The 138,845-nt window shown below is 45.2% G+C and overlaps 2 protein-coding genes and 1 pseudogene across 3 annotated transcripts; all 3 read left to right on the top strand.

The window, feature by feature from the left end:
- The first annotated feature begins 10,959 nt into the window (after nucleotides 1-10,959).
- LOC139583126 (zinc finger protein ZFP2-like) lies at nucleotides 10,960-11,883 on the top strand (annotated as a pseudogene).
- Nucleotides 11,884-19,892: 8,009 nt separating this feature from the next.
- LOC139583125 (zinc finger protein 180-like) lies at nucleotides 19,893-25,573 on the top strand. Of its 2 annotated transcripts, none has more exons than XM_071413896.1 (2): nucleotides 19,893-20,480; nucleotides 22,522-25,573. In XM_071413896.1, the coding sequence occupies exons 1-2, from the start codon at nucleotides 20,120-20,122 to the stop codon at nucleotides 23,427-23,429; spliced, it is 1,269 nt and encodes a 422-aa protein (XP_071269997.1). In that variant the 5' UTR covers nucleotides 19,893-20,119; the 3' UTR covers nucleotides 23,430-25,573. The 2 variants fall into 2 exon arrangements, with proteins under 2 accessions (XP_071269997.1, XP_071269996.1); XM_071413895.1 differs by having other exon boundaries at nucleotides 19,893-20,489.
- Nucleotides 25,574-27,848: 2,275 nt separating this feature from the next.
- LOC139583122 (zinc finger protein 180-like) lies at nucleotides 27,849-127,771 on the top strand. The gene is made up of 2 exons (XM_071413893.1): nucleotides 27,849-28,395; nucleotides 125,863-127,771. Exons 1-2 carry the CDS (start codon nucleotides 28,188-28,190, stop codon nucleotides 126,696-126,698), a joined length of 1,044 nt encoding a protein of 347 aa, XP_071269994.1. The 5' UTR covers nucleotides 27,849-28,187; the 3' UTR covers nucleotides 126,699-127,771.
- The last annotated feature ends 11,074 nt before the right edge of the window (nucleotides 127,772-138,845 follow it).

Here is a 138,845-nt window from a genome sequence, read left to right as displayed (position 1 = left end):
TATTGACTATGTTCAATGGAAACTGTGAGTAGTCCAGAGTACAGTGTTTAGGCTTGTAATCTTCCTGTGCTAGGTCAGACTGTTGCTGCGTCTGGGTCAGGTTTTATTGTGGTGAGTTGTTTCTTATGTTAAGTGGTCTGGTATTGTGTTGTGTTAAAATCACTGCAATGCAAAGAGGTGTTCATTAAATGCATGAAAAAAAAAGAGTCAAGTTGATCAACAAGGTTAGCTTCTTTCCGTTGTGTTGGCATCTCAATCTGTGTCATGTGTTTGTTTACTTCTGAACCCAGTACACTTTACATTCCTTTTTTGTTTGTGGGCAAATTCACAGATACCCACAGGCTGGAATCGAGAATACCAGCCACTAGAGTTACAGTCATGTCGTCAGTGAATTTTTGAATACCCTGTTGAGTGTAGAGCTTAGGGGTTTGTTTTGTACTCAGCTAATCGTTTGTTGTCGTGCAGAACAAGCAATAAAAAGTCTGTTGCAGAAAGCCTGGCGTCAGCAGAAAACACATTTTTTAGTTTTACCTACTGAATCAAAGTGTGAACATTTGTGTGCCTATTATTATACTTTTTTTTGTAGATAACATCAAAATAGAAAACAACTTACTGGTCCAAGTAGATCTTGGATTGAAAGTTAGCTTAACCGCTAGGCTTAACTGCTAGGCTCAACCGCTAGGCTCAACCGCTAGGCTCAACCGCTAGGCTCAACCTCTAGGGGTGGGATTTTAAGCGATAGTTATCGGTTTGAACCCTTAGCTGCTGCTTGTGGGAAAATCTGCAGGGAGTAATCTGGCAGCCAAAAGGTTACCAGCTACAATATCTCTGCCTACTACCTGCTGATGTTGTGCCCTTGAGCAAGACACTTTACCCATAAGTGCCCATGAGCTGCTCCCAGCCTGAGTTGTGTGTCAGGTTGGTCACTGTGACCATGGTCGCAAGGCTAACGTTAGCTACCTAGTAAACGTTATCACAGCCAGCAATACTAGCACAGAAAATACACTATATATATAGTACAGTGCATTCAGAACCCTTCCCTTTTTCCACATTTTGTTACGTTACAGCCTTATACTAAAATGGATTAAATAAACATTTTCATCATCAATATATATACACAATACCCCACAATGACAAAACAGAAATACAGAAATACCTATTCAGACCTACTCAGACCTTTGCTATTAGACTCGAAATTGATCATCCTTGAGATGTTTCTACAACTTGATTGGAGTCCACCTATGATAAATTCAATTGATTGGACATGATTTGGAAAGGCACACACCTGTCTATATAAGGTTCGACAGTTGACAGTGCATGTCAGAGCAAACACCAAGCCATGAGGCCAAAGGAATTGTCCGTAGAGCTCTGAGACAGGATTGTGTCAAGGTACAGATCTGGGGAAGGGTACCAAAACATTTGTGCAGCGTTGAAGGTCCCTAAGAACAAAGTGGCCTCCGTCATTCTTAAATGGAAGAAGTTTGGAACCACCAAGACTCTTCCTAAAGCTGGCCGCCTGGCCAAACTGAGCAACTAGGGGAGAAGGGCCTTGGTCAGGTAGGTGACCAAGAACATGGTGGTCTCTCTTACAGATCTCCAGAGTTCCTCTGTGGAGATGGGAGAACCTTCAAGAAGGACAACCATCTCTGCAGCACTCCACCAATCAGGCCCTTATGGTCGAGTGGCCAGACAGAAGCCAGTCCTCAGTAAAATGCACATGACAGCCCTCTTGGAGTTTGCCAAAAGACACAAAAAGACACACCTTCTCCCCCGGTTGGACTCTCAGACCATGAGAAACAAGATTTTCTGGTCTGTTGAAACCAAGATTGAACTCTTTGGCCTGAATGACAAGCTTCATGTCCGGAGGAAACCTGGCACCCTTCCTACGGTGAAGCATGGTGGTGGCGGCATTTTGCTGTGGAGAAATTTTTCAGCGGCAGGGACTGGGAGACTAGTCAGGATTGAGGGAAAGATTAACGGAGCAAAGTACAGAGAGATCCTTTCATGAAAACCTGCCCCAGAGCGCTCAGGACCTCAGACTGGGGTGAAGGTTCACCTTCCAACAGGACAACAACCCTAAGCATGCAGCCAAGACAACACAGGAGTGGCTTCGGTATAAGTATCTGAATATCCTTGAGTGGCCCAGCCAGAGCCTTGACTTGAACCCGCTCAAACATCTCTGGAGAGACCTGAAAATAGCTATGCAGTGATGCTCCCCATCCAACCTGACAGAGCTTGAGAGGATCTGCAGAGAAGAATTGGAGAAACTCCCCAAATACAGGCGTGCCAAGCTTGTACTGTCATACTCAAGAAGACTCAAGGCTGTAATCGCTGCCGAATGTGATTCAACAAAGTACAGAGTTAAGGGTCTGAATACTTATGTAAATGTGATATTTCAGTTTTTTTATTTGTATAAAGTTGCAAAAATTTTGAAAAAACAGTTTTTACTTGCTTTTTTGGGGTATTGTGTGTAGGTTGATGAGGAACTTAAAAAAAAAAATCTATTTTAGAATAAGGCTGTAACCTAACAAAATGTGAAAAAAGTCAATGGGTCTGAATACTTTTCTGAAGGCACTCCATACAAAAGTACAGTATGTGGACACCACTTCAAATTACTGGATTTGGCAATTTCAGCCACACCCGTTGCTGACAGGTGGATAAAATCTAGCACATGGCCATGCAATCTCCATAGACAAACATTGGAAGTAGAATGGCCTTGCTGAAGAGCTCACTGACTTTCAACATAGCACCATCGTAGGATGCTACCTTTCCAGCAAGTATGTTCGTCAAATTTCTGCCCTGCTAGAACTGCACCGGTCAACTGTGAGTGCAGTTATTTTGAAGTGGAATCATCTAGTAACAACGGCTCAGCTGCAAAGTGGTAGGCCACACAAGCTCACAGAACAGGACCGTCGAGTGCTGAAGCACGTAGCAACACTCACTACCGAGTTCCAAACTGCCTCTGGAAGCAGCAGCAGCACACAAGCCTAAGATCACCATGCACAATGCCAAATGTCAACTGGAGTGATGTAAAGCTCGCCACCATAGGACTCTGGAGCAGTGGAAATGTGTTATCTGGAGTGATGAATCACGCTTCACCATCTGGCAGTCCCCTGGATGAATCTGGGTATGGCAGGTTCAAGCAGAATGCTACCTGCCCTATGCATAGTGCCAACTGTAAAGTTTGGTGGAGGAGAAAAGATGGTCTGGGGCAGTTTTTCCTCACTTGGGCTAGGCCCCTTAGTTCCAGTGAGGGGAAATCTTAACGCTACAGCATACAATGACATTCTGGAAGATTCCGTGCTTCCAACTTTGTGGCAACAGTTTTGGGAAGGCCCTTTGGTCTTTCAGCATGACAATGCACCCGTGCACAAAACGAGATCCATACAGAAATGGTTTGTCGAGATCAGTGAGGAAGAACTTGACTGGCCTGCACAGAGCCTTAACCTCAACCCCATCAAACACCTTTGGGATGAAGTGGAATAGCTAGCTAGCTAACGGCTGTTAACTGACGCTCAAGCTAACATTAGCTAGCTACCTAATTATGATAGGACAACCAATTTAACCTGAATGACCATCAAGTTCATAATTCGTAACGTTTGTTACTTACCATTTTCACGGTTTTCAGTCTACCAAAACACTGTTAGTGTGTGGAATAGCGTTAGCCGTTTTCCCCTAAGTCACACTAGAAGACTTGGAAGTTGCCATGTCTTGACACTTGCTCACGTTCTAGTGTACTTCACACACTTGTGGCTGGAGAAATAACCCACTGGCTGGGTCAAAAATCCATAATGTGTTGTGTCGTGGCTTTGCTGGCATGCATCTAAAAAGAATTGGTTAATAAGTTTGCCCCACCAAGATTGACATGCTAAAATCAACACTGCCATAACCTAACCTTAATAACCCAGCACCAACAACCCAACCCTGTTGTTTTTACAGAAAACAACCCAAATATAGTTTGATTGAGGGCCTCAATCTGTATTTTTGCACTGTGACTGATTGCTTCTAGAACGGGAGAAGTAAAAACTTGATCAAGATGAGCTAGCTACTACTCGTATAAAGCAATGAAAGATCTTATTGTTAAAAATAATGATTGTATGAGCTACATTTGGGAATACATGCATTTGCTTATGTTGGGTACTAACTTCTAACTTATATAAATATCAGTATTCATGTTGCCATATTAGAACTGGGTGTATGCAAATCTACTGAGTGAGAAAGGGGAGTGCAGAAAGTTTACATTCTGTCAGAACATGTCATGGTTAAATCTCATGTATCCTATGGAGAGGAGAAGGGTAACGGTCTGGTTTCAGTCACTGATATGGTAGGACAGCCGTGAGTTAAGGAGGAGTGAGGAATGTGGGCCGAGGTCTGGTCAGATATTGTGAGGAGGAATAGTCTTAAGACAGTCTCCTGAGGGGGAAAAGGTGTTGTTGTACCCTCTTCACAACTGCCTTGGTGTGTTTTAACCATGATAGTTTGCTGGTGATGTGGACACCAATGAACTTGAAACTCTCGACACACTCCACTACAGCTCCGTCTAATGTTAATGGGGACCTGTTCGGCCCACCTTTTTCTGTAGTCCACGATCAGCTCCTTTGTCTTGCTCACATTGAGGGAGAGGTTGTTGTCCTGGCACCACACTGCCAGGTCTCTGACATCCTCCCTGTAGACTGTCTCATTGTTGTCGGTGATCCGGCCTACCACTGTTGTGTTGTCAGCAAACTTAATGATAGTGTTGGAGTTGTGTTTGGTCACACAGTCGTGGGTGAACTGGGAGTACAGGAGGGGACTAAGCACGCACCCCTGAGGAGCCCCAGTGTTGAGAATCAGAGTGGCAGACGTGTTGTTGCCTACCCTTACCACCTGGGGGCGGCCCGTCAGGAAGTCCAAGATTCAGATGAAGAGGGAGTTGTTTAGTCCCAGGGTCCTTAGCCTAGTGATGAGCATTGTGGGCGCTATGTTTTTGAACACTGAGCTGTAATCAATGAACAGCATTCTCACATCCTTTTGTCCAGGTGGGAAAGTGTGGAGTGCGATTGAGATTGCGTCATCTGTGGATCTGTTGGAGCGGTATGCGAATTGGAGTGGGTCTAGGGTTCCTTCACTCGGTCGACGATGGTGTTTCTTGATAAACTGACATTTTTAAAAGTCTGTAACTGGTCGGGACACACCTGCTCACAGACATTCAGCATGCACTGCTTCAAAAACGCTCCCTCTGAAAAAGACTTGGAAGCGTGGGCGATTTCTTCAGCCACAATGAAGCTAGCTTTCACCGCGGCCTCGTTTTTGGCTGTGGATTTCATGAACAAACTCTGCTGCGACCGAAGTTTGCCTTTTAATTCTTGGGCAATTTGTTGCTTTTCTTGAAGGCTAGCTTTAGCGTACTTAGCTCCGTGTTTGGTGTCAAAATGTCGACGCAGATTGTACTCTTTGACAACCGACACCGCCTCGTAACACAAAAGACATACCGGTCTTTCTCCTTGAAGCGCAAACAAGTATTCGCCTTCCCATCTTTCTTGAAACAGTCTTCCGTCTGCATCAACTTTTCTCTTTCTGGACATTTTGGGATCATTATTTATATCTCAATTCCACTCGTTGGCATGGACACTGCCGTGGCTAGCGTAGTCGAAAGGCATTGTGGGAATGTAGTTTTTGGTCAAAGCACGCTCTTAATTTATTTTTTGGTATTTATTTTTAGACACTCAAAACTTTTAAGCTCTCGCGGGCCACATAAAATGACCTGGCGGGCCACATCTGGCCCGCGGGCCTTGAGTTTGACACATGTGGTCTAGGGTATCCGGGATGATGCTGTTGTGGGCCATGACCAGCCTTTCAAAGCACGTCATGGCTACCGACATGAGTGCTACGGAGCGATAATCATTTAGGCAGGTTACCTTAGTGTTCTTGGGCACAGGGACTATGGTGGTCTGCTTAAAACATGTTGGTATTACAGACTCGGACAGGGAGAGGTTGAAAATATCAGTGAAGACACTTGCCGGTTGGTCAGCGCATGCTCGCAGTACACATCCTGGTAATCCGTCTGGCCCTGCGGCCTTGTGAATGTTGACCTGTTTAAAAGTCTTACTCACATCGGCTGCGTAGGGCGTGATCACCCAGTCGTCCGGAAACAGCTGGTGCTCTCATGCACGTTTCAGTGTAATTTGCCATAGTTTAGTTCTTCTGGTAGGCTCGTGTCACTGGGCATCTATCGGCTGTGCTTCCCTTTGAAGTCTGTAATGGTTTGTAAGCCCTGCCACATCCAACGAGCGTCAGAGCCTTTATAGTACGACTTGATCTTAGTCCTGTATTGACACTTTGCCTGTTTGATGGTTCGTCGGAGGGCATAGTGGGATTTCTTATAAGCTTCTGGGTTAGAGTCCCGCTCCTTGAAAGCAGCAGCTCTAGCCTTTAGCTCAGTGCGGATGTTGCCTGTAATCCATGGCTTCTGGTTAGGGTATGTACGTATGGTCACTGTGGGGACGACGTCTTCGATGCACTTATTGATGAAGCCAATGACTGTTGTGGTGTACTCCTGAATGCCATCGGAGGAATCCCGGAACATATTCCAATCTGTGCTGCAAAACAGTCCTGTAGCTTAGCATCTGCTTCGTCTGACCACTTTCTTATTGATCGAGTCACTGGTGCGTCCTGCTTTAATTTTAGCTTGTAAGCAGGAATCAGGAGGATAGAATTATGGTCAGATTTGCCAAATGGAGGGCGGGGGGGAGCTTTGTATGCGTCTCTGTGTGTGGAGTAAAGGTGGTCCAGAGTTCTTTTCACTCTGGTTGCACATTTAACATGCTGATAGAAATTTGGTAAGACGGATTTAAGTTTTCCTGCATTAAAGACCTCGGCTAATAGGAACACTGCCTCTGGGTGAGCGTTTTCCTGTTTGTTTATGGCGGAATACAGCCCATTCAATGCGGTCTTTGTGCCAGCCTCAGTCTATGGTGGTATGTAAACAGCTATGAAAAATACAGATAAACTCTCTTGGTAGGTAGTGTGGTTTACAGCTTAACATGAGATACTCTACCTCAGGCGAGCAATACCTCGAGACTTCCTTAGATATCGTGCACCATCTGTTATTTACAAAATACATAGTCTGCTGTCCCTTGTCTTACCAGACACCGCTGTTCTATCCTGCCGGTGCAGCGTATAACCATCCAGCTGTATGTTGACAATGTCGTCGTTTAACCACGACTCCGTGAAGTATAAGATATTACAGTTTTTAATGTTCCGTTGGTAGTTTAGTCTTTGAGGTCATCAATTTTATTTTCCTAAGATTGCACGTTTGCTAGAAGAATGGAAGGAAGTGGGGGTTTATTTGATCGCCTACGAATTCTCAGAAGGCATTCTGCCCTTTGGCCCCTATTTCTCCGCCTTCTCTTCACGCAATTGACGGGGATCTGGGCCTGTTCCCGGGGAAGGAGTATATCATTCACGTCGGGCTCGTTAAAGGGAAAAAAAGGATTCTGCCAGTCCGTGGTGAGTAATCGCAGTTCTGATGTCCTGTTGTTCTTTTCGGTCATAAGAGACGGTAGCGACAACATTATGTACAAATGAAACGATTAAAAGAACACAATTGGTTGGGAATACGTAAATCGTCAGCCTTGCTCTCCGTCCTAAAGACAGTTATGCCATGCTCCACGTTTGATCCAACATCCCTAAACAAATTGATGTTTATAATGTGTTATTGTCTACTTGATATACAGTAGGGTCTCGTTAGTCTGTTTAGACACAGAGATACTTACCTCATAATGTGTAGAGAACTGTTCCTTGATGGATAGGCTGTTGTACAACACACAGAGCTATTTTCCTTTATTCAGGACATTTAGAATGACAACACATTACAGAGTAGCCTAGTGGGATTATTCACCAAATTATCTGGTGATCAGGTTATGAAATGTCATGACAAAGACATTTTAGTTTCCATTTTTCATCTGAAATATTAAATGATTTATCGTCCTAGGTCTATGTTGTTGTTAGGTGAAGTTATGGGTCCTACAGTAGGTCTATGTTGTTGTTAGGTGAATTTATGGGTCCTAGAGTCGGTCAATCAATCAAATGTATTTATAAAGCCCTTTTTACATCAGCTGATGTCGCAAAGTGCTATACAGAAACCCAGCCTAAAACCCCAAACAGCAAGCAATGCAGATGTAGAAGCACGATGGCTAGGAAAAACTCCCTAGAAAGGCAGGAACCTAGGAATAAACCTAGAGAGGAACTAGGCTCTGATGGGTGGCCAGTCCTCTTCTGTTTGTGCCAGGTTGAGATTATAACAGTACATGGCCAAGATGTTCAAACGTTCATAGATGACCAGCAGGGTCAAATAATTATAACAATATCACAGTGGTTGTAGAGGGTGCAACAGGTCAGCACCTCAGGAGTAAATGTCAGTTGGCTTTTCATAGCCTAGCATTCAGAGTTTGAGACAGCAGGTGCGGTAGAGTGAGAGAGCCGCACCTGTCCAGTGAACAGGTCAGGGTTCCATAGCCGCAGGCAGAACAGTTGAGACTGGAGCAGTAGCACGACCGGGTGGACTGGGGACAGCAAGGAGTCATCAGGACAGGTAGGTCTATGTTATTGTTAGGGGAAGTTATGGGTCTTACAGTAGGTATGTGTCTTACAGAAGGTCTAGGTTATTGTTAGGTGAAGTTATGGATCCTACAGTAGGTCTATGCTGTTAGGTGAAGTTATGGGTCTTACAGAAGGTCTAGGTTATTGTTAGGTGAAGTTATGTGCCAATTGTCAGGTTGATGGACAAGCTAGCCAAAGAGCATTTTACTTGTTGAGGTATAATGCAGTTGATTTGCGGCAATAACACAAACACTATATTAAGCAAAAGATTCAAACAAGCCTTACAGATATAATCCAAAAGTAGTGTGAAATGCACTTATAAGCAACCTGGAAATGGAGGGTATATTTGCTGTCAGCCCATGAGAACTCCCCTGAGTTTTCCCCCACGGTGGTGAGCTAGTGAATAGACACAGAGCTGAATGTGAGTTTCCTTGAGTAGCACTCCTGATCTTACGTTGTAATATTCAGAATACATTGTGGGAAAAAAAATCTTCGCTCACCATTTTTGCTCCATGCAGATATACTACATCCATAACTAGTGGTTTCCTCATTAGCAGATATACTACATCCATAACTAGTGGTTTCCTCATTAGTAGATATACTACATCCATAACTAGCGGTTTCAGCATTAGCATGGAGGAGTTTCTACAACCAAATTGTGTGTGCATCGCCCTCCTGCCGCAATTTTAGCAAACACAGAAAGGGGCCTATATTGGAGACCAAAAGTCATCTGGCACACTGACTAGAGTTTCAACAACACAAATAACTTATTTCTAGCCTACAATCATCAATGTTACTACTGTGAAAACAAGACAATTGTCATATAATTTAACAGACGTCAATTGTTGTACTTCATGACTATGCTCTGTGCATAACCTTTTACCTCAAATAAACAGTGGATTTCTGCTGTTGTGGGCCTTTAATCTTATGGCTGCGATCCTGTTACAACAGCCAGTGAAAGTACAGGGCACCAAATTCAAATAACAGAAATCTCATAATTAAAATTCCTCAAACATACCAGTATCTTATACCATTTTAAAGGTAATCTTGTTGTTAATCCCACCACAGTGTCCGATTTCAAAAAGGCTTTACAGCGAAAGCACCACAAACGATTATGTTAGGTCACTGCCAAATCACAGAAAAACACAGCCATTTTTCCAGCCAAAGACAGGAGTCACAAAAAGCAAAAATAGAGATAAAATTAATCACTAACCTTTGATTATCTTCAACAGATGACACTCATAGGACTTCATGTTACACAATACATGTATGTTTTGTTCGGTAAAGTTCATATTTATATCAAAAAATCTCAGTATACATTGGCGCGTTATGTTCAGTAGTTCCAAAAACATCTGGTGATTTTGCAGAGAGCCACATCAATTTACAGAAATAGTCATTATAAATGTTGATGAAAATACAAGTGTTATACATGGAAATATAGATAAACTTCTCCTTAATGCAACCGCTGTGTCAGATTTCAAAAAAGCTTCACGGAAAAAGCAAACGATGCAATAATCTGAGTAGGGCGCTCAGAGACCCATCAAGCCAAAAAGATATCCGCCATATTGTGGAGTCAACAAAGTTAGAAATTGCATTATAAATATTCACTTACCTTTGATGATCTTCATCAGAATGCACTCCCAGGAATCCCAGTTCCACAATAAATGTTTGATTTGTTCGATAATGTCCATCATTTATGTCCAAATAGCTACTTTTGTTAGCGCGTTTGGTAAACAAATCAAAACTCACGAAGCGCGTTCACTAGTTGCAGCCGAAATGTCAAAAAGTGATATTACCGTTGTAAGAAACATGTCAAAGGATGTATAGAATCAATCTTTAGGATATTTTTAACATGAATCTTCAATAATGTTCCAACCGGAGAATTCCTTTGTCTTCAGAAAAAGCCAATGGAACGGGAGCTACCTCTCATGTGAAAGCGCGTGACCTGCTCCTGGCACTCTGCCAGACCTCTGACTCAATCCCCTCTCATTCAGGCCCCCTTTACAGTAGAAGCCTCAAACAAGTTTCTAAAGACGGTTGACATCTAGTGGAAGCCTTAGGAAGTGCAACATGACCAATATCCCACTGTTTCTTCAATAGGGGCTGAGTTGAAAATCGACCAACCTCAGATTTCTCAGGTTTTTGCCTGCCATATGAGTTATGTTATACTCAAAGACATCCTTCAAACAGTTTTAGAAACTTCAGAGTGTTTTTCATCCAAATATACGAATAATATGCATATATTAGCAACTGGGACTGAGGAGCAGGCAGTTTACTCTGGGCACCTCTGGGCACCTTATTCATCCAAGCTACTCAATACTGCCCACAGCCATAAGAAGTTTTAACCATCTGTCTGACATTTTCGTTCACACAGGAGAGAGATGTGAATATCGTGGATCCTCTGGGGAGCCTCAACAACATCATGATGCTGATGAGGCAGAGAAGAGTCTCTCCACATGGACACCTCAAGAAACACCATCAGAGACCCACAGGGAAGAAACCTCACTGCTGCTCTGATTGTGGGAAACGTTGCAAATCTTCATCAGAACTTAAAAATCACCAGCGAGTACACACAGGAGAGAAATCCTATAGCTGTGATTAATGTGGGAAGATTTTTACTACATTTAACAATCTGACTATACACCAGAGAACACACACAGGAGAGAAATCTTATAGCTGTGATCAATGTGGGAAGATTTTTACTACATTTAACAATCTGACTATACACCAGAGAACACACACAGGAGAGAAATCGTATAGCTGTGATCAATGTGGGAAGACTTTTACTCAGTCAGACTCCCTGAAATCACACCGGAAACTACACACAGGAGAGAAATCTTATAGCTGTGGTCAATGTGGGAAGAGTTTTACTACATCTAGCTATCTGACAGTACACCAGAGAACACACACAGGCGAGAAATCTCGTAGCTGTGATCAATGTGGGAAGAGTTCTACTACATCTAGCCATCTGACTAGACACCAGCGAGTACACACAGGAGAGAAATCTTATAGCTGTAGTCAATGTGGGAGGAGTTTTACTCAGCTAAACAGCCTGAAAGAACACCAGAGAACAAACACAGGAGAGAAATCTCCTAGCTGTGATCAATGTGGGAAGAGATACTCTGGTAAAAGATCTCCGATCAAGCATCAGAAAAAACATACATGAAGGAGTTGAATTTGAAAATTCATGATATCAATGAAATAATGTCTCAATATAGAATGTTTTAACATTGTAGTAGGAGTATTTTAATGATGTCACATTGTAGAACCCTAAACGTTTGCCCCCTGTTCTATTGATTTCAGCATGATACGTATATTAGACTCTAGGAAAATCCAGGCTCTGAATTGAAAGAGTATTATATAACAAACAGTGACTAACAAAAAAAGAGCTGTGTTACACTTACCATGTTGGTGACCCACTTGAATCAAAATGCAACACTTCAAAATGTAGCAAGCTGTTTTCTACAAATTGAAAAGGTGCTTGTTTAAAAAAATACAAGTAATATGATAATTATTGCAGATGTTTGTGTATGTAGTACATTGCAAATTGTCTTTATTTCACTACTGAAGAAGCATGACTCAAATCACCTCATATTTCAAACATTCAGCCTGACAAAAGATACATGTTTTATGATTCCATACCTCACTATTAAATGTATTATTGCCAATACATATTAACAAAGGGGTGGAAAGTTACTACGGATAATAGGGGTTGGTTGCTGATTGTCTCAAGGGTGTGCAGTCAACAAGTTTTGTGTTTTGCATTTAGCCAGTACGTTGCCATTGATCACAATTTATTTTGACGTTTTTCGGTATTGGAGATGAGTATTGTTTGGGCTCATTCCAAGGGGACGAGAGTTCTAGAAGCTAGTGGGGGAAAAATATAGGATATATTTGTTGTCTTAAGGGGGAAGGTGTTACAGGCTTACTGTTTTTCCATTTATGTTTTGAGGTTTGGACTTGAGCACGTAGGGCGCACTGATTGGTGTCACCTCGTTAGTCAGTATGTGTTACACCTGTGCTGGCTTGTACATCTCGTTAGTGGGAAGGTGTTTCACCTGAGCTGGTCCAGGTTCTATTTAAGAGTGTCAGGCCCAGTGCTCCAGTTGTCTTGATATATGTGGAGAGTCAACACCTTTAGTTGTTCCACTTTTCCACAAGTTTGTTGTGGATTTTTCTTTTGTTTGCCTCTTCTTGGGCAGATTTAGTGGGTCTCATGGTGGGTGTCTTTTAGGTCCCAGTTGTTACTAGTCAACTGTCAGTGGACACCCTCATAGTGTCTTTCAGAACCCCTCCTAAAACCCCACCTGTTCAGTTGTGGTTGTTGTCAGTGACTCTTTGTTAGTTCCCTCTTCTATTTAAGGGACTTTTCTGGTTTTCTTGCTGGGGAACGTAACAACAAACAATGTAGTAAAACAAGCTTATATTTTGGGTTGGATGTTGCATCCAATTCTTAGTATTTTAATCAATGGCATTTCCTTAGAATGCTCATTAGTCTTTCAGTTAATCTTTTTTATCCTCTTATGTTTGTTATAAATATTTGTTTTATATGAATTTATAAGTTTCCTGTGAGGCCATTGTGTTGCATCATGTCTGAAATGTGCTGTATAAATATAGCTTGATTTGAACATATTGCCAAACAAATGAACCCAATGACCAACCAATCAACAGACTCTTGCTAAACCAATGAATAAATATGTGCAAAAGCAACACATCTGTGTCCATCTTAGTATGAAAAACAGTATAAAGTCAGTATATCTCCCACTATGTCAAAATAGTGCACGCTATGTACATTAAGTATCACTTTCCAACCAACCCAGTGCATTTGTTGAAAATGAATATCTTTGAATTCAACAATATGTTGAAGAATTCAACTACTGAGAACTGAAACAAACATATCAATCACACCTTTCCAGCCTGCTGAAGGTGTGGTGGAGTGGTAAACATCACCCCTGGCTCTACCAGGGGCATGAGGTGGTCTCCCACAGCTCTGCTTATGTCATGTTTTGTGGCCTTGCCGTTCCATTTCTTGACTGCCCCTGCAACACAGAAAGAAACACATTTAGTCATATTATATAAAACACTCAAAGTAATGGATATGGTGCATCTATGGCCTCAGTTACTCCTGGCACCTAAATGTGACTTCTGTCATACGATCACTCCAAGCTGCATTAGGTTCAGATCTACCAGGATGGGCCTTTGACATAGTCTGGATGCAGTCATGCCACCAAATATGCATAAGCAATGTAAAGAGATGGGGTGAATGAGTGGGGAAAAGTACATTTTACACAAATGACCTAAATAATATCAAGGAACAAATGTGTGTGTCTGAGGGGAAAATTACTGTCATACAGGTGAAAGGGGTGAGAAATTACTCCAATATCAGTGGACAATTTGCACTAATGTAAGTAACCATAGATGATGGAACGTATTCCACTAAGGGGACATAAATATTTACCAAATATTTACCATCTAAACGACGTGTGACCTCACCTTTCTGGCTGTAGAAGTGTTCTTCCAAACCAGTCCCTCAACAGCTCTCTGACTGAGCTCTACCCTCACTGGGTCTTCAGAGGAGAGGAAGGCTGAGAAAGGATGGAAGGATGAATGGATCAGTCAGTCAATAAAGTGTATAGCTGCTGTCTATGCTGTCCGACAAAATCACTATTTTAGTTATTATTATGCCAATCTGTATGTGGGGTTGTTTGAGAAGAATGTGATTGTCAGCCCTAACAATCCATTCTAGCACCTCATCAAGCTCTGAAAAAGGTTTCATTGATGACGTGTTCCTTCTATTCCAGGGCACAGCAGAGGAACTTCATCGATTTCACTCTATCAATACAAGCAGTGAACATCTGAAATTCACCCTCACCTTTGATGTGCATTAAACAAGTTATCTGGAAATTTTTATTAAGAGGGAGGGGGGTGGCTTTAGCACAGACCTATACAGGAAGCCGACGGACAGGAATTTCCTGTTACGCGGAGACAGCTTCCACCCTAGCTCTCTGAGATACATTGGTATCGAACATGTTAAGACTCCCGGGGGAGAGGGTCACGTAATGCAGCGAAGCTAGGAAGAAGCGTGACCGAGAGTTCCCAATAAATCTTTAACAACTTATCCTAAAACGTTCACCAATTCTGATTACTACACTTTAGCCAAGTGTGTGGTGATATTCCTAGGGAAGCCAAGGGAAGCACTGAAACAGGCCAAGAAACGACAAAGAATGAACCTCTGACCATGGCCTCCTCAGAAACACAAGATGGCACCATGACATCTTAGGAAGAAGCTAGGCTAGCTCACGTCCTCAAAGTGATCAAAGAAGGCAATGACTCTCTCACAACACAATTTAGCTTGAAAACGGCTGAGTTCAGCTGCTCCATCTCAGCACAGTTGGCTGAGTTCAGCTGCTCCATCTCAGCACAGTTGGCTGAGTTCAGCTGCTCCATCTCAGCACAGTTGGCTGAGTTCAGCTGCTCCATTTCAGCACAGTTGGCTGAGTTCAGCTGCTCCATCTCAGCACAGTTGGCTGAAATCAAAAACTCCATCTCAGGTTGACAACAACTATCAACACGCTAGGATCACGAATGGAAGAAGCTGAAGAGCATCAGCACTGCTGAGGACAAGCTAGAGGGAATGGGAACAGAAGGATAAACTAGAGGGAATGGGGACAGGACATACTAGAGGGAATGGGGACAGAAGGACAAGCTAGAGAGTATGGGGACAGAAGGACAAGCTAGAGGGAATGTGTACAGAAGAACAAGCTAGAGGGAATGGGGAGAGAAGGACAGGCTAGAGGGAATTGGGACAGAAGGACAGGCTAGAGGGAATTGGGACAGAAGGACAGGCTAGAGGGAATTGGGACAGAAGGACAGGCTAGAGGGAATGGGGACAGAAGAACAAGCTAGAGGGAATGGGGACAGAAGGACAAGCTAGATGGAATGGGGACAGAAGGACAAGCTAGAGGGAATGGGGACAGAAGGACAAGCTAGAGGGAATGGGGACAGAAGGACAAGCTAGAGGGGATGGGGACAGAAGGACAAGCTAAAGGGAATGGGGACAGAAGGACAGGCTAGAGGGAATGGGGACAGAAGGACAAGCTAGATGGAATGGGGACAGAAGGACAAGCTAGAGGGAATGGGGACAGAAGGACAGGCTAGAGGGTATGGGGACAGAAGGACACAATAGAGGGAATGGGGACAGAAGGACAGGCTAGAGGGAATGGGGACAGAAGGACAAGCTAGAGGGAATGGGGACAGAAGAACAGGCTAGAGGGAATGGGGACAGAAGGACAAGCTAGAGGGAATGGGGACAGAAGGACAAGCTAGAGGGAATGAGGACAGAAGGAAATGTTAGAGGGAATGGGGACAGAAGAACAAGCTAGAGGGAATGAGGACAGAAGGACAAGCTAGAGGGAATGGGAACAGAAGGACAAGCTAGAGGGAATGGGGACAGAAGGACAAGCTAGAGGGAGTGGGGACAGAAGCACAAGCTAGAGGGAATGGGGACAGAAGGACAGGCTAGAGGGAATGGGGACAGAAGGACAGGCTAGAGGGAATGGGGACAGAAGGACAAGCTAGAGGGAATGGGGACAGAAGGACAAGCTAGAGGGAATGGGGACAGAAGGACAAGCTAGAGGGAATGGGGACAGAAGGACAAGCTTGAGGGAATGGGGACAGAAGGACAAGCTAGAAGGCATGTGGACAGAAGGACAAGCTAGAGGGAATGGGGGCAGAAGGACAGGCTAGAGGGTATGGGGACAGAAGGACAGGCTAGAGGGAATGGGGACAGAAGGACAAGCTAGAGGGAATGGGGACAGAAGGACAGGCTAGAGGGAATGGGGACAGAAGGACAGGCTAGAGGGTATGGGGACAGAGGGACAAGCTAGAGGGAATGGGGACAGAAGGACAAGCTAGAGGGAATGGGGACAGAGGGACAAGCTAGAGGGAATGGGGAGAGAAGGACAGGCTAGAAGGAATTGGGACAGAAGGACAGGCTAGAGGGAATGGGGACAGAAGGACAAGCTAGAGGGAATGGGGACAGAAGGACAAGCTAGAGGGAATGGGGACAGAAGGACAAGCTAGAGGGAATGGGGACAGAAGGACAGGCTAGAGGGTATGGTGACAGAAGGACAAGCTAGAGGGAATGGGGACAGAATGACATGCTAGAGGGAATGGTGACAGAAGGACAAGCTAGAGGGAATGGGGACAGAAGGACAAGCTAGAAGGAATGGGGACAGAAGGACAAGCTAGAGGGAATGGGGACAGAAGGACAAGCTAGAGGGAATGGGGACAGAACTACAGAAACTCTGCAAAAACAACGAATACCTGATGAATAAGGTCGACCATTTGGAAAATTACAGTAGGCGAAGCAACATTAGAATGATCGTCCTCTGTGAGGGGACGGACCCCATTGATTTCTCTGCTGCCATTATCCCCTCCCTACTGGGCAAGGAACATTTAGCTGAACCCCTGGTTATCCAACGGGCACACAGGTCACTTGGCCCTCGCCCATCCCCTGATCAGAACACACAACCCTTCCTCGTTCGGTTCCTGAGGTACCAGGACAGAGAGAAAGTTCTCAGAACTGCGGCCAAACATTTCAAGGAGAAAGGAGTGATTCTACTCAACGGGGAGGCGATTAAATTTTTTCCAGACATGAATCCCGGGATTGTCAAACGTAGGAAGGATTTCGACCAGGTGAAAAAATAACCTCCAAGAACCTTCCCTTTGAGCTGCTTCAACCTCCGACGATGAGAATCATCAATGGAGGACAGAGAAGATTCTTCAAAACGCCCAAAGAAGTCACAACTTTTCTCTGCAGACTGCAGTGCAGGCGACTGGCTCAGGACATGGTTGATTGGCTAGCGGACCGGGTTCATTTCACTGCTAGCTGGGCTGTGTCCCACTTCCCTGCCTTATTACTGCTAGCTGAGCTGTGTACCACTACCCTGCCTTATTACTGCAGAACTAGTAGGACTGCTTTGCTGGATTATACTATAGCTTACTGGCAGATCAATGAGGTCAGATCCCAATATCCATGTAAACATAGCTTACTGGCAGATCAATGAGGTTAGATCCCAATACCCATGTAAACATAGCTTACTGACAGATCAATGAGGTCAGATCCCATGTAAACATAGCTTACTGACAGATCAATGAGGTTAGATCCCAATACCCATGTAAACATAGCTTACTGACAGATCAATGAGGTCAGATCCCAATACCCATGTAAACATAGCTTACTGACAGATCAATGAGGTCAGATCCCAATACCCATGTAAACATAGCTTACTGACAGATCAATGAGGTTAGATCCCAGTACCCATGTAAACATAGCTTACTGACAAATCAATGAGGTTAGATCCCAATACCCATGTAAACATAGCTTACTGGCAGATCAATGAGGTTAGATCCCAATACCCATGTAAACATAGCTTACTGACAGATCAATGAGGTTAGATCCCAATACCCATGTAAACATAGCTTACTGGCAGATCAATGAGGTTAGATCTCAATACCCATGTAAACATAGCTTACTGACAGATCAATGAGGTTAGATCCCAATACCCATGTAAACATAGCTTACTGGCAAATCAATGAGGTTAGATCTCAATACCCATGTAAACATAGCTTACTGACAGATCAATGAGGTCAGATCTCAATACCCATGTAAACATAGCTTACTGACAGATCAATGAGGTTAGATCTCAATACCCATGTAAACATAGCTTACTGACAGATCAATGAGGTTAGATCTCAATACCCATGTAAACATAGCTTACTGACAGATCAATGAGGTTAGATCCCAGTACCCATGTAAACATTGTGTCTTTGTACATTCATCATTAATGTGATGACTTTTGTTTTATCAAATTAAAAGAACAAGAAGGCCCACACACTGTTTACAAAAGCTTTGTTAAAGAACAAGTTGTTGTTTGTGTCACACTGCTTTGCTTTATCTTGGCCAGGTCGCAGTTGTAAATGAGAACTTGTTCTCACACTGGCCTACCTGGTTAATAAATACAGGTGATTTTTTTTTTTTAATATTTTTTAAAATATTTTTAAAACATTGATAATGTCTACACTGTATTTCTGATCACTTTGATGTTATTTTAATGGACAAAAATTTAGCTTTCTGTAAAAAACAAGGACATTTCTAAGTGACCCCAAACTTTTGAACGGTAGTATACATCTACATGATGTATTCTTACACCATGTAGGAGCAGTATAGACCTAGTCTGTTCATTATATACATCTACATGATGTATTGTTACACCATGTAGGAGCAGTATAGACCTAGTCTGTTCATTATATACATCTACATGATGTATTGTTACACCATGTAGGAGCAGTATAGACCTAGTCTGTTCATTATATACATCTACATGATGTATTGTTACACCATGTAGGAGCAGTATAGACCTAGTCTGTTCATTATGTACATCTACATGATGTATTGTTACACCAACAAAAAAAAGGGAAATTATATTATTTTATACTAATACAATTGCTCAGAGAAAGAGATATAGTTTAACATGTAATTCTCAAAAGGTAGGGGTCTGAATTATTGCCACCCATGTTTTCAATACTCCAGCACCCTCCCCTTGGGAGGATAATGACACTGAAATGTTTTATGAGGTTAGAGAACACATTGGGAGGGATCTTGACCATTCCTCCATACAGAATCTCTCCAGGTCCTTGATTTATTTTGTCTGCGCTTGTGGACTGCCCTGTTCAATTCAAACCACAGGTTTTCAATGGAGTTCAAATCCGAAGACTGAGATGGCCATAGAAAAATGTTGATGTTGTGCCCAATTAACCATTTCTTTGTGGATGTTGATGTGTCTTGCTGGAAGATCCACTTATGGCCAAGTTTCAGCCTCCTAGCAGAGAGGTAACCAGGTTTTGGGGTAAAATATCCTGGTAGTGGGAAAAGTTTATTTATTTATTTTATTCATACATTTTTGCTCATTTTTATCAAGGGTATCAATAACTAGGGGCTTATTTTGATATCTAGTTATTTTACTGAGTCAGATATACAGATGTGGAGTAGATATAGAGTTTGTTTTAAACTCTCATAAAAAATCTGAACTAATCAAACAACACTTGTTGCTCTTTGTACGTGTTGATATAATATTCTTATTTAATGGAGAGGAAAAAAACGTTTCCTTAAACTGCTTTATAATATTATAATTCAATGAAGGGAAAAAAAAGTTTTCCCTCCTCAACTGCGTTTACTCACTCCAGACAGCAGAAGGCGATATGTGTCTTTCAGGCGATGTTTCTAGTGTGACGTATAATCTAGTGGACGGAACGCTTCTTTAACAACTGCAGCCACCTCGGCAGCTCGCTAGCCAACAAAGTCATTCAAGTTCTTTAGACAATTTCGTGGTTTATTTGCCACTATGATTTAAACATACTTATGTGGAAACAACTAGCTACCCCATTTAATTTAATATTTACGTTGTAAGTCAACTAGCTGGCTGGTTAAGTTAGCACTAGTCTATTCGCTAATGCTAACTAGCTATTATCCACGACCATGAGCTCACTAAGGTACTCTCCTCCTGCTAAAGAAGAGGTCTGCTGGACTGAGAAAGAAGCTCTCGTGAAAGAGGAGGAGGAGGAGAATGATGTTACAATACAGAAACGAGTGGAGGGTGAGGGTGTTACCGTGAAAGAAGAAGAGAAAGACGTTACAGAGAAAGAAGAGGAAGACGCATTCAGAGTGAAAGAGGAGGAGGATGTTACTGTGAAAGAAAATGAGGAAGATGCAGTTTTTGGAGTGGAGGATGAAGTGAAAGAAGATGAAGACGTTTTTGGAATGAAGGATGAAGAGGGAGAGATCACTGTCACTTTAGAGGAGGACGAAGAAGAGAAGACTGGAGAACTGATTAACACAAGTAAATACAGTGAGTACTATCTTATAAAACAGGGACATTGATCTAATTAACACCAGTAAATACAGTGAGTACTATCTTATAAAACAGGGACATTGATCTGATTAACACCAGTAAATACAGTGAGTACTATCTTATAAAACAGGGACATTGATCTTGATTAACACCAGTAAATACAGTGAGTACTATCTTATAAAACAGGGACATTGATCTTGATTAACACCAGTAAATACAGTGAGTACCATCTTATAAAACAGGCAAACTCTGCAGTTGTTGAACTATAGTGTGATTTTTAAAAGGGCATTCTACACTTGAATATGTTTTTGTACTGTCGGAATTGTTCCTGACGTTCTCCAGTGATTTTTAAACTTTTCCTGTTGAAAAGTGATATATAAATACAGTAAAGTATAAACACACTAAAGGGAAACAAATAAATGTTTTGAACAAAATAGTGTTTTTTTAAACAACTGCAAACTAGAAGGAGTGAGTGATGTCATAGTAAAGCATTCAAGGAGTTGGCTTGATGGGAGTTGTGATGTCATCCAATAGGCGACAGATCTTCATGTGAATATTCATTATTCTTTTTGAAATCCTTCATGTTCTGTCAAGTTGGTTGTTGATCATTGCTAGAAAGCCATTTTCTAGTCTTGCCATAGACTTTCAAGACGATTTAAGTCCAAACTGTAACTAGGTCATTCGGGAACATTCAATGTCATCTTGGTAAGCTCCTCCAGTGTAGATTTGGCCTTGTGGTTTAGGTTATTGTCCTGTTCATACAGTTTTTTGTATTCAGTCTCTGAAATGCACTCTACCTACGTAACATTTAGTGTCTTCTTATATTACACTGGGAAAACAGTTTTCATGGGCACAGAAATCCTAAATAATTTCAGAGTTTGCTAAATCCAATGGTTGTAACTGAGAGTCACCTTAACTTTATTGACAACACCCAAATGGATACTGTCATTAATGCAGTTCTTCAATAATTACACATAATACTTAATTTTGTAGCTGGTTAGTTACAGTCACATGTTCAACTATCATCAGCTGATCCAGGAAATCATTTTCTGAATTCCAGTCAAATGACAAACATCACGACATGGGTATATTTGTTGTTAGGTGAAGTTATGGGTCCTACAGTACGTCTATGTTTTTGTTAGCTGAGGTTATGGGCCAATTTCTAAACACTTAGTGTACAAACCCTTATTGTCAGGCTGATGGCAAAGCTAGCCAAATAGCATTTTACTGGTTGAAGTGTTTTTTTAGTATAAAGCAGTTGATTTGAGACAAAAACACAAACATTACATTAAGCAGGAGATTCAAACGAGCCTTACAATTATAATCCAAAAGTAATGCGTATTGCACTCATAAGTAACCTGTAAATGGAGGATATTTTTGCTGTCAGCCATGAGACCTCCCCTGGGTTTTCCCCCACGGTGGTGAACTAGTGAATAGACACAGAGCTTAATGTAAGTTTCCTTGAGTAGCACTCCCGATCTTGCGCTGATAGTGCGCTGTAATATTGAGAATACATTGTGAAAAACTAAAATCTTCGTTCACCATTTTTGCTCCAACCAGATATACTACATCCATAACTAGTGGTTTCCTCATTACCAGATATACTACATCCATAACTAGTGGTTTCCTCATTAGCAGATATACTACATCCATAACAAGTAGTTTCCTCATTAGCATGGAGGAGTTTTTGCAACCAAATTGTGTGTGCATCGCCCTCGTGCGGCCATCTTAGCAAACACAGAAAGGGGCCAAAATTGGAGACCAAAAGTCATCTGGCACACTGCTTAGGATTTCAACAACTTTAATAACTTATTTCTAACCTACAATCATCAATGTTACTACTAATGTGAAAACAAGACAACATTTGACTATTCTTGCTCATTTTAAGACAATTGTAAAATAATTGTAACATTCATTACAGACTTAAATTGTTTACAACATCATGGCTACGCTGTTGGCATCACCTTTTACAGTGGATTTCCTCTGTTGTGGGCCTTTAACCGTGTGTCTGACTTTGTTGTTCACACAGGAGAGAGACGTGGCTATCGTGAATCCTATGGGGAGCCTCAACAACCTCATGATGGTGATGAGGCAGAGAAGAGTCTCTCCAGATCAGAACACCTCAAGAAACACCCGCAGAGATCCACAGGGAAGAGAATTCACTGTTGCTCTGACTGTGGGAAGAGATTCACCTCCTCATCAGGCATTAAAATTCATCAGAGAATCCACACAGGAGAGAAATATTTTAGCTGTACTCAATGTGGGATGAGTTTTACTACATCTGGCTCTCTGACTTTACACCAGAGAACACACACAGGAGAGAAATCTTCTAGCTGTGATCAATGTGGGAAGAGTTTTACTGAATCTAGCAATCTGACTCTACTCCAGAGAACACACACAGGAGAGAAATCTTATAGCTGTGGTCAATGTGGGAAGAGTTTTGGTCAATCTAGTGATCTGACAGTGCACCAGAGAATACACACAGGAGAGAAACCCTATAGCTGTGATCAATGTGGGAAGAGTTTTATTACATCTAACATTCTGACTCGACACCAGAGAACACACACAGGAGAGAAACCTTATAGCTGTGACCAATGTGGGAAAAGTTTTACTGAATCTAGCAATCTGACTCGACACCAGAGAACACACACAGGAGAGAAATCGTATAGCTGTGACCAATGTGGGAAGAGTTTTGGTCAGTCTAGCGATCTGACAGTGCACCAGAGAACACACACAGGAGAGAAACCGTATAGCTGTGGTCAATGTGGGGAACGTTTTGGTCAATCTGGCCATCTGACAGTACACCAGAGAAGACACACAGGAGAGAAGTATTTTAGCTGTAATCAATGTGGGAAGAGTTTTATTACATCTAGCATTCTGACTCAACACCAGAGAACACACACAGGAGAGAAATCTTATAGCTGTGACCAGAGATAATCTGATAAAAGATCTCTGATCAAATATCAGAAAATACATAGATGAAGGAGTTGTTTCATGATATCAATGAAATAATGTCACAATGTAGAATGTTTTAACATTGTAGTATGAGTATTTTAATGTCACAATGTGGAAGCCTAAACGTTTGCAGTTTATCAATTGATTTCAGCATGATATGGATATTAGCCTCGGGGAAAATCCAGGCTCTGATTTGAAAGAGTACTATTTATGTGATTTAACAAAACGTGACTAACAAAAAAATTGTTATGTTACACGTTGGTGACCCACTTGAATCAAAATGCAACACTTCAAAATGTATCTAGCTGTTTACTACATTGGTGTCCCACTTGAATCAAAATGTAGCTAGCTGTTTTCTACAAATTGTCCTCTAACCAGTGATGTACACATTATTCCCAGATTCCGTGTGGTTTTTGAGCTGTTAGTTTTAACAGGACATGCAACCTCATCTCCCTCCTCTCGCACAGTTGATTTCAACATGATATCGATGAGTTATGACAAATAAGTGTTGTGTTCCTTTGTTCAGCGACCCCTACATTTAAATGCATCACTCCAAAATGTAGCTGACTGTCTTTTGCAGGTTGTCCTCTAAGCAGTGAGGTGAAAGATATCTCCAATTTCCATGTGTTTTTTTAGTTGTGTTAATTTCAACAGCACTTACAACCTAATCGATATCAGTGATTTATTGCTACTTGTCAAAACAACAGCGTTTCTGGTGCTTGTGCAGTTTATAAGGTGCTTGTTTTTAAAAATACAAGTAACATGATTATTGTGGCAGATGTTTGTGTATATAGCACATTTTATGTATATAGCACATTTTATGTTTAGGTTTTCAATTTATCCCAAACTGTTTCTGCATATTGGTTATTGATTTGGACACGTTAAAACTGTGTTTTGACATTGGGCTATTCCACCTAGCAAAATGTAATTGAAAAGACGTTGAAAAGAAGATTATGCCCGATGTCCAATATACGTTCGGTTGTAGGGGAAAGTTGAAAATATGTATTTTCGGGTAGTTTTTTCAGTGACTTGAAAATAACTTAATTTCAACTTACTTGCAGGTAGCCTAGTGGTTAGAGCATTGGGCCGTCATTGTAAGCCAGAATTTGTTCTTAACTGACTTATTTACAATGACTGCCCAACGCTCTAACCACTAGGTTAGTGGTTAGAGCTCGGAATTCAATCCAGCAACCTTTCGGTTACTGTTAAATGAAGGTTAAAAGAAAGAAAGAAATACACATGGATGCAGTATAATACATTTCTCTATTAACAATCTTACATCACTCCAGTATTTCTTGATAACATTCAAGTGCTAATTGTCTTTATTCCACTACTGAAGAAGCATGTCTCAAATCACCTACTCATATTTCAAACATTCAAAATATATACATTTATATTATTCCATGCCTCACCATTAAGTTAATTATTGCCAATACATATTACCAAAGGGGGGTACATTTGATCAGAATTTATTTTGACTGCACGTTTTTCCGTAATGGAGATGAGTTTTGTTTGGACTCGTTCCAAGTGGAATAGAGGCTAGTGAGTTTTAGGAAGATGAGAGTTCTAGAAGCTAGTGAGTTTTAGGATTCTATAGAAAGAAAAAGGAGAAAAGATACGATTGTATATTATTATTTAGAAATACGTGTTTTTAATTGTTGACAGCCAGTAGACACCATGTTTATATTGTAGAAGGTGAAGCATTGTAGTTGATTATAATGTGAAATGGAAGTTGTTTCTGTTGGTGGTAAGCAAACTTGTCAAACAAAAATATAGGATATATTTGTTGTCTTAAGGGGGAAGGTGTTACAGGCTTTGGTTTTTCCATTTATGTTTTGAGGTTGGATTGGTTAGTCAGTATGTGTTACACCTGTGCTGGCTTCTCCATCTCGTTAGCAGGAAGGTGTTTCACCTGACCTGGCCCAGGTTCTATTTAAGAGTGTCTGGCCCAGTGCTCCAGTTGTCTTGATAGATGTGGAGAGTCAACACCTTTTAGTTGTGCTACTATTTTGGTTTGCTTCCTGTGTTTAAGTTTGGTGTGGATTTTTCTTTTGTTTTTCCTGTTTCCATTGGGTTGCATCCATGTCTGAAATGCGCTGTATAAATAAAGCTTGATTTGAACATATTGTAAGTCAAATGAACCCAATGACCGACCAATCAACAGACTCTTGGTCCATCTTAGTATGAAAAACAGTATAAATCCCACCTTTCAAGCCTGCTGAAGGCATGGTGGAGTGGTAAACACCACCCCCGGCTCTACCAGGGGCTTGAGGTTTACTCCCACAGCTCTGCTTATGTCATGTTCTGTGGCCTTGCCGTTCCATTTCTTGACTGCCGCTGCAACACAGAAACACATTGTCATATTATATAAAACACTCAAAGTAATGGATATGGAGCATCTATGGCCTCAGTTACACCTGGCACCTAAATGTGACTTCTGTCACCCGATCACTCCAAGCTGCATTAGGTTCAGATCTACCAGGATTGACATAGTCTGGATGCAGTCTTGCCACTGAATATGCATAAGCAACGTAAAGAGATGGGGTGAATGAGTGGGGAAAAGTACATTTTACACATGACTTCATAATAAATCAAATGTTATTTGTCACATACATATGTTATTGCAGTTGTAGCGAAATTCTTGTGTTCCTAGCTCTAACAGTGCAGTAATATCTAACTAAATGATGGTGTTCCTAGCTCCAACAGTACAGTAGTATCTAACTAAATGCTTGTGTTCCTAGCTCCAACAGTGCAGTAATATCTAACAACTTCACAACAAATACCTAATACACACAAATCTGAGTAATGGAATAAGAATATATAAATATATGGATGAGCAATGTCAGAGCAGCATAGACTGAGATACAGTAGAATAGGATAAAATACAGTATACTGTATACATATGAGATGAGTAATGCCAGATATGTAAACATTATTAAAGTGACTAGTGTTCCATTCCTTAAAGTGGACACTGATTTCAAGTCTGTGTATGTAGGCAGCAGCCTCTCTGTGTTAGTGATGGCTATTTAACAGTCTGATGGCCTTGAGATTGAAAAACAGCTTCTGTCTCTCGGTCCCAGCTTTGATGAACCTGTACTGACCTCGCCTTCTGGATGATATTGGGCTGAACAGGCAGTGGCTCGGGTAATAACAAATAACAAATGTGTGTGCCTGAGGGGAAATTCACTTTCATACAGCCAAAAGGGGAAAGAAATTCCACCAATATCAGTAGACAATTTGCACTAATGTAAATAAACATAGATAATGGAAAGTATTCCCTTTTGCTTACGTGATGAACCGCTAAGGGGACATAAGTATTTACCATCTAAACCATGTGTGATCTCTCACCTCTCTGGCTGTAGAAGTGTTCTTCCTAACCAGTTCCTCAACAGCTCTCTGACTGAGCTCCACCCTCACTGGGTCTTGAGAAGAGAGGAAGACTGAGGAGGGATGGAAGGATGAATTGATCAGTCACTCAATAAAGTGTAGAGCTGCTGTCTATGCTGTCTGACAAAATCACTATTTTAGTAGTTCATTAAAGCAAATTAGGGATCGTTATAAAATACAGTGGTGGGAAAAGTACTCAATAGTTATACTTGAATAAAAGTATAGATACCTTAATAGAATGTTAATCAAGTAAAAGTGAAAGTCACCCAGTAAAATACTACTTCAGTAAAAGTATTTGGTTTTAAATATACTTAAGTATCAAAAGTAAATGTAATCGCTAAAATATACTTCAAATCATTTCACATTCCTTATATTAAGCAAACCAGACGGCACCATTTTCTTGTTTTTACTATTTATGGATAGCCAGGAGCACACTCCAACACTCAGACATAATTTACAAACGAAGCATCTATGTTTAGTGAGTCAGCCAGATCAGAGGCAGTAGGAATGACCAGGAATGTTCTCTTGATAATGTGTGAATTGGACCATTTTACTGGACCATTTTACACCTAAGTATTAGATTTACTGCCATGGTCTAGTATGTCACCGCCTCAGACACCATTCACAATGCTGGCTGAGGTACGAGTAAAACATGACATATTATTTCCTAACCACTCACAATGCTGGCTGAGGTACGAGTAAAACATGACATATTATTTCCTAACCATTCACAATGCTGGCTGGGGTACGAGTAAAACATGGCATATTATTTCCTGATTGTCAAAAAATCCTACCTCCCCTTAATCAACTAGTCTCTCACTGTTTAACCAGAATAACATGAGTTGTGTCCTTCACACTGTTAGACTGTTAGTCCATAATCAACTAGTCTCTCACTGTTTAACCAGAATAACATTGTTTGCTGGGCTCCCCGATTGAGCCATCAATCCCCTGCAATTTATCCAGAACGCCACAGCCCGCCTGGTGTTCAATCTTCCCAAGTTCTCCCATGCCACCCTGCTCCTCCGCACACTCGAAGCTCGCTCTCTCTACTCGGGGTACGACAGTTGACAGTCTTTTAGGCGATGCAGCCAGCGTGTGACGTATAATCTAGTGGACGGCACACTTCAACAATAACAGCTAGTCCGCCACCTCAGTAGCTGGCGAGCCAAAATAGCCGACCGATTCAAACTGTTTATGCTGTTTCGGTTGATATTAGTCACTGTGTTTTACAACCCACTTCGTTCGTATCTACTAGTTGCCCCATTTACTTTAATATTAACGTTGTTGGTAGTCAGCTGTCTCGTTAATTTAGCACTAGCCGCTAAATATAGCTAGCTAGCTAACATCCCGACCATGGACTCGCTAAACTACTCACTCGCTGTTAAAGAAGAGGAGGTCTGCTGGACGGAGAAAGAGGCTCTGGGGCTGAACATTGTCGTGAAAGAGGAGAAGGAAGAGGAGGATGTCACAGTAAAAATAGAAGTAGAGAGGGAGGAGGAGGGAGAGATAACTGTCATATTGAAAGAGGAGGAAGAAGAGGAGGAAGAAGAGGAGGAGACAGGTAAGATAAACACCATTACGTACTAATCTCAATAACGGGCACAAACTGCAGTTGTTGAACTGATGTGTGGTTTTAAAACGGCATTATGCACTTCCTACATCCATTTATATCAATGCCATGTATTGTTGAACAAAGTAACTTATACATGCTAAATTCAACTGTCGCACCCCCATGAAATCCACAATTGGTTGTTTTACTCCAATGTTTGTAAACAATATGGAAACAAACACTGTAGCCTATATCGTAATGGTAAAACTATAATGTTGATATCATGGATGGTCGGTCAGTCCTTGCATCCATAGTTCTGTCTATGAATTTGAGTGGTTACGTTTCTCCAGCCACATCCCTCAGCTTATTACCGAAACAGTTGTGGGTTGACCACTTTGGTAAACATTGTTTCTGATTTAAATGTAAAAAGCATGGCTGTCCTGTCGTGGAATCGCCCCATGACTAAGAAAAATCATGAATGATGAGTGAGAAGCTGGGGGTGTTTGATCTTTGTGCCTCTGTAACTTTGTCACTCATCATTAATCATGAATTCATGATTATCCATAAGCATCATGGTAGTGTTCAGAAACATCTTCTATTCAGACTTCAAATAAAAGTGACTTAAATCACAGTTCATTCAGTTTCTATGGGCAAAACACAAACTGCAAGTGCATGCAACAAGTTTGTAGTCACAAGCTTAACTTTTGACTATTTTTCCAAAGACTTATGACTTGTCCAAATGTGGGGACTAGATACATAAAGTTCTATCATCGTTGTTTTTCAATGTTGGAGTTTGCTCTCACTGTCTGCTGCTGGTGAAGAGACGTCAGATTCTCGTCTATCAATCACAGACGCGTTATTTGATTTCCTGCTCGTATTCTGGGCAAGACACGCCCCTGCTGAAGCTGAAGTGCTGTGATCGGCTGCTGGCTGTATTCTGGGCAAGACACGCCCCCGCAGAAGCTGAAGTGCTGTGATTGGCTGCTGGTCGTATTCTGGGCAAGACACGCCCCCGCGGTAGCTGAAGTGCTGTGATTGGCTGCTTGTCGTATTCTGGGCAAGACACGCCCCCGCTGACGCTGAAGTGCTGTAATTAGCTGCTTGTCGTATTCTGGGCAAGACACGCCCCCGCTGAAGCTGAAGTGCTGTGATTGGCTGCTGGTCGTTAGTCTCGAGCGAGAGAACTTCGTTGCCTTCCCGCCAAACTGCACTAGAGTGACCTCGAGCACTTTGCCCGCTGCGCCCTGAAATCAGAGAGTTAAACTGACCAGAGTTACTTCAGATGGTTTCCCCATCAGCTGGTGAAGTTGGAGGACTCCGATAGGACACAGACGAGGTAATAATGTTGATATATCTTCTGAGTCCTATTTTCTGCTTTGGTAAACTAGTCACTAGCTGTTTTTCAACGCTAGGTTACAGGGTGAATGAGTCACTGGCTAGCTAGCTAGGTACTTGTTATTCAACGCTAGGTTACAGAGTGAATGAGTCACTAGCTAGCTAGCTAGGTATTTGTTATTCAATGCGAGGTTACAGAGTGAATGTCTGCCCGTTGTCTAGTTTAACGGCCATGTGCCAAACCGATGTCAAAACTGACGTGCATACCTATATAACGTAGGTAGATGACGTAATGACGCCACAAAATATGTTGCGCTACACTTGCAACACAGCATTCCTAACCTAGCCCACAATGTCTGCTGTGTGGATCGAGCAGTCAACAAGTCCAGCAGTCATTTGAAAGAGTAAGAACATTTCAGCGAAACAACTCAAAGGTGAAATACATTAACGCCAAGATAATGGAATTCACTGCCCATGACAATCAACTGTTCTCTGTCGTGGATGATGTGGGCTTTCGCCGACTGGTCGAGCCCCGGTACACACTACCAAGTAGGAGCTATTTTACAGATGTGAGCATTAGCTGGAAAAGATGGAAACGGACACAGTGACAGTGCGCACCGAGGAAGAGAGGCCACGGACAGACCGAGCAGAAACTTCACTTCTTGACATGTATGATGAAATCCTGGTTGAGAATGAAACGACTGAACAAATGAACAACGGAACAGCACAGCAGCAGAAGAAGGTCTGGACTAAAGCCCTTGACAACCTGACACACTGTGGTAGTGAGTAAGGCCCTTGACAACCTGGCACACTGGTAGTGAGTAAAGCCTTTGACAACCTGACACACTGTGGTAGTGAGTAAAGCCCATGACAACCTGGCACACTGGTAGTGAGTAAAGCCTTTGACAACCTGGCACACTGTAGTAGTGAGTAAGGCCCTTGACAACCTGGCACACTGGTAGTGAGTAAAGCCCTTGTCAACCTGGCACACTGTGGTAGTGAGTAAAGCCTCCCAAAATCCTAAATAAATGCACTAGAGCATCATGGTAGTTGTAGGCTAAATGTGTTTGACATGAATATATTAGGCTATTTATTCAGATCCGTGTCATGTTGACATCACCATTTTCTTTTTCTTCCATTTAATAGTTGTTCAACAGTTGTCTGTATTGTCTTAACTTGTTTTCCCAAGATGAAAGACGAAACCCCCGACCCCACAGAAAAGACCCACTCCAACGGACCAATGCTGCACTTCTACCAGAAGCTCCCAGAGCAGTTTATTTAGGGTCAGAGTTGAGATAGCCAGGGATTCCAGAACCCTGTGGGAGCAGAGTCTGTGTAAATACCTCTAAGTATTTATTTCATCACTAATGGAACATTTTACAGTTGATTGATCCACATAATGAATGTACAGTATGTATTTCATGATTCATGTGACATTGCAAACTAAATTTATCCAATGACGTTTTTAAATGTCAGTCTGTCAATGCTTTGTTAGTTTGATGGAACAAACAAATATAATTTACATGTTTTTGAATGTCAATCTGTCAATGCTTTGTTAGTTTGATGGGAAAAACAAAATATAATTTACATGTTAAATGAAAAATGTGTTTGTTGTATGAGTGGCATATCTGTCTCAGATCAGTCAATGAATGGCTGTGGTATTGGTGGACAGAATGAAACAGGGTATACTGTATGTGTTACTATGGCTGTGGTATTGGTGGACAGAATGAAACAGGGGATACTGCATGTGTTACTGTGGCTGTGATATTGGTGAACAGAATGAAACAGGGCCTACTGCATGTGTTACTATGGCTGTGGTATTGGTGGACAGAATGAAACAGGCCCTCATGTGTTGCTATGGCTGTGGTATTGGTGGACAGAATGAAATAGGCCTACTGCATGTGTTACTATGGCTGTGGTATTGGTGGAGAGAATGAAACAGGGCCTACTGCATGTGTTGCTGTGGTATTGGTGGACAGGATGAAACAGGGCCTACTGCATGTGTTACTATGGCTGTGGTCTTGGTGGACGGAATGAAACAGGGCCCCATGTGTTACTATGGCTGTGGTTTTGGTGAACAGAATGAAACAGGGCCCACTGCATGTGTTACTATGGCTGTGGTATTGGTGGACAGAATGAAACAGGACCTACTGTATGTGTTACTATGGCTGTGGTATTGGTGGACAGTATGAAACAGGGCCTACTGCATGTGTTATTATGGCTGTGGTATTGGTGGACAGAATGAAACAGGGCCTACTGCATGTGTTACTATGACTGTGGTATTGGTGGACAGATGGAAACAGGGCCGACTGCATGTGTTACTATGGCTGTGGTATTGGTGGACAGAATGAAACAGGGCATACTGCATGTGTTACTATGGCTGTGGTATTGGTGGACAGAATGAAACAGGGCCTCATGTGTTACTATGACTGTGGTATTGGTGGACAGATGGAAACAGGGCCGACTGCATGTGTTACTATGGCTGTGGTATTGGTGGACAGAATGAAACAGGGCATACTGCATGTGTTACTATGGCTGTGGTATTGGTGGACAGAATGAAACAGGGCCTCATGTGTTACTATGGCTGTTGTTTTGGTGGACAGAATGAAACAGGGCCTACTGCATGTGTTACTATGGCTGTGGTATTGGTGGACGGAATGAAACAGGGCCTACTGCATGTGTTACTATGGCTGTGGTATTGGTGGACAGAATGAAACAGGGCCCAATGTGTTACTATGGCTGTGGTATTGGTGGACAGAATGAAACAGGGCCTACTGCATGTGTTACTATGGCTGTGGTATTGGTGGACAGAATGAAACAGGGCCCCATGTGTTACTATGGCTGTGGTATTGGTGGACAGAATGAAACAGGGCCTACTGCATGTGTTACTATGGCTGTGGTATTGGTGGACAGAATGAAACAGGGCCCCATCTGTTACTATGGCTGTGGTATTGGTGGACAGAATGAAATAGGGCCTACTGCATGTGTTACTATGGCTGTGGTATTGGTGGACAGAATGAAACAGGGCCCCATGTGTTACTATGGCTGTGGTATTGGTGGACAGAATGAAACAGGGCCTACTGCATGTGTTACTATGGCTGTGGTATTGGTGGACAGAATGAAACAGGGCCTACTGCATGTGTTACTATGGCTGTGGTATTGGTGGACAGAATGAAACAGGGCCTACTGCATGTGTTACTATGGCTGTGGTATTGGTGGACAGAATGAAACAGGGCCTACTGCATGTGTTACTATGGCTGTGGTATTGGTGGAGAGAATGAAACAGGGCCTACTGCATGTGTTACTATGGCTGTGGTATTGGTGGACAGAATGAAACAGGGCCTACTGCATGTGTTACCATGGCTGTGGTATTGGTGGACAGAATGAAACAGGGCCTACTGCATGTGTTACTATGGCTGTGGTATTGGTGGACGGAATGAAACAGGGCCTACTGCATGTGTTACTATGGCTGTGGTATTGGTGGACAGAATGAAACAGGGCCCAATGTGTTACTATGGCTGTGGTATTGGTGGACAGAATGAAACAGGGCATACTGCATGTGTTACTATGGCTGTGGTATTGGTGGACAGAATGAAACAGGGCCCCATGTGTTACTATGGCTGTGGTTTTGGTAAACAGAATGAAATAGGGCCTACTGCATGTGTTACCATGGCTGTGGTATTGGTGGACAGAATGAAACAGGGTCTACTGCATGTGTTACTATGGCTGTGGTATTGGTGGACGGAATGAAACAGGGTCTGCTGCATGTTTTACTATGGCTGTGGTATTGGTGGACAGAATGAAACAGGGCCCCATGTGTTACTATGGCTGTGGTATTGGTGGACAGAATGAAACAGGGCCTACTGCATGTGTTACTATGGCTGTGGTATTGGTGGACAGAATGAAACAGGGCCTACTGCATGTGTTACTATGGCTGTGGTATTGGTGGACAGAATGAAACAGGGCCTACTGCATGTGTTACTATGGCTGTGGTATTGGTGGACAGGATGAAACAGGGCCCCATCTGTTACTATGGCTGTGGTATTGGTGGACAGAATGAAACAGGGCCCCATCTGTTACTATGGCTGTGGTATTGGTGGACAGAATGAAACAGGGCCTACTGCATGTGTTACTATGGCTGTGGTATTGGTGGACAGAATGAAACAGGGCCCCATGTGTTACTGTGGTTTTGGTGGACAGAATGAAACAGGGCCTACTGCATGTGTTACTATGGCTGTGGTATTGGTGGACAGAATGAAACAGGGCCTACTGCATGTGTTACTATGGCTGTGGTATTGGTGGACAGAATGAAACAGGGTCTACTGCATGTGTTGCTGTGGTATCTGTGGAGAGAATGAAACAGGGCCTACTGCATGTGTTACTATGGCTGTGGTATTGGTGGACAGTATGAAACAGGGCCTACTGCATGTGTTATTATGGCTGTGGTATTGGTGGACAGAATGAAACAGGGCCTACTGCATGTGTTACTATGGCTGTGGTATTGGTGGACAGAATGAAACAGGGCCTACTGCATGTGTTACTATGGCTGTGGTATTGGTGGACAGAATGAAACAGGACCTACTGTATGTGTTACTATGGCTGTGGTATTGGTGGACAGTATGAAACAGGGCCTACTGCATGTGTTATTATGGCTGTGGTATTGGTGGACAGAATGAAACAGGGCCTACTGCATGTGTTACTATGACTGTGGTATTGGTGGACAGATGGAAACAGGGCCGACTGCATGTGTTACTATGGCTGTGGTATTGGTGGACAGAATGAAACAGGGCCCCATGTGTTACTATGGCTGTGGTTTTGGTAAACAGAATGAAACAGGGCATACTGCATGTGTTACTATGGCTGTGGTTTTGGTAAACAGAATGAAACAGGGCATACTGCATGTGTTACTATGGCTGTGGTATTGGTGGACAGAATGAAACAGGGCCTCATGTGTTACTATGGCTGTTGTTTTGGTGGACAGAATGAAACAGGGCCTACTGCATGTGTTACTATGGCTGTGGTATTGGTGGACGGAATGAAACAAGGCCTACTGCATGTGTTACTATGGCTGTGGTATTGGTGGACAGAATGAAACAGGGCCCAATGTGTTACTATGGCTGTGGTATTGGTGGACATAATTAAATAGGGCCTACTGCATGTGTTACTATGGCTGTGGTATTGGTGGACAGAATGAAACAGGGCCTACTGCATGTGTTACTATGGCTGTGGTATTGGTGGACAGAATGAAACAGGGCCTACTGCATGTGTTACTATGGCTGTGGTATTGGTGGACAGAATGAAACAGGGCCTACTGCATGTGTTACTATGGCTGTGGTATTGGTGGACAGAATGAAACAGGGCCTACTGCATGTGTTACCATGGCTGTGGTTTTGGTGGACAGAATGAAACAGGGCCTACTGCATGTGTTACTATGGCTGTGGTATTGGTGGACAGAATGAAACAGGGCCTACTGCATGTGTTACTATGGCTGTGGTATTGGTGGACAGAATTAAATAGGGCCTACTGCATGTGTTACTATGGCTGTGGTATTGGTGGACAGAATGAAACAGGGCCTACTGCATGTGTTACTATGGCTGTGGTATTGGTGGACAGAATGAAACAGGGCCTACTGCATGTGTTACTATGGCTGTGGTATTGGTGGACAGAATGAAACAGGGCCTACTGCATGTGTTACCATGGCTGTGGTTTTGGTGGACAGAATGAAACAGGGCCTACTGCATGTGTTACTATGGCTGTGGTATTGGTGGACAGAATGAAACAGGGCCTACTGCATATGTTACTATGGCTGTGGTATTGGTGGACAGAATGAAACAGGGCCTACTGCATGTGTTACTATGGCTGTGGTATTGGTGGACAGAATGAAACAGGGCCTACTGCATGTGTTACTATGGCTGTGGTATTGGTGGACAGAATGAAACAGGGCCTACTGCATGTGTTACTATGGCTGTGGTATTGGTGGACAGAATGAAACAGGGCCTACTGCATGTGTTACTATGGCTGTGGTATTGGTGGACAGAATGAAACAGGGCCTACTGCATGTGTTACCATGGCTGTGGTTTTGGTGGACAGAATGAAACAGGGCCTACTGCATGTGTTACTATGGCTGTGGTATTGGTGGACGGAATGAAACAGGGCCTACTGCATGTGTTACTATGGCTGTGGTATTGGTGGACAGAATGAAACAGGGCCTACTGCATGTGTTACTATGGCTGTGGTATTGGTGGACAGAATGAAACAGGGCCCCATGTGTTACTGTGGTTTTGGTGGACAGAATGAAACAGGGCCTACTGCATGTGTTACTATGACTGTGGTATTGGTGGACAGATGGAAACAGGGCCGACTGCATGTGTTACTATGGCTGTGGTATTGGTGGACAGAATGAAACAGGGCCCCATGTGTTACTATGGCTGTGGTTTTGGTAAACAGAATGAAACAGGGCATACTGCATGTGTTACTATGGCTGTGGTATTGGTGGACAGAATGAAACAGGGCCTCATGTGTTACTATGGCTGTTGTTTTGGTGGACAGAATGAAACAGGGCCTACTGCATGTGTTACTATGGCTGTGGTATTGGTGGACGGAATGAAACAAGGCCTACTGCATGTGTTACTATGGCTGTGGTATTGGTGGACAGAATGAAACAGGGCCCAATGTGTTACTATGGCTGTGGTATTGGTGGACATAATTAAATAGGGCCTACTGCATGTGTTACTATGGCTGTGGTATTGGTGGACAGAATGAAACAGGGCCTACTGCATGTGTTACTATGGCTGTGGTATTGGTGGACAGAATGAAACAGGGCCTACTGCATGTGTTACTATGGCTGTGGTATTGGTGGACAGAATGAAACAGGACCTACTGTATGTGTTACTATGGCTGTGGTATTGGTGGACAGTATGAAACAGGGCCTACTGCATGTGTTATTATGGCTGTGGTATTGGTGGACAGAATGAAACAGGGCCTACTGCATGTGTTACTATGACTGTGGTATTGGTGGACAGATGGAAACAGGGCCGACTGCATGTGTTACTATGGCTGTGGTATTGGTGGACAGAATGAAACAGGGCCCCATGTGTTACTATGGCTGTGGTTTTGGTAAACAGAATGAAACAGGGCATACTGCATGTGTTACTATGGCTGTGGTATTGGTGGACAGAATGAAACAGGGCCACATGTGTTACTATGGCTGTTGTTTTGGTGGACAGAATGAAACAGGGCCTACTGCATGTGTTACTATGGCTGTGGTATTGGTGGACGGAATGAAACAGGGCCTACTGCATGTGTTACTATGGCTGTGGTATTGGTGGACAGAATGAAACAGGGCCCAATGTGTTACTATGGCTGTGGTATTGGTGGACAGAATGAAACAGGGCCTACTGCATGTGTTACTATGGCTGTGGTATTGGTGGACAGAATGAAACAGGGCCCCATGTGTTACTATGGCTGTGGTATTGGTGGACAGAATGAAACAGGGCCTACTGCATGTGTTACTATGGCTGTGGTATTGGTGGACAGAATGAAACAGGGCCCCATCTGTTACTATGGCTGTGGTATTGGTGGACAGAATGAAATAGGGCCTACTGCATGTGTTACTATGGCTGTGGTATTGGTGGACAGAATGAAACAGGGCCCCATGTGTTACTATGGCTGTGGTTTTGTTGGACAGAATGAAACAGGGCCTACTGCATGTGTTACTATGGCTGTGGTATTGGTGGACAGAATGAAACAGGGCCTACTGCATGTGTTGCTGTGGTATTGGTGGACATAATTAAATAGGGCCTACTGCATGTGTTACTATGGCTGTGGTATTGGTGGACAGAATGAAACAGGGCCTACTGCATGTGTTACTATGGCTGTGGTATTGGTGGACAGAATGAAACAGGGCCTACTGCATGTGTTACTATGGCTGTGGTATTGGTGGACAGAATGAAACAGGGCCTACTGCATGTGTTACTATGGCTGTGGTATTGGTGGACAGAATGAAACAGGGCCTACTGCATGTGTTACTATGACTGTGGTATTGGTGGACAGATGGAAACAGGGCCGACTGCATGTGTTACTATGGCTGTGGTATTGGTGGACAGAATGAAACAGGGCCCCATGTGTTACTATGGCTGTGGTTTTGGTAAACAGAATGAAACAGGGCATACTGCATGTGTTACTATGGCTGTGGTATTGGTGGACAGAATGAAACAGGGCCTACTGCATGTGTTACTATGGCTGTGGTATTGGTGGACAGAATGAAACAGGACCTACTGTATGTGTTACTATGGCTGTGGTATTGGTGGACAGAATGAAACAGGGCCTACTGCATGTGTTATTATGGCTGTGGTATTGGTGGACAGAATGAAACAGGGCCTACTGCATGTGTTACTATGACTGTGGTATTGGTGGACAGATGGAAACAGGGCCGACTGCATGTGTTACTATGGCTGTGGTATTGGTGGACAGAATGAAACAGGGCCCCATGTGTTACTATGGCTGTGGTTTTGGTAAACAGAATGAAACAGGGCATACTGCATGTGTTACTATGGCTGTGGTATTGGTAAACAGAATGAAACAGGGCATACTGCATGTGTTACTATGGCTGTGGTATTGGTGGACAGAATGAAACAGGGCCTCATGTGTTACTATGGCTGTTGTTTTGGTGGACAGAATGAAACAGGGCCTACTGCATGTGTTACTATGGCTGTGGTATTGGTGGACGGAATGAAACAAGGCCTACTGCATGTGTTACTATGGCTGTGGTATTGGTGGACAGAATGAAACAGGGCCCAATGTGTTACTATGGCTGTGGTATTGGTGGACATAATTAAATAGGGCCTACTGCATGTGTTACTATGGCTGTGGTATTGGTGGACAGAATGAAACAGGGCCTACTGCATGTGTTACTATGGCTGTGGTATTGGTGGACAGAATGAAACAGGGCCTACTGCATGTGTTACTATGGCTGTGGTATTGGTGGACAGAATGAAACAGGGCCTACTGCATGTGTTACTATGGCTGTGGTATTGGTGGACAGAATGAAACAGGGCCTACTGCATGTGTTACCATGGCTGTGGTTTTGGTGGACAGAATGAAACAGGGCCTACTGCATGTGTTACTATGGCTGTGGTATTGGTGGACAGAATGAAACAGGGCCTACTGCATGTGTTACTATGGCTGTGGTATTGGTGGACAGAATTAAATAGGGCCTACTGCATGTGTTACTATGGCTGTGGTATTGGTGGACAGAATGAAACAGGGCCTACTGCATGTGTTACTATGGCTGTGGTATTGGTGGACAGAATGAAACAGGGCCTACTGCATGTGTTACTATGGCTGTGGTATTGGTGGACAGAATGAAACAGGGCCTACTGCATGTGTTACCATGGCTGTGGTTTTGGTGGACAGAATGAAACAGGGCCTACTGCATGTGTTACTATGGCTGTGGTATTGGTGGACAGAATGAAACAGGGCCTACTGCATATGTTACTATGGCTGTGGTATTGGTGGACAGAATGAAACAGGGCCTACTGCATGTGTTACTATGGCTGTGGTATTGGTGGACAGAATGAAACAGGGCCTACTGCATGTGTTACTATGGCTGTGGTATTGGTGGACAGAATGAAACAGGGCCTACTGCATGTGTTACTATGGCTGTGGTATTGGTGGACAGAATGAAACAGGGCCTACTGCATGTGTTACTATGGCTGTGGTATTGGTGGACAGAATGAAACAGGGCCTACTGCATGTGTTACCATGGCTGTGGTTTTGGTGGACAGAATGAAACAGGGCCTACTGCATGTGTTACTATGGCTGTGGTATTGGTGGACGGAATGAAACAGGGCCTACTGCATGTGTTACTATGGCTGTGGTATTGGTGGACAGAATGAAACAGGGCCTACTGCATGTGTTACTATGGCTGTGGTATTGGTGGACAGAATGAAACAGGGCCCCATGTGTTACTGTGGTTTTGGTGGACAGAATGAAACAGGGCCTACTGCATGTGTTACTATGACTGTGGTATTGGTGGACAGATGGAAACAGGGCCGACTGCATGTGTTACTATGGCTGTGGTATTGGTGGACAGAATGAAACAGGGCCCCATGTGTTACTATGGCTGTGGTTTTGGTAAACAGAATGAAACAGGGCATACTGCATGTGTTACTATGGCTGTGGTATTGGTGGACAGAATGAAACAGGGCCTCATGTGTTACTATGGCTGTTGTTTTGGTGGACAGAATGAAACAGGGCCTACTGCATGTGTTACTATGGCTGTGGTATTGGTGGACGGAATGAAACAAGGCCTACTGCATGTGTTACTATGGCTGTGGTATTGGTGGACAGAATGAAACAGGGCCCAATGTGTTACTATGGCTGTGGTATTGGTGGACATAATTAAATAGGGCCTACTGCATGTGTTACTATGGCTGTGGTATTGGTGGACAGAATGAAACAGGGCCTACTGCATGTGTTACTATGGCTGTGGTATTGGTGGACAGAATGAAACAGGGCCTACTGCATGTGTTACTATGGCTGTGGTATTGGTGGACAGAATGAAACAGGACCTACTGTATGTGTTACTATGGCTGTGGTATTGGTGGACAGTATGAAACAGGGCCTACTGCATGTGTTATTATGGCTGTGGTATTGGTGGACAGAATGAAACAGGGCCTACTGCATGTGTTACTATGACTGTGGTATTGGTGGACAGATGGAAACAGGGCCGACTGCATGTGTTACTATGGCTGTGGTATTGGTGGACAGAATGAAACAGGGCCCCATGTGTTACTATGGCTGTGGTTTTGGTAAACAGAATGAAACAGGGCATACTGCATGTGTTACTATGGCTGTGGTATTGGTGGACAGAATGAAACAGGGCCACATGTGTTACTATGGCTGTTGTTTTGGTGGACAGAATGAAACAGGGCCTACTGCATGTGTTACTATGGCTGTGGTATTGGTGGACGGAATGAAACAGGGCCTACTGCATGTGTTACTATGGCTGTGGTATTGGTGGACAGAATGAAACAGGGCCCAATGTGTTACTATGGCTGTGGTATTGGTGGACAGAATGAAACAGGGCCTACTGCATGTGTTACTATGGCTGTGGTATTGGTGGACAGAATGAAACAGGGCCCCATGTGTTACTATGGCTGTGGTATTGGTGGACAGAATGAAACAGGGCCTACTGCATGTGTTACTATGGCTGTGGTATTGGTGGACAGAATGAAACAGGGCCCCATCTGTTACTATGGCTGTGGTATTGGTGGACAGAATGAAATAGGGCCTACTGCATGTGTTACTATGGCTGTGGTATTGGTGGACAGAATGAAACAGGGCCCCATGTGTTACTATGGCTGTGGTTTTGTTGGACAGAATGAAACAGGGCCTACTGCATGTGTTACTATGGCTGTGGTATTGGTGGACAGAATGAAACAGGGCCTACTGCATGTGTTGCTGTGGTATTGGTGGACATAATTAAATAGGGCCTACTGCATGTGTTACTATGGCTGTGGTATTGGTGGACAGAATGAAACAGGGCCTACTGCATGTGTTACTATGGCTGTGGTATTGGTGGACAGAATGAAACAGGGCCTACTGCATGTGTTACTATGGCTGTGGTATTGGTGGACAGAATGAAACAGGGCCTACTGCATGTGTTACTATGGCTGTGGTATTGGTGGACAGAATGAAACAGGGCCTACTGCATGTGTTACTATGACTGTGGTATTGGTGGACAGATGGAAACAGGGCCGACTGCATGTGTTACTATGGCTGTGGTATTGGTGGACAGAATGAAACAGGGCCCCATGTGTTACTATGGCTGTGGTTTTGGTAAACAGAATGAAACAGGGCATACTGCATGTGTTACTATGGCTGTGGTATTGGTGGACAGAATGAAACAGGGCCTCATGTGTTACTATGGCTGTTGTTTTGGTGGACAGAATGAAACAGGGCCTACTGCATGTGTTACTATGGCTGTGGTATTGGTGGACGGAATGAAACAGGGCCTACTGCATGTGTTACTATGGCTGTGGTATTGGTGGACAGAATGAAACAGGGCCCAATGTGTTACTATGGCTGTGGTATTGGTGGACAGAATGAAACAGGGCCTACTGCATGTGTTACTATGGCTGTGGTATTGGTGGACAGAATGAAACAGGGCCCCATGTGTTACTATGGCTGTGGTATTGGTGGACAGAATGAAACAGGGCCTACTGCATGTGTTACTATGGCTGTGGTATTGGTGGACAGAATGAAACAGGGCCCCATCTGTTACTATGGCTGTGGTATTGGTGGACAGAATGAAATAGGGCCTACTGCATGTGTTACTATGGCTGTGGTATTGGTGGACAGAATGAAACAGGGCCCCATGTGTTACTATGGCTGTGGTTTTGGTGGACAGAATGAAACAGGGCCTACTGCATGTGTTACTATGACTGTGGTATTGGTGGACGGAATGAAACAGGGTCTGCTGCATGTTTTACTATGGCTGTGGTATTGGTGGACAGAATGAAACAGGGCCCCATGTGTTACTATGGCTGTGGTATTGGTGGACAGAATGAAACAGGGCCTACTGCATGTGTTACTATGGCTGTGGTATTGGTGGACAGAATGAAACAGGGCCTACTGCATGTGTTACTATGGCTGTGGTATTGGTGGACAGAATGAAACAGGGCCTACTGCATGTGTTACTATGGCTGTGGTATTGGTGGACAGAATGAAACAGGGCCTACTGCATGTGTTACTATGACTGTGGTATTGGTGGACAGATGGAAACAGGGCCGACTGCATGTGTTACTATGGCTGTGGTATTGGTGGACAGAATGAAACAGGGCCCCATGTGTTACTATGGCTGTGGTTTTGGTAAACAGAATGAAACAGGGCATACTGCATGTGTTACTATGGCTGTGGTATTGGTGGACAGAATGAAACAGGGCCTCATGTGTTACTATGGCTGTTGTTTTGGTGGACAGAATGAAACAGGGCCTACTGCATGTGTTACTATGGCTGTGGTATTGGTGGACGGAATGAAACAGGGCCTACTGCATGTGTTACTATGGCTGTGGTATTGGTGGACAGAATGAAACAGGGCCCAATGTGTTACTATGGCTGTGGTATTGGTGGACAGAATGAAACAGGGCCTACTGCATGTGTTACTATGGCTGTGGTATTGGTGGACAGAATGAAACAGGGCCCCATGTGTTACTATGGCTGTGGTATTGGTGGACAGAATGAAACAGGGCCTACTGCATGTGTTACTATGGCTGTGGTATTGGTGGACAGAATGAAACAGGGCCCCATCTGTTACTATGGCTGTGGTATTGGTGGACAGAATGAAATAGGGCCTACTGCATGTGTTACTATGGCTGTGGTATTGGTGGACAGAATGAAACAGGGCCCCATGTGTTACTATGGCTGTGGTTTTGGTGGACAGAATGAAACAGGGCCTACTGCATGTGTTACTATGACTGTGGTATTGGTGGACGGAATGAAACAGGGTCTGCTGCATGTTTTACTATGGCTGTGGTATTGGTGGACAGAATGAAACAGGGCCCCATGTGTTACTATGGCTGTGGTATTGGTGGACAGAATGAAACAGGGCCTACTGCATGTGTTACTATGGCTGTGGTATTGGTGGACAGAATGAAACAGGGCCCCATGTGTTACTGTGGTTTTGGTGGACAGAATGAAACAGGGCCTACTGCATGTGTTACTATGGCTGTGGTATTGGTGGACAGAATGAAACAGGGCCTACTGCATGTGTTACTATGGCTGTGGTATTGGTGGACAGGATGAAACAGGGCCCCATCTGTTACTATGGCTGTGGTATTGGTGGACAGAATGAAACAGGGCCCCATCTGTTACTATGGCTGTGGTATTGGTGGACAGAATGAAACAGGGCCTACTGCATGTGTTACTATGGCTGTGGTATTGGTGGACAGAATGAAACAGGGCCCCATGTGTTACTGTGGTTTTGGTGGACAGAATGAAACAGGGCCTACTGCATGTGTTACTATGGCTGTGGTATTGGTGGACAGAATGAAACAGGGCCTACTGCATGTGTTACTATGGCTGTGGTATTGGTGGACAGAATGAAACAGGGTCTACTGCATGTGTTGCTGTGGTATCTGTGGAGAGAATGAAACAGGGCCTACTGCATGTGTTACTATGGCTGTGGTATTGGTGGACAGTATGAAACAGGGCCTACTGCATGTGTTATTATGGCTGTGGTATTGGTGGACAGAATGAAACAGGGCCTACTGCATGTGTTACTATGGCTGTGGTATTGGTGGACAGAATGAAACAGGGCCTACTGCATGTTTACTATGGCTGTGGTATTGGTGGACAGAATGAAACAGGACCTACTGTATGTGTTACTATGGCTGTGGTATTGGTGGACAGTATGAAACAGGGCCTACTGCATGTGTTATTATGGCTGTGGTATTGGTGGACAGAATGAAACAGGGCCTACTGCATGTGTTACTATGACTGTGGTATTGGTGGACAGATGGAAACAGGGCCGACTGCATGTGTTACTATGGCTCTGGTTTTGGTAAACAGAATGAAACAGGGCATACTGCATGTGTTACTATGGCTGTGACAGAATGAAACAGGGCCTCATGTGTTACTATGGCTGTTGTTTTGGTGGACAGAATGAAACAGGGCCTACTGCATGTGTTACTATGGCTGTGGTATTGGTGGACGGAATGAAACAGGGTCTGCTGCATGTTTTACTATGGCTGTGGTATTGGTGGACAGAATGAAACAGGGCCCCATGTGTTACTATGGCTGTGGTTTTGGTGGACAGAATGAAACAGGGCCTACTGCATGTGTTACTATGGCTGTGGTATTGGTGGACAGAATGAAACAGGGCCTACTGCATGTGTTACTATGGCTGTGGTATTGGTGGACATAATTAAATAGGGCCTACTGCATGTGTTACTATGGCTGTGGTATTGGTGGACAGAATGAAACAGGGCCTACTGCATGTGTTACTATGGCTGTGGTATTGGTGGACAGAATGAAACAGGGCCTACTGCATGTGTTACTATGGCTGTGGTATTGGTGGACAGAATGAAACAGGGCCTACTGCATGTGTTACTATGGCTGTGGTATTGGTGGACAGAATGAAACAGGGCCTACTGCATGTGTTACTATGGCTGTGGTATTGGTGGACAGAATGAAACAGGGCCTACTGCATGTGTTACTATGGCTGTGGTATTGGTGGACAGAATGAAACAGGGCCTACTGCATGTGTTACTATGACTGTGGTATTGGTGGACAGATGGAAACAGGGCCGACTGCATGTGTTACTATGGCTGTGGTATTGGTGGACAGAATGAAACAGGGCCCCATGTGTTACTATGGCTGTGGTTTTGGTAAACAGAATGAAACAGGGCATACTGCATGTGTTACTATGGCTGTGGTATTGGTGGACAGAATGAAACAGGGCCTCATGTGTTACTATGGCTGTTGTTTTGGTGGACAGAATGAAACAGGGCCTACTGCATGTGTTACTATGGCTGTGGTATTGGTGGACGGAATGAAACAGGGCCTACTGCATGTGTTACTATGGCTGTGGTATTGGTGGACAGAATGAAACAGGGCCCAATGTGTTACTATGGCTGTGGTATTGGTGGACAGAATGAAACAGGGCCTACTGCATGTGTTACTATGGCTGTGGTATTGGTGGACAGAATGAAACAGGGCCCCATGTGTTACTATGGCTGTGGTATTGGTGGACAGAATGAAACAGGGCCTACTGCATGTGTTACTATGGCTGTGGTATTGGTGGACAGAATGAAACAGGGCCCCATCTGTTACTATGGCTGTGGTATTGGTGGACAGAATGAAATAGGGCCTACTGCATGTGTTACTATGGCTGTGGTATTGGTGGACAGAATGAAACAGGGCCCCATGTGTTACTATGGCTGTGGTTTTGGTGGACAGAATGAAACAGGGCCTACTGCATGTGTTACTATGACTGTGGTATTGGTGGACGGAATGAAACAGGGTCTGCTGCATGTTTTACTATGGCTGTGGTATTGGTGGACAGAATGAAACAGGGCCCCATGTGTTACTATGGCTGTGGTATTGGTGGACAGAATGAAACAGGGCCTACTGCATGTGTTACTATGGCTGTGGTATTGGTGGACAGAATGAAACAGGGCCTACTGCATGTGTTACTATGGCTGTGGTATTGGTGGACAGAATGAAACAGGGCCTACTGCATGTGTTACTATGGCTGTGGTATTGGTGGACAGAATGAAACAGGGCCTACTGCATGTGTTACTATGACTGTGGTATTGGTGGACAGATGGAAACAGGGCCGACTGCATGTGTTACTATGGCTGTGGTATTGGTGGACAGAATGAAACAGGGCCCCATGTGTTACTATGGCTGTGGTTTTGGTAAACAGAATGAAACAGGGCATACTGCATGTGTTACTATGGCTGTGGTATTGGTGGACAGAATGAAACAGGGCCTCATGTGTTACTATGGCTGTTGTTTTGGTGGACAGAATGAAACAGGGCCTACTGCATGTGTTACTATGGCTGTGGTATTGGTGGACGGAATGAAACAGGGCCTACTGCATGTGTTACTATGGCTGTGGTATTGGTGGACAGAATGAAACAGGGCCCAATGTGTTACTATGGCTGTGGTATTGGTGGACAGAATGAAACAGGGCCTACTGCATGTGTTACTATGGCTGTGGTATTGGTGGACAGAATGAAACAGGGCCCCATGTGTTACTATGGCTGTGGTATTGGTGGACAGAATGAAACAGGGCCTACTGCATGTGTTACTATGGCTGTGGTATTGGTGGACAGAATGAAACAGGGCCCCATCTGTTACTATGGCTGTGGTATTGGTGGACAGAATGAAATAGGGCCTACTGCATGTGTTACTATGGCTGTGGTATTGGTGGACAGAATGAAACAGGGCCCCATGTGTTACTATGGCTGTGGTTTTGGTGGACAGAATGAAACAGGGCCTACTGCATGTGTTACTATGACTGTGGTATTGGTGGACGGAATGAAACAGGGTCTGCTGCATGTTTTACTATGGCTGTGGTATTGGTGGACAGAATGAAACAGGGCCCCATGTGTTACTATGGCTGTGGTATTGGTGGACAGAATGAAACAGGGCCTACTGCATGTGTTACTATGGCTGTGGTATTGGTGGACAGAATGAAACAGGGCCCCATGTGTTACTGTGGTTTTGGTGGACAGAATGAAACAGGGCCTACTGCATGTGTTACTATGGCTGTGGTATTGGTGGACAGAATGAAACAGGGCCTACTGCATGTGTTACTATGGCTGTGGTATTGGTGGACAGGATGAAACAGGGCCCCATCTGTTACTATGGCTGTGGTATTGGTGGACAGAATGAAACAGGGCCCCATCTGTTACTATGGCTGTGGTATTGGTGGACAGAATGAAACAGGGCCTACTGCATGTGTTACTATGGCTGTGGTATTGGTGGACAGAATGAAACAGGGCCCCATGTGTTACTGTGGTTTTGGTGGACAGAATGAAACAGGGCCTACTGCATGTGTTACTATGGCTGTGGTATTGGTGGACAGAATGAAACAGGGCCTACTGCATGTGTTACTATGGCTGTGGTATTGGTGGACAGAATGAAACAGGGTCTACTGCATGTGTTGCTGTGGTATCTGTGGAGAGAATGAAACAGGGCCTACTGCATGTGTTACTATGGCTGTGGTATTGGTGGACAGTATGAAACAGGGCCTACTGCATGTGTTATTATGGCTGTGGTATTGGTGGACAGAATGAAACAGGGCCTACTGCATGTGTTACTATGGCTGTGGTATTGGTGGACAGAATGAAACAGGGCCTACTGCATGTGTTACTATGGCTGTGGTATTGGTGGACAGAATGAAACAGGACCTACTGTATGTGTTACTATGGCTGTGGTATTGGTGGACAGTATGAAACAGGGCCTACTGCATGTGTTATTATGGCTGTGGTATTGGTGGACAGAATGAAACAGGGCCTACTGCATGTGTTACTATGACTGTGGTATTGGTGGACAGATGGAAACAGGGCCGACTGCATGTGTTACTATGGCTGTGGTTTTGGTAAACAGAATGAAACAGGGCATACTGCATGTGTTACTATGGCTGTGGTATTGGTGGACAGAATGAAACAGGGCCTCATGTGTTACTATGGCTGTTGTTTTGGTGGACAGAATGAAACAGGGCCTACTGCATGTGTTACTATGGCTGTGGTATTGGTGGACGGAATGAAACAGGGTCTGCTGCATGTTTTACTATGGCTGTGGTATTGGTGGACAGAATGAAACAGGGCCCCATGTGTTACTATGGCTGTGGTATTGGTGGACAGAATGAAACAGGGCCTACTGCATGTGTTACTATGGCTGTGGTATTGGTGGACAGAATGAAACAGGGCCTACTGCATGTGTTACTATGGCTGTGGTATTGGTGGACAGAATGAAACAGGGCCTACTGCATGTGTTACTATGGCTGTGGTATTGGTGGACAGAATGAAACAGGGCCTACTGCATGTGTTACTATGACTGTGGTATTGGTGGACAGATGGAAACAGGGCCGACTGCATGTGTTACTATGGCTGTGGTATTGGTGGACAGAATGAAACAGGGCCCCATGTGTTACTATGGCTGTGGTTTTGGTAAACAGAATGAAACAGGGCATACTGCATGTGTTACTATGGCTGTGGTATTGGTGGACAGAATGAAACAGGGCCTCATGTGTTACTATGGCTGTTGTTTTGGTGGACAGAATGAAACAGGGCCTACTGCATGTGTTACTATGGCTGTGGTATTGGTGGACGGAATGAAACAGGGCCTACTGCATGTGTTACTATGGCTGTGGTATTGGTGGACAGAATGAAACAGGGCCCAATGTGTTACTATGGCTGTGGTATTGGTGGACAGAATGAAACAGGGCCTACTGCATGTGTTACTATGGCTGTGGTATTGGTGGACAGAATGAAACAGGGCCCCATGTGTTACTATGGCTGTGGTATTGGTGGACAGAATGAAACAGGGCCTACTGCATGTGTTACTATGGCTGTGGTATTGGTGGACAGAATGAAACAGGGCCCCATCTGTTACTATGGCTGTGGTATTGGTGGACAGAATGAAATAGGGCCTACTGCATGTGTTACTATGGCTGTGGTATTGGTGGACAGAATGAAACAGGGCCCCATGTGTTACTATGGCTGTGGTTTTGGTGGACAGAATGAAACAGGGCCTACTGCATGTGTTACTATGACTGTGGTATTGGTGGACGGAATGAAACAGGGTCTGCTGCATGTTTTACTATGGCTGTGGTATTGGTGGACAGAATGAAACAGGGCCCCATGTGTTACTATGGCTGTGGTATTGGTGGACAGAATGAAACAGGGCCTACTGCATGTGTTACTATGGCTGTGGTATTGGTGGACAGAATGAAACAGGGCCCCATGTGTTACTGTGGTTTTGGTGGACAGAATGAAACAGGGCCTACTGCATGTGTTACTATGGCTGTGGTATTGGTGGACAGAATGAAACAGGGCCTACTGCATGTGTTACTATGGCTGTGGTATTGGTGGACAGAATGAAACAGGGCCCCATGTGTTACTATGGCTGTGGTATTGGTGGACAGAATGAAACAGGGCCCCATCTGTTACTATGGCTGTGGTATTGGTGGACAGAATGAAACAGGGCCCCATCTGTTACTATGGCTGTGGTATTGGTGGACAGAATGAAACAGGGCCTACTGCATGTGTTACTATGGCTGTGGTATTGGTGGACAGAATGAAACAGGGCCCCATGTGTTACTGTGGTTTTGGTGGACAGAATGAAACAGGGCCTACTGCATGTGTTACTATGGCTGTGGTATTGGTGGACAGAATGAAACAGGGCCTACTGCATGTGTTACTATGGCTGTGGTATTGGTGGACAGAATGAAACAGGGTCTACTGCATGTGTTGCTGTGGTATCTGTGGAGAGAATGAAACAGGGCCTACTGCATGTGTTACTATGGCTGTGGTATTGGTGGACAGTATGAAACAGGGCCTACTGCATGTGTTATTATGGCTGTGGTATTGGTGGACAGAATGAAACAGGGCCTACTGCATGTGTTACTATGGCTGTGGTATTGGTGGACAGAATGAAACAGGGCCTACTGCATGTGTTACTATGGCTGTGGTATTGGTGGACAGAATGAAACAGGACCTACTGTATGTGTTACTATGGCTGTGGTATTGGTGGACAGTATGAAACAGGGCCTACTGCATGTGTTATTATGGCTGTGGTATTGGTGGACAGAATGAAACAGGGCCTACTGCATGTGTTACTATGACTGTGGTATTGGTGGACAGATGGAAACAGGGCCGACTGCATGTGTTACTATGGCTGTGGTTTTGGTAAACAGAATGAAACAGGGCATACTGCATGTGTTACTATGGCTGTGGTATTGGTGGACAGAATGAAACAGGGCCTCATGTGTTACTATGGCTGTGGTTTTGGTGGACAGAATGAAACAGGGCCTACTGCATGTGTTACTATGGCTGTGGTATTGGTGGACGGAATGAAACAGGGCCTACTGCATGTGTTACTATGGCTGTGGTATTGGTGGACAGAATGAAACAGGGCCCAATGTGTTACTATGGCTGTGGTATTGGTGGACAGAATGAAACAGGGCCTACTGCATGTGTTACTATGGCTGTGGTATTGGTGGACAGAATGAAACAGGGCCCCATGTGTTACTATGGCTGTGGTATTGGTGGACAGAATGAAACAGGGCCTACTGCATGTGTTACTATGGCTGTGGTATTGGTGGACAGAATGAAACAGGGCCCCATCTGTTACTATGGCTGTGGTATTGGTGGACAGAATGAAATAGGGCCTACTGCATGTGTTACTATGGCTGTGGTATTGGTGGACAGAATGAAACAGGGCCCCATGTGTTACTATGGCTGTGGTTTTGGTGGACAGAATGAAACAGGGCCTACTGCATGTGTTACTATGACTGTGGTATTGGTGGACGGAATGAAACAGGGTCTGCTGCATGTTTTACTATGGCTGTGGTATTGGTGGACAGAATGAAACAGGGCCCCATGTGTTACTATGGCTGTGGTATTGGTGGACAGAATGAAACAGGGCCTACTGCATGTGTTACTATGGCTGTGGTATTGGTGGACAGAATGAAACAGGGCCCCATGTGTTACTGTGGTTTTGGTGGACAGAATGAAACAGGGCCTACTGCATGTGTTACTATGGCTGTGGTATTGGTGGACAGAATGAAACAGGGCCTACTGCATGTGTTACTATGGCTGTGGTATTGGTGGACAGGATGAAACAGGGCCCCATCTGTTACTATGGCTGTGGTATTGGTGGACAGAATGAAACAGGGCCCCATCTGTTACTATGGCTGTGGTATTGGTGGACAGAATGAAACAGGGCCTACTGCATGTGTTACTATGGCTGTGGTATTGGTGGACAGAATGAAACAGGGCCCCATGTGTTACTGTGGTTTTGGTGGACAGAATGAAACAGGGCCTACTGCATGTGTTACTATGGCTGTGGTATTGGTGGACAGAATGAAACAGGGCCTACTGCATGTGTTACTATGGCTGTGGTATTGGTGGACAGAATGAAACAGGGTCTACTGCATGTGTTGCTGTGGTATCTGTGGAGAGAATGAAACAGGGCCTACTGCATGTGTTACTATGGCTGTGGTATTGGTGGACAGTATGAAACAGGGCCTACTGCATGTGTTATTATGGCTGTGGTATTGGTGGACAGAATGAAACAGGGCCTACTGCATGTGTTACTATGGCTGTGGTATTGGTGGACAGAATGAAACAGGGCCTACTGCATGTGTTACTATGGCTGTGGTATTGGTGGACAGAATGAAACAGGACCTACTGTATGTGTTACTATGGCTGTGGTATTGGTGGACAGTATGAAACAGGGCCTACTGCATGTGTTATTATGGCTGTGGTATTGGTGGACAGAATGAAACAGGGCCTACTGCATGTGTTACTATGACTGTGGTATTGGTGGACAGATGGAAACAGGGCCGACTGCATGTGTTACTATGGCTGTGGTATTGGTGGACAGAATGAAACAGGGCCCCATGTGTTACTATGGCTGTGGTTTTGGTAAACAGAATGAAACAGGGCATACTGCATGTGTTACTATGGCTGTGGTATTGGTGGACAGAATGAAACAGGGCCTCATGTGTTACTATGGCTGTTGTTTTGGTGGACAGAATGAAACAGGGCCTACTGCATGTGTTACTATGGCTGTGGTATTGGTGGACGGAATGAAACAAGGCCTACTGCATGTGTTACTATGGCTGTGGTATTGGTGGACAGAATGAAACAGGGCCCAATGTGTTACTATGGCTGTGGTTTTGGTGGACATAATTAAATAGGGCCTACTGCATGTGTTACTATGGCTGTGGTATTGGTGGACAGAATGAAACAGGGCCTACTGCATGTGTTACTATGGCTGTGGTATTGGTGGACAGAATGAAACAGGGCCTACTGCATGTGTTACTATGGCTGTGGTATTGGTGGACAGAATGAAACAGGGCCTACTGCATGTGTTACTATGGCTGTGGTATTGGTGGACAGAATGAAACAGGGCCTACTGCATGTGTTACCATGGCTGTGGTTTTGGTGGACAGAATGAAACAGGGCCTACTGCATGTGTTACTATGGCTGTGGTATTGGTGGACATAATTAAATAGGGCCTACTGCATGTGTTACTATGGCTGTGGTATTGGTGGACAGAATGAAACAGGGCCTACTGCATGTGTTACTATGGCTGTGGTATTGGTGGACAGAATGAAACAGGGCCTACTGCATGTGTTACTATGGCTGTGGTATTGGTGGACAGAATGAAACAGGGCCTACTGCATGTGTTACCATGGCTGTGGTTTTGGTGGACAGAATGAAACAGGGCCTACTGCATGTGTTACTATGGCTGTGGTATTGGTGGACAGAATGAAACAGGGCCTACTGCATGTGTTACTATGGCTGTGGTATTGGTGGACAGAATGAAACAGGGCCTACTGCATGTGTTACTATGGCTGTGGTATTGGTGGACAGAATGAAACAGGGCCTACTGCATGTGTTACTATGGCTGTGGTATTGGTGGACAGAATGAAACAGGGCCTACTGCATGTGTTACTATGGCTGTGGTATTGGTGGACAGTATGAAACAGGGCCTACTGCATGTGTTATTATGGCTGTGGTATTGGTGGACAGAATGAAACAGGGCCTACTGCATGTGTTACTATGGCTGTGGTATTGGTGGACAGAATGAAACAGGGCCTACTGCATGTGTTACTATGGCTGTGGTATTGGTGGACAGAATGAAACAGGACCTACTGTATGTGTTACTATGGCTGTGGTATTGGTGGACAGTATGAAACAGGGCCTACTGCATGTGTTATTATGGCTGTGGTATTGGTGGACAGAATGAAACAGGGCCTACTGCATGTGTTACTATGACTGTGGTATTGGTGGACAGATGGAAACAGGGCCGACTGCATGTGTTACTATGGCTGTGGTATTGGTGGACAGAATGAAACAGGGCCCCATGTGTTACTATGGCTGTGGTTTTGGTAAACAGAATGAAACAGGGCATACTGCATGTGTTACTATGGCTGTGGTATTGGTGGACAGAATGAAACAGGGCCTCATGTGTTACTATGGCTGTTGTTTTGGTGGACAGAATGAAACAGGGCCTACTGCATGTGTTACTATGGCTGTGGTATTGGTGGACGGAATGAAACAAGGCCTACTGCATGTGTTACTATGGCTGTGGTATTGGTGGACAGAATGAAACAGGGCCCAATGTGTTACTATGGCTGTGGTATTGGTGGACATAATTAAATAGGGCCTACTGCATGTGTTACTATGGCTGTGGTATTGGTGGACAGAATGAAACAGGGCCTACTGCATGTGTTACTATGGCTGTGGTATTGGTGGACAGAATGAAACAGGGCCTACTGCATGTGTTACTATGGCTGTGGTATTGGTGGACAGAATGAAACAGGGCCTACTGCATGTGTTACTATGGCTGTGGTATTGGTGGACAGAATGAAACAGGGCCTACTGCATGTGTTACCATGGCTGTGGTTTTGGTGGACAGAATGAAACAGGGCCTACTGCATGTGTTACTATGGCTGTGGTATTGGTGGACAGAATTAAATAGGGCCTACTGCATGTGTTACTATGGCTGTGGTATTGGTGGACAGAATGAAACAGGGCCTACTGCATGTGTTACTATGGCTGTGGTATTGGTGGACAGAATGAAACAGGGCCTACTGCATGTGTTACTATGGCTGTGGTATTGGTGGACAGAATGAAACAGGGCCTACTGCATGTGTTACCATGGCTGTGGTTTTGGTGGACAGAATGAAACAGGGCCTACTGCATGTGTTACTATGGCTGTGGTATTGGTGGACAGAATGAAACAGGGCCTACTGCATGTGTTACTATGGCTGTGGTATTGGTGGACAGAATGAAACAGGGCCTACTGCATGTGTTACTATGGCTGTGGTATTGGTGGACAGAATGAAACAGGGCCTACTGCATGTGTTACTATGGCTGTGGTATTGGTGGACAGAATGAAACAGGGCCTACTGCATGTGTTACTATGGCTGTGGTATTGGTGGACAGAATGAAACAGGGCCTACTGCATGTGTTACTATGGCTGTGGTATTGGTGGACAGAATGAAACAGGGCCTACTGCATGTGTTACTATGGCTGTGGTATTGGTGGACAGAATGAAACAGGGCCTACTGCATGTGTTACCATGGCTGTGGTTTTGGTGGACAGAATGAAACAGGGCCTACTGCATGTGTTACTATGGCTGTGGTATTGGTGGACAGAATGAAACAGGGCCTACTGCATGTGTTACTATGGCTGTGGTATTGGTGGACAGAATGAAACAGGGCCTACTGCATGTGTTACCATGGCTGTGGTTTTGGTGGACAGAATGAAACAGGGCCTACTGCATGTGTTACTATGGCTGTGGTATTGGTGGACAGAATTAAATAGGGCCTACTGCATGTGTTACTATGGCTGTGGTATTGGTGGACAGAATGAAACAGGGCCCCATGTGTTACTGTGGTTTTGGTGGACAGAATGAAACAGGGCCTACTGCATGTGTTACTATGACTGTGGTATTGGTGGACAGATGGAAACAGGGCCGACTGCATGTGTTACTATGGCTGTGGTATTGGTGGACAGAATGAAACAGGGCCCCATGTGTTACTATGGCTGTGGTTTTGGTAAACAGAATGAAACAGGGCATACTGCATGTGTTACTATGGCTGTGGTATTGGTGGACAGAATGAAACAGGGCCTCATGTGTTACTATGGCTGTTGTTTTGGTGGACAGAATGAAACAGGGCCTACTGCATGTGTTACTATGGCTGTGGTATTGGTGGACGGAATGAAACAAGGCCTACTGCATGTGTTACTATGGCTGTGGTATTGGTGGACAGAATGAAACAGGGCCCAATGTGTTACTATGGCTGTGGTATTGGTGGACATAATTAAATAGGGCCTACTGCATGTGTTACTATGGCTGTGGTATTGGTGGACAGAATGAAACAGGGCCTACTGCATGTGTTACTATGGCTGTGGTATTGGTGGACAGAATGAAACAGGGCCTACTGCATGTGTTACTATGGCTGTGGTATTGGTGGACAGAATGAAACAGGGCCTACTGCATGTGTTACTATGGCTGTGGTATTGGTGGACAGAATGAAACAGGGCCTACTGCATGTGTTACCATGGCTGTGGTATTGGTGGACAGAATGAAACAGGGCCTACTGCATGTGTTACTATGGCTGTGGTATTGGTGGACAGAATGAAACAGGGCCTACTGCATGTGTTACTATGGCTGTGGTATTGGTGGACAGAATTAAACAGGGCCTACTGCATGTGTTACTATGGCTGTGGTATTGGTGGACAGAATGAAACAGGGCCTACTGCATGTGTTACCATGGCTGTGGTTTTGGTGGACAGAATGAAACAGGGCCTACTGCATGTGTTACTATGGCTGTGGTATTGGTGGACAGAATGAAACAGGGCCTACTGCATGTGTTACTATGGCTGTGGTATTGGTGGACAGAATGAAACAGGGCCTACTGCATGTGTTACTATGGCTGTGGTATTGGTGGACAGAATGAAACAGGGCCTACTGCATGTGTTACTATGGCTGTGGTATTGGTGGACAGAATGAAACAGGGCCTACTGCATGTGTTACTATGGCTGTGGTATTGGTGGAGAGAATGAAACAGGGCCTACTGCATGTGTTACTATGGCTGTGGTATTGGTGGACAGAATGAAACAGGGCCTACTGCATGTGTTACCATGGCTGTGGTTTTGGTGGACAGAATGAAACAGGGCCTACTGCATGTGTTACTATGGCTGTGGTATTGGTGGACGGAATGAAACAGGGCCTACTGCATGTGTTACTATGGCTGTGGTATTGGTGGACAGAATGAAACAGGGCCTACTGCATGTGTTACTATGGCTGTGGTATTGGTGGACAGAATGAAACAGGGCCCCATGTGTTACTGTGGTTTTGGTGGACAGAATGAAACAGGGCCTACTGCATGTATTACTATGGCTGTGGTATTGGTGGACAGAATGAAACAGGGCCTACTGCATGTGTTACTATGGCTGTGGTATTGGTGGACAGGATGAAACAGGGCCCCATCTGTTACTATGGCTGTGGTATTGGTGGACAGAATGAAACAGGGCCCCATCTGTTACTATGGCTTTGGTATTGGTGGACAGAATGAAACAGGGCCTACTGCATGTGTTACTATGGCTGTGGTATTGGTGGACAGAATGAAACAGGGCCCCATGTGTTACTGTGGTTTTGGGGAACAGAATGAAACAGGGCCTACTGCATGTGTTACTATGGCTGTGGTATTGGTGGACAGAATGAAACAGGGCCTACTGCATGTGTTACTATGGCTGTGGTATTGGTGGACAGAATGAAACAGGGTCTACTGCATGTGTTGCTGTGGTATCTGTGGAGAGAATGAAACAGGGCCTACTGCATGTGTTACTATGGCTGTGGTATTGGTGGACAGTATGAAACAGGGCCTACTGCATGTGTTACTATGGCTGTGGTATTGGTGGACAGAATGAAACAGGGCCCCATGTGTTACTGTGGTTTTGGTGGACAGAATGAAACAGGGCCTACTGCATGTGTTACTATGGCTGTGGTATTGGTGGACAGAATGAAACAGGGCCTACTGCATGTGTTACTATGGCTGTGGTATTGGTGGACAGGATGAAACAGGGCCCCATCTGTTACTATGGCTGTGGTATTGGTGGACAGAATGAAACAGGGCCTACTGCATGTGTTACTATGGCTGTGGTATTGGTGGACAGGATGAAACAGGGCCCCATCTGTTACTATGGCTTTGGTATTGGTGGACAGAATGAAACAGGGCCTACTGCATGTGTTACTATGGCTGTGGTATTGGTGGACAGAATGAAACAGGGCCCCATGTGTTACTGTGGTTTTGGTGGACAGAATGAAACAGGGCCTACTGCATGTGTTACTATGGCTGTGGTATTGGTGGACAGAATGAAACAGGGCCTACTGCATGTGTTACTATGGCTGTGGTATTGGTGGACAGAATGAAACAGGGTCTACTGCATGTGTTGCTGTGGTATCTGTGGAGAGAATGAAACAGGGCCTACTGCACATGTTACTATGGCTGTGGTATTGGTGGACAGTATGAAACAGGGCCTACTGCATGTGTTATTATGGCTGTGGTATTGGTGGACAGAATGAAACAGGGCCTACTGCATGTGTTACTATGACTGTGGTATTGGTGGACAGATGGAAACAGGGCCGACTGCATGTGTTACTATGGCTGTGGTATTGGTGGACAGAATGAAACAGGGCCCCATGTGTTACTATGGCTGTGGTTTTGGTAAACAGAATGAAACAGGGCATACTGCATGTGTTACTATGGCTGTGGTATTGGTGGACAGAATGAAACAGGGCCTCATGTGTTACTATGGCTGTTGTTTTGGTGGACAGAATGAAACAGGGCCTACTGCACGTGTTACTATGGCTGTGGTATTGGTGGACGGAATGAAACAGGGCCTACTGCATGTGTTACTATGGCTGTGGTATTGGTGGACAGAATGAAACAGGGCCCAATGTGTTACTATGGCTGTGGTATTGGTGGACAGAATGAAACAGGGCCTACTGCATGTGTTACTATGGCTGTGGTATTGGTGGACAGAATGAAACAGTGCCCCATGTGTTACTATGGCTGTGGTATTGGTGGACAGAATGAAACAGGGCCTACTGCATGTGTTACTATGGCTGTGGTATTGGTGGACAGAATGAAACAGGGCCCCATGTGTTACTGTGGTTTTGGTGGACAGAATGAAACAGGGCCTCCTGCATGTGTTACTATGGCTGTGGTATTGGTGGACAGAATGAAACAGGGCCTACTGCATGTGTTACTATGGCTGTGGTATTGGTGGACAGGATGAAACAGGGCCCCATCTGTTACTATGGCTGTGGTATTGGTGGACAGAATGAAACAGGGCCCCATCTGTTACTATGGCTTTGGTATTGGTGGACAGAATGAAACAGGGCCTACTGCATGTGTTACTATGGCTGTGGTATTGGTGGACAGAATGAAACAGGGCCCCATGTGTTACTGTGGTTTTGGTGGACAGAATGAAACAGGGCCTACTGCATGTGTTACTATGGCTGTGGTATTGGTGGACAGAATGAAACAGGGCCTACTGCATGTGTTACTATGGCTGTGGTATTGGTGGACAGAATGAAATAGGGCCTACTGCATGTGTTACTATGGCTGTGGTATTGGTGGACAGAATGAAACAGGGTAATGTGTTACTATGGCTGTGGTTTTGGTGGACAGAATGAAACAGGGCATACTGCATGTGTTACTATGGCTGTGGTATTGGTGGACAGAATGAAACAGGGCCTCATGTGTTACTATGGCTGTTGTTTTGGTGGACAGAATGAAACAGGGCCTACTGCACGTGTTACTATGGCTGTGGTATTGGTGGACGGAATGAAACAGGGCCTACTGCATGTGTTACTATGGCTGTGGTATTGGTGGACAGAATGAAACAGGGCCCAATGTGTTACTATGGCTGTGGTATTGGTGGACAGAATGAAACAGGGCCTACTGCATGTGTTACTATGGCTGTGGTATTGGTGGACAGAATGAAACAGTGCCCCATGTGTTACTATGGCTGTGGTATTGGTGGACAGAATGAAACAGGGCCTACTGCATGTGTTACTATGGCTGTGGTATTGGTGGACAGAATGAAACAGGGCCCGATGTGTTACTGTGGCTTTGGTATTGGTGGACAGAATGAAACAGGGCCTACTGCATGTGTTACTATGGCTGTGGTATTGGTGGACAGAATGAAACAGGGCCCCATCTGTTACTATGGCTTTGGTGTGGGTGGACAGAATGAAACAGGGCCTACTGCATGTGGTACTATGGCTGTGGTATTGGTGGACAGAATGAAACAGGGCCCCATGTGTTACTGTGGTTTTGGTGGACAGAATGAAACAGGGCCTACTGCATGTGTTACTATGGCTGTGGTATTGGTGGACAGAATGAAACAGGGCCTACTGCATGTGTTACTATGGCTGTGGTATTGGTGGACAGAATGAAACAGGGTCTACTGCATGTGTTGCTGTGGTATCTGTGGAGAGAATGAAACAGGGCCTACTGCATGTGTTACTATGGCTGTGGTATTGGTGGACAGTATGAAACAGGGCCTACTGCATGTGTTATTATGGCTGTGGTATTGGTGGACAGAATGAAACAGGGCCTACTGCATGTGTTACTATGACTGTGGTATTGGTGGACAGAATGAAACAGGGCCTCATGTGTTACTATGGCTGTTGTTTTGGTGGACAGAATGAAACAGGGCCTACTGCACGTGTTACTATGGCTGTGGTATTGGTGGACGGAATGAAACAGGGCCTACTGCATGTGTTACTATGGCTGTGGTATTGGTGGACAGAATGAAACAGGGCCCAATGTGTTACTATGGCTGTGGTATTGGTGGACAGAATGAAACAGGGCCTACTGCATGTGTTACTATGGCTGTGGTATTGGTGGACAGAATGAAACAGTGCCCCATGTGTTACTATGGCTGTGGTATTGGTGGACAGAATGAAACATGGCCTACTGCATGTGTTACTATGGCTGTGGTATTGGTGGACAGAATGAAACAGGGCCCCATCTGTTACTATGGCTGTGGTATTGGTGGACAGAATGAAATAGGGCCTACTGCATGTGTTACTATGGCTGTGGTATTGGTGGACAGAATGAAACAGGGTAATGTGTTACTATGGCTGTGGTTTTGGTGGACAGAATGAAACAGGGCCTACTGCATGTGTTACTATGGCTGTGGTATTGGTGGACAGAATGAAACAGGGCCCCATCTGTTACTATGGCTGTGGTATTGGTGGACATAATTAAATAGGGCCTACTGCATGTGTTACTATGGCTGTGGTATTGGTGGACAGAATGAAACAGGGTAATGTGTTACTATGGCTGTGGTTTTGGTGGACAGAATGAAACAGGGCCTACTGCATGTGTTACTATGGCTGTGGTATTGGTGGACAGAATGAAACAGGGCCTACTGCATGTGTTACTATGGCTGTGGTATTGGTGGACAGAATGAAACAGGGCCTACTGCATGTGTTACTATGGCTGTGGTATTGGTGGACAGAATGAAACAGGGCCTACTGCATGTGTTACTATGGCTGTGGTATTGGTGGACAGAATGAAACAGGGCCTACTGCATGTGTTACCATGGCTGTGGTTTTGGTGGACAGAATGAAACAGGGCCTACTGCATGTGTTACTATGGCTGTGGTATTGGTGGACAGAATGAAACAGGGCCTACTGCATGTGTTACTATGGCTGTGGTATTGGTGGACAGAATTAAATAGGGCCTACTGCATGTGTTACTATGGCTGTGGTATTGGTGGACAGAATGAAACAGGGCCTACTGCATGTGTTACTATGGCTGTGGTATTGGTGGACAGAATGAAACAGGGCCTACTGCATGTGTTACTATGGCTGTGGTATTGGTGGACAGAATGAAACAGGGCCTACTGCATGTGTTACTATGGCTGTGGTATTGGTGGACAGAATGAAACAGGGCCTACTGCATGTGTTACCATGGCTGTGGTTTTGGTGGACAGAATGAAACAGGGCCTACTGCATGTGTTACTATGGCTGTGGTATTGGTGGACAGAATGAAACAGGGCCTACTGCATGTGTTACTATGGCTGTGGTATTGGTGGACAGAATGAAACAGGGCCTACTGCATGTGTTACTATGGCTGTGGTATTGGTGGACAGAATGAAACAGGGCCTACTGCATGTGTTACTATGGCTGTGGTATTGGTGGACAGAATGAAACAGGGCCTACTGCATGTGTTACTATGGCTGTGGTATTGGTGGAGAGAATGAAACAGGGCCTACTGCATGTGTTACTATGGCTGTGGTATTGGTGGACAGAATGAAACAGGGCCTACTGCATGTGTTACCATGGCTGTGGTTTTGGTGGACAGAATGAAACAGGGCCTACTGCATGTGTTACTATGGCTGTGGTATTGGTGGACGGAATGAAACAGGGCCTACTGCATGTGTTACTATGGCTGTGGTATTGGTGGACAGAATGAAACAGGGCCTACTGCATGTGTTACTATGGCTGTGGTATTGGTGGACAGAATGAAACAGGGCCCCATGTGTTACTGTGGTTTTGGTGGACAGAATGAAACAGGGCCTACTGCATGTGTTACTATGGCTGTGGTATTGGTGGACAGAATGAAACAGGGCCTACTGCATGTGTTACTATGGCTGTGGTATTGGTGGACAGGATGAAACAGGGCCCCATCTGTTACTATGGCTGTGGTATTGGTGGACAGAATGAAACAGGGCCCCATCTGTTACTATGGCTTTGGTATTGGTGGACAGAATGAAACAGGGCCTACTGCATGTGTTACTATGGCTGTGGTATTGGTGGACAGAATGAAACAGGGCCCCATGTGTTACTGTGGTTTTGGTGGACAGAATGAAACAGGGCCTACTGCATGTGTTACTATGGCTGTGGTATTGGTGGACAGAATGAAACAGGGCCTACTGCATGTGTTACTATGGCTGTGGTATTGGTGGACAGAATGAAACAGGGTCTACTGCATGTGTTGCTGTGGTATCTGTGGAGAGAATGAAACAGGGCCTACTGCATGTGTTACTATGGCTGTGGTATTGGTGGACAGTATGAAACAGGGCCTACTGCATGTGTTATTATGGCTGTGGTATTGGTGGACAGAATGAAACAGGGCCTACTGCATGTGTTACTATGACTGTGGTATTGGTGGACAGATGGAAACAGGGCCGACTGCATGTGTTACTATGGCTGTGGTATTGGTGGACAGAATGAAACAGGGCCCCATGTGTTACTATGGCTGTGGTTTTGGTAAACAGAATGAAACAGGGCATACTGCATGTGTTACTATGGCTGTGGTATTGGTGGACAGAATGAAACAGGGCCTCATGTGTTACTATGGCTGTTGTTTTGGTGGACAGAATGAAACAGGGCCTACTGCACGTGTTACTATGGCTGTGGTATTGGTGGACGGAATGAAACAGGGCCTACTGCATGTGTTACTATGGCTGTGGTATTGGTGGACAGAATGAAACAGGGCCCAATGTGTTACTATGGCTGTGGTATTGGTGGACAGAATGAAACAGGGCCTACTGCATGTGTTACTATGGCTGTGGTATTGGTGGACAGAATGAAACAGTGCCCCATGTGTTACTATGGCTGTGGTATTGGTGGACAGAATGAAACATGGCCTACTGCATGTGTTACTATGGCTGTGGTATTGGTGGACAGAATGAAACAGGGCCCCATCTGTTACTATGGCTGTGGTATTGGTGGACAGAATGAAATAGGGCCTACTGCATGTGTTACTATGGCTGTGGTATTGGTGGACAGAATGAAACAGGGCCTGCATGTGTTACTATGGCTGTGGTATTGGTGGACAGAATGAAACAGGGCCTACTGCATGTGTTACTATGGCTGTGGTATTGGTGGACATAATTAAATAGGGCCTACTGCATGTGTTACTATGGCTGTGGTATTGGTGGACAGAATGAAACAGGGCCTACTGCATGTGTTACTATGGCTGTGGTATTGGTGGACAGAATGAAACAGGGCCTACTGCATGTGTTACTATGGCTGTGGTATTGGTGGACAGAATGAAACAGGGCCTACTGCATGTGTTACTATGGCTGTGGTATTGGTGGACAGAATGAAACAGGGCCTACTGCATGTGTTACTATGGCTGTGGTATTGGTGGAGAGAATGAAACAGGGCCTACTGCATGTGTTACTATGGCTGTGGTATTGGTGGACAGAATGAAACAGGGCCTACTGCATGTGTTACTATGGCTGTGGTATTGGTGGACAGAATGAAACAGGGCCTACTGCATGTGTTACTATGGCTGTGGTATTGGTGGACAGAATGAAACAGGGCCCCATCTGTTACTATGGCTGTGGTATTGGTGGACAGAATGAAACAGTGCCCCATGTGTTACTATGGCTGTGGTATTGGTGGACAGAATGAAACATGGCCTACTGCATGTGTTACTATGGCTGTGGTATTGGTGTTCAGAATGAAACAGGGCCCCATCTGTTACTATGGCTGTGGTATTGGTGGACAGAATGAAATAGGGCCTACTGCATGTGTTACTATGGCTGTGGTATTGGTGGACAGAATGAAACAGGGTAATGTGTTACTATGGCTGTGGTTTTGGTGGACAGAATGAAACAGGGCCTACTGCATGTGTTACTATGGCTGTGGTATTGGTGGACAGAATGAAACAGGGCCCCATCTGTTACTATGGCTGTGGTATTGGTGGACATAATTAAATAGGGCCTACTGCATGTGTTACTATGGCTGTGGTATTGGTGGACAGAATGAAACAGGGTAATGTGTTACTATGGCTGTGGTTTTGGTGGACAGAATGAAACAGGGCCTACTGCATGTGTTACTATGGCTGTGGTATTGGTGGACAGAATGAAACAGGGCCTACTGCATGTGTTACTATGGCTGTGGTATTGGTGGACATAATTAAATAGGGCCTACTGCATGTGTTACTATGGCTGTGGTATTGGTGGACAGAATGAAACAGGGCCCCATGTGTTACTATGGCTGTGGTTTTGGTAAACAGAATGAAACAGGGCATACTGCATGTGTTACTATGGCTGTGGTATTGGTGGACAGAATGAAACAGGGCCTCATGTGTTACTATGGCTGTTGTTTTGGTGGACAGAATGAAACAGGGCCTACTGCATGTGTTACTATGGCTGTGGTATTGGTGGACGGAATGAAACAAGGCCTACTGCATGTGTTACTATGGCTGTGGTATTGGTGGACAGAATGAAACAGGGCCTACTGCATGTGTTACTATGGCTGTGGTATTGGTGGACAGAATGAAACAGGGCCTACTGCATGTGTTACTATGGCTGTGGTATTGGTGGACAGAATGAAACAGGGCCTACTGCATGTGTTACTATGGCTGTGGTATTGGTGGACAGAATGAAACAGGGCCTACTGCATGTGTTACCATGGCTGTGGTTTTGGTGGACAGAATGAAACAGGGCCTACTGCATGTGTTACTATGGCTGTGGTATTGGTGGACAGAATGAAACAGGGCCTACTGCATGTGTTACTATGGCTGTGGTATTGGTGGACAGAATTAAATAGGGCCTACTGCATGTGTTACTATGGCTGTGGTATTGGTGGACAGAATGAAACAGGGCCTACTGCATGTGTTACTATGGCTGTGGTATTGGTGGACAGAATGAAACAGGGCCTACTGCATGTGTTACTATGGCTGTGGTATTGGTGGACAGAATGAAACAGGGCCTACTGCATGTGTTACTATGGCTGTGGTATTGGTGGACAGAATGAAACAGGGCCTACTGCATGTGTTACCATGGCTGTGGTTTTGGTGGACAGAATGAAACAGGGCCTACTGCATGTGTTACTATGGCTGTGGTATTGGTGGACAGAATGAAACAGGGCCTACTGCATGTGTTACTATGGCTGTGGTATTGGTGGACAGAATGAAACAGGGCCTACTGCATGTGTTACTATGGCTGTGGTATTGGTGGACAGAATGAAACAGGGCCTACTGCATGTGTTACTATGGCTGTGGTATTGGTGGACAGAATGAAACAGGGCCTACTGCATGTGTTATTATGGCTGTGGTATTGGTGGAGAGAATGAAACAGGGCCTACTGCATGTGTTACTATGGCTGTGGTATTGGTGGACAGAATGAAACAGGGCCTACTGCATGTGTTACCATGGCTGTGGTATTGGTGGACAGAATGAAACAGGGCCTACTGCATGTGTTACTATGGCTGTGGTATTGGTGGACGGAATGAAACAGGGCCTACTGCATGTGTTACTATGGCTGTGGTATTGGTGGACAGAATGAAACAGGGCCTACTGCATGTGTTACTATAGCTGTGGTATTGGTGGACAGAATGAAACAGGGCCCCATGTGTTACTGTGGTTTTGGTGGACAGAATGAAACAGGGCCTACTGCATGTGTTACTATGGCTGTGGTATTGGTGGACAGAATGAAACAGGGCCTACTGCATGTGTTACTATGGCTGTGGTATTGGTGGACAGGATGAAACAGGGCCCCATCTGTTACTATGGTTGTGGTATTGGTGGACAGAATGAAACAGGGCCCCATCTGTTACTATGGCTTTGGTATTGGTGGACAGAATGAAACAGGGCCTACTGCATGTGTTACTATGGCTGTGGTATTGGTGGACAGAATGAAACAGGGCCCCATGTGTTACTGTGGTTTTGGTGGACAGAATGAAACAGGGCCTACTGCATGTGTTACTATGGCTGTGGTATTGGTGGACAGAATGAAACAGGGCCTACTGCATGTGTTACTATGGCTGTGGTATTGGTGGACAGAATGAAACAGGGTCTACTGCATGTGTTGCTGTGGTATCTGTGGAGAGAATGAAACAGGGCCTACTGCATGTGTTACTATGGCTGTGGTATTGGTGGACAGTATGAAACAGGGCCTACTGCATGTGTTATTATGGCTGTGGTATTGGTGGACAGAATGAAACAGGGCCTACTGCATGTGTTACTATGACTGTGGTATTGGTGGACAGATGGAAACAGGGCCGACTGCATGTGTTACTATGGCTGTGGTATTGGTGGACAGAATGAAACAGGGCCCCATGTGTTACTATGGCTGTGGTTTTGGTAAACAGAATGAAACAGGGCATACTGCATGTGTTACTATGGCTGTGGTATTGGTGGACAGAATGAAACAGGGCCTCATGTGTTACTATGGCTGTTGTTTTGGTGGACAGAATGAAACAGGGCCTACTGCACGTGTTACTATGGCTGTGGTATTGGTGGACGGAATGAAACAGGGCCTACTGCATGTGTTACTATGGCTGTGGTATTGGTGGACAGAATGAAACAGGGCCCAATGTGTTACTATGGCTGTGGTATTGGTGGACAGAATGAAACAGGGCCTACTGCATGTGTTACTATGGCTGTGGTATTGGTGGACAGAATGAAACAGTGCCCCATGTGTTACTATGGCTGTGGTATTGGTGGACAGAATGAAACATGGCCTACTGCATGTGTTACTATGGCTGTGGTATTGGTGGACAGAATGAAACAGGGCCCCATCTGTTACTATGGCTGTGGTATTGGTGGACAGAATGAAATAGGGCCTACTGCATGTGTTACTATGGCTGTGGTATTGGTGGACAGAATGAAACAGGGCAATGTGTTACTATGGCTGTGGTTTTGGTGGACAGAATGAAACAGGGCCTACTGCATGTGTTACTATGGCTGTGGTATTGGTGGACAGAATGAAACAGGGCCTACTGCATGTGTTACTATGGCTGTGGTATTGGTGGACATAATTAAATAGGGCCTACTGCATGTGTTACTATGGCTGTGGTATTGGTGGACAGAATGAAACAGGGCCTACTGCATGTGTTACTATGGCTGTGGTATTGGTGGACAGAATGAAACAGGGCCTACTGCATGTGTTACTATGGCTGTGGTATTGGTGGACAGAATGAAACAGGGCCTACTGCATGTGTTACTATGGCTGTGGTATTGGTGGAGAGAATGAAACAGGGCCTACTGCATGTGTTACTATGGCTGTGGTATTGGTGGACAGAATGAAACAAGGCCTACTGCATGTGTTACCATGGCTGTGGTTTTGGTGGACAGAATGAAACAGGGCCTACTGCATGTGTTACTATGGCTGTGGTATTGGTGGACGGAATGAAACAGGGCCTACTGCATGTGTTACTATGGCTGTGGTATTGGTGGACAGAATGAAACAGGGCCCAATGTGTTACTATGGCTGTGGTATTGGTGGACAGAATGAAACAGGGCATACTGCATGTGTTACTATGGCTGTGGTATTGGTGGACAGAATGAAACAGGGCCCCATGTGGTACTATGGCTGTGGTTTTGGTAAACAGAATGAAATAGGGCCTACTGCATGTGTTATCATGGCTGTGGTATTGGTGGACAGAATGAAACAGGGCCCCATCTGTTACTATGGCTGTGGTATTGGTGGACAGAATGAAACAGGGCCTACTGCATGTGTTACTATGGCTGTGGTATTGGTGGACAGAATGAAACAGGGCCCCATGTGTTACTATGGCTGTGGTATTGGTGGACAGAATGAAACAGGGCCTACTGCATGTGTTACTATGGCTGTGGTATTGGTGGACAGAATGAAACAGGGCCTACTGCATGTGTTACTATGGCTGTGGCATTGGTGGACATAATTAAATAGGGCCTACTGCATGTGTTACTATGGCTGTGGTATTGGTGGACAGAATGAAACAGGGCCTACTGCATGTGTTACTATGGCTGTGGTATTGGTGGACAGAATGAAACAGGGCCTACTGCATGTGTTACTATGGCTGTGGTATTGGTGGACAGAATGAAACAGGGCCTACTGCATGTGTTACTATGGCTGTGGTATTGGTGGACAGAATGAAACAGGGTCTACTGCATGTGTTGCTGTGGTATCTGTGGAGAGAATGAAACAGGGCCTACTGCATGTGTTACTATGGCTGTGGTATTGGTGGACAGTATGAAACAGGGCCTACTGCATGTGTTATTATGGCTGTGGTATTGGTGGACAGAATGAAACAGGGCCTACTGCATGTGTTACTATGACTGTGGTATTGGTGGACAGATGGAAACAGGGCCGACTGCATGTGTTACTATGGCTGTGGTATTGGTGGACAGAATGAAACAGGGCCCCATGTGTTACTATGGCTGTGGTTTTGGTAAACAGAATGAAACAGGGCATACTGCATGTGTTACTATGGCTGTGGTATTGGTGGACAGAATGAAACAGGGCCTCATGTGTTACTATGGCTGTTGTTTTGGTGGACAGAATGAAACAGGGCCTACTGCATGTGTTACTATGGCTGTGGTATTGGTGGACAGAATGAAACAGTGCCCCATGTGTTACTATGGCTGTGGTATTGGTGGACAGAATGAAACAGGGCCTACTGCATGTGTTACTATGGCTGTGGTATTGGTGGACAGAATGAAACAGGGCCCCATCTGTTACTATGGCTGTGGTATTGGTGGACAGAATGAAATAGGGCCTACTGCATGTGTTACTATGGCTGTGGTATTGGTGGACAGAATGAAACAGGGTAATGTGTTACTATGGCTGTGGTTTTGGTGGACAGAATGAAACAGGGCCTACTGCATGTGTTACTATGGCTGTGGTATTGGTGGACAGAATGAAACAGGGCCTACTGCATGTGTTACTATGGCTGTGGTATTGGTGGACAGAATGAAACAGGGCCTACTGCATGTGTTACTATGGCTGTGGTATTGGTGGACAGAATGAAACAGGGCCTACTGCATGTGTTACTATGGCTGTGGTATTGGTGGACAGAATGAAACAGGGCCTACTGCATGTGTTAATATGGCTGTGGTATTGGTGGAGAGAATGAAACAGGGCCTACTGCATGTGTTACTATGGCTGTGGTATTGGTGGACAGAATGAAACAGGGCCTACTGCATGTGTTACCATGGCTGTGGTTTTGGTGGACAGAATGAAACAGGGCCTACTGCATGTGTTACTATGGCTGTGGTATTGGTGGACGGAATGAAACAGGGCCTACTGCATGTGTTACTATGGCTGTGGTATTGGTGGACAGAATGAAACAGGGCCTACTGCATGTGTTACTATAGCTGTGGTATTGGTGGACAGAATGAAACAGGGCCCCATGTGTTACTGTGGTTTTGGTGGACAGAATGAAACAGGGCCTACTGCATGTGTTACTATGGCTGTGGTATTGGTGGACAGAATGAAACAGGGCCTACTGCATGTGTTACTATGGCTGTGGTATTGGTGGACAGGATGAAACAGGGCCCCATCTGTTACTATGGTTGTGGTATTGGTGGACAGAATGAAACAGGGCCCCATCTGTTACTATGGCTGTGGTATTGGTGGACAGAATGAAACAGGGCCTACTGCATGTGTTACTATGGCTGTGGTATTGGTGGACAGAAGGAAACAGGGTCTACTGCATGTGTTGCTGTGGTATCTGTGGAGAGAATGAAACAGGGCCTACTGCATGTGTTACTATGGCTGTGGTATTGGTGGACAGTATGAAACAGGGCCTACTGCATGTGTTATTATGGCTGTGGTATTGGTGGACAGAATGAAACAGGGCCTACTGCATGTGTTACTATGACTGTGGTATTGGTGGACAGATGGAAACAGGGCCGACTGCATGTGTTACTATGGCTGTGGTATTGGTGGACAGAATGAAACAGGGCCCCATGTGTTACTATGGCTGTGGTTTTGGTAAACAGAATGAAACAGGGCATACTGCATGTGTTACTATGGCTGTGGTATTGGTGGACAGAATGAAACAGGGCCTCATGTGTTACTATGGCTGTTGTTTTGGTGGACAGAATGAAACAGGGCCTACTGCACGTGTTACTATGGCTGTGGTATTGGTGGACGGAATGAAACAGGGCCTACTGCATGTGTTACTATGGCTGTGGTATTGGTGGACAGAATGAAACAGGGCCCAATGTGTTACTATGGCTGTGGTATTGGTGGACAGAATGAAACAGGGCCTACTGCATGTGTTACTATGGCTGTGGTATTGGTGGACAGAATGAAACAGTGCCCCATGTGTTACTATGGCTGTGGTATTGGTGGACAGAATGAAACATGGCCTACTGCATGTGTTACTATGGCTGTGGTATTGGTGGACAGAATGAAACAGGGCCCCATCTGTTACTATGGCTGTGGTATTGGTGGACAGAATGAAATAGGGCCTACTGCATGTGTTACTATGGCTGTGGTATTGGTGGACAGAATGAAACAGGGTAATGTGTTACTATGGCTGTGGTTTTGGTGGACAGAATGAAACAGGGCCTACTGCATGTGTTACTATGGCTGTGGTATTGGTGGACAGAATGAAACAGGGCCTACTGCATGTGTTACTATGGCTGTGGTATTGGTGGACATAATTAAATAGGGCCTACTGCATGTGTTACTATGGCTGTGGTATTGGTGGACAGAATGAAACAGGGCCTACTGCATGTGTTACTATGGCTGTGGTATTGGTGGACAGAATGAAACAGGGCCTACTGCATGTGTTACTATGGCTGTGGTATTGGTGGACAGAATGAAACAGGGCCTACTGCATGTGTTACTATGGCTGTGGTATTGGTGGAGAGAATGAAACAGGGCCTACTGCATGTGTTACTATGGCTGTGGTATTGGTGGACAGAATGAAACAAGGCCTACTGCATGTGTTACCATGGCTGTGGTTTTGGTGGACAGAATGAAACAGGGCCTACTGCATGTGTTACTATGGCTGTGGTATTGGTGGACGGAATGAAACAGGGCCTACTGCATGTGTTACTATGGCTGTGGTATTGGTGGACAGAATGAAACAGGGCCCAATGTGTTACTATGGCTGTGGTATTGGTGGACAGAATGAAACAGGGCATACTGCATGTGTTACTATGGCTGTGGTATTGGTGGACAGAATGAAACAGGGCCCCATGTGGTACTATGGCTGTGGTTTTGGTAAACAGAATGAAATAGGGCCTACTGCATGTGTTATCATGGCTGTGGTATTGGTGGACAGAATGAAACAGGGCCCCATCTGTTACTATGGCTGTGGTATTGGTGGACAGAATGAAACAGGGCCTACTGCATGTGTTACTATGGCTGTGGTATTGGTGGACAGAATGAAACAGGGCCCCATGTGTTACTATGGCTGTGGTATTGGTGGACAGAATGAAACAGGGCCTACTGCATGTGTTACTATGGCTGTGGTATTGGTGGACAGAATGAAACAGGGCCTACTGCATGTGTTACTATGGCTGTGGCATTGGTGGACATAATTAAATAGGGCCTACTGCATGTGTTACTATGGCTGTGGTATTGGTGGACAGAATGAAACAGGGCCTACTGCATGTGTTACTATGGCTGTGGTATTGGTGGACAGAATGAAACAGGGCCTACTGCATGTGTTACTATGGCTGTGGTATTGGTGGACAGAATGAAACAGGGCCTACTGCATGTGTTACTATGGCTGTGGTATTGGTGGACAGAATGAAACAGGGTCTACTGCATGTGTTGCTGTGGTATCTGTGGAGAGAATGAAACAGGGCCTACTGCATGTGTTACTATGGCTGTGGTATTGGTGGACAGTATGAAACAGGGCCTACTGCATGTGTTATTATGGCTGTGGTATTGGTGGACAGAATGAAACAGGGCCTACTGCATGTGTTACTATGACTGTGGTATTGGTGGACAGATGGAAACAGGGCCGACTGCATGTGTTACTATGGCTGTGGTATTGGTGGACAGAATGAAACAGGGCCCCATGTGTTACTATGGCTGTGGTTTTGGTAAACAGAATGAAACAGGGCATACTGCATGTGTTACTATGGCTGTGGTATTGGTGGACAGAATGAAACAGGGCCTCATGTGTTACTATGGCTGTTGTTTTGGTGGACAGAATGAAACAGGGCCTACTGCATGTGTTACTATGGCTGTGGTATTGGTGGACAGAATGAAACAGTGCCCCATGTGTTACTATGGCTGTGGTATTGGTGGACAGAATGAAACAGGGCCTACTGCATGTGTTACTATGGCTGTGGTATTGGTGGACAGAATGAAACAGGGCCCCATCTGTTACTATGGCTGTGGTATTGGTGGACAGAATGAAATAGGGCCTACTGCATGTGTTACTATGGCTGTGGTATTGGTGGACAGAATGAAACAGGGTAATGTGTTACTATGGCTGTGGTTTTGGTGGACAGAATGAAACAGGGCCTACTGCATGTGTTACTATGGCTGTGGTATTGGTGGACAGAATGAAACAGGGCCTACTGCATGTGTTACTATGGCTGTGGTATTGGTGGACAGAATGAAACAGGGCCTACTGCATGTGTTACTATGGCTGTGGTATTGGTGGACAGAATGAAACAGGGCCTACTGCATGTGTTACTATGGCTGTGGTATTGGTGGACAGAATGAAACAGGGCCTACTGCATGTGTTAATATGGCTGTGGTATTGGTGGAGAGAATGAAACAGGGCCTACTGCATGTGTTACTATGGCTGTGGTATTGGTGGACAGAATGAAACAGGGCCTACTGCATGTGTTACCATGGCTGTGGTTTTGGTGGACAGAATGAAACAGGGCCTACTGCATGTGTTACTATGGCTGTGGTATTGGTGGACGGAATGAAACAGGGCCTACTGCATGTGTTACTATGGCTGTGGTATTGGTGGACAGAATGAAACAGGGCCTACTGCATGTGTTACTATAGCTGTGGTATTGGTGGACAGAATGAAACAGGGCCCCATGTGTTACTGTGGTTTTGGTGGACAGAATGAAACAGGGCCTACTGCATGTGTTACTATGGCTGTGGTATTGGTGGACAGAATGAAACAGGGCCTACTGCATGTGTTACTATGGCTGTGGTATTGGTGGACAGGATGAAACAGGGCCCCATCTGTTACTATGGTTGTGGTATTGGTGGACAGAATGAAACAGGGCCCCATCTGTTACTATGGCTTTGGTATTGGTGGACAGAATGAAACAGGGCCTACTGCATGTGTTACTATGGCTGTGGTATTGGTGGACAGAATGAAACAGGGCCCCATGTGTTACTGTGGTTTTGGTGGACAGAATGAAACAGGGCCTACTGCATGTGTTACTATGGCTGTGGTATTGGTGGACAGAATGAAACAGGGCCTACTGCATGTGTTACTATGGCTGTGGTATTGGTGGACAGAATGAAACAGGGTCTACTGCATGTGTTGCTGTGGTATCTGTGGAGAGAATGAAACAGGGCCTACTGCATGTGTTACTATGGCTGTGGTATTGGTGGACAGTATGAAACAGGGCCTACTGCATGTGTTATTATGGCTGTGGTATTGGTGGACAGAATGAAACAGGGCCTACTGCATGTGTTACTATGACTGTGGTATTGGTGGACAGATGGAAACAGGGCCGACTGCATGTGTTACTATGGCTGTGGTATTGGTGGACAGAATGAAACAGGGCCCCATGTGTTACTATGGCTGTGGTTTTGGTAAACAGAATGAAACAGGGCATACTGCATGTGTTACTATGGCTGTGGTATTGGTGGACAGAATGAAACAGGGCCTCATGTGTTACTATGGCTGTTGTTTTGGTGGACAGAATGAAACAGGGCCTACTGCACGTGTTACTATGGCTGTGGTATTGGTGGACGGAATGAAACAGGGCCTACTGCATGTGTTACTATGGCTGTGGTATTGGTGGACAGAATGAAACAGGGCCTACTGCATGTGTTACTATGGCTGTGGTATTGGTGGACAGAATGAAACAGTGCCCCATGTGTTACTATGGCTGTGGTATTGGTGGACAGAATGAAACATGGCCTACTGCATGTGTTACTATGGCTGTGGTATTGGTGGACAGAATGAAACAGGGCCCCATCTGTTACTATGGCTGTGGTATTGGTGGACAGAATGAAATAGGGCCTACTGCATGTGTTACTATGGCTGTGGTATTGGTGGACAGAATGAAACAGGGTAATGTGTTACTATGGCTGTGGTTTTGGTGGACAGAATGAAACAGGGCCTACTGCATGTGTTACTATGGCTGTGGTATTGGTGGACAGAATGAAACAGGGCCTACTGCATGTGTTACTATGGCTGTGGTATTGGTGGACATAATTAAATAGGGCCTACTGCATGTGTTACTATGGCTGTGGTATTGGTGGACAGAATGAAACAGGGCCTACTGCATGTGTTACTATGGCTGTGGTATTGGTGGACAGAATGAAACAGGGCCTACTGCATGTGTTACTATGGCTGTGGTATTGGTGGACAGAATGAAACAGGGCCTACTGCATGTGTTACTATGGCTGTGGTATTGGTGGAGAGAATGAAACAGGGCCTACTGCATGTGTTACTATGGCTGTGGTATTGGTGGACAGAATGAAACAAGGCCTACTGCATGTGTTACCATGGCTGTGGTTTTGGTGGACAGAATGAAACAGGGCCTACTGCATGTGTTACTATGGCTGTGGTATTGGTGGACGGAATGAAACAGGGCCTACTGCATGTGTTACTATGGCTGTGGTATTGGTGGACAGAATGAAACAGGGCCCAATGTGTTACTATGGCTGTGGTATTGGTGGACAGAATGAAACAGGGCATACTGCATGTGTTACTATGGCTGTGGTATTGGTGGACAGAATGAAACAGGGCCCCATGTGGTACTATGGCTGTGGTTTTGGTAAACAGAATGAAATAGGGCCTACTGCATGTGTTATCATGGCTGTGGTATTGGTGGACAGAATGAAACAGGGCCCCATCTGTTACTATGGCTGTGGTATTGGTGGACAGAATGAAACAGGGCCTACTGCATGTGTTACTATGGCTGTGGTATTGGTGGACAGAATGAAACAGGGCCCCATGTGTTACTATGGCTGTGGTATTGGTGGACAGAATGAAACAGGGCCTACTGCATGTGTTACTATGGCTGTGGTATTGGTGGACAGAATGAAACAGGGCCTACTGCATGTGTTACTATGGCTGTGGCATTGGTGGACATAATTAAATAGGGCCTACTGCATGTGTTACTATGGCTGTGGTATTGGTGGACAGAATGAAACAGGGCCTACTGCATGTGTTACTATGGCTGTGGTATTGGTGGACAGAATGAAACAGGGCCTACTGCATGTGTTACTATGGCTGTGGTATTGGTGGACAGAATGAAACAGGGCCTACTGCATGTGTTACTATGGCTGTGGTATTGGTGGACAGAATGAAACAGGGTCTACTGCATGTGTTGCTGTGGTATCTGTGGAGAGAATGAAACAGGGCCTACTGCATGTGTTACTATGGCTGTGGTATTGGTGGACAGTATGAAACAGGGCCTACTGCATGTGTTATTATGGCTGTGGTATTGGTGGACAGAATGAAACAGGGCCTACTGCATGTGTTACTATGACTGTGGTATTGGTGGACAGATGGAAACAGGGCCGACTGCATGTGTTACTATGGCTGTGGTATTGGTGGACAGAATGAAACAGGGCCCCATGTGTTACTATGGCTGTGGTTTTGGTAAACAGAATGAAACAGGGCATACTGCATGTGTTACTATGGCTGTGGTATTGGTGGACAGAATGAAACAGGGCCTCATGTGTTACTATGGCTGTTGTTTTGGTGGACAGAATGAAACAGGGCCTACTGCATGTGTTACTATGGCTGTGGTATTGGTGGACAGAATGAAACAGGGCCCAATGTGTTACTATGGCTGTGGTATTGGTGGACAGAATGAAACAGGGCCTACTGCATGTGTTACTATGGCTGTGGTATTGGTGGACAGAATGAAACAGTGCCCCATGTGTTACTATGGCTGTGGTATTGGTGGACAGAATGAAACAGGGCCTACTGCATGTGTTACTATGGCTGTGGTATTGGTGGACAGAATGAAACAGGGCCTCATGTGTTACTATGGCTGTTGTTTTGGTGGACAGAATGAAACAGGGCCTACTGCACGTGTTACTATGGCTGTGGTATTGGTGGACGGAATGAAACAGGGCCTACTGCATGTGTTACTATGGCTGTGGTATTGGTGGACAGAATGAAACAGGGCCCAATGTGTTACTATGGCTGTGGTATTGGTGGACAGAATGAAACAGGGCCTACTGCATGTGTTACTATGGCTGTGGTATTGGTGGACAGAATGAAACAGTGCCCCATGTGTTACTATGGCTGTGGTATTGGTGGACAGAATGAAACATGGCCTACTGCATGTGTTACTATGGCTGTGGTATTGGTGGACAGAATGAAACAGGGCCCCATCTGTTACTATGGCTGTGGTATTGGTGGACAGAATGAAATAGGGCCTACTGCATGTGTTACTATGGCTGTGGTATTGGTGGACAGAATGAAACAGGGTAATGTGTTACTATGGCTGTGGTTTTGGTGGACAGAATGAAACAGGGCCTACTGCATGTGTTACTATGGCTGTGGTATTGGTGGACAGAATGAAACAGGGCCTACTGCATGTGTTACTATGGCTGTGGTATTGGTGGACATAATTAAATAGGGCCTACTGCATGTGTTACTATGGCTGTGGTATTGGTGGACAGAATGAAACAGGGCCTACTGCATGTGTTACTATGGCTGTGGTATTGGTGGACAGAATGAAACAGGGCCTACTGCATGTGTTACTATGGCTGTGGTATTGGTGGACAGAATGAAACAGGGCCTACTGCATGTGTTACTATGGCTGTGGTATTGGTGGAGAGAATGAAACAGGGCCTACTGCATGTGTTACTATGGCTGTGGTATTGGTGGACAGAATGAAACAAGGCCTACTGCATGTGTTACCATGGCTGTGGTTTTGGTGGACAGAATGAAACAGGGCCTACTGCATGTGTTACTATGGCTGTGGTATTGGTGGACGGAATGAAACAGGGCCTACTGCATGTGTTACTATGGCTGTGGTATTGGTGGACAGAATGAAACAGGGCCCAATGTGTTACTATGGCTGTGGTATTGGTGGACAGAATGAAACAGGGCATACTGCATGTGTTACTATGGCTGTGGTATTGGTGGACAGAATGAAACAGGGCCCCATGTGGTACTATGGCTGTGGTTTTGGTAAACAGAATGAAATAGGGCCTACTGCATGTGTTATCATGGCTGTGGTATTGGTGGACAGAATGAAACAGGGCCCCATCTGTTACTATGGCTGTGGTATTGGTGGACAGAATGAAACAGGGCCTACTGCATGTGTTACTATGGCTGTGGTATTGGTGGACAGAATGAAACAGGGCCCCATGTGTTACTATGGCTGTGGTATTGGTGGACAGAATGAAACAGGGCCTACTGCATGTGTTACTATGGCTGTGGTATTGGTGGACAGAATGAAACAGGGCCTACTGCATGTGTTACTATGGCTGTGGCATTGGTGGACATAATTAAATAGGGCCTACTGCATGTGTTACTATGGCTGTGGTATTGGTGGACAGAATGAAACAGGGCCTACTGCATGTGTTACTATGGCTGTGGTATTGGTGGACAGAATGAAACAGGGCCTACTGCATGTGTTACTATGGCTGTGGTATTGGTGGACAGAATGAAACAGGGCCTACTGCATGTGTTACTATGGCTGTGGTATTGGTGGACAGAATGAAACAGGGTCTACTGCATGTGTTGCTGTGGTATCTGTGGAGAGAATGAAACAGGGCCTACTGCATGTGTTACTATGGCTGTGGTATTGGTGGACAGTATGAAACAGGGCCTACTGCATGTGTTATTATGGCTGTGGTATTGGTGGACAGAATGAAACAGGGCCTACTGCATGTGTTACTATGACTGTGGTATTGGTGGACAGATGGAAACAGGGCCGACTGCATGTGTTACTATGGCTGTGGTATTGGTGGACAGAATGAAACAGGGCCCCATGTGTTACTATGGCTGTGGTTTTGGTAAACAGAATGAAACAGGGCATACTGCATGTGTTACTATGGCTGTGGTATTGGTGGACAGAATGAAACAGGGCCTCATGTGTTACTATGGCTGTTGTTTTGGTGGACAGAATGAAACAGGGCCTACTGCATGTGTTACTATGGCTGTGGTATTGGTGGACAGAATGAAACAGGGCCCAATGTGTTACTATGGCTGTGGTATTGGTGGACAGAATGAAACAGGGCCTACTGCATGTGTTACTATGGCTGTGGTATTGGTGGACAGAATGAAACAGTGCCCCATGTGTTACTATGGCTGTGGTATTGGTGGACAGAATGAAACAGGGCCTACTGCATGTGTTACTATGGCTGTGGTATTGGTGGACAGAATGAAACAGGGCCCCATCTGTTACTATGGCTGTGGTATTGGTGGACAGAATGAAATAGGGCCTACTGCATGTGTTACTATGGCTGTGGTATTGGTGGACAGAATGAAACAGGGTAATGTGTTACTATGGCTGTGGTTTTGGTGGACAGAATGAAACAGGGCCTACTGCATGTGTTACTATGGCTGTGGTATTGGTGGACAGAATGAAACAGGGCCTACTGCATGTGTTACTATGGCTGTGGTATTGGTGGACAGAATGAAACAGGGCCTACTGCATGTGTTACTATGGCTGTGGTATTGGTGGACAGAATGAAACAGGGCCTACTGCATGTGTTACTATGGCTGTGGTATTGGTGGACAGAATGAAACAGGGCCTACTGCATGTGTTAATATGGCTGTGGTATTGGTGGAGAGAATGAAACAGGGCCTACTGCATGTGTTACTATGGCTGTGGTATTGGTGGACAGAATGAAACAGGGCCTACTGCATGTGTTACCATGGCTGTGGTTTTGGTGGACAGAATGAAACAGGGCCTACTGCATGTGTTACTATGGCTGTGGTATTGGTGGACGGAATGAAACAGGGCCTACTGCATGTGTTACTATGGCTGTGGTATTGGTGGACAGAATGAAACAGGGCCTACTGCATGTGTTACTATAGCTGTGGTATTGGTGGACAGAATGAAACAGGGCCCCATGTGTTACTGTGGTTTTGGTGGACAGAATGAAACAGGGCCTACTGCATGTGTTACTATGGCTGTGGTATTGGTGGACAGAATGAAACAGGGCCTACTGCATGTGTTACTATGGCTGTGGTATTGGTGGACAGGATGAAACAGGGCCCCATCTGTTACTATGGTTGTGGTATTGGTGGACAGAATGAAACAGGGCCCCATCTGTTACTATGGCTTTGGTATTGGTGGACAGAATGAAACAGGGCCTACTGCATGTGTTACTATGGCTGTGGTATTGGTGGACAGAATGAAACAGGGCCCCATGTGTTACTGTGGTTTTGGTGGACAGAATGAAACAGGGCCTACTGCATGTGTTACTATGGCTGTGGTATTGGTGGACAGAATGAAACAGGGCCTACTGCATGTGTTACTATGGCTGTGGTATTGGTGGACAGAATGAAACAGGGTCTACTGCATGTGTTGCTGTGGTATCTGTGGAGAGAATGAAACAGGGCCTACTGCATGTGTTACTATGGCTGTGGTATTGGTGGACAGTATGAAACAGGGCCTACTGCATGTGTTATTATGGCTGTGGTATTGGTGGACAGAATGAAACAGGGCCTACTGCATGTGTTACTATGACTGTGGTATTGGTGGACAGATGGAAACAGGGCCGACTGCATGTGTTACTATGGCTGTGGTATTGGTGGACAGAATGAAACAGGGCCCCATGTGTTACTATGGCTGTGGTTTTGGTAAACAGAATGAAACAGGGCATACTGCATGTGTTACTATGGCTGTGGTATTGGTGGACAGAATGAAACAGGGCCTCATGTGTTACTATGGCTGTTGTTTTGGTGGACAGAATGAAACAGGGCCTACTGCACGTGTTACTATGGCTGTGGTATTGGTGGACGGAATGAAACAGGGCCTACTGCATGTGTTACTATGGCTGTGGTATTGGTGGACAGAATGAAACAGGGCCTACTGCATGTGTTACTATGGCTGTGGTATTGGTGGACAGAATGAAACAGTGCCCCATGTGTTACTATGGCTGTGGTATTGGTGGACAGAATGAAACATGGCCTACTGCATGTGTTACTATGGCTGTGGTATTGGTGGACAGAATGAAACAGGGCCCCATCTGTTACTATGGCTGTGGTATTGGTGGACAGAATGAAATAGGGCCTACTGCATGTGTTACTATGGCTGTGGTATTGGTGGACAGAATGAAACAGGGTAATGTGTTACTATGGCTGTGGTTTTGGTGGACAGAATGAAACAGGGCCTACTGCATGTGTTACTATGGCTGTGGTATTGGTGGACAGAATGAAACAGGGCCTACTGCATGTGTTACTATGGCTGTGGTATTGGTGGACATAATTAAATAGGGCCTACTGCATGTGTTACTATGGCTGTGGTATTGGTGGACAGAATGAAACAGGGCCTACTGCATGTGTTACTATGGCTGTGGTATTGGTGGACAGAATGAAACAGGGCCTACTGCATGTGTTACTATGGCTGTGGTATTGGTGGACAGAATGAAACAGGGCCTACTGCATGTGTTACTATGGCTGTGGTATTGGTGGAGAGAATGAAACAGGGCCTACTGCATGTGTTACTATGGCTGTGGTATTGGTGGACAGAATGAAACAAGGCCTACTGCATGTGTTACCATGGCTGTGGTTTTGGTGGACAGAATGAAACAGGGCCTACTGCATGTGTTACTATGGCTGTGGTATTGGTGGACGGAATGAAACAGGGCCTACTGCATGTGTTACTATGGCTGTGGTATTGGTGGACAGAATGAAACAGGGCCCAATGTGTTACTATGGCTGTGGTATTGGTGGACAGAATGAAACAGGGCATACTGCATGTGTTACTATGGCTGTGGTATTGGTGGACAGAATGAAACAGGGCCCCATGTGGTACTATGGCTGTGGTTTTGGTAAACAGAATGAAATAGGGCCTACTGCATGTGTTATCATGGCTGTGGTATTGGTGGACAGAATGAAACAGGGCCCCATCTGTTACTATGGCTGTGGTATTGGTGGACAGAATGAAACAGGGCCTACTGCATGTGTTACTATGGCTGTGGTATTGGTGGACAGAATGAAACAGGGCCCCATGTGTTACTATGGCTGTGGTATTGGTGGACAGAATGAAACAGGGCCTACTGCATGTGTTACTATGGCTGTGGTATTGGTGGACAGAATGAAACAGGGCCTACTGCATGTGTTACTATGGCTGTGGCATTGGTGGACATAATTAAATAGGGCCTACTGCATGTGTTACTATGGCTGTGGTATTGGTGGACAGAATGAAACAGGGCCTACTGCATGTGTTACTATGGCTGTGGTATTGGTGGACAGAATGAAACAGGGCCTACTGCATGTGTTACTATGGCTGTGGTATTGGTGGACAGAATGAAACAGGGCCTACTGCATGTGTTACTATGGCTGTGGTATTGGTGGACAGAATGAAACAGGGTCTACTGCATGTGTTGCTGTGGTATCTGTGGAGAGAATGAAACAGGGCCTACTGCATGTGTTACTATGGCTGTGGTATTGGTGGACAGTATGAAACAGGGCCTACTGCATGTGTTATTATGGCTGTGGTATTGGTGGACAGAATGAAACAGGGCCTACTGCATGTGTTACTATGACTGTGGTATTGGTGGACAGATGGAAACAGGGCCGACTGCATGTGTTACTATGGCTGTGGTATTGGTGGACAGAATGAAACAGGGCCCCATGTGTTACTATGGCTGTGGTTTTGGTAAACAGAATGAAACAGGGCATACTGCATGTGTTACTATGGCTGTGGTATTGGTGGACAGAATGAAACAGGGCCTCATGTGTTACTATGGCTGTTGTTTTGGTGGACAGAATGAAACAGGGCCTACTGCATGTGTTACTATGGCTGTGGTATTGGTGGACAGAATGAAACAGGGCCCAATGTGTTACTATGGCTGTGGTATTGGTGGACAGAATGAAACAGGGCCTACTGCATGTGTTACTATGGCTGTGGTATTGGTGGACAGAATGAAACAGTGCCCCATGTGTTACTATGGCTGTGGTATTGGTGGACAGAATGAAACAGGGCCTACTGCATGTGTTACTATGGCTGTGGTATTGGTGGACAGAATGAAACAGGGCCCCATCTGTTACTATGGCTGTGGTATTGGTGGACAGAATGAAATAGGGCCTACTGCATGTGTTACTATGGCTGTGGTATTGGTGGACAGAATGAAACAGGGTAATGTGTTACTATGGCTGTGGTTTTGGTGGACAGAATGAAACAGGGCCTACTGCATGTGTTACTATGGCTGTGGTATTGGTGGACAGAATGAAACAGGGCCTACTGCATGTGTTACTATGGCTGTGGTATTGGTGGACATAATTAAATAGGGCCTACTGCATGTGTTACTATGGCTGTGGTATTGGTGGACAGAATGAAACAGGGCCTACTGCATGTGTTACTATGGCTGTGGTATTGGTGGACAGAATGAAACAGGGCCTACTGCATGTGTTACTATGGCTGTGGTATTGGTGGACAGAATGAAACAGGGCCTACTGCATGTGTTACTATGGCTGTGGTATTGGTGGACAGAATGAAACAGGGCCTACTGCATGTGTTACTATGGCTGTGGTATTGGTGGAGAGAATGAAACAGGGCCTACTGCATGTGTTACTATGGCTGTGGTATTGGTGGACAGAATGAAACAGGGCCTACTGCATGTGTTACCATGGCTGTGGTTTTGGTGGACAGAATGAAACAGGGCCTACTGCATGTGTTACTATGGCTGTGGTATTGGTGGACGGAATGAAACAGGGCCTACTGCATGTGTTACTATGGCTGTGGTATTGGTGGACAGAATGAAACAGGGCCCCATGTGGTACTATGGCTGTGGTTTTGGTAAACAGAATGAAATAGGGCCTACTGCATGTGTTATCATGGCTGTGGTATTGGTGGACAGAATGAAACAGGGCCCCATCTGTTACTATGGCTGTGGTATTGGTGGACAGAATGAAACAGGGCATACTGCATGTGTTACTATGGCTGTGGTATTGGTGGACAGAATGAAACAGGGCCCCATGTGGTACTATGGCTGTGGTTTTGGTAAACAGAATGAAATAGGGCCTACTGCATGTGTTATCATGGCTGTGGTATTGGTGGACAGAATGAAACAGGGCCCCATCTGTTACTATGGCTGTGGTATTGGTGGACAGAATGAAACAGGGCCTACTGCATGTGTTACTATGGCTGTGGTATTGGTGGACAGAATGAAACAGGGCCCCATGTGTTACTATGGCTGTGGTATTGGTGGACAGAATGAAACAGGGCCTACTGCATGTGTTACTATGGCTGTGGTATTGGTGGACAGAATGAAACAGGGCCTACTGCATGTGTTACTATGGCTGTGGTATTGGTGGACATAATTAAATAGGGCCTACTGCATGTGTTACTATGGCTGTGGTATTGGTGGACAGAATGAAACAGGGCCTACTGCATGTGTTACTATGGCTGTGGTATTGGTGGACAGAATGAAACAGGGCCTACTGCATGTGTTACTATGGCTGTGGTATTGGTGGACAGAATGAAACAGGACCTACTGTATGTGTTACTATGGCTGTGGTATTGGTGGACAGTATGAAACAGGGCCTACTGCATGTGTTATTATGGCTGTGGTATTGGTGGACAGAATGAAACAGGGCCTACTGCATGTGTTACTATGACTGTGGTATTGGTGGACAGATGGAAACAGGGCCGACTGCATGTGTTACTATGGCTGTGGTATTGGTGGACAGAATGAAACAGGGCCCCATGTGTTACTATGGCTGTGGTTTTGGTAAACAGAATGAAACAGGGCATACTGCATGTGTTACTAGTGCTGTGGTATTGGTGGACGGAATGAAACAGGGCCTACTGCATGTGTTACTATGGCTGTGGTATTGGTGGACAGAATGAAACAGGGCCCAATGTGTTACTATGGCTGTGGTATTGGTGGACAGAATGAAACAGGGCCTACTGCATGTGTTACTATGGCTGTGGTATTGGTGGACAGAATGAAACAGGGCCCCATGTGTTACTATGGCTGTGGTATTGGTGGACAGAATGAAACAGGGCCTACTGCATGTGTTACTATGGCTGTGGTATTGGTGGACAGAATGAAACAGGGCCCCATCTGTTACTATGGCTGTGGTATTGGTGGACAGAATGAAATAGGGCCTACTGCATGTGTTACTATGGCTGTGGTATTGGTGGACAGAATGAAACAGGGCCCCATGTGTTACTATGGCTGTGGTTTTGGTGGACAGAATGAAACAGGGCCTACTGCATGTGTTACTATGGCTGTGGTATTGGTGGACAGTATGAAACAGGGCCTACTGCATGTGTTATTATGGCTGTGGTATTGGTGGACAGAATGAAACAGGGCCTACTGCATGTGTTACTATGACTGTGGTATTGGTGGACAGATGGAAACAGGGCCGACTGCATGTGTTACTATGGCTGTGGTATTGGTGGACAGAATGAAACAGGGCCCCATGTGTTACTATGGCTGTGGTTTTGGTAAACAGAATGAAACAGGGCATACTGCATGTGTTACTATGGCTGTGGTATTGGTGGACAGAATGAAACAGGGCCTCATGTGTTACTATGGCTGTTGTTTTGGTGGACAGAATGAAACAGGGCCTACTGCACGTGTTACTATGGCTGTGGTATTGGTGGACGGAATGAAACAGGGCCTACTGCATGTGTTACTATGGCTGTGGTATTGGTGGACAGAATGAAACAGGGCCCAATGTGTTACTATGGCTGTGGTATTGGTGGACAGAATGAAACAGGGCCTACTGCATGTGTTACTATGGCTGTGGTATTGGTGGACAGAATGAAACAGTGCCCCATGTGTTACTATGGCTGTGGTATTGGTGGACAGAATGAAACAGGGCCTACTGCATGTGTTACTATGGCTGTGGTATTGGTGGACAGAATGAACCAGGGCCCCATCTGTTACTATGGCTGTGGTATTGGTGGACAGAATGAAATAGGGCCTACTGCATGTGTTACTATGGCTGTGGTATTGGTGGACAGAATGAAACAGGGTAATGTGTTACTTTGGCTGTGGTTTTGGTGGACAGAATGAAACAGAGCCTACTGCATGTGTTACTATGGCTGTGGTATTGGTGGACAGAATGAAACAGGGCCTACTGCATGTGTTACTATGGCTGTGGTATTGGTGGACATAATTAAATAGGGCCTACTGCATGTGTTACTATGGCTGTGGTATTGGTGGACAGAATGAAACAGGGCCTACTGCATGTGTTACTATGGCTGTGGTATTGGTGGACAGAATGAAACAGGGCCTACTGCATGTGTTACTATGGCTGTGGTATTGGTGGACAGAATGAAACAGGGCCTACTGCATGTGTTACTATGGCTGTGGTATTGGTGGACAGAATGAAACAGGGCCTACTGCATGTGTTACTATGGCTGTGGTATTGGTGGACAGAATGAAACAGGGCCTACTGCATGTGTTACTATGGCTGTGGTATTGGTGGACAGAATGAAACAGGGCCTACTGCATGTGTTACTATGGCTGTGGTATTGGTGGACAGAATGAAACAGGGCCTACTGCATGTGTTACTATGGCTGTGGTATTGGTGGACAGAATGAAACAGGGTAATGTGTTACTATGGCTGTGGTTTTGGTGGACAGAATGAAACAGGGCCTACTGCATGTGTTACTATGGCTGTGGTATTGGTGGACAGAATGAAACAGGGCCTACTGCATGTGTTACTATGGCTGTGGTATTGGTGGACATAATTAAATAGGGCCTACTGCATGTGTTACTATGGCTGTGGTATTGGTGGACAGAATGAAACAGGGCCTACTGCATGTGTTACTATGGCTGTGGTATTGGTGGACAGAATGAAACAGGGCCTACTGCATGTGTTACTATGGCTGTGGTATTGGTGGAGAGAATGAAACAGGGCCTACTGCATGTGTTACTATGGCTGTGGTATTGGTGGACAGAATGAAACAGGGCCTACTGCATGTGTTACCATGGCTGTGGTTTTGGTGGACAGAATGAAACAGGGCCTACTGCATGTGTTACTATGGCTGTGGTATTGGTGGACGGAATGAAACAGGGCCTACTGCATGTGTTACTATGGCTGTGGTATTGGTGGACAGAATGAAACAGGGCCCCATGTGGTACTATGGCTGTGGTTTTGGTAAACAGAATGAAATAGGGCCTACTGCATGTGTTATCATGGCTGTGGTATTGGTGGACAGAATGAAACAGGGCCCCATCTGTTACTATGGCTGTGGTATTGGTGGACAGAATGAAACAGGGCATACTGCATGTGTTACTATGGCTGTGGTATTGGTGGACAGAATGAAACAGGGCCCCATGTGGTACTATGGCTGTGGTTTTGGTAAACAGAATGAAATAGGGCCTACTGCATGTGTTATCATGGCTGTGGTATTGGTGGACAGAATGAAACAGGGCCCCATCTGTTACTATGGCTGTGGTATTGGTGGACAGAATGAAACAGGGCCTACTGCATGTGTTACTATGGCTGTGGTATTGGTGGACAGAATGAAACAGGGCCCCATGTGTTACTATGGCTGTGGTATTGGTGGACAGAATGAAACAGGGCCTACTGCATGTGTTACTATGGCTGTGGTATTGGTGGACAGAATGAAACAGGGCCTACTGCATGTGTTACTATGGCTGTGGTATTGGTGGACATAATTAAATAGGGCCTACTGCATGTGTTACTATGGCTGTGGTATTGGTGGACAGAATGAAACAGGGCCTACTGCATGTGTTACTATGGCTGTGGTATTGGTGGACAGAATGAAACAGGGCCTACTGCATGTGTTACTATGGCTGTGGTATTGGTGGACAGAATGAAACAGGACCTACTGTATGTGTTACTATGGCTGTGGTATTGGTGGACAGTATGAAACAGGGCCTACTGCATGTGTTATTATGGCTGTGGTATTGGTGGACAGAATGAAACAGGGCCTACTGCATGTGTTACTATGACTGTGGTATTGGTGGACAGATGGAAACAGGGCCGACTGCATGTGTTACTATGGCTGTGGTATTGGTGGACAGAATGAAACAGGGCCCCATGTGTTACTATGGCTGTGGTTTTGGTAAACAGAATGAAACAGGGCATACTGCATGTGTTACTAGTGCTGTGGTATTGGTGGACGGAATGAAACAGGGCCTACTGCATGTGTTACTATGGCTGTGGTATTGGTGGACAGAATGAAACAGGGCACAATGTGTTACTATGGCTGTGGTATTGGTGGACAGAATGAAACAGGGCCTACTGCATGTGTTACTATGGCTGTGGTATTGGTGGACAGAATGAAACAGGGCCCCATGTGTTACTATGGCTGTGGTATTGGTGGACAGAATGAAACAGGGCCTACTGCATGTGTTACTATGGCTGTGGTATTGGTGGACAGAATGAAACAGGGCCCCATCTGTTACTATGGCTGTGGTATTGGTGGACAGAATGAAATAGGGCCTACTGCATGTGTTACTATGGCTGTGGTATTGGTGGACAGAATGAAACAGGGCCCCATGTGTTACTATGGCTGTGGTTTTGGTGGACAGAATGAAACAGGGCCTACTGCATGTGTTACTATGGCTGTGGTATTGGTGGACAGTATGAAACAGGGCCTACTGCATGTGTTATTATGGCTGTGGTATTGGTGGACAGAATGAAACAGGGCCTACTGCATGTGTTACTATGACTGTGGTATTGGTGGACAGATGGAAACAGGGCCGACTGCATGTGTTACTATGGCTGTGGTATTGGTGGACAGAATGAAACAGGGCCCCATGTGTTACTATGGCTGTGGTTTTGGTAAACAGAATGAAACAGGGCATACTGCATGTGTTACTATGGCTGTGGTATTGGTGGACAGAATGAAACAGGGCCTCATGTGTTACTATGGCTGTTGTTTTGGTGGACAGAATGAAACAGGGCCTACTGCACGTGTTACTATGGCTGTGGTATTGGTGGACGGAATGAAACAGGGCCTACTGCATGTGTTACTATGGCTGTGGTATTGGTGGACAGAATGAAACAGGGCCCAATGTGTTACTATGGCTGTGGTATTGGTGGACAGAATGAAACAGGGCCTACTGCATGTGTTACTATGGCTGTGGTATTGGTGGACAGAATGAAACAGTGCCCCATGTGTTACTATGGCTGTGGTATTGGTGGACAGAATGAAACAGGGCCTACTGCATGTGTTACTATGGCTGTGGTATTGGTGGACAGAATGAAACAGGGCCCCATCTGTTACTATGGCTGTGGTATTGGTGGACAGAATGAAATAGGGCCTACTGCATGTGTTACTATGGCTGTGGTATTGGTGGACAGAATGAAACAGGGTAATGTGTTACTTTGGCTGTGGTTTTGGTGGACAGAATGAAACAGAGCCTACTGCATGTGTTACTATGGCTGTGGTATTGGTGGACAGAATGAAACAGGGCCTACTGCATGTGTTACTATGGCTGTGGTATTGGTGGACATAATTAAATAGGGCCTACTGCATGTGTTACTATGGCTGTGGTATTGGTGGACAGAATGAAACAGGGCCTACTGCATGTGTTACTATGGCTGTGGTATTGGTGGACAGAATGAAACAGGGCCTACTGCATGTGTTACTATGGCTGTGGTATTGGTGGACAGAATGAAACAGGGCCTACTGCATGTGTTACTATGGCTGTGGTATTGGTGGACAGAATGAAACAGGGCCTACTGCATGTGTTACTATGGCTGTGGTATTGGTGGAGAGAATGAAACAGGGCCTACTGCATGTGTTACTATGGCTTTGGTATTGGTGGACAGAATGAAACAGGGCCTACTGCATGTGTTACCATGGCTGTGGTTTTGGTGGACAGAATGAAACAGGGCCTACTGCATGTGTTACTATGGCTGTGGTATTGGTGGACGGAATGAAACAGGGCCTACTGCATGTGTTACTATGGCTGTGGTATTGGTGGACAGAATGAAACAGGGCCCAATGTGTTACTATGGCTGTGGTATTGGTGGACAGAATGAAACAGGGCATACTGCATGTGTTACTATGGCTGTGGTATTGGTGGACAGAATGAAACAGGGCCCCATGTGGTACTATGGCTGTGGTTTTGGTAAACAGAATGAAATAGGGCCTACTGCATGTGTTATCATGGCTGTGGTATTGGTGGACAGAATGAAACAGTGCCCCATCTGTTACTATGGCTGTGGTATTGGTGGACAGAATGAAACAGGGCCTACTGCATGTGTTACTATGGCTGTGGTATTGGTGGACAGAATGAAACAGGGCCCCATGTGTTACTATGGCTGTGGTATTGGTGGACAGAATGAAACAGGGCCTACTGCATGTGTTGCTGTGGTATTGGTGGACAGAATGAAACAGGGCCTACTGCATGTGTTACTATGGCTGTGGTATTGGTGGACATAATTAAATAGGGCCTACTGCATGTGTTACTATGGCTGTGGTATTGGTGGACAGAATGAAACAGGGCCTACTGCATGTGTTACTATGGCTGTGGTATTGGTGGACAGAATGAAACAGGGCCTACTGCATGTGTTACTATGGCTGTGGTATTGGTGGACAGAATGAAACAGGACCTACTGTATGTGTTACTATGGCTGTGGTATTGGTGGACAGTATGAAACAGGGCCTACTGCATGTGTTATTATGGCTGTGGTATTGGTGGACAGAATGAAACAGGGCCTACTGCATGTGTTACTATGACTGTGGTATTGGTGGACAGATGGAAACAGGGCCGACTGCATGTGTTACTATGGCTGTGGTATTGGTGGACAGAATGAAACAGGGCCCCATGTGTTACTATGGCTGTGGTTTTGGTAAACAGAATGAAACAGGGCATACTGCATGTGTTACTATGGCTGTGGTATTGGTGGACAGAATGAAACAGGGCCACATGTGTTACTATGGCTGTTGTTTTGGTGGACAGAATGAAACAGGGCCTACTGCATGTGTTACTATGGCTGTGGTATTGGTGGACGGAATGAAACAGGGCCTACTGCATGTGTTACTATGGCTGTGGTATTGGTGGACAGAATGAAACAGGGCCCAATGTGTTACTATGGCTGTGGTATTGGTGGACAGAATGAAACAGGGCCTACTGCATGTGTTACTATGGCTGTGGTATTGGTGGACAGAATGAAACAGGGCCCCATGTGTTACTATGGCTGTGGTATTGGTGGACAGAATGAAACAGGGCCTACTGCATGTGTTACTATGGCTGTGGTATTGGTGGACAGAATGAAACAGGGCCCCATCTGTTACTATGGCTGTGGTATTGGTGGACAGAATGAAATAGGGCCTACTGCATGTTTTACTATGGCTGTGGTATTGGTGGACAGAATGAAACAGGGCCCCATGTGTTACTATGGCTGTGGTTTTGGTGGACAGAATGAAACAGGGCCTACTGCATGTGTTACTATGGCTGTGGTATTGGTGGACAGAATGAAACAGGGCCTACTGCATGTGTTGCTGTGGTATTGGTGGACATAATTAAATAGGGCCTACTGCATGTGTTACTATGGCTGTGGTATTGGTGGACAGAATGAAACAGGGCCTACTGCATGTGTTACTATGGCTGTGGTATTGGTGGACAGAATGAAACAGGGCCTACTGCATGTGTTACTATGGCTGTGGTATTGGTGGACAGAATGAAACAGGGCCTACTGCATGTGTTACTATGACTGTGGTATTGGTGGACAGATGGAAACAGGGCCGACTGCATGTGTTACTATGGCTGTGGTATTGGTGGACAGAATGAAACAGGGCCCCATGTGTTACTATGGCTGTGGTTTTGGTAAACAGAATGAAACAGGGCATACTGCATGTGTTACTATGGCTGTGGTATTGGTGGACAAAATGAAACAGGGCCTCATGTGTTACTATGGCTGTTGTTTTGGTGGACAGAATGAAACAGGGCCTACTGCATGTGTTACTATGGCTGTGGTATTGGTGGACGGAATGAAACAGGGCCTACTGCATGTGTTACTATGGCTGTGGTATTGGTGGACAGAATGAAACAGGGCCCAATGTGTTACTATGGCTGTGGTATTGGTGGACAGAATGAAACAGGGCCTACTGCATGTGTTACTATGGCTGTGGTATTGGTGGACAGAATGAAACAGGGCCCCATGTGTTACTATGGCTGTGGTATTGGTGGACAGAATGAAACAGGGCCTACTGCATGTGTTACTATGGCTGTGGTATTGGTGGACAGAATGAAACAGGGCCCCATCTGTTACTATGGCTGTGGTATTGGTGGACAGAATGAAATAGGGCCTACTGCATGTGTTACTATGGCTGTGGTATTGGTGGACAGAATGAAACAGGGCCCCATGTGTTACTATGGCTGTGGTTTTGGTGGACAGAATGAAACAGGGCCTACTGCATGTGTTACTATGGCTGTGGTATTGGTGGACAGAATGAAACAGGGCCTACTGCATGTGTTACTATGGCTGTGGTATTGGTGGACATAATTAAATAGGGCCTACTGCATGTGTTACTATGGCTGTGGTATTGGTGGACAGAATGAAACAGGGCCTACTGCATGTGTTACTATGGCTGTGGTATTGGTGGACAGAATGAAACAGGGCCTACTGCATGTGTTACTATGGCTGTGGTATTGGTGGACAGAATGAAACAGGGCCTACTGCTTGTGTTACTATGGCTGTGGTATTGGTGGACAGAATGAAACAGGGCCTACTGCATGTGTTACTATGGCTGTGGTATTGGTGGAGAGAATGAAACAGGGCCTACTGCATGTGTTACTATGGCTGTGGTATTGGTGGACAGAATGAAACAGGGCCTACTGCATGTGTTACCATGGCTGTGGTTTTGGTGGACAGAATGAAACAGGGCCTACTGCATGTGTTACTATGGCTGTGGTATTGGTGGACGGAATGAAACAGGGCCTACTGCATGTGTTACTATGGCTGTGGTATTGGTGGACAGAATGAAATAGGGCCTACTGCATGTGTTATCATGGCTGTGGTATTGGTGGACAGAATGAAACAGGGCCCCATCTGTTACTATGGCTGTGGTATTGGTGGACAGAATGAAACAGGGCCTACTGCATGTGTTACTATGGCTGTGGTATTGGTGGACAGAATGAAACAGGGCCCCATGTGTTACTATGGCTGTGGTATTGGTGGACAGAATGAAACAGGGCCTACTGCATGTGTTACTATGGCTGTGGTATTGGTGGACAGAATGAAACAGGGCCTACTGCATGTGTTACTATGGCTGTGGTATTGGTGGACATAATTAAATAGGGCCTACTGCATGTGTTACTATGGCTGTGGTATTGGTGGACAGAATGAAACAGGGCCTACTGCATGTGTTACTATGGCTGTGGTATTGGTGGACAGAATGAAACAGGGCCTACTGCATGTGTTACTATGGCTGTGGTATTGGTGGACAGAATGAAACAGGACCTACTGTATGTGTTACTATGGCTGTGGTATTGGTGGACAGTATGAAACAGGGCCTACTGCATGTGTTATTATGGCTGTGGTATTGGTGGACAGAATGAAACAGCGCCTACTGCATGTGTTACTATGACTGTGGTATTGGTGGACAGATGGAAACAGGGCCGATTGCATGTGTTACTATGGCTGTGGTATTGGTGGACAGAATGAAACAGGGCCCCATCTGTTACTATGGCTGTGGTTTTGGTAAACAGAATGAAACAGGGCATACTGCATGTGTTACTAGTGCTGTGGTATTGGTGGACGGAATGAAACAGGGCCTACTGCATGTGTTACTATGGCTGTGGTATTGGTGGACAGAATGAAACAGGGCCCAATGTGTTACTATGGCTGTGGTATTGGTGGACAGAATGAAACAGGGCCTACTGCATGTGTTACTATGGCTGTGGTATTGGTGGACAAAATGAAACAGGGCCCCATGTGTTACTATGGCTGTGGTATTGGTGGACAGAATGAAACAGGGCCTACTGCATGTGTTACTATGGCTGTGGTATTGGTGGACAGAATGAAACAGGGCCCCATCTGTTACTATGGCTGTGGTATTGGTGGACAGAATGAAATAGGGCCTACTGCATGTGTTACTATGGCTGTGGTATTGGTGGACAGAATGAAACAGGGCCCCATGTGTTACTATGGCTGTGGTTTTGGTGGACAGAATGAAACAGGGCCTAATGCATGTGTTACTATGGCTGTGGTATTGGTGGACAGTATGAAACAGGGCCTACTGCATGTGTTATTATGGCTGTGGTATTGGTGGACAGAATGAAACAGGGCCTACTGCATGTGTTACTATGGCTGTGGTATTGGTGGACAGAATGAAACAGGGCCCCATGTGTTACTATGGCTGTGGTTTTGGTAAACAGAATGAAACAGGGCATACTGCATGTGTTACTATGGCTGTGGTATTGGTGGACAGAATGAAACAGGGCCTCATGTGTTACTATGGCTGTTGTTTTGGTGGACAGAATGAAACAGGGCCTACTGCACGTGTTACTATGGCTGTGGTATTGGTGGACGGAATGAAACAGGGCCTACTGCATGTGTTACTATGGCTGTGGTATTGGTGGACAGAATGAAACAGGGCCCAATGTGTTACTATGGCTGTGGTATTGGTGGACAGAATGAAACAGGGCCTACTGCATGTGTTACTATGGCTGTGGTATTGGTGGACAGAATGAAACAGTGCCCCATGTGTTACTATGGCTGTGGTATTGGTGGACAGAATGAAACAGGGCCTACTGCATGTGTTACTATGGCTGTGGTATTGGTGGACAGAATGAAACAGGGCCCCATCTGTTACTATGGCTGTGGTATTGGTGGACAGAATGAAATAGGGCCTACTGCATGTGTTACTATGGCTGTGGTATTGGTGGACAGAATGAAACAGGGCCTACTGCATGTGTTACTATGGCTGTGGTATTGGTGGACAGAATGAAACAGGGCCCAATGTGTTACTATGGCTGTGGTATTGGTGGACAGAATGAAACAGGGCATACTGCATGTGTTACTATGGCTGTGGTATTGGTGGACAGAATGAAACAGGGCCCCATGTGGTACTATGGCTGTGGTTTTGGTAAACAGAATGAAATAGGGCCTACTGCATGTGTTATCATGGCTGTGGTATTGGTGGACAGAATGAAACAGTGCCCCATCTGTTACTATGGCTGTGGTATTGGTGGACAGAATGAAACAGGGCCTACTGCATGTGTTACTATGGCTGTGGTATTGGTGGACAGAATGAAACAGGGCCCCATGTGTTACTATGGCTGTGGTATTGGTGGACAGAATGAAACAGGGCCTACTGCATGTGTTGCTGTGGTATTGGTGGACAGAATGAAACAGGGCCTACTGCATGTGTTACTATGGCTGTGGTATTGGTGGACATAATTAAATAGGGCCTACTGCATGTGTTACTATGGCTGTGGTATTGGTGGACAGAATGAAACAGGGCCTACTGCATGTGTTACTATGGCTGTGGTATTGGTGGACAGAATGAAACAGGGCCTACTGCATGTGTTACTATGGCTGTGGTATTGGTGGACAGAATGAAACAGGACCTACTGTATGTGTTACTATGGCTGTGGTATTGGTGGACAGTATGAAACAGGGCCTACTGCATGTGTTATTATGGCTGTGGTATTGGTGGACAGAATGAAACAGGGCCTACTGCATGTGTTACTATGACTGTGGTATTGGTGGACAGATGGAAACAGGGCCGACTGCATGTGTTACTATGGCTGTGGTATTGGTGGACAGAATGAAACAGGGCCCCATGTGTTACTATGGCTGTGGTTTTGGTGGACAGAATGAAACAGGGCATACTGCATGTGTTACTATGGCTGTGGTATTGGTGGACAGAATGAAACAGGGCCACATGTGTTACTATGGCTGTTGTTTTGGTGGACAGAATGAAACAGGGCCTACTGCATGTGTTACTATGGCTGTGGTATTGGTGGACGGAATGAAACAGGGCCTACTGCATGTGTTACTATGGCTGTGGTATTGGTGGACAGAATGAAACAGGGCCCAATGTGTTACTATGGCTGTGGTATTGGTGGACAGAATGAAACAGGGCCTACTGCATGTGTTACTATGGCTGTGGTATTGGTGGACAGAAGGAAACAGGGCCCCATGTGTTACTATGGCTGTGGTATTGGTGGACAGAATGAAACAGGGCCTACTGCATGTGTTACTATGGCTGTGGTATTGGTGGACAGAATGAAACAGGGCCCCATCTGTTACTATGGCTGTGGTATTGGTGGACAGAATGAAATAGGGCCTACTGCATGTTTTACTATGGCTGTGGTATTGGTGGACAGAATGAAACAGGGCCCCATGTGTTACTATGGCTGTGGTTTTGGTGGACAGAATGAAACAGGGCCTACTGCATGTGTTACTATGGCTGTGGTATTGGTGGACAGAATGAAAGAGGGCCTACTGCATGTGTTGCTGTGGTATTGGTGGACATAATTAAATAGGGCCTACTGCATGTGTTACTATGGCTGTGGTATTGGTGGACAGAATGAAACAGGGCCTACTGCATGTGTTACTATGGCTGTGGTATTGGTGGACAGAATGAAACAGGGCCTACTGCATGTGTTACTATGGCTGTGGTATTGGTGGACAGAATGAAACAGGGCCTACTGCATGTGTTACTATGACTGTGGTATTGGTGGACAGATGGAAACAGGGCCGACTGCATGTGTTACTATGGCTGTGGTATTGGTGGACAGAATGAAACAGGGCCCCATGTGTTACTATGGCTGTGGTTTTGGTAAACAGAATGAAACAGGGCATACTGCATGTGTTACTATGGCTGTGGTATTGGTGGACAGAATGAAACAGGGCCTCATGTGTTACTATGGCTGTTGTTTTGGTGGACAGAATGAAACAGGGCCTACTGCATGTGTTACTATGGCTGTGGTATTGGTGGACGGAATGAAACAGGGCCTACTGCATGTGTTACTATGGCTGTGGTATTGGTGGACAGAATGAAACAGGGCCCAATGTGTTACTATGGCTGTGGTATTGGTGGACAGAATGAAACAGGGCCTACTGCATGTGTTACTATGGCTGTGGTATTGGTGGACAGAATGAAACAGGGCCCCATGTGTTACTATGGCTGTGGTATTGGTGGACAGAATGAAACAGGGCCTACTGCATGTGTTACTATGGCTGTGGTATTGGTGGACAGAATGAAACAGGGCCCCATCTGTTACTATGGCTGTGGTATTGGTGGACAGAATGAAATAGGGCCTACTGCATGTGTTACTATGGCTGTGGTATTGGTGGACAGAATGAAACAGGGCCCCATGTGTTACTATGGCTGTGGTTTTGGTGGACAGAATGAAACAGGGCCTACTGCATGTGTTACTATGGCTGTGGTATTGGTGGACAGAATGAAACAGGGCCTACTGCATGTGTTACTATGGCTGTGGTATTGGTGGACATAATTAAATAGGGCCTACTGCATGTGTTACTATGGCTGTGGTATTGGTGGACAGAATGAAACAGGGCCTACTGCATGTGTTACTATGGCTGTGGTATTGGTGGACAGAATGAAACAGGGCCTACTGCATGTGTTACTATGGCTGTGGTATTGGTGGACAGAATGAAACAGGGCCTACTGCTTGTGTTACTATGGCTGTGGTATTGGTGGACAGAATGAAACAGGGCCTACTGCATGTGTTACTATGGCTGTGGTATTGGTGGAGAGAATGAAACAGGGCCTACTGCATGTGTTACTATGGCTGTGGTATTGGTGGACAGAATGAAACAGGGCCTACTGCATGTGTTACCATGGCTGTGGTTTTGGTGGACAGAATGAAACAGGGCCTACTGCATGTGTTACTATGGCTGTGGTATTGGTGGACGGAATGAAACAGGGCCTACTGCATGTGTTACTATGGCTGTGGTATTGGTGGACAGAATGAAATAGGGCCTACTGCATGTGTTATCATGGCTGTGGTATTGGTGGACAGAATGAAACAGGGCCCCATCTGTTACTATGGCTGTGGTATTGGTGGACAGAATGAAACAGGGCCTACTGCATGTGTTACTATGGCTGTGGTATTGGTGGACAGAATGAAACAGGGCCTACTGCATGTGTTACTATGGCTGTGGTATTGGTGGACAGAATTAAATAGGGCCTACTGCATGTGTTACTATGGCTGTGGTATTGGTGGACAGAATGAAACAGGGCCTACTGCATGTGTTACTATGGCTGTGGTATTGGTGGACAGAATGAAACAGGGCCTACTGCATGTGTTACTATGGCTGTGGTATTGGTGGACAGAATGAAACAGGACCTACTGTATGTGTTACTATGGCTGTGGTATTGGTGGACAGTATGAAACAGGGCCTACTGCATGTGTTATTATGGCTGTGGTATTGGTGGACAGAATGAAACAGGGCCTACTGCATGTGTTACTATGACTGTGGTATTGGTGGACAGATGGAAACAGGGCCGACTGCATGTGTTACTATGGCTGTGGTATTGGTGGACAGAATGAAACAGGGCCCCATCTGTTACTATGGCTGTGGTTTTGGTAAACAGAATGAAACAGGGCATACTGCATGTGTTACTAGTGCTGTGGTATTGGTGGACGGAATGAAACAGGGCCTACTGCATGTGTTACTATGGCTGTGGTATTGGTGGACAGAATGAAACAGGGCCCAATGTGTTACTATGGCTGTGGTATTGGTGGACAGAATGAAACAGGGCCTACTGCATGTGTTACTATGGCTGTGGTATTGGTGGACAAAATGAAACAGGGCCCCATGTGTTACTATGGCTGTGGTATTGGTGGACAGAATGAAACAGGGCCTACTGCATGTGTTACTATGGCTGTGGTATTGGTGGACAGAATGAAACAGGGCCCCATCTGTTACTATGGCTGTGGTATTGGTGGACAGAATGAAATAGGGCCTACTGCATGTGTTACTATGGCTGTGGTATTGGTGGACAGAATGAAACAGGGCCCCATGTGTTACTATGGCTGTGGTTTTGGTGGACAGAATGAAACAGGGCCTAATGCATGTGTTACTATGGCTGTGGTATTGGTGGACAGTATGAAACAGGGCCTACTGCATGTGTTATTATGGCTGTGGTATTGGTGGACAGAATGAAACAGGGCCTACTGCATGTGTTACTATGGCTGTGGTATTGGTGGACAGAATGAAACAGGGCCCCATGTGTTACTATGGCTGTGGTTTTGGTAAACAGAATGAAACAGGGCATACTGCATGTGTTACTATGGCTGTGGTATTGGTGGACGGAATGAAACAGGGCCTACTGCATGTGTTACTATGGCTGTGGTATTGGTGGACAGAATGAAACAGGGCCCAATGTGTTACTATGGCTGTGGTATTGGTGGACAGAATGAAACAGGGCCTACTGCATGTGTTACTATGGCTGTGGTATTGGTGGACGGAATGAAACAGGGCCTACTGCATGTGTTACTATGGCTGTGGTATTGGTGGACAGAATGAAACAGGCTCTAATGTGTTACTATGGCTGTGGTATTGGTGGACAGAATGAAACAGGGCCTACTGCATGTGTTACTATGGCTGTGGTATTGGTGGACAGAATGAAACAGTGCCCCATGTGTTACTATGGCTGTGGTATTGGTGGACAGAATGAAACAGGGCCTACTGCATGTGTTACTATGGCTGTGGTATTGGTGGACAGAATGAAACAGGGCCCCATCTGTTACTATGGCTGTGGTATTGGTGGACAGAATGAAATAGGGCCTACTGCATGTGTTACTATGGCTGTGGTATTGGTGGACAGAATGAAACAGGGCCTCATGTGTTACTATGGCTGTTGTTTTGGTGGACAGAATGAAACAGGGCCTACTGCATGTGTTACTATGGCTGTGGTATTGGTGGACGGAATGAAACAAGGCCTACTGCATGTGTTACTATGGCTGTGGTATTGGTGGACAGAATGAAACAGGGCCTACTGCATGTGTTACTATGGCTGTGGTATTGGTGGACAGAATGAAACAGGGCCTACTGCATGTGTTACTATGGCTGTGATATTGGTGGACAGAATGAAACAGGGCCTACTGCATGTGTTACTATGGCTGTGGTATTGGTGGACAGAATGAAACAGGGCCTACTGCATGTGTTACCATGGCTGTGGTTTTGGTGGACAGAATGAAACAGGGCCTACTGCATGTGTTACTATGGCTGTGGTATTGGTGGACAGAATGAAACAGGGCCTACTGCATGTGTTACTATGGCTGTGGTATTGGTGGACAGAATTAAATAGGGCCTACTGCATGTGTTACTATGGCTGTGGTATTGGTGGACAGAATGAAACAGGGCCTACTGCATGTGTTACTATGGCTGTGGTATTGGTGGACAGAATGAAACAGGGCCTACTGCATGTGTTACTATGGCTGTGGTATTGGTGGACAGAATGAAACAGGGCCTACTGCATGTGTTACTATGGCTGTGGTATTGGTGGACAGAATGAAACAGGGCCTACTGCATGTGTTACCATGGCTGTGGTTTTGGTGGACAGAATGAAACAGGGCCTACTGCATGTGTTACTATGGCTGTGGTATTGGTGGACAGAATGAAACAGGGCCTACTGCATGTGTTACTATGGCTGTGGTATTGGTGGACAGAATGAAACAGGGCCTACTGCATGTGTTACTATGGCTGTGGTATTGGTGGACAGAATGAAACAGGGCCTACTGCATGTGTTACTATGGCTGTGGTATTGGTGGACAGAATGAAACAGGGCCTACTGCATGTGTTAATATGGCTGTGGTATTGGTGGAGAGAATGAAACAGGGCCTACTGCATGTGTTACTATGGCTGTGGTATTGGTGGACAGAATGAAACAGGGCCTACTGCATGTGTTACCATGGCTGTGGTTTTGGTGGACAGAATGAAACAGGGCCTACTGCATGTGTTACTATGGCTGTGGTATTGGTGGACGGAATGAAACAGGGCCTACTGCATGTGTTACTATGGCTGTGGTATTGGTGGACAGAATGAAACAGGGCCTACTGCATGTGTTACTATAGCTGTGGTATTGGTGGACAGAATGAAACAGGGCCCCATGTGTTACTGTGGTTTTGGTGGACAGAATGAAACAGGGCCTACTGCATGTGTTACTATGGCTGTGGTATTGGTGGACAGAATGAAACAGGGCCTACTGCATGTGTTACTATGGCTGTGGTATTGGTGGACAGGATGAAACAGGGCCCCATCTGTTACTATGGTTGTGGTATTGGTGGACAGAATGAAACAGGGCCCCATCTGTTACTATGGCTTTGGTATTGGTGGACAGAATGAAACAGGGCCTACTGCATGTGTTACTATGGCTGTGGTATTGGTGGACAGAATGAAACAGGGCCCCATGTGTTACTGTGGTTTTGGTGGACAGAATGAAACAGGGCCTACTGCATGTGTTACTATGGCTGTGGTATTGGTGGACAGAATGAAACAGGGCCTACTGCATGTGTTACTATGGCTGTGGTATTGGTGGACAGAATGAAACAGGGTCTACTGCATGTGTTGCTGTGGTATCTGTGGAGAGAATGAAACAGGGCCTACTGCATGTGTTACTATGGCTGTGGTATTGGTGGACAGTATGAAACAGGGCCTACTGCATGTGTTATTATGGCTGTGGTATTGGTGGACAGAATGAAACAGGGCCTACTGCATGTGTTACTATGACTGTGGTATTGGTGGACAGATGGAAACAGGGCCGACTGCATGTGTTACTATGGCTGTGGTATTGGTGGACAGAATGAAACAGGGCCCCATGTGTTACTATGGCTGTGGTTTTGGTAAACAGAATGAAACAGGGCATACTGCATGTGTTACTATGGCTGTGGTATTGGTGGACAGAATGAAACAGGGCCTCATGTGTTACTATGGCTGTTGTTTTGGTGGACAGAATGAAACAGGGCCTACTGCACGTGTTACTATGGCTGTGGTATTGGTGGACGGAATGAAACAGGGCCTACTGCATGTGTTACTATGGCTGTGGTATTGGTGGACAGAATGAAACAGGGCCCAATGTGTTACTATGGCTGTGGTATTGGTGGACAGAATGAAACAGGGCCTACTGCATGTGTTACTATGGCTGTGGTATTGGTGGACAGAATGAAACAGTGCCCCATGTGTTACTATGGCTGTGGTATTGGTGGACAGAATGAAACATGGCCTACTGCATGTGTTACTATGGCTGTGGTATTGGTGGACAGAATGAAACAGGGCCCCATCTGTTACTATGGCTGTGGTATTGGTGGACAGAATGAAATAGGGCCTACTGCATGTGTTACTATGGCTGTGGTATTGGTGGACAGAATGAAACAGGGTAATGTGTTACTATGGCTGTGGTTTTGGTGGACAGAATGAAACAGGGCCTACTGCATGTGTTACTATGGCTGTGGTATTGGTGGACAGAATGAAACAGGGCCTACTGCATGTGTTACTATGGCTGTGGTATTGGTGGACATAATTAAATAGGGCCTACTGCATGTGTTACTATGGCTGTGGTATTGGTGGACAGAATGAAACAGGGCCTACTGCATGTGTTACTATGGCTGTGGTATTGGTGGACAGAATGAAACAGGGCCTACTGCATGTGTTACTATGGCTGTGGTATTGGTGGACAGAATGAAACAGGGCCTACTGCATGTGTTACTATGGCTGTGGTATTGGTGGAGAGAATGAAACAGGGCCTACTGCATGTGTTACTATGGCTGTGGTATTGGTGGACAGAATGAAACAAGGCCTACTGCATGTGTTACCATGGCTGTGGTTTTGGTGGACAGAATGAAACAGGGCCTACTGCATGTGTTACTATGGCTGTGGTATTGGTGGACGGAATGAAACAGGGCCTACTGCATGTGTTACTATGGCTGTGGTATTGGTGGACAGAATGAAACAGGGCCCAATGTGTTACTATGGCTGTGGTATTGGTGGACAGAATGAAACAGGGCATACTGCATGTGTTACTATGGCTGTGGTATTGGTGGACAGAATGAAACAGGGCCCCATGTGGTACTATGGCTGTGGTTTTGGTAAACAGAATGAAATAGGGCCTACTGCATGTGTTATCATGGCTGTGGTATTGGTGGACAGAATGAAACAGGGCCCCATCTGTTACTATGGCTGTGGTATTGGTGGACAGAATGAAACAGGGCCTACTGCATGTGTTACTATGGCTGTGGTATTGGTGGACAGAATGAAACAGGGCCCCATGTGTTACTATGGCTGTGGTATTGGTGGACAGAATGAAACAGGGCCTACTGCATGTGTTACTATGGCTGTGGTATTGGTGGACAGAATGAAACAGGGCCTACTGCATGTGTTACTATGGCTGTGGCATTGGTGGACATAATTAAATAGGGCCTACTGCATGTGTTACTATGGCTGTGGTATTGGTGGACAGAATGAAACAGGGCCTACTGCATGTGTTACTATGGCTGTGGTATTGGTGGACAGAATGAAACAGGGCCTACTGCATGTGTTACTATGGCTGTGGTATTGGTGGACAGAATGAAACAGGGCCTACTGCATGTGTTACTATGGCTGTGGTATTGGTGGACAGAATGAAACAGGGTCTACTGCATGTGTTGCTGTGGTATCTGTGGAGAGAATGAAACAGGGCCTACTGCATGTGTTACTATGGCTGTGGTATTGGTGGACAGTATGAAACAGGGCCTACTGCATGTGTTATTATGGCTGTGGTATTGGTGGACAGAATGAAACAGGGCCTACTGCATGTGTTACTATGACTGTGGTATTGGTGGACAGATGGAAACAGGGCCGACTGCATGTGTTACTATGGCTGTGGTATTGGTGGACAGAATGAAACAGGGCCCCATGTGTTACTATGGCTGTGGTTTTGGTAAACAGAATGAAACAGGGCATACTGCATGTGTTACTATGGCTGTGGTATTGGTGGACAGAATGAAACAGGGCCTCATGTGTTACTATGGCTGTTGTTTTGGTGGACAGAATGAAACAGGGCCTACTGCATGTGTTACTATGGCTGTGGTATTGGTGGACAGAATGAAACAGGGCCCAATGTGTTACTATGGCTGTGGTATTGGTGGACAGAATGAAACAGGGCCTACTGCATGTGTTACTATGGCTGTGGTATTGGTGGACAGAATGAAACAGTGCCCCATGTGTTACTATGGCTGTGGTATTGGTGGACAGAATGAAACAGGGCCTACTGCATGTGTTACTATGGCTGTGGTATTGGTGGACAGAATGAAACAGGGCCCCATCTGTTACTATGGCTGTGGTATTGGTGGACAGAATGAAATAGGGCCTACTGCATGTGTTACTATGGCTGTGGTATTGGTGGACAGAATGAAACAGGGTAATGTGTTACTATGGCTGTGGTTTTGGTGGACAGAATGAAACAGGGCCTACTGCATGTGTTACTATGGCTGTGGTATTGGTGGACAGAATGAAACAGGGCCTACTGCATGTGTTACTATGGCTGTGGTATTGGTGGACATAATTAAATAGGGCCTACTGCATGTGTTACTATGGCTGTGGTATTGGTGGACAGAATGAAACAGGGCCTACTGCATGTGTTACTATGGCTGTGGTATTGGTGGACAGAATGAAACAGGGCCTACTGCATGTGTTACTATGGCTGTGGTATTGGTGGACAGAATGAAACAGGGCCTACTGCATGTGTTACTATGGCTGTGGTATTGGTGGACAGAATGAAACAGGGCCTACTGCATGTGTTACTATGGCTGTGGTATTGGTGGAGAGAATGAAACAGGGCCTACTGCATGTGTTACTATGGCTGTGGTATTGGTGGACAGAATGAAACAGGGCCTACTGCATGTGTTACCATGGCTGTGGTTTTGGTGGACAGAATGAAACAGGGCCTACTGCATGTGTTACTATGGCTGTGGTATTGGTGGACAGAATGAAACAGGGCCCCATGTGGTACTATGGCTGTGGTTTTGGTAAACAGAATGAAATAGGGCCTACTGCATGTGTTATCATGGCTGTGGTATTGGTGGACAGAATGAAACAGGGCCCCATCTGTTACTATGGCTGTGGTATTGGTGGACAGAATGAAACAGGGCATACTGCATGTGTTACTATGGCTGTGGTATTGGTGGACAGAATGAAACAGGGCCCCATGTGGTACTATGGCTGTGGTTTTGGTAAACAGAATGAAATAGGGCCTACTGCATGTGTTATCATGGCTGTGGTATTGGTGGACAGAATGAAACAGGGCCCCATCTGTTACTATGGCTGTGGTATTGGTGGACAGAATGAAACAGGGCCTACTGCATGTGTTACTATGGCTGTGGTATTGGTGGACAGAATGAAACAGGGCCCCATGTGTTACTATGGCTGTGGTATTGGTGGACAGAATGAAACAGGGCCTACTGCATGTGTTACTATGGCTGTGGTATTGGTGGACAGAATGAAACAGGGCCTACTGCATGTGTTACTATGGCTGTGGTATTGGTGGACATAATTAAATAGGGCCTACTGCATGTGTTACTATGGCTGTGGTATTGGTGGACAGAATGAAACAGGGCCTACTGCATGTGTTACTATGGCTGTGGTATTGGTGGACAGAATGAAACAGGGCCTACTGCATGTGTTACTATGGCTGTGGTATTGGTGGACAGAATGAAACAGGACCTACTGTATGTGTTACTATGGCTGTGGTATTGGTGGACAGTATGAAACAGGGCCTACTGCATGTGTTATTATGGCTGTGGTATTGGTGGACAGAATGAAACAGGGCCTACTGCATGTGTTACTATGACTGTGGTATTGGTGGACAGATGGAAACAGGGCCGACTGCATGTGTTACTATGGCTGTGGTATTGGTGGACAGAATGAAACAGGGCCCCATGTGTTACTATGGCTGTGGTTTTGGTAAACAGAATGAAACAGGGCATACTGCATGTGTTACTAGTGCTGTGGTATTGGTGGACGGAATGAAACAGGGCCTACTGCATGTGTTACTATGGCTGTGGTATTGGTGGACAGAATGAAACAGGGCCCAATGTGTTACTATGGCTGTGGTATTGGTGGACAGAATGAAACAGGGCCTACTGCATGTGTTACTATGGCTGTGGTATTGGTGGACAGAATGAAACAGGGCCCCATGTGTTACTATGGCTGTGGTATTGGTGGACAGAATGAAACAGGGCCTACTGCATGTGTTACTATGGCTGTGGTATTGGTGGACAGAATGAAACAGGGCCCCATCTGTTACTATGGCTGTGGTATTGGTGGACAGAATGAAATAGGGCCTACTGCATGTGTTACTATGGCTGTGGTATTGGTGGACAGAATGAAACAGGGCCCCATGTGTTACTATGGCTGTGGTTTTGGTGGACAGAATGAAACAGGGCCTACTGCATGTGTTACTATGGCTGTGGTATTGGTGGACAGTATGAAACAGGGCCTACTGCATGTGTTATTATGGCTGTGGTATTGGTGGACAGAATGAAACAGGGCCTACTGCATGTGTTACTATGACTGTGGTATTGGTGGACAGATGGAAACAGGGCCGACTGCATGTGTTACTATGGCTGTGGTATTGGTGGACAGAATGAAACAGGGCCCCATGTGTTACTATGGCTGTGGTTTTGGTAAACAGAATGAAACAGGGCATACTGCATGTGTTACTATGGCTGTGGTATTGGTGGACAGAATGAAACAGGGCCTCATGTGTTACTATGGCTGTTGTTTTGGTGGACAGAATGAAACAGGGCCTACTGCACGTGTTACTATGGCTGTGGTATTGGTGGACGGAATGAAACAGGGCCTACTGCATGTGTTACTATGGCTGTGGTATTGGTGGACAGAATGAAACAGGGCCCAATGTGTTACTATGGCTGTGGTATTGGTGGACAGAATGAAACAGGGCCTACTGCATGTGTTACTATGGCTGTGGTATTGGTGGACAGAATGAAACAGTGCCCCATGTGTTACTATGGCTGTGGTATTGGTGGACAGAATGAAACAGGGCCTACTGCATGTGTTACTATGGCTGTGGTATTGGTGGACAGAATGAAACAGGGCCCCATCTGTTACTATGGCTGTGGTATTGGTGGACAGAATGAAATAGGGCCTACTGCATGTGTTACTATGGCTGTGGTATTGGTGGACAGAATGAAACAGGGTAATGTGTTACTTTGGCTGTGGTTTTGGTGGACAGAATGAAACAGAGCCTACTGCATGTGTTACTATGGCTGTGGTATTGGTGGACAGAATGAAACAGGGCCTACTGCATGTGTTACTATGGCTGTGGTATTGGTGGACATAATTAAATAGGGCCTACTGCATGTGTTACTATGGCTGTGGTATTGGTGGACAGAATGAAACAGGGCCTACTGCATGTGTTACTATGGCTGTGGTATTGGTGGACAGAATGAAACAGGGCCTACTGCATGTGTTACTATGGCTGTGGTATTGGTGGACAGAATGAAACAGGGCCTACTGCATGTGTTACTATGGCTGTGGTATTGGTGGACAGAATGAAACAGGGCCTACTGCATGTGTTACTATGGCTGTGGTATTGGTGGACAGAATGAAACAGGGCCTACTGCATGTGTTACTATGGCTGTGGTATTGGTGGACAGAATGAAACAGGGCCTACTGCATGTGTTACTATGGCTGTGGTATTGGTGGACAGAATGAAACAGGGCCTACTGCATGTGTTACTATGGCTGTGGTATTGGTGGACAGAATGAAACAGGGCCTACTGCATGTGTTACTATGGCTGTGGTATTGGTGGACAGAATGAAACAGGGCCTACTGCATGTGTTACTATGGCTGTGGTATTGGTGGACATAATTAAATAGGGCCTACTGCATGTGTTACTATGGCTGTGGTATTGGTGGACAGAATGAAACAGGGCCTACTGCATGTGTTACTATGGCTGTGGTATTGGTGGACAGAATGAAACAGGGCCTACTGCATGTGTTACTATGGCTGTGGTATTGGTGGACAGAATGAAACAGGGCCTACTGCATGTGTTACTATGGCTGTGGTATTGGTGGAGAGAATGAAACAGGGCCTACTGCATGTGTTACTATGGCTGTGGTATTGGTGGACAGAATGAAACAGGGCCCAATGTGTTACTATGGCTGTGGTATTGGTGGACAGAATGAAACAGGGCCTACTGCATGTGTTACTATGGCTGTGGTATTGGTGGACAGAATGAAACAGGGCCCCATGTGTTACTATGGCTGTGGTATTGGTGGACAGAATGAAACAGGGCCTACTGCATGTGTTACTATGGCTGTGGTATTGGTGGACAGAATGAAACAGGGCCCCATCTGTTACTATGGCTGTGGTATTGGTGGACAGAATGAAATAGGGCCTACTGCATGTGTTACTATGGCTGTGGTATTGGTGGACAGAATGAAACAGGGCCCCATGTGTTACTATGGCTGTGGTTTTGGTGGACAGAATGAAACAGGGCCTACTGCATGTGTTACTATGGCTGTGGTATTGGTGGACAGAATGAAACAGGGCCTACTGCATGTGTTATTATGGCTGTGGTATTGGTGGACAGAATGAAACAGGGCCTACTGCATGTGTTACTATGACTGTGGTATTGGTGGACAGATGGAAACAGGGCCGACTGCATGTGTTACTATGGCTGTGGTATTGGTGGACAGAATGAAACAGGGCCCCATGTGTTACTATGGCTGTGGTTTTGGTAAACAGAATGAAACAGGGCATACTGCATGTGTTACTATGGCTGTGGTATTGGTGGACAGAATGAAACAGGGCCTCATGTGTTACTATGGCTGTTGTTTTGGTGGACAGAATGAAACAGGGCCTACTGCACGTGTTACTATGGCTGTGGTATTGGTGGACGGAATGAAACAGGGCCTACTGCATGTGTTACTATGGCTGTGGTATTGGTGGACAGAATGAAACAGGGCCCAATGTGTTACTATGGCTGTGGTATTGGTGGACAGAATGAAACAGGGCCTACTGCATGTGTTACTATGGCTGTGGTATTGGTGGACAGAATGAAACAGTGCCCCATGTGTTACTATGGCTGTGGTATTGGTGGACAGAATGAAACAGGGCCTACTGCATGTGTTACTATGGCTGTGGTATTGGTGGACAGAATGAAACAGGGCCCCATCTGTTACTATGGCTGTGGTATTGGTGGACAGAATGAAATAGGGCCTACTGCATGTGTTACTATGGCTGTGGTATTGGTGGACAGAATGAAACAGGGTAATGTGTTACTTTGGCTGTGGTTTTGGTGGACAGAATGAAACAGAGCCTACTGCATGTGTTACTATGGCTGTGGTATTGGTGGACAGAATGAAACAGGGCCTACTGCATGTGTTACTATGGCTGTGGTATTGGTGGACATAATTAAATAGGGCCTACTGCATGTGTTACTATGGCTGTGGTATTGGTGGACAGAATGAAACAGGGCCTACTGCATGTGTTACTATGGCTGTGGTATTGGTGGACAGAATGAAACAGGGCCTACTGCATGTGTTACTATGGCTGTGGTATTGGTGGACAGAATGAAACAGGGCCTACTGCATGTGTTACTATGGCTGTGGTATTGGTGGACAGAATGAAACAGGGCCTACTGCATGTGTTACTATGGCTGTGGTATTGGTGGACAGAATGAAACAGGGCCTACTGCATGTGTTACTATGGCTGTGGTATTGGTGGACAGAATGAAACAGGGCCTACTGCATGTGTTACTATGGCTGTGGTATTGGTGGACAGAATGAAACAGGGCCTACTGCATGTGTTACTATGGCTGTGGTATTGGTGGACAGAATGAAACAGGGTAATGTGTTACTATGGCTGTGGTTTTGGTGGACAGAATGAAACAGGGCCTACTGCATGTGTTACTATGGCTGTGGTATTGGTGGACAGAATGAAACAGGGCCTACTGCATGTGTTACTATGGCTGTGGTATTGGTGGACATAATTAAATAGGGCCTACTGCATGTGTTACTATGGCTGTGGTATTGGTGGACAGAATGAAACAGGGCCTACTGCATGTGTTACTATGGCTGTGGTATTGGTGGACAGAATGAAACAGGGCCTACTGCATGTGTTACTATGGCTGTGGTATTGGTGGACAGAATGAAACAGGGCCTACTGCATGTGTTACTATGGCTGTGGTATTGGTGGAGAGAATGAAACAGGGCCTACTGCATGTGTTACTATGGCTGTGGTATTGGTGGACAGAATGAAACAGGGCCTACTGCATGTGTTACCATGGCTGTGGTGTTGGTGGACAGAATGAAACAGGGCCTACTGCATGTGTTACTATGGCTGTGGTATTGGTGGACGGAATGAAACAGGGCCTACTGCATGTGTTACTATGGCTGTGGTATTGGTGGACAGAATGAAACAGGGCCCCATGTGGTACTATGGCTGTGGTTTTGGTAAACAGAATGAAATAGGGCCTACTGCATGTGTTATCATGGCTGTGGTATTGGTGGACAGAATGAAACAGGGCCCCATCTGTTACTATGGCTGTGGTATTGGTGGACAGAATGAAACAGGGCATACTGCATGTGTTACTATGGCTGTGGTATTGGTGGACAGAATGAAACAGGGCCCCATGTGGTACTATGGCTGTGGTTTTGGTAAACAGAATGAAATAGGGCCTACTGCATGTGTTATCATGGCTGTGGTATTGGTGGACAGAATGAAACAGGGCCCCATCTGTTACTATGGCTGTGGTATTGGTGGACAGAATGAAACAGGGCCTACTGCATGTGTTACTATGGCTGTGGTATTGGTGGACAGAATGAAACAGGGCCCCATGTGTTACTATGGCTGTGGTATTGGTGGACAGAATGAAACAGGGCCTACTGCATGTGTTACTATGGCTGTGGTATTGGTGGACAGAATGAAACAGGGCCTACTGCATGTGTTACTATGGCTGTGGTATTGGTGGACATAATTAAATAGGGCCTACTGCATGTGTTACTATGGCTGTGGTATTGGTGGACAGAATGAAACAGGGCCTACTGCATGTGTTACTATGGCTGTGGTATTGGTGGACAGAATGAAACAGGGCCTACTGCATGTGTTACTATGGCTGTGGTATTGGTGGACAGAATGAAACAGGACCTACTGTATGTGTTACTATGGCTGTGGTATTGGTGGACAGTATGAAACAGGGCCTACTGCATGTGTTATTATGGCTGTGGTATTGGTGGACAGAATGAAACAGGGCCTACTGCATGTGTTACTATGACTGTGGTATTGGTGGACAGATGGAAACAGGGCCGACTGCATGTGTTACTATGGCTGTGGTATTGGTGGACAGAATGAAACAGGGCCCCATGTGTTACTATGGCTGTGGTTTTGGTAAACAGAATGAAACAGGGCATACTGCATGTGTTACTAGTGCTGTGGTATTGGTGGACGGAATGAAACAGGGCCTACTGCATGTGTTACTATGGCTGTGGTATTGGTGGACAGAATGAAACAGGGCCCAATGTGTTACTATGGCTGTGGTATTGGTGGACAGAATGAAACAGGGCCTACTGCATGTGTTACTATGGCTGTGGTATTGGTGGACAGAATGAAACAGGGCCCCATGTGTTACTATGGCTGTGGTATTGGTGGACAGAATGAAACAGGGCCTACTGCATGTGTTACTATGGCTGTGGTATTGGTGGACAGAATGAAACAGGGCCCCATCTGTTACTATGGCTGTGGTATTGGTGGACAGAATGAAATAGGGCCTACTGCATGTGTTACTATGGCTGTGGTATTGGTGGACAGAATGAAACAGGGCCCCATGTGTTACTATGGCTGTGGTTTTGGTGGACAGAATGAAACAGGTCCTACTGCATGTGTTACTATGGCTGTGGTATTGGTGGACAGTATGAAACAGGGCCTACTGCATGTGTTATTATGGCTGTGGTATTGGTGGACAGAATGAAACAGGGCCTACTGCATGTGTTACTATGACTGTGGTATTGGTGGACAGATGGAAACAGGGCCGACTGCATGTGTTACTATGGCTGTGGTATTGGTGGACAGAATGAAACAGGGCCCCATGTGTTACTATGGCTGTGGTTTTGGTAAACAGAATGAAACAGGGCATACTGCATGTGTTACTATGGCTGTGGTATTGGTGGACAGAATGAAACAGGGCCTCATGTGTTACTATGGCTGTTGTTTTGGTGGACAGAATGAAACAGGGCCTACTGCACGTGTTACTATGGCTGTGGTATTGGTGGACGGAATGAAACAGGGCCTACTGCATGTGTTACTATGGCTGTGGTATTGGTGGACAGAATGAAACAGGGCCCAATGTGTTACTATGGCTGTGGTATTGGTGGACAGAATGAAACAGGGCCTACTGCATGTGTTACTATGGCTGTGGTATTGGTGGACAGAATGAAACAGTGCCCCATGTGTTACTATGGCTGTGGTATTGGTGGACAGAATGAAACAGGGCCTACTGCATGTGTTACTATGGCTGTGGTATTGGTGGACAGAATGAAACAGGGCCCCATCTGTTACTATGGCTGTGGTATTGGTGGACAGAATGAAATAGGGCCTACTGCATGTGTTACTATGGCTGTGGTATTGGTGGACAGAATGAAACAGGGTAATGTGTTACTTTGGCTGTGGTTTTGGTGGACAGAATGAAACAGAGCCTACTGCATGTGTTACTATGGCTGTGGTATTGGTGGACAGAATGAAACAGGGCCTACTGCATGTGTTACTATGGCTGTGGTATTGGTGGACATAATTAAATAGGGCCTACTGCATGTGTTACTATGGCTGTGGTATTGGTGGACAGAATGAAACAGGGCCTACTGCATGTGTTACTATGGCTGTGGTATTGGTGGACAGAATGAAACAGGGCCTACTGCATGTGTTACTATGGCTGTGGTATTGGTGGACAGAATGAAACAGGGCCTACTGCATGTGTTACTATGGCTGTGGTATTGGTGGACAGAATGAAACAGGGCCTACTGCATGTGTTACTATGGCTGTGGTATTGGTGGAGAGAATGAAACAGGGCCTACTGCATGTGTTACTATGGCTTTGGTATTGGTGGACAGAATGAAACAGGGCCTACTGCATGTGTTACCATGGCTGTGGTTTTGGTGGACAGAATGAAACAGGGCCTACTGCATGTGTTACTATGGCTGTGGTATTGGTGGACGGAATGAAACAGGGCCTACTGCATGTGTTACTATGGCTGTGGTATTGGTGGACAGAATGAAACAGGGCCCAATGTGTTACTATGGCTGTGGTATTGGTGGACAGAATGAAACAGGGCATACTGCATGTGTTACTATGGCTGTGGTATTGGTGGACAGAATGAAACAGGGCCCCATGTGGTACTATGGCTGTGGTTTTGGTAAACAGAATGAAATAGGGCCTACTGCATGTGTTATCATGGCTGTGGTATTGGTGGACAGAATGAAACAGTGCCCCATCTGTTACTATGGCTGTGGTATTGGTGGACAGAATGAAACAGGGCCTACTGCATGTGTTACTATGGCTGTGGTATTGGTGGACAGAATGAAACAGGGCCCCATGTGTTACTATGGCTGTGGTATTGGTGGACAGAATGAAACAGGGCCTACTGCATGTGTTGCTGTGGTATTGGTGGACAGAATGAAACAGGGCCTACTGCATGTGTTACTATGGCTGTGGTATTGGTGGACATAATTAAATAGGGCCTACTGCATGTGTTACTATGGCTGTGGTATTGGTGGACAGAATGAAACAGGGCCTACTGCATGTGTTACTATGGCTGTGGTATTGGTGGACAGAATGAAACAGGGCCTACTGCATGTGTTACTATGGCTGTGGTATTGGTGGACAGAATGAAACAGGACCTACTGTATGTGTTACTATGGCTGTGGTATTGGTGGACAGTATGAAACAGGGCCTACTGCATGTGTTATTATGGCTGTGGTATTGGTGGACAGAATGAAACAGGGCCTACTGCATGTGTTACTATGACTGTGGTATTGGTGGACAGATGGAAACAGGGCCGACTGCATGTGTTACTATGGCTGTGGTATTGGTGGACAGAATGAAACAGGGCCCCATGTGTTACTATGGCTGTGGTTTTGGTAAACAGAATGAAACAGGGCATACTGCATGTGTTACTATGGCTGTGGTATTGGTGGACAGAATGAAACAGGGCCACATGTGTTACTATGGCTGTTGTTTTGGTGGACAGAATGAAACAGGGCCTACTGCATGTGTTACTATGGCTGTGGTATTGGTGGACGGAATGAAACAGGGCCTACTGCATGTGTTACTATGGCTGTGGTATTGGTGGACAGAATGAAACAGGGCCCAATGTGTTACTATGGCTGTGGTATTGGTGGACAGAATGAAACAGGGCCTACTGCATGTGTTACTATGGCTGTGGTATTGGTGGACAGAATGAAACAGGGCCCCATGTGTTACTATGGCTGTGGTATTGGTGGACAGAATGAAACAGGGCCTACTGCATGTGTTACTATGGCTGTGGTATTGGTGGACAGAATGAAACAGGGCCCCATCTGTTACTATGGCTGTGGTATTGGTGGACAGAATGAAATAGGGCCTACTGCATGTTTTACTATGGCTGTGGTATTGGTGGACAGAATGAAACAGGGCCCCATGTGTTACTATGGCTGTGGTTTTGGTGGACAGAATGAAACAGGGCCTACTGCATGTGTTACTATGGCTGTGGTATTGGTGGACAGAATGAAACAGGGCCTACTGCATGTGTTGCTGTGGTATTGGTGGACATAATTAAATAGGGCCTACTGCATGTGTTACTATGGCTGTTGTATTGGTGGACAGAATGAAACAGGGCCTACTGCATGTGTTACTATGGCTGTGGTATTGGTGGACAGAATGAAACAGGGCCTACTGCATGTGTTACTATGGCTGTGGTATTGGTGGACAGAATGAAACAGGGCCTACTGCATGTGTTACTATGACTGTGGTATTGGTGGACAGATGGAAACAGGGCCGACTGCATGTGTTACTATGGCTGTGGTATTGGTGGACAGAATGAAACAGGGCCCCATGTGTTACTATGGCTGTGGTTTTGGTAAAGAGAATGAAACAGGGCATACTGCATGTGTTACTATGGCTGTGGTATTGGTGGACAAAATGAAACAGGGCCTCATGTGTTACTATGGCTGTTGTTTTGGTGGACAGAATGAAACAGGGCCTACTGCATGTGTTACTATGGCTGTGGTATTGGTGGACGGAATGAAACAGGGCCTACTGCATGTGTTACTATGGCTGTGGTATTGGTGGACAGAATGAAACAGGGCCCAATGTGTTACTATGGCTGTGGTATTGGTGGACAGAATGAAACAGGGCCTACTGCATGTGTTACTATGGCTGTGGTATTGGTGGACAGAATGAAACAGGGCCCCATGTGTTACTATGGCTGTGGTATTGGTGGACAGAATGAAACAGGGCCTACTGCATGTGTTACTATGGCTGTGGTATTGGTGGACAGAATGAAACAGGGCCCCATCTGTTACTATGGCTGTGGTATTGGTGGACAGAATGAAATAGGGCCTACTGCATGTGTTACTATGGCTGTGGTATTGGTGGACAGAATGAAACAGGGCCCCATGTGTTACTATGGCTGTGGTTTTGGTGGACAGAATGAAACAGGGCCTACTGCATGTGTTACTATGGCTGTGGTATTGGTGGACAGAATGAAACAGGGCCTACTGCATGTGTTACTATGGCTGTGGTATTGGTGGACATAATTAAATAGGGCCTACTGCATGTGTTACTATGGCTGTGGTATTGGTGGACAGAATGAAACAGGGCCTACTGCATGTGTTACTATGGCTGTGGTATTGGTGGACAGAATGAAACAGGGCCTACTGCATGTGTTACTATGGCTGTGGTATTGGTGGACAGAATGAAACAGGGCCTACTGCTTGTGTTACTATGGCTGTGGTATTGGTGGACAGAATGAAACAGGGCCTACTGCATGTGTTACTATGGCTGTGGTATTGGTGGAGAGAATGAAACAGGGCCTACTGCATGTGTTACTATGGCTGTGGTATTGGTGGACAGAATGAAACAGGGCCTACTGCATGTGTTACCATGGCTGTGGTTTTGGTGGACAGAATGAAACAGGGCCTACTGCATGTGTTACTATGGCTGTGGTATTGGTGGACGGAATGAAACAGGGCCTACTGCATGTGTTACTATGGCTGTGGTATTGGTGGACAGAATGAAATAGGGCCTACTGCATGTGTTATCATGGCTGTGGTATTGGTGGACAGAATGAAACAGGGCCCCATCTGTTACTATGGCTGTGGTATTGGTGGACAGAATGAAACAGGGCCTACTGCATGTGTTACTATGGCTGTGGTATTGGTGGACAGAATGAAACAGGGCCCCATGTGTTACTATGGCTGTGGTATTGGTGGACAGAATGAAACAGGGCCTACTGCATGTGTTACTATGGCTGTGGTATTGGTGGACAGAATGAAACAGGGCCTACTGCATGTGTTACTATGGCTGTGGTATTGGTGGACATAATTAAATAGGGCCTACTGCATGTGTTACTATGGCTGTGGTATTGGTGGACAGAATGAAACAGGGCCTACTGCATGTGTTACTATGGCTGTGGTATTGGTGGACAGAATGAAACAGGGCCTACTGCATGTGTTACTATGGCTGTGGTATTGGTGGACAGAATGAAACAGGACCTACTGTATGTGTTACTATGGCTGTGGTATTGGTGGACAGTATGAAACAGGGCCTACTGCATGTGTTATTATGGCTGTGGTATTGGTGGACAGAATGAAACAGCGCCTACTGCATGTGTTACTATGACTGTGGTATTGGTGGACAGATGGAAACAGGGCCGACTGCATGTGTTACTATGGCTGTGGTATTGGTGGACAGAATGAAACAGGGCCCCATCTGTTACTATGGCTGTGGTTTTGGTAAACAGAATGAAACAGGGCATACTGCATGTGTTACTAGTGCTGTGGTATTGGTGGACGGAATGAAACAGGGCCTACTGCATGTGTTACTATGGCTGTGGTATTGGTGGACAGAATGAAACAGGGCCCAATGTGTTACTATGGCTGTGGTATTGGTGGACAGAATGAAACAGGGCCTACTGCATGTGTTACTATGGCTGTGGTATTGGTGGACAAAATGAAACAGGGCCCCATGTGTTACTATGGCTGTGGTATTGGTGGACAGAATGAAACAGGGCCTACTGCATGTGTTACTATGGCTGTGGTATTGGTGGACAGAATGAAACAGGGCCCCATCTGTTACTATGGCTGTGGTATTGGTGGACAGAATGAAATAGGGCCTACTGCATGTGTTACTATGGCTGTGGTATTGGTGGACAGAATGAAACAGGGCCCCATGTGTTACTATGGCTGTGGTTTTGGTGGACAGAATGAAACAGGGCCTAATGCATGTGTTACTATGGCTGTGGTATTGGTGGACAGTATGAAACAGGGCCTACTGCATGTGTTATTATGGCTGTGGTATTGGTGGACAGAATGAAACAGGGCCTACTGCATGTGTTACTATGGCTGTGGTATTGGTGGACAGAATGAAACAGGGCCCCATGTGTTACTATGGCTGTGGTTTTGGTAAACAGAATGAAACAGGGCATACTGCATGTGTTACTATGGCTGTGGTATTGGTGGACAGAATGAAACAGGGCCTCATGTGTTACTATGGCTGTTGTTTTGGTGGACAGAATGAAACAGGGCCTACTGCACGTGTTACTATGGCTGTGGTATTGGTGGACGGAATGAAACAGGGCCTACTGCATGTGTTACTATGGCTGTGGTATTGGTGGACAGAATGAAACAGGGCCCAATGTGTTACTATGGCTGTGGTATTGGTGGACAGAATGAAACAGGGCCTACTGCATGTGTTACTATGGCTGTGGTATTGGTGGACAGAATGAAACAGTGCCCCATGTGTTACTATGGCTGTGGTATTGGTGGACAGAATGAAACAGGGCCTACTGCATGTGTTACTATGGCTGTGGTATTGGTGGACAGAATGAAACAGGGCCCCATCTGTTACTATGGCTGTGGTATTGGTGGACAGAATGAAATAGGGCCTACTGCATGTGTTACTATGGCTGTGGTATTGGTGGACAGAATGAAACAGGGCCTACTGCATGTGTTACTATGGCTGTGGTATTGGTGGACAGAATGAAACAGGGCCCAATGTGTTACTATGGCTGTGGTATTGGTGGACAGAATGAAACAGGGCATACTGCATGTGTTACTATGGCTGTGGTATTGGTGGACAGAATGAAACAGGGCCCCATGTGGTACTATGGCTGTGGTTTTGGTAAACAGAATGAAATAGGGCCTACTGCATGTGTTATCATGGCTGTGGTATTGGTGGACAGAATGAAACAGTGCCCCATCTGTTACTATGGCTGTGGTATTGGTGGACAGAATGAAACAGGGCCTACTGCATGTGTTACTATGGCTGTGGTATTGGTGGACAGAATGAAACAGGGCCCCATGTGTTACTATGGCTGTGGTATTGGTGGACAGAATGAAACAGGGCCTACTGCATGTGTTGCTGTGGTATTGGTGGACAGAATGAAACAGGGCCTACTGCATGTGTTACTATGGCTGTGGTATTGGTGGACATAATTAAATAGGGCCTACTGCATGTGTTACTATGGCTGTGGTATTGGTGGACAGAATGAAACAGGGCCTACTGCATGTGTTACTATGGCTGTGGTATTGGTGGACAGAATGAAACAGGGCCTACTGCATGTGTTACTATGGCTGTGGTATTGGTGGACAGAATGAAACAGGACCTACTGTATGTGTTACTATGGCTGTGGTATTGGTGGACAGTATGAAACAGGGCCTACTGCATGTGTTATTATGGCTGTGGTATTGGTGGACAGAATGAAACAGGGCCTACTGCATGTGTTACTATGACTGTGGTATTGGTGGACAGATGGAAACAGGGCCGACTGCATGTGTTACTATGGCTGTGGTATTGGTGGACAGAATGAAACAGGGCCCCATGTGTTACTATGGCTGTGGTTTTGGTAAACAGAATGAAACAGGGCATACTGCATGTGTTACTATGGCTGTGGTATTGGTGGACAGAATGAAACAGGGCCACATGTGTTACTATGGCTGTTGTTTTGGTGGACAGAATGAAACAGGGCCTACTGCATGTGTTACTATGGCTGTGGTATTGGTGGACGGAATGAAACAGGGCCTACTGCATGTGTTACTATGGCTGTGGTATTGGTGGACAGAATGAAACAGGGCCCAATGTGTTACTATGGCTGTGGTATTGGTGGACAGAATGAAACAGGGCCTACTGCATGTGTTACTATGGCTGTGGTATTGGTGGACAGAATGAAACAGGGCCCCATGTGTTACTATGGCTGTGGTATTGGTGGACAGAATGAAACAGGGCCTACTGCATGTGTTACTATGGCTGTGGTATTGGTGGACAGAATGAAACAGGGCCCCATCTGTTACTATGGCTGTGGTATTGGTGGACAGAATGAAATAGGGCCTACTGCATGTTTTACTATGGCTGTGGTATTGGTGGACAGAATGAAACAGGGCCCCATGTGTTACTATGGCTGTGGTTTTGGTGGACAGAATGAAACAGGGCCTACTGCATGTGTTACTATGGCTGTGGTATTGGTGGACAGAATGAAAGAGGGCCTACTGCATGTGTTGCTGTGGTATTGGTGGACATAATTAAATAGGGCCTACTGCATGTGTTACTATGGCTGTGGTATTGGTGGACAGAATGAAACAGGGCCTACTGCATGTGTTACTATGGCTGTGGTATTGGTGGACAGAATGAAACAGGGCCTACTGCATGTGTTACTATGGCTGTGGTATTGGTGGACAGAATGAAACAGGGCCTACTGCATGTGTTACTATGACTGTGGTATTGGTGGACAGATGGAAACAGGGCCGACTGCATGTGTTACTATGGCTGTGGTATTGGTGGACAGAATGAAACAGGGCCCCATGTGTTACTATGGCTGTGGTTTTGGTAAACAGAATGAAACAGGGCATACTGCATGTGTTACTATGGCTGTGGTATTGGTGGACAGAATGAAACAGGGCCTCATGTGTTACTATGGCTGTTGTTTTGGTGGACAGAATGAAACAGGGCCTACTGCATGTGTTACTATGGCTGTGGTATTGGTGGACGGAATGAAACAGGGCCTACTGCATGTGTTACTATGGCTGTGGTATTGGTGGACAGAATGAAACAGGGCCCAATGTGTTACTATGGCTGTGGTATTGGTGGACAGAATGAAACAGGGCCTACTGCATGTGTTACTATGGCTGTGGTATTGGTGGACAGAATGAAACAGGGCCCCATGTGTTACTATGGCTGTGGTATTGGTGGACAGAATGAAACAGGGCCTACTGCATGTGTTACTATGGCTGTGGTATTGGTGGACAGAATGAAACAGGGCCCCATCTGTTACTATGGCTGTGGTATTGGTGGACAGAATGAAATAGGGCCTACTGCATGTGTTACTATGGCTGTGGTATTGGTGGACAGAATGAAACAGGGCCCCATGTGTTACTATGGCTGTGGTTTTGGTGGACAGAATGAAACAGGGCCTACTGCATGTGTTACTATGGCTGTGGTATTGGTGGACAGAATGAAACAGGGCCCCATGTGTTACTATGGCTGTGGTATTGGTGGACAGAATGAAACAGGGCCTACTGCATGTGTTACTATGGCTGTGGTATTGGTGGACAGAATGAAACAGGGCCCCATCTGTTACTATGGCTGTGGTATTGGTGGACAGAATGAAATAGGGCCTACTGCATGTTTTACTATGGCTGTGGTATTGGTGGACAGAATGAAACAGGGCCCCATGTGTTACTATGGCTGTGGTTTTGGTGGACAGAATGAAACCGGGCCTACTGCATGTGTTACTATGGCTGTGGTATTGGTGGACAGAATGAAAGAGGGCCTACTGCATGTGTTGCTGTGGTATTGGTGGACATAATTAAATAGGGCCTACTGCATGTGTTACTATGGCTGTGGTATTGGTGGACAGAATGAAACAGGGCCTACTGCATGTGTTACTATGGCTGTGGTATTGGTGGACAGAATGAAACAGGGCCTACTGCATGTGTTACTATGGCTGTGGTATTGGTGGACAGAATGAAACAGGGCCTACTGCATGTGTTACTATGACTGTGGTATTGGTGGACAGATGGAAACAGGGCCGACTGCATGTGTTACTATGGCTGTGGTATTGGTGGACAGAATGAAACAGGGCCCCATGTGTTACTATGGCTGTGGTTTTGGTAAACAGAATGAAACAGGGCATACTGCATGTGTTACTATGGCTGTGGTATTGGTGGACAGAATGAAACAGGGCCTCATGTGTTACTATGGCTGTTGTTTTGGTGGACAGAATGAAACAGGGCCTACTGCATGTGTTACTATGGCTGTGGTATTGGTGGACGGAATGAAACAGGGCCTACTGCATGTGTTACTATGGCTGTGGTATTGGTGGACAGAATGAAACAGGGCCCAATGTGTTACTATGGCTGTGGTATTGGTGGACAGAATGAAACAGGGCCTACTGCATGTGTTACTATGGCTGTGGTATTGGTGGACAGAATGAAACAGGGCCCCATGTGTTACTATGGCTGTGGTATTGGTGGACAGAATGAAACAGGGCCTACTGCATGTGTTACTATGGCTGTGGTATTGGTGGACAGAATGAAACAGGGCCCCATCTGTTACTATGGCTGTGGTATTGGTGGACAGAATGAAATAGGGCCTACTGCATGTGTTACTATGGCTGTGGTATTGGTGGACAGAATGAAACAGGGCCCCATGTGTTACTATGGCTGTGGTTTTGGTGGACAGAATGAAACAGGGCCTACTGCATGTGTTACTATGGCTGTGGTATTGGTGGACAGAATGAAACAGGGCCTACTGCATGTGTTACTATGGCTGTGGTATTGGTGGACATAATTAAATAGGGCCTACTGCATGTGTTACTATGGCTGTGGTATTGGTGGACAGAATGAAACAGGGCCTACTGCATGTGTTACTATGGCTGTGGTATTGGTGGACAGAATGAAACAGGGCCTACTGCATGTGTTACTATGGCTGTGGTATTGGTGGACAGAATGAAACAGGGCCTACTGCTTGTGTTACTATGGCTGTGGTATTGGTGGACAGAATGAAACAGGGCCTACTGCATGTGTTACTATGGCTGTGGTATTGGTGGAGAGAATGAAACAGGGCCTACTGCATGTGTTACTATGGCTGTGGTATTGGTGGACAGAATGAAACAGGGCCTACTGCATGTGTTACCATGGCTGTGGTTTTGGTGGACAGAATGAAACAGGGCCTACTGCATGTGTTACTATGGCTGTGGTATTGGTGGACGGAATGAAACAGGGCCTACTGCATGTGTTACTATGGCTGTGGTATTGGTGGACAGAATGAAATAGGGCCTACTGCATGTGTTATCATGGCTGTGGTATTGGTGGACAGAATGAAACAGGGCCCCATCTGTTACTATGGCTGTGGTATTGGTGGACAGAATGAAACAGGGCCTACTGCATGTGTTACTATGGCTGTGGTATTGGTGGACAGAATGAAACAGGGCCCCATGTGTTACTATGGCTGTGGTATTGGTGGACAGAATGAAACAGGGCCTACTGCATGTGTTACTATGGCTGTGGTATTGGTGGACAGAATGAAACAGGGCCTACTGCATGTGTTACTATGGCTGTGGTATTGGTGGACATAATTAAATAGGGCCTACTGCATGTGTTACTATGGCTGTGGTATTGGTGGACAGAATGAAACAGGGCCTACTGCATGTGTTACTATGGCTGTGGTATTGGTGGACAGAATGAAACAGGGCCTACTGCATGTGTTACTATGGCTGTGGTATTGGTGGACAGAATGAAACAGGACCTACTGTATGTGTTACTATGGCTGTGGTATTGGTGGACAGTATGAAACAGGGCCTACTGCATGTGTTATTATGGCTGTGGTATTGGTGGACAGAATGAAACAGGGCCTACTGCATGTGTTACTATGACTGTGGTATTGGTGGACAGATGGAAACAGGGCCGACTGCATGTGTTACTATGGCTGTGGTATTGGTGGACAGAATGAAACAGGGCCCCATCTGTTACTATGGCTGTGGTTTTGGTAAACAGAATGAAACAGGGCATACTGCATGTGTTACTAGTGCTGTGGTATTGGTGGACGGAATGAAACAGGGCCTACTGCATGTGTTACTATGGCTGTGGTATTGGTGGACAGAATGAAACAGGGCCCAATGTGTTACTATGGCTGTGGTATTGGTGGACAGAATGAAACAGGGCCTACTGCATGTGTTACTATGGCTGTGGTATTGGTGGACAAAATGAAACAGGGCCCCATGTGTTACTATGGCTGTGGTATTGGTGGACAGAATGAAACAGGGCCTACTGCATGTGTTACTATGGCTGTGGTATTGGTGGACAGAATGAAACAGGGCCCCATCTGTTACTATGGCTGTGGTATTGGTGGACAGAATGAAATAGGGCCTACTGCATGTGTTACTATGGCTGTGGTATTGGTGGACAGAATGAAACAGGGCCCCATGTGTTACTATGGCTGTGGTTTTGGTGGACAGAATGAAACAGGGCCTAATGCATGTGTTACTATGGCTGTGGTATTGGTGGACAGTATGAAACAGGGCCTACTGCATGTGTTATTATGGCTGTGGTATTGGTGGACAGAATGAAACAGGGCCTACTGCATGTGTTACTATGGCTGTGGTATTGGTGGACAGAATGAAACAGGGCCCCATGTGTTACTATGGCTGTGGTTTTGGTAAACAGAATGAAACAGGGCATACTGCATGTGTTACTATGGCTGTGGTATTGGTGGACGGAATGAAACAGGGCCTACTGCATGTGTTACTATGGCTGTGGTATTGGTGGACAGAATGAAACAGGGCCCAATGTGTTACTATGGCTGTGGTATTGGTGGACAGAATGAAACAGGGCCTACTGCATGTGTTACTATGGCTGTGGTATTGGTGGACGGAATGAAACAGGGCCTACTGCATGTGTTACTATGGCTGTGGTATTGGTGGACAGAATGAAACAGGGCCCAATGTGTTACTATGGCTGTGGTATTGGTGGACAGAATGAAACAGGGCCTACTGCATGTGTTACTATGGCTGTGGTATTGGTGGACAGAATGAAACAGTGCCCCATGTGTTACTATGGCTGTGGTATTGGTGGACAGAATGAAACAGGGCCTACTGCATGTGTTACTATGGCTGTGGTATTGGTGGACAGAATGAAACAGGGCCCCATCTGTTACTATGGCTGTGGTATTGGTGGACAGAATGAAATAGGGCCTACTGCATGTGTTACTATGGCTGTGGTATTGGTGGACAGAATGAAACAGGGCCTACTGCATGTGTTACTATGGCTGTGGTTTTGGTGGACAGAATGAAACAGAGCCTACTGCATGTGTTACTATGGCTGTGGTATTGGTGGACAGAATGAAACAGGGCCTACTGCATGTGTTACTATGGCTGTGGTATTGGTGGACATAATTAAATAGGGCCTACTGCATGTGTTACTATGGCTGTGGTATTGGTGGACAGAATGAAACAGGGCCTACTGCATGTGTTACTATGGCTGTGGTATTGGTGGACAGAATGAAACAGGGCCTACTGCATGTGTTACTATGGCTGTGGTATTGGTGGACAGAATGAAACAGGGCCTACTGCATGTGTTACTATGGCTGTGGTATTGGTGGACAGAATGAAACAGGGCCTACTGCATGTGTTACTATGGCTGTGGTATTGGTGGAGAGAATGAAACAGGGCCTACTGCATGTGTTACTATGGCTTTGATATTGGTGGACAGAATGAAACAGGGCCTACTGCATGTGTTACCATGGCTGTGGTTTTGGTGGACAGAATGAAACAGGGCCTACTGCATGTGTTACTATGGCTGTGGTATTGGTGGACGGAATGAAACAGGGCCTACTGCATGTGTTACTATGGCTGTGGTATTGGTGGACAGAATGAAACAGGGCCCAATGTGTTACTATGGCTGTGGTATTGGTGGACAGAATGAAACAGGGCCCCATGTGTTACTATGGCTGTGGTTTTGGTAAACAGAATGAAATAGGGCCTACTGCATGTGTTACTATGACTGTGGTATTGGTGGACAGAATGAAACAGGGCCTACTGCATGTGTTACTATGGCTGTGGTATTGGTGGACGGAATGAAACAGGGCCTACTGCATGTGTTACTATGGCTGTGGTATTGGTGGACAGAATGAAACAGGGCCTACTGCATATGCTACTATATTCTGCTATTGTAGTGTGCAACTTCAAAGTAGACATTTTTCCTTAGAAAGATGGGACGTTTGGTTTCCATAAGTGTTGGAAGGAACTGTATTTTAGAAAGTTGGGACGTTTGGTTTCCATACGTGTTGGCAGGGAGAAAATCAGTCTGCCTGACCCCTCTGAGTTTATTAGTGGTCTCTAGTAGGAAGGCTGCAACCATAGAGATGGATAGAGGACTCATCTTTATATTTGTGTCATTATAGAGTCTGTGACTGCATGGGCAGCTCCATAGAGATGGATAGAGGACTCATCTTTATATCTATGCTATTATAGAGTCTGTGACAGCATGGGCAGCTCCATAGAGATAGAGGACTCATCTTTCTATCTATGCTATTATAGAGTCTGTGACAGCATGGGCAGCTCCATAGAGATAGAGGACTCATCTTTCTATCTATGCCATTATAGAGTATGTGACTGCATGGGCAATATCCATTTTAATCTAGTCAATTTTCTTCATCATGATTGTCTGATCCCTCCTGATGGTTGGACATGACTCCAACAGGGTCGACCAGGAGGGATCAGCCATTGAAGTTGGAAGTCCCACCCAATGGCGCTGCCCATGCTAATATGCTCTTTTGGCCACTAGAGGCCTCTATCATTCTCTATGGCATTAACGCACCTAGCAAGCTATATTATGGTGCCTGGTGCTCTCTTCAGCTAGCCAATCAGGAAGATTATTCAGACTAGCGGTGAGTAACCAATCGCAGCACTTCAGCTTCAGTGGGCTTGTTTTGCCCAGAAGACAAGTGGGAAATCAAAATAACGCATCACAGACACCCAGCGCTCTGTTACCACGGTAACAGCCCTAATGACTCCCAATACTTTCATTGAACATGGAACACTGACAAAACCTTCTAAAATACTCCAATACTTGTGCTCCTAAATGTATTCGTGTGCTCTTAACTTAGGAGCACATGTACTCCTTGTAATGACTATATTCCTGTGCTCCTAAATATAAACTTAGGAGCACATGTACTCCTTGTAATAGATGTCAGCGTAGAGCCATAAACTATAATAATAAATCATCTGTAGCAATCAGCAGTTTATCTGTCAGGACAGTGTGGTGTGTAGTGATCAGCAGTTTATCTGTCAGGACAGTGTGGTGTGTAGTGATGAGTTATGGAGGCACTTTGGTGATTCTTGATGTTCAGTTGTACCACTGTTCATCATTACTATTGTATCTAAATTAATTATTTTAACACATTGGTGAAAAGAGACGGGTCAAAAAAACATTACATGGAGCAAATATCCCACATTACTTCTTACTACTAATACATTTCTGGGTTTAGAAACATTACAAAGCCTGCTCATTCGTCTTTTGTGGGGGGGTTTCATCTACCTACCGTAGTGGCTGGTGGACCAAAAACTAACCAAAAACAGACTTAGAAGACAATTGTCAAAGTGTGTAAAAACATTTAAACATTCACTATATTGACTATCTGACTTTGACGTTCACACAGGAGAGAGACTTAACTATCGTGGATCTTCTGGGGAGCCTCAACAACATCATGATGCTGACGAGGCAGAGAAGAGTCTCTCCAGATCAGAACACCTCAAGAAACACCAGCGGAGACCCACAGGGAAGAAACCTCACTGCTGCTCCGAGTGTGGGAAGAGTTACTCAAGATCTGATTCACTAAAAGTACACCAGAGAATTCACACAGGAGAGAAATCTTATAACTGTGATCAATGTGGGAAGAGATGCTCTTCTTCATCAGAACTTACAATACACCAGAGAATCCATACAGGAGAGAAACCTTATAGCTGCTCTCAGTGTGGAATGAGTTTCTCTCGATCATACTCATTGAAATCACACCTAAGAATTCACACAGGAGAGAAACCATATGGCTGTGATCAATGTGGGAAAAGTTTTGCTACCTCAGCTAACCTGACTGCACACAAGAGAATACACACGGGAGAGAAGCCTTACCACTGCTCTGACTGCGGAATGAGCTTTATCACCTCAAGGGAACTACTCCTACACCAGAGAACACACACAGGAGAGCAGCCTTATAGCTGTGATCAATGTGGGAAGAGTTTTACTCAGTCAAACAACCTGATATCACACCAGAGAACACACACAGGACAGAAGCCTTATAGCTGTGATCAGTGTGGGAAAAGCTTTACTCAGTCAGGTCACCTGAAATCACACCAGAGAACCCACACAGGAGAGAAGCCTTATAGCTGTGATCAGTGTGGGAAGAGATACTCTGATTTAAGGGATCTGAATAAACATAATAACATACATGCAGGAGATCCAGATTGTGGAATGACCTCAGATACCAGACCTGGGTAGTAGAACACAGAGTGTGGAATGACCTCCAACACCAGACCTGGGTAGTAGAACACTGCATCATTTTTATATAGAACTTGCGCAGAGCGTTCTATGTTGGACATTTCGGGGAAAAAGTGTGTTTGTGTTGGAGGGGTTGTTATTCACACTCATTATCTTTCGTGATTGAAGTCAACTTTATTTTAATCTTTAGTTTTTCCTCACCACATGGAATGAATGTCAGAATCCTCTCAAATTACACTCCCTAGTGTCTTTCGGTCACTTCAGGGATTTGGTGAGATACCTGGTCACAGAGGAATGGACGTGTTTCTCAGAACCTCTGATGACAAATATGACTCTCTTGATGAGTTGGTGAATTCTGATATTCTGGTTGATTGTGGCTAGTTTCCTGTCTGTTTCTTTATATTTATCATGCCCCCCTTCAGTTCATTTAACCTAGTTTATGATCAAATGATTGAAGCTACATGACCGACCCATTACATTACATCCCATCCATTACATCCCATCCATTACATCCCATCCATCCTCCCCAGACTAAGATATTTTACCAGACGTTATAGTATGCCTGCCAACTGGTCCTGGTCGGGGGACGCTACATGTTGGTGGTATGTCCTGGTCGGAGGACGCTACGTGTTGGTGGTATGCCCTGGTCGGAGGACGCTACATGTTGGTGGTATGCCCTGGTCGGAGGACGCTACATGTTGATGGTATGCCCTGGTCAGAGGATACAGTTAATAAATAAATAAATACATTTCATAAATACAGTTCAAAATAAATAGTTAATAAACAGTTGATACAGTGCCTTTGGAAAGTATTCAGACCCCTTGAATTTTTCCACATTTTGATACATACAGCCTTATTCTAAAATGGATTAAATTATGTTGCTTTAGTCAAATCCTTCTACTCAGCACATATAGTGGACTGGTGTGTGTGTGTGCTTGTAATTGGTGTGTAAACTTTTAATGTTTCCAATTATCACTTTGAATTTGCATTAATCAATGTATGTTTCCCTCTATGTACGTTTCATATAATGTTATATGATATTAATTAAATAAAAACAATGGTTGAAAGTGAAACTTTTTTTCCTGAACTGCGTTACCCACTCCAGTCAGCAGATGGCGATGTGCGTTTTTCAGGCGATGCTGCCAGAGTGTGACGTATGATCTAGTGGACGGGACGCTTCTTCAACAGTAATAGCTAATCGGCCACCTCAGTAGAACCGAGGTAAAGACAGTTTCAGGCCGGATATTCGCCTGTAGTTTTCCTTACCTCCACCAACAGCAGTTAGCGACCGTCAAATCAAATTGTTCAAATTTCAATAGCTCTTTAACCATTACTCCAAACACTTTCAAAACTGGTTGTAGCATAGACACACATTGCACACCCTTTAGTTTGTCTATTTTTATCTCACATGGTTTTACATTAATTTTTCAAAATGTAGAATTTCTATAGCTCCTTGGTCATGTGACCTACAGACTTCAAACAAGGTTCAGAATGTCCACTGACTATACCTTCATATCACACACTCTGATTAATCTCATGCTATTATACTTAAATCTGTAAGCTTTGCAGGCCTTCATTTTACATGGGTGTTAAATTATTATTTTTTAAGCAAACAAATGTTCCATACTCACAATAACTATCTTTCACATGGACGCTGAAAAGATCCGCAAATGGCTGTATGTGGTATGGATCAAGGACAGGAGAGGTGTTCAAACAGAGGTGCTTAAAGGAAGGTGCACAGGTAGTCCTTATGAAAAACAATGTTTCATATGCTCTTTTTAATCACAGTAATAGGCAGTGATTTGTCAGTCACAGTGAGCTTGATAACGTGATAAAATCCATTTCATAGCATCACTTTCATATACTGTACACGGATAGGGGGCAGCATTTTCACTTTTGCATGAAATGCGTGCCCAGAGTAAACCGCCTGCTACTCTGTCCCAGATGCTAATACATGCATATTATTAGTAGTATTGGATAGAAAACACTCTGAAGTTTCTAAAACTGTTTGAATGATGTCTGTGAGTATAACAGAACTCATATGGAGAAAAATCCAACCAAGAAGTGGGAAATCTGAGGTTTGTAGTTTTTCAAAGCTTGGCCTACCAAATACACAGTGTCTATGGGGTCAAGTTGCACTTCCTAAGGCTTCCACTAGATGTCAACCGTCTTTAGAAACTTGTTTCAGGCTTCTGCTATAAAGGAGGGGGGAATGGGAGCTGAATGAGTCATGGATCTGGCAGAGTGTCTCAGGCTTGTGACGCGCACTCCCGACAGAGTTAGCTTTTGTTCCAGTGCTTTGCTACAGACAATGGAATTCTCCGGTTGGAACATTATTGATGATTTATGTTAAAAACATCCTAAAGATTGATTCCATACCCCGTTTGACATGTTTCTGCGACCTGTCACAGAACTTTTCGAGTTTTTGTCTGGACGTAGTGCTCATGAAGATGGATTACTGGGCTGAACACGCTAACAACTAGTGGCTATTTGGACATAAATGATGGACTTTATGGAACTTTATGGAACAAATCAGTCATTTATTGTCGAACTGGGATTCCTGGGAGTGCATTCTGATGATCATCAAAGGTAAGTGAATATTTATAATGTTATTTCTAACTTCTGTTGACTCCAACATGGCGGATATTTCTTTGGCTGGATTGGGCTCTGAGCGCCGTACTCAGATTATGCTTTTTCCGGAAAGTTTTTTTGAAATCTGACACAGCGGTTGCATTAAAGAGTATCTTTAATTCTGTGAATAACACGTGTACCTTTTATCAATGTTTATTATGAGTATTTTTAGGATTTCTGTGGCTATCTAAGAAATTCGGCTTGTCACCAAAAGCACTCACAAACTTCTACAGATGCACAATCGAGAGCATCCTGTCGGGCTGTATCACCGCCTGGTACGGCAACTGCTCCGCCCACAACCGTAAGGCTCTCCAGAGGGTAGTGAGGTCTGCACAACGCATCACCGGGGACAAACTACCTGCCCTCCAGGACACCTACACCACCCGATGTCACAGGAAGGCCATAAAGATCATCAAGGACAACAACCACCCGAGCCACTGCCTGTTCACCCCGCTATCATCCAGATGGCAAGGTCAGTACAGGTGCATCAAAGCAGGGACCGAGAGACTGAAAAACAGCTTCTATCTCAAGGCCATCAGACTGTTAAACAGCCACCACTAACATTTAGTGGCTGCTGCCAACATACTGACTCAACTCCAGCCACTTTAATAATGGGAATTTATGGAAATGTATGTAAAAATGTATCACTAGCCACTTTAAACAATGCCACTTAATATAATGTTTACATACCCTACATTACTCATCTCATATGTATATGTATATACTGTACTCTATATCATCTACTGCATCTTGCCATCTTTATGTAATACATGTATCACTAGCCACTTTAAACTATGCCACTTTATGTTTATATACCCTACATTACTCATCTCATATGTATATACTGTACTCTATACCATCTACTGCATCTTGCCTATGCCGTTCTGTACCATCACTCATTCATATATCTTTATGTACATATTCTTTATCCCTTTACACTTGTGTGTATAAGGTAGTAGTTGTGGAATTGTTAGGTTAGATTACTCGTTGGTTATTACTGCATTGTCGGAACTAGAAGCACAAGCATTTCGCTACACTCGCATTAACATCTGCTAACCATGTGTATGTGACAAATACAATTTGATTTGATTGGCAAAATCACTGGATGTTTTGGAATCAAAACATTACTGCACGTATCGCGCCAATGTAAACTGAGATTTTGGGATATAAATATGCACATTATCGAACAAAACATACATGTATTGTGTAACATGATGTCCTATGAGTGTCATTTGATGAAGATCACCAAAGGTTAGTGATTAATTTAATCTATATTTCTGCTTTTTGTGACTCCTATCTTTGGCTGGAAAAATGGCTGTGTGTTTTTTTGACTTGGCTCTGAACTAACATAATCATATGTTGTGCTTTCGCTGTAAAGCCTTTTTGAAATCGGACACAGTGGGTAGATTAACAAGAAGTTTATCTTTCATTTGCTTTATTGGACTTGTTAATGTGTGAAAGTTACATATTTAAAAAATATATATTTTGGAATTTCGCGCTGCCTTTTCAGTGGAATGTTGTCGAGGGGTTCCGCTAGCGGAACGCCTGCGCTAGAAAGGTTAAGACAAATCCTTCTACGTTGAGTATTAGAACGCAGTTTACCTAACCTGATAATGACTTGATATTTGAGTGCATTCACAACAAGCCACCTGCAGACAACTTACAAAATGCAATATTGCATTTGAGGGTTTGTTTTTCTGATGAAAATAGTTATTTGATGCATGGCCTACTATTTCTAACTGGGAAAATAAATTCCTACTATTTCTAACTGGGAAAATAAATTCCTACTATTTCTAACTGGGAAAATAAATTCCTACTATTTCTAACTGAGAAAATAAATTCCTACGTCTTTTGTGAGTAAAATCATTTTTGTGAAGAGGTATGAGGGTTGTGATATGGGTCATTTAATAGTAAAATCATTTAAGGGATCAATACATTTCTATATTGCTTCCCCAGTATCTGCATGAACCATCAGGCCCAGTGTTTTTGGTTGACCCTGCTGGACAGAAAGAGAAGGAGGAATCGGAACACGCTGCATTCAAATTCAGATCTTAGTTATTCCATTGTACTGGATCTAATACATATTAGCATTTTGCATACATTCATAACTGTAATACTTTTTTATGACATACTGTGAAAAACTCTCTTGGCTGCTGGCTCTGTCACTTTCAGACATGCGCAGAGCAGACTTGAACCACAGGGGTTCTCTGTAAAGAGAGAGTAATCCAAAAGGCACAGACACACCCCTTGACTTTCATTTGGCAACGTTGACCTTTATGTATTCTCTCCTGCTTGGCTCTGTGGTGCACAGTCTGGCAGTCTGACTAAAGTGCCAGAGGTATGAGGAGAGACATCCTCCTTTGTATTTATGGGAACAGATATTTCAGATACTTTGGATCCTATTCTTCGACAGTTAGAAGACACAATGCATCAATGCAACAACAACAAAGATATTACTAATTACTGTCCATGAGTAACCTCAACCTTGTGGGTCTATGGGTGTTTGGGCCAATAAAGTACCAACTCAATTCTACCACTGACTAGTCTCTCATGCCCCTATGAACGGGGACACAGGGCAATAGTTTTTAATCTAAACCAGCCCTTTTTTACTGGAGTACACTAACCCCTAATTGGGGCAATTTTCTTGACACACAATAGCAGTTTACCAGTTAACAAGTCAAGAAGAACAAAAAGTAGATTGTTGTAAGGGTGTATTACATCCTGTGCTGTCCCCATTGTCATATCCATTCTGGATTCTGAGTGCTAAAATCATAGCTGAAAAGTGCTTTTATGTATGTGTTTCCATCCCTAACTATAACTATTATACTATAACTATTTTCCGCCAAGACAGAACTGCCAAAGGGGGTGGAGTTGCAATCTACTGCAGAGACAGCCTGCAGAGTTCTGTCTTGCTATCCAGGTCTGTGCCCAAACAGTTCGAGCTTCTACTTTTAAAAATCCACCTTTCCAGAAAGGTTTGTTGCCGCTTGTTACAGACCCCCCCCTCAGCCCCCAGCTGCGCCCTGGACGCCATATGTGAATTAATTGTCCCCCATTTATCTTCAGAGTTTGTAATGTTAGGTGACCTAAACTGGGATATGCTTAACACCCCGGCCGTCCTACAATCTAAGCTAGATGCCCTCAATCTCACCCAAATTATCATGGAACCTACCAGGTACAACCCCAAATCCGTAAACTCGGGCACCCTCATAGATATCATCCTGACCAACCTGTCCTCTAAATACACCTCTGCTGTCTTCAACCAGGATCTCAGCGATCACTGCCTCATTGCCTGCGTCAGTAATGAGTCCGCAGTCAAATGACCACCCCTCATCACAGTCAAACGCTCTCTAAAACACTTCAGCGAGCAGGCCTTTCTAATCGACCTGGCCTGGGTATCCTGGAAAGATATTGACCTCATTCCGTCAGTAGAGGATGCCTGGTTATTCTTTAAAAATGTTTTCCTCACCATCTTAAATAAGCATGCCCCATTCAAAAAATGTAGAACCAAGAACAGATATGGCCCTTGGTTCACTCCAGACCTGACTGCCCTTGACCAGCACAAAAACATCCTTTGGCGCACTGCATTAGCATCGAATAGCCCCCGCGATATGCAACTTTTCAGGGAAGTTAGGAACCAATATACACAGGCAGTTAGGAAAGCAAAGGCTAGCTTTTTCAAACAGAAATGTAGATCCTGTAGGACAAACTCCAAAAAGTTCTGGCACACTGTAAAGTCCATGGAGAATAAGAGCACCTCCTCCCAGCTGCCCACTGCACTGAGGCTAGGAAACACTGTCACCACCGTTAAATCTACAATTATCGAAAATTTCAATAAGCATTTTTCTAAGGCTGGGCTTGCTTTCCACCTGGCTACCCCTACCCCGGTCAACAGCTCTACACCCCCCGCAGGAACTTGCCCAGGTCCCCCTCCCACTGCTTCCCCTTCACCCAATTCCAGATAGCTGATGTTCTGAAAGAGCTGCAAAATCTGGACCCCTACAAATCAGCTGGGCTAGACAATCAGGACCCTCTCTTTCTAAAATGATCCGCCGCAATTGTTGCAACCCCTATTACTAGCCTGTTCAACCTCTCTTTCGTATCGACTGAGAACCCCAAAGATTGGAAAGCTGTTGCGGTCATCCCCCTCTTCAAAGGGGGAGACACTCTAGACCCAAACTGTTACAGACCTATATCCATCCTGCCCTGCCTTTCTAAAGTCTTCGTAAGCCAAGTGAACAAACCGATCACCGACCATTTAGAATCCCACCGTACCTTCTCCACTATGCAATCTGGTTTCCGAGCTGGTCATGGGTGCACCTCAGCCACGCTCAAGGTCCTAAATTATATCATAACCGTCATCGACCTGGCCAAGGCTTTCGACTCCGTCAATCACTGCATTCTTATCGGCAGACTCAACAGCCTTGGTTTCTCTAATGACTGCCTTGCCTGGTTCACCAACTACTTCTCAGACAGAGTTCAGTGTGTCAAATCAGAGGACCTGTTATCCGAAACTCTGGCAGTCTCTATGGGGGTGCCTCAGGGTTCAATTCTCGAGCCGACGCTTTTCTCTGTATACATCAATGATGTCGCTCTTGCTGCTGGTGATTCTCTGATCCACCTCTACGCAGACGACACCATTCTGTATACATCTGGCCCTTCTTTGGAAACTGTTAACAAACCTCCAAACGAGCTTCAATGCCATACAACACTCCTTCTGTGGCCTCCAACTGCTCTTAAATGCTAGTAAAACTAAATGCATGCTCTTCAACCCTTCGCTGCCCGCACCCTTCCGCCCGACTAGCATCACTACTCTGGACGGTTCTGACTTAGAATTTGTGGACAACTATAAATACCTAGGTGTCTGGTTAGACTGCAAACTCTCCTTCCAGACTCACATTAAGCATCTCCAATTCAAAATTAAATCTGGAATCGGCTTCCTATTTCGCAACAAAGCATCCTTCACTCATGCTGCCAAACATACCCTTGTAAAACTGACTATCCTACCGGTCCTTGACTTCGGCGATGTCATTTACAAAATAGCCTCCAACACTCTACTCAGCAAACTGGATGCAGTCTATCACAGTGCCATCTGTTTCTGTCATTAAAGCCCCATATACTACCCACCGCTGCGACCTGTATGCTCTCGTTGGCTGGCCCTCGCTACATATCTGTCGACAAACCCACTGGCTCCAGGTCATCTATAAGTCTTTGCTAGGTAAAGCCCCGCCTTATCTCAGCTCACTGGTCACCATTGCAACACCCACCCGTAGCACGCGCTCCAGTAGGTATATTTCTCTGGTCATCCCCAAAGCCAACACCTGCTTTGGCCGCCTTTCCTTCCAGTTCTCTGCTGCCAATGACTGGAACGAATTGCAAAAATCACTGAAGCAGGAGACTTATATCTCCCTCACTAACTATAAGCATCAACTGTCAGAGCAGCTTACAGATCACTGCACCTGTACACAGCCCATCTGTACATAGCCCACCCAACTACCTCATCCCCATATTATTATTTGCTCTTTTGCACTCCAGTATCTCTACTTGCACATCATCATCTGCACATCTATCACCCCAGTGTTAATGCTAAATTGTAATTGTTTCACCACTAGGGCCTATTTATTGCCTTTCTACATTGACTGTACGTTTGTTTATCCCATGTGTAACTCTGTGTTGTTATTGTCGCAATGCTTTGCACAAGAAAATGTTCCACTGCTCCCTGTGTGGAAAGAGTTTTACAAAGTTAGGGGGCTCTTTATTTGTTACTTTTATTTCTTATTCGTATTTTTTTAATACATTTTTTAAAACTGCAGTGTTGGTTAGGGCTTGTAAGTAAACATTTCACTGTAAGGTCTACACCTGTTGTATTTGGTGACAAATAAGATTTGATTTGATAGTCTATTAAGTTGTTATATAGATATAGATATAGATTCCAGCCTTGAAAGTTCTTGAATTGGATTTGATATATGATTTGGATATTGCTAAATAAATTTGATTGGATACGGTTGCAGATAAACATATTGGCACCGTTGCACTTTTCTTAAATAATGACCTATTTCTTCTAAAATAAGTTGAAATTGATAGTCTCCACACCTTATAGGATTTTCAACATTGCAGAACCAATACATTTTTTGTTAACTTAAGTTTACATTCGGCTAATTCAGCCACACCCATTGCTGACAGGTGTATAAAATCGAGCACACAGCCATGCAATCTCAGCAGACAAAATTGGCAGTAGAATGGTCTTACTGAAGAGCTCAGTGACTTTCTTTTTTTTTATAATATGTTTATTATTTTCCAATAAAAATAAAGTAAAAAAGACAGCAATACAAACAATGACATTCATTGTACTGTTGAATGGGATGGCCAGTTTAGAGGACAAAACAAAAGTTAACTCACACATACACAAAATAAAACAAAATCCTATTAGGTGGTACATGTATAAGAAGACAGCATATAGTCATTACAAGCAGTGTAGTTCAGCCAAAAATAAATATTGAGTGGAGTACAGCACAGAGTAGCAGCAGATCGTCAGCCCAGTTATGAAGCGGGGCTAGACCATTTATCCAGTATCGGCTGCCATATTTTGTAAAACAATGGACTTCTATTGGAGGTGTTGTATCGAATCTTTTCCATATGTATTACATTCCCTAAATCCCGTAACCACATTTCAAAGGTAGGTACAGTCTCCAATTTCCAAAATTGCAATATGAGCCTTTTGGCTAATAGAGTACACAGAGAGACAGCTTTCCCTTCCTGGTTATTCCCATCAACTGTACCAAACAGAGCGATCAATGGGTCTGGGGCTAGAACTCTATCAAAGGCCTTAGATAAGTAATCAAAAATGAGAGCCCAGTAAGCATGTAATTTAGGGCATGTCCAGAATAAGTGGGTCAACGTCCCCTCATCCTGCTTGCACCTCTCACACAGTGGTGAGGTGTCCGGGAATATTTTATGCAGTTTTACTTTTGAGTAGTGTAACCTGTGTATCACCTTAAACTGTACAAGGTTGTGTCTGGCATTCACTGAACTGTGGTTTATATTCCTGAGAGCTTCTATCCAGTCCTCATTTGAGATTTCTGAACCAAGTTCTTGTTCCCAAGCCCTTTTAATGGTGTCTGTGGATACCTCTATGTGGGCCTGTAGCACATCATACAGTCTAGAGACCGACCCTTTTGAATGGGGTTTGACAAGTATCAAGCTATCTAATGTAGGACTATTGGGCTTAATGCCATACTGTGGGATATGTGTCCTTAAGAAATTCCTGATTTGGAGGTATCTGAAAAAATGTGTTGTTGGCATGTTGAACTTTGCCTGTAATTGTTGAAATGAAGCTAACTGACCATCTATGTATAAATTACCAATTGTTGTGAGCCCCTTCTCCCTCCACTGTGAAAACACCACATCATCCAATGCAGGGTGGAAAGCATGATTCAGGCTAATCGGGCTGTCTATGTAAACAGTGGGTATGTTAAGAAAATCCCTAATCTGTTTCCAGATCCTAAGCGTATGACAAATGACTGGATTGGAGTCATAAGTGGGTTTTTTCACATATGATGGGCTATTAACAAGTGCAGGGAGTGAGGAACGTTGACAGGAGGCCTGCTCGATCAAAAGCCATGAAGGCATATCCTTCTGTCTCATCGCAGGTAAACTTTCCCTCCAGAAAGACACAATGTTCAGATTAGCAGCCCAATAATACAGTTTGAAGTGAGGAAGGCCAAAGCCCCCCTCTATCTTGTACTTGCATAAATGCTTCTTTGAAATTCTGGCTGCCTTGTTATCCCATAAAAATGGAGTTACTATTGAATCCAGTTTCTTAAAATAGCTTTGTGGTATGAAATTGGGTAGACATTGGAAGAGGTAAAGAAACCTGGGTAGGACAACCATTTTAATAGCGTTTATACGACCAACCAAGGAAATAGGCAGAGTTTTCCAGAAATCTATATTTTGTTTAAGCTGATATATTTTCATGTCCCAATTCACTTTCAATAGCTGGTCAAGGTCTCTTGTCACTACAATGCCAAGGCTTGTGAACTTGTCCCTCACTGTTCTAAACGGGGTAGATTGCAGAAATTGCATATCCACAGGCCGTGATATTGGCATCAACTCACTTTTTTGCCAGTTTATCTTGTAGCCAGAGAAGGAGCCGAATGTGTTTATCAAGTTAAGTAATGGTGGAATAGAAGTTTTAGGCTTAGACAAAAACAAAAGAACATCGTCTGCATATAGGGAAATTTTGTGCTGTGTGTCTTTTATTTTAACAGAAGCTATATCGGCACATGCCCGAATGCGAGTAGCAAGGGGTTCCATGGCTATAGCGAAGAGAGCAGGCGAAATAGGGCACCCCTGTCGGCACCCCTTGAACAGGCGGAATGACTGCGACATTTCCTGATTGGTCACAACGGACGCCATTGGGTGTGCATAAATAATTCTTATCCAATTAATAAATTCCTTTCCAAATCCGAAATGCTCCAGAACCGACATCATATACTTCCACTCAATCTGATCAAACGCCTTCTCTGCATCAAGAGCTATTACCACTGCCTCAACTTTATGATCATGATACATTACGTTGAAAAGGCGTCTCAAATTGTAGTATATATGTCGGCCCGGGATAAAACCTGTCTGGTCAGGGTGTATGATGTCGGAAATATATTTTTTCAATCGGTTTGCCAATATCTTTGTCAACACCTTGTTTTCTATGGGGAGTAACGACACGGGGCGATACGACGACATCTCCATGGAATCTCTATCTTTTTTCAAGATCAGGGCTATTGTAGCCTCATACAGTGTTTGCGGGAGTTTGGTATTTTCTTTGGATTGTTGAAACATTCGCAGCATAAGTGGAGATAGACTAGCGCAGTACTTCTTATAGAATTCTATTACATATCCATCGGGCCCAGGGGCCTTGCTGTTTGGAAATTGTGCTATCGCTGTGTTAATTTCATCTAAGGTTATCCCTGCATCGAGTGCGGCAGCTGCCCCCCTGTCTAGTTTAGGAAGTTCACATTCAGCGAGAAAGCGTTCCATAGTTTGTGGATCAGTAGCATCGCATTTTGATTGGTATAGCTCTGAGTAAAACTGCGCAAAGCATTTATTAATGTCCTGCGGATCTGTTACTATTTTACCCTTCTTGTCTTTTATTTTGTGAATAGCTCTAGATGCTTGTACCTGCCTTAGCTGTCTTGCTAATAATTTATGTGGTTTGTCCCCCAGTTCAAAATAACTTTGTTGCGTTCTAGCAAGTAAAGAGCCCACCCGTTTCGAAAGGATGGTATTGTATTCATACTTTAACTTTGTGATCTTCTCAAGGACTGTATACGAGGAATTTGTCCTAAAAACGTTCTCCTGTTCCCCTAACTCTCTTTCAATTTCTCTCAGCCTAGTATTGGCACGTTTCTTCCTCTCTGATGTATAAGAAATAATGTAACCTCTAATCACAGCCTTTAGAGATTCCCAAAGGGTGGAGTCGTCAACATCCCCCGTGTCGTTAGTACTGAGGAAAAAGGCAAT

Source organism: Salvelinus alpinus, chromosome 8, assembly GCF_045679555.1.
Source record: "Salvelinus alpinus chromosome 8, SLU_Salpinus.1, whole genome shotgun sequence".
Classification (NCBI taxonomy): domain Eukaryota; kingdom Metazoa; phylum Chordata; class Actinopteri; order Salmoniformes; family Salmonidae; genus Salvelinus; species Salvelinus alpinus.
The sequence above is the reverse complement of the archived record's forward strand: the minus strand, read 5'-3'. Positions and strand labels throughout refer to the sequence as shown.

Bases quoted from the DNA above. Each gene is read 5' to 3' on its own strand.
- LOC139583125 (XM_071413895.1), top strand. From the start codon at position 20,120: ATGAGCTCACTAAGGTACTCTCCTCCTGCTAAAGAAGAGGTCTGCTGG. The intron at 20,490-22,521 runs GTGAGTACTATC...TTGTTCACACAG, and splicing joins GATTAACACAAGTAAATACA to GAGAGAGACGTGGCTATCGT.
- LOC139583122 (XM_071413893.1), top strand. From the start codon at position 28,188: ATGGACTCGCTAAACTACTCACTCGCTGTTAAAGAAGAGGAGGTCTGC. The intron at 28,396-125,862 runs GTAAGATAAACA...ACGTTCACACAG, and splicing joins GGAAGAAGAGGAGGAGACAG to GAGAGAGACTTAACTATCGT.